This window comes from Theobroma cacao, chromosome 4, assembly GCF_000208745.1.
Source record: "Theobroma cacao cultivar B97-61/B2 chromosome 4, Criollo_cocoa_genome_V2, whole genome shotgun sequence".
Classification (NCBI taxonomy): domain Eukaryota; kingdom Viridiplantae; phylum Streptophyta; class Magnoliopsida; order Malvales; family Malvaceae; genus Theobroma; species Theobroma cacao.
In genome coordinates this window covers 1,042,678-1,185,830 of record NC_030853.1, presented here as the reverse complement: position 1 = coordinate 1,185,830, position 143,153 = coordinate 1,042,678, and the positions used below count along the sequence as shown (strand labels likewise).

At 33.8% G+C, this 143,153-nt stretch overlaps 14 protein-coding genes and 2 pseudogenes across 20 annotated transcripts; 6 read left to right on the top strand and 10 right to left on the bottom strand.

The window, feature by feature from the left end:
* Window positions 4,927–8,296, top strand: LOC18600845 (putative glucose-6-phosphate 1-epimerase). Of its 2 annotated transcripts, none has more exons than XM_007031535.2 (9): window positions 4,927–5,012; window positions 5,449–5,595; window positions 6,275–6,349; window positions 6,441–6,497; window positions 6,589–6,746; window positions 6,846–6,977; window positions 7,202–7,304; window positions 7,574–7,673; window positions 7,774–8,296. In XM_007031535.2, the coding sequence occupies exons 1-9, from the start codon at window positions 4,947–4,949 to the stop codon at window positions 7,989–7,991; spliced, it is 1,056 nt and encodes a 351-aa protein (XP_007031597.2). In that variant the 5' UTR covers window positions 4,927–4,946; the 3' UTR covers window positions 7,992–8,296. The 2 variants fall into 2 exon arrangements, with proteins under 2 accessions (XP_007031597.2, XP_007031598.2); XM_007031536.2 differs by lacking the exon at window positions 4,927–5,012 and adding an exon at window positions 5,019–5,240.
* LOC18600843 (alkane hydroxylase MAH1) lies at window positions 37,573–39,422 on the top strand. Its single transcript, XM_007031533.2, has one exon. The coding sequence runs from the start codon at window positions 37,640–37,642 to the stop codon at window positions 39,164–39,166; it is 1,527 nt and encodes a 508-aa protein (XP_007031595.2). The 5' UTR covers window positions 37,573–37,639; the 3' UTR covers window positions 39,167–39,422.
* On the top strand, window positions 55,440–57,239 carry LOC108661654 (alkane hydroxylase MAH1-like). Its single transcript, XM_018119279.1, has one exon. It carries the CDS (start codon window positions 55,453–55,455, stop codon window positions 56,977–56,979), a length of 1,527 nt encoding a protein of 508 aa, XP_017974768.1. The 5' UTR covers window positions 55,440–55,452; the 3' UTR covers window positions 56,980–57,239.
* On the bottom strand, window positions 62,120–63,645 carry LOC108661535 (annotated as a pseudogene).
* LOC18600842 lies at window positions 67,029–69,270 on the bottom strand. The gene is made up of 3 exons (XM_018118949.1): window positions 68,622–69,270; window positions 67,354–68,426; window positions 67,029–67,127 (listed from the first exon to the last, which is right to left on the bottom strand). The coding sequence occupies exons 1-3, from the start codon at window positions 69,268–69,270 to the stop codon at window positions 67,029–67,031; spliced, it is 1,821 nt and encodes a 606-aa protein (XP_017974438.1).
* LOC18600841 (U-box domain-containing protein 6) lies at window positions 71,800–73,392 on the top strand. Its single transcript, XM_007031531.2, has 2 exons — window positions 71,800–72,261; window positions 72,351–73,392. Exons 1-2 carry the CDS (start codon window positions 72,047–72,049, stop codon window positions 73,150–73,152), a joined length of 1,017 nt encoding a protein of 338 aa, XP_007031593.2. The 5' UTR covers window positions 71,800–72,046; the 3' UTR covers window positions 73,153–73,392.
* LOC18600840 lies at window positions 73,525–76,537 on the bottom strand. Its single transcript, XM_007031529.2, has 5 exons — window positions 76,096–76,537; window positions 75,928–76,001; window positions 75,012–75,317; window positions 74,832–74,915; window positions 73,525–74,175 (listed from the first exon to the last, which is right to left on the bottom strand). The coding sequence occupies exons 1-5, from the start codon at window positions 76,444–76,446 to the stop codon at window positions 73,815–73,817; spliced, it is 1,176 nt and encodes a 391-aa protein (XP_007031591.2). The 5' UTR covers window positions 76,447–76,537; the 3' UTR covers window positions 73,525–73,814.
* LOC18600839 (protein kinase PVPK-1) lies at window positions 78,833–83,299 on the bottom strand. Of its 2 annotated transcripts, none has more exons than XM_007031527.2 (3): window positions 83,062–83,299; window positions 81,284–82,455; window positions 78,833–80,003 (listed from the first exon to the last, which is right to left on the bottom strand). In XM_007031527.2, exons 2-3 carry the CDS (start codon window positions 82,444–82,446, stop codon window positions 79,130–79,132), a joined length of 2,037 nt encoding a protein of 678 aa, XP_007031589.2. In that variant the 5' UTR covers window positions 82,447–82,455; window positions 83,062–83,299; the 3' UTR covers window positions 78,833–79,129. The 2 variants fall into 2 exon arrangements, with proteins under 2 accessions (XP_007031589.2, XP_007031590.2); XM_007031528.2 differs by having other exon boundaries at window positions 81,284–82,573; window positions 83,062–83,295.
* LOC18600838 lies at window positions 86,058–88,434 on the bottom strand. Of its 3 annotated transcripts, XR_001927518.1 has the most exons (4): window positions 88,180–88,434; window positions 87,953–88,078; window positions 86,554–86,696; window positions 86,369–86,453 (listed from the first exon to the last, which is right to left on the bottom strand). XR_001927518.1 is itself a non-coding variant. In XM_007031526.2 (3 exons), exons 1-3 carry the CDS (start codon window positions 88,219–88,221, stop codon window positions 86,274–86,276), a joined length of 348 nt encoding a protein of 115 aa, XP_007031588.1. In that variant the 5' UTR covers window positions 88,222–88,423; the 3' UTR covers window positions 86,058–86,273. The 3 variants fall into 3 exon arrangements, 1 of the variants encoding a protein (XP_007031588.1); XR_001927517.1 differs by having other exon boundaries at window positions 86,058–86,696; window positions 88,180–88,427; XM_007031526.2 differs by lacking the exon at window positions 86,554–86,696 and having other exon boundaries at window positions 86,058–86,453; window positions 88,180–88,423.
* On the bottom strand, window positions 88,865–91,714 carry LOC18600836 (heterogeneous nuclear ribonucleoprotein 1). Its single transcript, XM_007031519.2, has 6 exons — window positions 91,599–91,714; window positions 90,974–91,014; window positions 90,701–90,864; window positions 90,477–90,576; window positions 90,214–90,383; window positions 88,865–89,687 (listed from the first exon to the last, which is right to left on the bottom strand). Exons 1-6 carry the CDS (start codon window positions 91,712–91,714, stop codon window positions 89,172–89,174), a joined length of 1,107 nt encoding a protein of 368 aa, XP_007031581.2. The 3' UTR covers window positions 88,865–89,171.
* On the bottom strand, window positions 93,629–97,161 carry LOC18600835 (annotated as a pseudogene).
* Window positions 96,896–98,189, bottom strand: LOC108661740 (heterogeneous nuclear ribonucleoprotein 1-like). The gene is made up of 6 exons (XM_018119368.1): window positions 98,074–98,189; window positions 97,948–97,988; window positions 97,697–97,860; window positions 97,480–97,579; window positions 97,247–97,405; window positions 96,896–97,165 (listed from the first exon to the last, which is right to left on the bottom strand). Exons 1-5 carry the CDS (start codon window positions 98,124–98,126, stop codon window positions 97,296–97,298), a joined length of 468 nt encoding a protein of 155 aa, XP_017974857.1. The 5' UTR covers window positions 98,127–98,189; the 3' UTR covers window positions 96,896–97,165; window positions 97,247–97,295.
* Window positions 98,888–117,319, bottom strand: LOC18600834 (nuclear pore complex protein GP210). Its single transcript, XM_007031514.2, has 36 exons — window positions 116,822–117,319; window positions 116,472–116,737; window positions 115,445–115,611; window positions 115,143–115,359; window positions 114,637–114,983; window positions 114,150–114,329; window positions 113,826–113,964; window positions 113,594–113,742; window positions 113,228–113,339; window positions 112,553–113,145; window positions 112,288–112,411; window positions 111,891–112,171; window positions 110,624–110,737; window positions 110,330–110,392; window positions 108,959–109,150; window positions 108,171–108,230; window positions 107,994–108,062; window positions 107,464–107,610; window positions 107,229–107,348; window positions 106,919–107,038; window positions 106,093–106,248; window positions 105,953–106,015; window positions 105,742–105,842; window positions 104,380–104,791; window positions 103,687–103,789; window positions 103,488–103,597; window positions 103,234–103,305; window positions 102,840–102,915; window positions 102,603–102,710; window positions 102,315–102,456; window positions 101,454–101,534; window positions 101,154–101,370; window positions 100,849–100,915; window positions 100,045–100,136; window positions 99,598–99,658; window positions 98,888–99,519 (listed from the first exon to the last, which is right to left on the bottom strand). Exons 1-36 carry the CDS (start codon window positions 116,992–116,994, stop codon window positions 99,164–99,166), a joined length of 5,850 nt encoding a protein of 1,949 aa, XP_007031576.2. The 5' UTR covers window positions 116,995–117,319; the 3' UTR covers window positions 98,888–99,163.
* Window positions 121,118–126,714, bottom strand: LOC18600833 (ABC transporter B family member 26, chloroplastic). Of its 3 annotated transcripts, XR_001927695.1 has the most exons (19): window positions 126,273–126,714; window positions 126,058–126,185; window positions 125,927–125,969; window positions 125,639–125,683; window positions 125,386–125,508; window positions 125,197–125,300; window positions 124,918–124,972; window positions 124,763–124,833; window positions 124,496–124,598; window positions 124,124–124,334; window positions 123,618–123,691; window positions 123,243–123,299; window positions 123,076–123,150; window positions 122,787–122,861; window positions 122,430–122,711; window positions 122,257–122,321; window positions 122,103–122,163; window positions 121,830–122,010; window positions 121,118–121,696 (listed from the first exon to the last, which is right to left on the bottom strand). XR_001927695.1 is itself a non-coding variant. In XM_018120270.1 (18 exons), exons 1-18 carry the CDS (start codon window positions 126,636–126,638, stop codon window positions 121,930–121,932), a joined length of 2,019 nt encoding a protein of 672 aa, XP_017975759.1. In that variant the 5' UTR covers window positions 126,639–126,714; the 3' UTR covers window positions 121,118–121,929. The 3 variants fall into 3 exon arrangements, 2 of the variants coding, with proteins under 2 accessions (XP_017975759.1, XP_017975760.1); XM_018120270.1 differs by having other exon boundaries at window positions 121,118–122,010; XM_018120271.1 differs by having other exon boundaries at window positions 121,118–122,010; window positions 126,293–126,329.
* Window positions 127,469–131,980, top strand: LOC18600832 (glycosylphosphatidylinositol anchor attachment 1 protein). The gene is made up of 6 exons (XM_018120246.1): window positions 127,469–127,718; window positions 127,825–127,916; window positions 128,227–128,326; window positions 128,988–129,846; window positions 130,054–130,184; window positions 130,431–131,980. The coding sequence occupies exons 1-6, from the start codon at window positions 127,612–127,614 to the stop codon at window positions 131,293–131,295; spliced, it is 2,154 nt and encodes a 717-aa protein (XP_017975735.1). The 5' UTR covers window positions 127,469–127,611; the 3' UTR covers window positions 131,296–131,980.
* LOC18600831 (F-box/LRR-repeat protein 4) lies at window positions 134,079–136,028 on the top strand. Its single transcript, XM_018120379.1, has one exon. The coding sequence runs from the start codon at window positions 134,349–134,351 to the stop codon at window positions 135,759–135,761; it is 1,413 nt and encodes a 470-aa protein (XP_017975868.1). The 5' UTR covers window positions 134,079–134,348; the 3' UTR covers window positions 135,762–136,028.

Genomic DNA, 143,153 nt, shown 5'->3' with positions numbered 1-143,153 from the left:
AATTATTCGAAGTTAGATCATTCAAGTTGCTTTGGGTTTAGATCATTTCAGACTTTAGATTCTTTTTGAGCTCAAATTGGACTGATTTTGTTGGTTTTTTCTAATCAAATCGGGTTAGAGGAAATTTAAATTGGAACAGCTTTTTCAGTTAATTTCTCGTTGGCCAAAGTGGCTATTCTAGGAATAAAGTTTAAAAGTGCTCTAATTTGTAATATAAAATTAGGCATAATATCTATAAAAATTCATAAACTATTTGAAAAAATTTGAATAAGCTATTTTTCTTTTATTTCATTCAATATTTTTATACTTAATTTTAAGTTAAATAAGTTTTTTATATTTTTATTTTGAACTAAATAAGCGCTCATGATTAATGATTAACTTAGTCACAATGTCGCTTATCATTTAATATCATATGGTGCTAATATAGCATGTTGACATGTTATAACAGATGATAATATGACATAATGACATAGTTATATAGTATTCTTCATCTTCACGTCAATACCATATGAGCATAAAATAACAAGTAGTATTTGACTAATTACAACTAATCAACTATTAGTTATAATGATTTATTTAATTTAAAATAAAAATATATAAATTTAATTAAATATAATAAAAAATAAAAAATTATTTAAAATTTTTAAATAATTTAGAGATATTTTCGAATATTATACCTTAAAATTACAAATAATTTTAGTTTGGGACAAAAAAACGGGGCAGGTTTGATGAAAGAAGCAAGACCTTGCAAGCCTACCTTAAAATGGGTCCATTCCTAAATTCTTTCTTTAAGAAGTTAAAGTTTTTTATAATAATTATTTTTTGAAGCAATTTTGTTTGATAAATTCTTTTTTTTTTTTCAATTTTAGGATAATAATATAATAAATTCTTTCTTTGGAAACACACTAACTTTAATAATTTTAAAACAGGTAGAAAAATAAATTAACATTAAAATTGTGAACCAACTAAGACTTGGGTTTGAGTCTAAGTCATGTCAAGACTTAAGTCAAGCCTAGATATGATTTTTAGGCTCAATACAAGAGTAATATAATATTAATAAGAGTAAAATATCCTCAACTCCTTAAGTTTTGATTGAAATTACACGGAAGTTCATTAGTTTTCAAAATAAACACTCAGTTCTAAAAAAATATTTTTCGTTGGATACGTAAATCCAACCGTTAGTCAACTGTTAATATTCTCATCAGTTTGATGACGTGGTAAAAGTAAAAAAATAATTTTACTTTTAATTAATTTTTAAAAATTATTATTATATAATCTTATTAATTAAAAAAAAAGCCCCCCATCTGGGGATTATCGGAGCTTCCTTCGGGCTCTCTAAGAGAGTACTAATCGGTGCTCCCTTTTCTTGGGGCAATGCTCTTTATTTTTTTATTTTTTTAAAAAATATATAATAATTTTTTAAATTAATAAAAAAATGCATTTTAGTTCTTTCACAATCTCTGTTAGGTCTGATCAAAACTTGAGCTTGAGTTTTCAAGGTGTCAATCGAAGTAATTCATAATTGACATAATCTAGACCAATAATTTTGAACACGACATGAGAAGATACAGAGTTAAACAAGTGTGAATTTAGTCTTATCGTGTTTCGAGTTTTAATTGTGTCGATATCGTTAACACGTTTAATTAATCGTATTATTGTATTTAAATGTATATAAGTGACACGTTTATCAACTCGTTAAAATTAATAATCAATTACTATTTTAGCTTTATTATTATTTTGTTATTATTATATTTGTTAGCTGTATTATAATTTTTTTGTAATTATTGATATTAAATTTAAATAATAAAATTATATTTTAATTGTAAATATTTTAAGTTAATCGTATTAAACATGTTAATAATGTTAGGAAAAAATTATGTTAATGTTTATTGTATTTATTATTCATGTCGTGTCTTATAAAAAATCTTAACACATTTAATAAACGTGTTAGTCGTGTCGTGTTATGTTATACGGTTATTAAACGTATTCATGTACGTATATTAAATGTTGACACAAATAATTATTTAAGTTGTGCTTGTGTTTACTCATATAACCATTAATACTTTATATTGACAATTGAAACATGAAAACACGAATCATTAAACCGAAACTAAACCATAAACACCTCTAATCTATTTCTATTTACATGGAATTTATAACAAGAGGAAATTTAGTTCATCTTTTGTTGTGACAACCCATTATTAATAAACTTTGCCATTACTTTCCAATATTAAACAACGACTGCAAATTTTGTTTTTTTTTGTTTTTAGATTTTACATCTCATCATTAAAATTCTAAATCTGAGGTATCTTTTATTTTCTAATAAATATCAACATATATAATTTTTTTTTCTTTTTGTGCGATGCACTCACAGTGACATGTCATAACTCTCGAATCCAAAATCCCGAATTACATTAATAAATAAAATGGTAAAATAATAGTTAATGGTCAAAAATATAATTATCTATAACATTATTAAAAGGAAGCGTAAAAGGGCTGGCTTCCTCATTTTGTCAGGTGTAAGGCTTTAAGGAGGGGATTTCAAAGCTTTAACAGGGTGCCTTCAAGAAGGGGTTTTAGAGCTCTAACAAGTTTTCAAAAAAAATCTTAAATTGGTCGGGTAAAATTTTTTTTTAAAAAAATGTTGCTTAACAATTCAGAGTACAATAGTAGACTCTGAAACAAAGAAAAAAGGAGTTGGTAACAAATCTGAAGAAAAAGAAGAAGAATATGAATTTACAACTATTACCCATAAAAGGGTTAGACTTTGTTCTTTCTTTCGAGTCTTTTCTAACACAGAAAATATGAGAACAAAAACAAATAAAGCTGGACTCAGTCTCTTTCTTTCCGAATAGAAGGTAAAACTTTTATCAAACACAACAATAACCAAAAACTCAATCTTAGAGAAAGAACGATAAAGAGATATCTACAACTTTTTTGGTAATTCTATTTTCCTTATTTTAGAAAAAAAAAATCAAAGTAAAGAGAAAAAACAAAAAATTATAAAGAGGTTCGTGTGCAACGCACATGTCATATTCTAATAAAGTTAATTTGAGGATGCAATTTTCTTGTGAAAGGCATTGTAAGGATAAGCCAAATTTTGATGGGCAAGTTGTACAGTGTGAGATATTGTTCGTAGTCAAATTCCCAATCGTGATGTAAGGTTGGATTGGAGAACCGAAAGTTGAAAGAACAGTTCAGCATCTTCCCTTAATTTCCTTTTGTTGTTTTTTCTCTTTGCAATTTGCTTACAACAAAAGCGACTTATACCTAGCCTAAGCTAAGGGCAGCCTACCTAGTATTTATCTATGTACTTGATTTAATTTTTAATTCTTTGCGTATTGTTTCATAATTCTCCCTCTCTTGCATGCATTTTTCATGCAGATAAGATCAGTCTCATCACCGATTTTTTTTTATTTTTTATTGAATTTAATTAAAATTAATTATTATTAATTAAAATAATATTTATTATTTTTATGTTCACGTCATATTTACAATGACATGCTGTCTAATTAGGATGAAAAGTGAAAAAATCACTTGATCATTTTATCATGTTATAAATTAATATGTCATTTTAGTATTATATGACATAAAATGACAAAATATCATTTTAACTAATAATAATTATTCTACCGTTAATCATAGAATTTATTTATTTGATTTGAAATAAAAATATAAAAATTTAATTAAAGAGAATACAAAAAATGAAAGTTTATTTAAAATAATTCATGAACTTTTTTTAAATATTATACTTAAAAAAAAACTTATACATAACAACTTTTTTTCATGATATGCTTTGATTAATCCTGAAAACTTTAATTGAAATAAATGTTGAAATTGAAATTTCCCAATAAAGAAATAAAAGAGAAGTGTAATTATATTCTACCCACAATTTCTTCCTTAAATAAAGAAAAAAGTTGTAGTGAAATCATATCATCAAAGAATCTTTTATGTGACTCGTAATGAAGAGTTGACTACGTTGTCCATTAGATATTTAGAACTTGATAAATGCTTTAAAAAAATTATTCAGATAAATCCATTAAAATTTGTAAAAGAATATGAACCTTGCAAAAGTGAAATTTCATATTATTTTTACTTTTAAAATTATATTTTTTGAGAGGCCATGAAAAATAAGTAAAGGAAATTGGACATTTTCAATTGGGGTGTGAGTGAAATGGACTCAATTATTTTCTCATCACAGAATATTTTGAAAAATTTCAAAAAAAAAAGACAAAAATTGATAGTTCAATAAATTAATAAGAACCGCTGATTTTAAAGTTTTCCTTTTTATAAAATAATATTCATTTAATTTTTGTGACATGCGTTATGTGTCAGCTTCAGTGGCTATGATCCTCTGCGGTAACCGTTCTTCAGCTTCCATTGTTGAGTACTTCTGATTGAAAGACACGTTTGCAACCAAAAGAAAATATCAGAACCTTCTATAGTATCTTCCAATTTGGATTAATATTTATTGAATTTCATTACATTAGAAGTATTTTAAGACCTTATGTTAAAATCAAGAAAGATCAACCATGTCTGGATGTAGTAAATTTCTTGATAATGAGTCAGATTAAGTTGCAGGCTTCATTTCTAATGCTGCCCTTCAGTCCATACTCTTCCTGCTACCCAAAAATTTTGATTTTTTTATAAAATTATTTATAGTTAATTTGATCTTAAATTGGATTAAATGTTAGTATTAAAAATAGTTTTCTTTTACTAATCTAAAGGATTTGATGAGTTTATAGATAGATAATTATGAAAATGTACTAAGGTGATTAGCTCATCTGAGAGTGGCTTGACATGGGAAAAGTGTAAGAGTGTAGGAAGAAAATCTAGGACAAAACACAGAAGATCAATGGTAAACTGAAAGAGACAGAGAGAGAGGGAGGGAGAGAGAGAGAGAGAGAGAGAGAGAGAGAGAGGAGAGAGAGAGAGCAGAGCATCCAATGACAAAAAGGCATGAGAACGGCTCTTTGGTGGTTTTTCTTTGGATATCCTTCAGTTCTCAAAAGGTCCCATCTTTTTCTCTCTTTCTGCCTCTCACTCCCTTACACATATAGACGTAATATTGTAATGTAATGCCGTCTATATGCAATATCTTGCTTGCCTATATCATAGACTTTTCACGAACTTGGAGTAGGTGAAAGTTGTTGTTCTTCATACTCGAAACCGATAATACTAACAAAATCTTCCCTCTTTTTTCTATTCATTATATTGCTATATCCTCTGAAATTGTAAACGTACGCTCACTGTCTTGCTCACCCTTCCTTTTTTTTTTTGTGTTTTTCAGTGTGGGTTTGTCATGTTAGCTTGATATGTTCATTCAAATATGAATCTTGATGTGAAAATTTCCATGCTTTTCTTGCATGTTTGTATGTTTGTTTTACTGGGTTTTTCGTTTTTTTGTTGAAAAAAGTATTTTGGGTTGGCTTTTTTTGTATGGTGTAGCTGGAGTGGAGGAAGGGGAAAGTGAATCCATTTGTGAGTAGCATAAGGGCCAGGTTAAGGCCAAAAGCGATGCCACTGAATATGGTTCGTGATGCTGATGGATTGCCCAGAATCATACTCACTGAGCCAACTGGTTCATCTGCTGAGGTTAGTTTATGCCTTCTTCTTCTTCTTTTTCCTGTATTTTTAGCTTTTTTTTTTTTATTTTAAGTGGGTTGGTCTGTATCTTGTATGTGAGTGCAGTTTGTATTGTTTGAAATTAAAGAAGAATAATCCTGGCTGGATTGATAGTCGGAGAAATGATTGTCTATGATAGTCTATTAGTGTAAAATCATCAGAACAATTATTTCAACAAGAAGGATGGATAAATTTGTTGTGAAAAAGAAGAAGTCCTTTGAATCCTGAAGTAGCAGAGGGAAAGGGGGAGATTGGTCTTTTTATGGTGAATATAGTGATGAAAAATAGGGGAGATGAGGGCAGTTAAAGTGGTTGGGATATTCGGAGGCATGGTTCAGTACATTTCGTACAGTTATCAATTATCATCATTTTAACTTTGAGAATTTTAATGATGATGTCTTGTTTTTGGGCTGAAGTATCAGGACCGGTCCTCCCTATTGCAAATTTTTATCTAATTAAAAAGGCCAAATTTCATCTGACTGGCAATATTCGGTTGCTGATATAATTCTTAATCTTGAATGATGGAATAAGTTAGCTTGCTTGTTGATAACATTTTGAAAGATGCATACACTTTATCATATGTCAACGATCTTTCTCCCTGTCCTTTTCTACATAAAGGGTGCCTCAAATTGACATAAAATGGTTTCAGGTGCTACTGTACGGTGGGCAAGTTGTTTCTTGGAAGAATGAACGAAGGGAAGAACTGCTTTTTATGAGCAGCAAGGTAAAGCAATTCTTCTTTATACTATGACTTTTTGATCTTCAATGCCAATGAAGTCTTTTCCTTTACATATCTTCCTTCCCGTGTTCTTTAGGCAAGTTGGAAGCCACCTAAGGCCATCAGGGGAGGTATACCAGTCTGCTTTCCACAGGTTAGTCCTATCTCCTATGGAGTCTGGAAGGACCTTAAGCTGGAGACTTTGTTGGGGTCATGTGTTCTAAACTGATCACTGCCTATTACAGTTCGGAAATCTTGGTTCACTGGAGCAACATGGATTTGCCAGGAACAGAATGTGGTCACTGGACAGTGACCCTTCACCTTTGCCTCCAGCTAACAACCAGTCATCAGTGGATCTAGTATTGAAGTCTACAGAAGAGGATCTAAAGATCTGGCCACGTAGGTATGCATGTGAATACTGTATTCTTTTACTTTTGAGACTAAACGTTGAAAATACAGCTTCATATATGCACCTATGAATATCTGCCCTGTAATTTTGCAGCTTCGAATTGCGTCTTCGTGTAACTCTCAGTGCTGGCAAACTGACTTTGATCCCTCGTGTGAGGAATACAGACCACAAGGCCTTCTCTTTCATGTTCGCACTCTGCAACTACTTATCTGTATCAGACATCAGGTGTGGCCATGAATTCAGAAGCTATTTCTTTTTCATGCAATAATGGCCGGAAGCTTTTTACTGTTGAAATGCCCTAATCAATTTAAATTTGAACATGAACTGTTCACTGACATATCAGGATAGTTTTCTCATTTTCTGCTTTATTTTACTTTGGGTATTACTCATTTATAATTGATGAAAGAAAGAGTTTCACATGAGGTTCAAAACCCGTCATAAATTTGCAGTGAAGTGCGTGTGGAGGGCTTGGAGACGCTTGATTACTTTGACAATTTGATTAACAGAGAAAGGTTCACAGAACAAGCAGATGCAATTACTTTTGATGGCGAGGTATTTGTTCTCTCTTTTTGTTTTTTGTTTTTAGTTTTTCATTTACTCTTGTGTGTGAACTTGCAATAGAGAGGTATCACCAGTTTTAGGTGCTAGTAAAGATGAATTTAGGGGGTGCTGATCAAATTTCTTCTTTGATTATATCATGTGTATTTGAGCATCTCCACTCCCTCATTTACTTTCTTTTTAAAATAAAACATAAAAAGTAAAAATTGCATGTGTAAGCCTTAAAAGCCATATCTGAAGAATATATATTTGGTCTGCTTCAGTTTGAAAGAGTATATTTGAGCACCCCAACAAAGATTGCCATCATAGACCATGAGAAGAAGAGAACATTCGAACTGTGGAAGGATGGGATGCCAGATGCAGGTTCTTTTCTATGCCTGCAAATTTCTTAAATTACTTTGCTGTCATGATCCTTCTTATTAATGGATTCTTTCTGATAAATCTGAAATCACTTTGTGTGTAGTTGCATGGAATCCATGGGACAAAAAGGCTAAAGCTCTCCCGGATTTAGGGGATGAGGATTACCAATCCATGTTGTGTGTAGATTCTGCCGCTATTGAAACTCCAATCATCTTGAAACCATTTGAAGAATGGAAGGGCCGGCAAGAGATCTCCACAGTGTCCTCGAGTTATTGCAGTGGACAGTTGGATCCTCGAAGGGTTCTTTATGGTTTTCACTGACCTCAGATTTGGAGTAAATGGAGGTTTTCTCATAATTCAAATAGTTAGTCTTATTTGCTGTATAATATATGTGCACTTGTTTGTGAATTATCCTTTTGTTGCTTAGAATCCTAAAGAATTACTAATCGAGCTGAACAAAATAGTTGACAATATAGCGGTGGTCACGTTGTCAGAGAGGAATATATATCTTTTTATGTTGCCTGTTTGTAAAAGGTAGAACAGATATCTCTAGGGGCTATTGTTGAAAGATATGAGTTCCATAATTCGATGATGCAATAGCAATTAAGTAGAATTGAAACATTGAATTATGTCTTTAATTGCATGATGAAGTTCTGCAGAAAGATTCTGTGGAATTGGAGCTTAAATGGCATAAAACTTGATTTTCTTTTCTCTTTTTTTATAAGATTAAGCCTTAAGCAGCTGCATTTGCATATATAAGATTAAGCCCTAAGCAGCTGCATTTGCATTATCATCATTCTTATTAGGCAACTGCTCAGCCACAATGAAAGACTTGAACCTTATTCCCTAAACCTAGAATCTGGAAGAGAGAAAGTAGGGACATCCCAAATTTCTCTTGGGCACCCTTGTCAAGGGCATCATCTCCCAGATACATGTTGATATAGGACCTGCAGAGAAGTTCGCTCTCAACCTTGCTCACCACCTCACCCATCACTGCACCCATTGGAAACAACTTATGTTACCTTTCTGTATCTAACTGTACGTTTAAGATATCAGAATATACTAATTCATCTCTATAGCACTCACCCTTTGTCTGGAGAACATATCCTGGAAGCCGAGAAATTTCAATAAGAGAACCAGGTGTTAGCTTTATGTCATCTGACGCTTGACCCATGAACCTATCATCAATAAAAACATAAGTAATCAAGCTTGAAGTCAGTTCTTCTCATAACTAAATACAAATATCTGTGAGGAATATCATGTTTACTACTTGTTTGCTAGCTCGTCATTCTTCTTCCCACCAGTCAGTTTCTTTATGGATGCTCCAAGACCTTCATCAAAGTTCTTTCTTACCATGCTCATGGTGAGGCATGAAAATACAATCACCAACCTTACCATCATCTCTACATCAATGTCAATTGCCACCTGATACAGCTCCTTGGTTGGTTTTTCTGGGGCTTTGCCGATCTTTGACTTCAAAAGATCTTTCAGTTTCTCATTAACTGCATACATCCCTGTAAATTGAAGAACTGGCATGGCTTACTATGCTGCATTCCAGCTCTATTGTAGTGACATGTAAGAGACAGAACCGGGTCATGACAAATTCTTGATTCACCATGGCGACTCTGATAAATATGCTGAATGGAGAAGTTTGGGCACATTTCCACCTGAATTCTAGGAGTTAAATGACTATTTAATTCATTCAGTTAGATCATTAATTACATTGTTGAGTACCTCTTGATTGTCCCAAGGATCATGCAACAGATGCACTGCCAGCAAGTATAAGAATGCCACTTTCTAGTACATTATTATGCTGCATTTATACTAGTATATGAAGTGAATGTGTTTATATGAGACCTGAAGTAAAAAACTCAGGTAAAATGAGTATCTCGAATTTGCGGAAGCTTACTGTAGATACTAGATTTTGGTTAATACTGTTACTCTAAAGAATTATGTTACAACATAATATTATATAGAGAACAACCAGAACAAGTGAAGTGTTACTTCACGCAGAATAACTAGAATAAGTGAAGCGTTACTTCACGCAGAACAAGTGAAGCGCTACTTCACGCAGAACAAGTGAAGCGCTACTTCAAGTATTACTTAAAGCAGAACAATTAGAAAAAGTAAAGTATTACTCCATATAGAATAACTAATACAAGTAGAACAACCACTTTGAATAGAATAACCGTTTCACTTGGATGACAGTGAAAGTAACTCAGAATAAGTGACAGGGTTCATGGGTTACTTTCATCTTGGGATGTTTCAGAGAGTTTGGCTTGGTGGCTGAGATATGGAGGTAGTTAAGAGGTCTTCCTCTTAACCCTTTCCTGAAGTACAAGTGTTTCACCCTCTTATCTTGTTCTCGTATACTTATTCATGTACAGCTTATTCTCTTGTACCTATTCTCATACAGCTTCTTCTCTCGTACCTATTCTTGTACACCTCTTTTCTATTACCTTTACTTGAGAACAAGTCTTACTACATTCAATTACAGTAACGGTTACTTACATTAATATTCTTCATAATAATGTCATTCATTAGGCGCATTAAAGCCTATTCTTATGTAACCGTCACTTTTAACACTATATATAGAGCCTCACAATTCATTTGAAAGGACTCTTTTTTCCCTCTCCAAGNTCTCTCTAATTATCTTGTACTCTCTAAGTCTCTTTAATTCTTTTCTTATTGTCTTCCACCTGTCACAGCACTTAGTACTTCAGGAACTGCTTCAATCTTCCTCTCTGCCTCCTCTGGCACATCCTTTTACTTGTTTGCAACACTTCCTCTCCCTATCACAAGAACCCCCTTTACACTTACCAAAGCCATAAATCTTTATGCCCACGCCAAGCATGGACTTCTTCCTCAGACCAACACAATTCAACTGCTGCCCATCATCCAGTTTAACTGGAAACGAAACCCCAGTCTTGGGTTCCACTTCAACTGCCACCTCCTCTTTCTTGGCCTCTTCCTTTGCACCTCACCGCCTGCTTCATTCTCATGAGCTTTCCTACTGCTTTTGACTTCAGGACCCTTCATTCCATTCTTAGAGTTAACAGTCTCTTGTGCCATCTCCTCCTCAGCAGCAGTGGTTGCCATTCTTCAGCTGTGATAACTTAACACAAGATCAAAAACAGGAAAGAAGTTTGTGTTGGTTGGCAAAGTTTGGAGAGAAAGACAAGGCTTATATAGATTGGAGAAGTAAGGAAAGATAAGAAAACATTTAATTGGCAGGCCTACCTTGGTACCAGCATCAGATAAGGGGAAGTTAATTGATCAAATCAGTTTTGTTGGCTCATTATGTTTTCGTTATTATTCCATTTCTTCATTTGTAAAAGGGAATCACACATATCAAGGGGCACACTCTTGGTGCGAATCCTGACTTGGTCTGAAAACTTGTAAAGAAGTTGTTCTGATGTTTCAATTCACATCACCATCCATTTATCTACTTTGAAGTGCTCAATCTTTTCACTGCGAACTTAAAACAGACGGCAAGTTTTACAACTTCATTTATAAAATCTGAAAATCTATCAAGAGCTCCTTGAATTTTACCAGGCAATTGAGGAGAGAAAACCCGTTGAATATTCTCACCTAAGTACTGCCGAGATCTCAACATATCCCATTATTACCATTTGAATTGATTGAGGAATACGAGCACAACACGAAATTAAGCAAGTTTGGATTTAGAATAATCATATTTTATGTATTGATCGTGTCGATACATTTAAAACACGATAATTTCATATTTTAAATATATCAAATTCGTTTAACTTGCTTAACTTATTTACTTAATTGTTTTACGGTGTTGACTCGTATAACCCCATTTAGTTAAATCATGTTATTGTATCTATTTTTTGTAAACAATTTACTCGTTTGTGACCCAAATAAATAATTCATATACATTTTATGTAATTTTATTAATATATTATTATTATGAATATATGTGTAAATGTCTATTATGTTATGACACAAGAAGTTCATATCAAGTCAAACAGCTAAACACAATAAGTGTAATTTGATTTAAACTCTTAGATTTGATTATGTATATCTTGATTTGGATATAGATTAAATTGGATTAAAATTAGGATTTAAGAGGTATAAATAGGCCCCCTTACTTCATTTGTAAATGCATAATTAAATAAATTCTTTCTTACTTTATTAATACTATTATCTTATAGTTGTTCTTTTAATTTATATTTCATAACATGTTATCAGCACGATTCTCTAATTTATCAAGTTTTGGTATTATTTAGTTTTTATCATCTTCTGGCTTCAAAAGTATTTCAATGGTTGATATTTGATTTTTTGTTTTATTGAATCTGGTAAGAAACTTAATATCTTTTTGCTGTTTTCATTCCTTGAAAATCAACTTTAATGTGAATTTTGCTATCATATAGTATTTATAATATTTTGTCCCTTAATATATTAAATCAGGCTGAACATGAAAAAATATATATATATATATATAATTATATTTGATATCTTTGTTCTAGTTTTGGAATATAATTTGCTAAATATATAATTTATTTGTTGAATTTTGACATTTTTGAATTGAACTTATGAAATTTGACTTTGTCTGCTATCTATTTTATAACAAGTGGAAAATATTTTACTTTGGGTAATTTGAAAATACATTTTATTTTGGATTTTATGTCTTTTTGTGGTTGAGAAAAATAATGAGCTATTAATAAAAAGACATGAACCTTGTCTATTCCTTCAAGTGAATGCGATATTATTTAATAATTATGGTTATGGACATAGAGAGGATAATAATTGCAATCGTGATGGTATACTAATTACATTTAACTACTAGAAGTGGATGAATACTGAAGAGATATAAGAAAAAGACAAAAGTAGACAAAATAAAAAAAATATAGAAAATATTTATTATCGATGTGGTATGAAAGGTTATTAGTTACATACGCCGAAACATTTTGTTGAATTTTATCAATTATCATTGAAAGCTAAAAAGAAAAAATATATATCAAAATAAATTTTGTTTAAGATAATTTTAACCATGACCAGATTGATATAACACACTTGGATGTTGCTAACTTTCTTGTCCACCCTCAAGGAGGAATTGATCATCTGATTGGTGATAAAAATATCCAAAAATGAAATTTTTTAATAGTTTGTTGGTATGTTTAGTATAACTTTATTATAAAAATGTTTTATATGTTCTCATTATATTTAAATGATATGTTCTTATTATGTGTTTTAATAATAAATTTTATGTTTAATGTTCTCTTATGTTAACTTGCAAGTTTCTTACTATATATCTTATTTTAAAATATGGATATTTATCTGGTTGGATCCAAGATCAATGATGCAAATATACCTTTAGTAGACATTGCTACAATGCACATTATAATTAAAGATAAGAAATATTTTTCCCATTTGACAATGAAAGAAGCCAATGTCAATACAATATTAGGTAGTATAAGATTAATTGAAGGTTCCAAAAGAGCCAATATTTTACTACCCAGAGGAATAAAGTTCATAATATAGGAAGCATTATTTTCTATCAAGTCTCAAAGAAAATTATTGAGTTTTAAAGATATTCGTCTAAGTGGATATTATATTGAGACAACGAATGAAAGAGGCACTGAATACCTTTATATTACATTTTTTATGTTGGGTAAAAAGTGTGTATTGAAAAAATTACCTGCTGTGTCCTCTGGAATATATTACACAAAAATTAAAATGGTTGAAACTTATGCTATAGTAAACCAGTAGTTTACTAATAATTTTAATGTTTGCCATGACTGGTTAAGCCATCTCGGATCAATAATGATGCAAAAAATTATTAAAAATTCATTTGGTCATCCATTGAAAAATCAGAAGATTTTTCAATCGAGTGAATTCTCATGTGTTGTTTGCTCTCAAAGCAAATTAATTGTAAGACTATCGCCAATTAAAGTCGGGACTGAATCTCCTACACTTTTGGAATGTATTCAGGGTGATATATGTGGACCCATACATTCACCATGTGGACCATTTAGATATTTTATGGTTTTAATCGATGCATCGACAAGATGGTCACATGTGTGCTTATTATCAACTTGTAATTTGGCATTTGCAAGATTACTTGCACATATCATTCGTTTGTGAGCACATTTTTCTAATTATGCAATCAAGATAATTGGTCTTTACAATACTAGTGAATTTACATCCCAAACTTTTAATGAATATTGTATGTCAGTTGGAATAACTGTTGACCAACCTGTTGCTCATGTTCATACATAAATGGTTTATCTGAATCGCTTATTAAACACCTCAAACTGATTGCAAGATCATTACTTATGAAATCTAAACTCCCAATTTCTGCTTAGAGACATGCTATTTTGCATGCAGCAGCACTTGTATGCATAAGGTCAACGAGTTATCACAAATTCCCCTTATATAATTGGTTCATGGTTAAGAACCAAATATTTTTCATCTAAGATTTTTTGGATGTGCGGTATATATTCTAATTGCTCCACCACAATGCACAAAAATGGGTCTTCAAAGGAGGTTAGGAATATATATTGGATATGAATCTCCATCAATAATTAAATATCTAGAACCATCAACAGAAGATTTATTCACGACAAGGTTTGCTGATTATCATTTTGATGAAATAATTTTTCTAAAGTTAGGGGAGAGGGAGAAAATAAGAAACTGGAAAAGGAAATATCTTGGAATGTATTATCATTATCTAATTTTGAACATTGCACAAATCAATGTGAAAAAGAATTCAAAAGATAATTAATTTGTAAAATATAGCAAATTAGTTGCCAGATGTATTTACTGACTTATACAGAGTAACTAAGTCTCATATGTCAGCTGCAAATGCTCTAATTAGAATTGATATTCTAGTAGGACAATCTGCTATTGCTAATGAATTTAAGACATGCCAAAAGTGTGGAAGACCAATTAGTTTTGGCATGCTAAAGCGTGAAAGACCAATGAGTTCCACAAATAAAAATCTTCAAAAAGGGAAAAGAGCAAATATTCAAGATGGTCAGAAAGAATAAATAAAAACTTTAGAAGAGCCCCTTGACATAATTAATAAAATTAAGGTACTTGAAATAATTGAAAATGAAGAGATCTCAATAAATTATGTCATGACAGGGAAAAGATGAAACCGGAATGAAATAGATATCGACAATATTTTTGTAAATAATGTAGCGTTCAATATTATGAAAGAAAAACAAGGATCTTGAACTTATATTTATTGAAGAATGTAGACATAGAAATTATTGACCAATGTGAAAAGATGCAATCAAAGTATAATTTAATTCACTTGCAAAACGTGAAGTTTTTGAACTTGTAGTCTATATACCAAATGGTGTAAAATCAATGGGATATAAATGGGTATTTGTGCAAAAACAAAATAAGAAAAATGAGATTGTAATATATAAAGTACGATTTCTTGCAGAAGGTTTTACCTAAAAACCTAGTATTGATTATGAAGAGATATATTCTCCTATGGTGGATGCAATTACTTTTCGATATTTAATTAGTCTAGCAATACAAGGAAAGATTGAAATGCGTCTAATGAATGTAGTTACAGTTTATTTATACGGCTTACTTGATAACAATATCTATATGAAAATTCTTGAAGGATTTAAGTTGCCTGAAGCACAAAATTTGAATTCATAGAAAATTTATTCGATCAAATTAAATAAATATTTATATGGATTAAAGCAATCTAAACGCATGTGGTATAATTACCTTGGTGAATATTTATTAAAATAAGGTTAGAAAAATGATCCTATATGCCCATGTTTTTTATGTTGATGACTTGAATATTATTGGAGCTACTGAAGAGTTATTAAAAACTATAGATTATTTAAAGAAAGAATTTGAGATAAAAGACTTTGGAAAAACAAAGTTTTGTGAAATTATTTGTTTTGCATATATGAAGAAGGCTTATGTTATTTGTGATATTATTTGTGTTGGGATGAGCTCTGCAGCCAATTGAGATTGGTTAAGACTTGATTCCAATCATGCAACAATATCATTCATGTTGAATGATTAAAGATTTTCCTTCATCAATAAGACGGCAATTATAATGGGTTATATGTCTACTTGGATGAAGTCCATGAGATTAATATGCCTTGCAAGGGAACTAAAATGGGTTGCAATTATGAGATTCCTATGCACCAAAGCATAACTTTTAAATGTTCCTGGTTGATGTATCATTGAGACTGGACATGAATGATATCTAGAGATTGATATATTCTATGTTTTTTACTTGAGAAGTAAGCAACCAATCTCGTAGGTTGAAATATAGAGATACTTGGAATTAGAATGTAAGTGCTTGCCTAGGAGAGCAAGTTCACTGAACATGACCCACCATGAGAAGTGCATTTGGTATTTTACTCAAGTGTCTATTTAATACTTTTCATGTGTTAGTTGTGTAAATACTCCATAAATTTGAGACACCAGGTTGTCTTATGTGTGGAGTGTTTATGTTTTGATTTCATCCCTACGGGTACGTAATCAAGGATGCCAAAACAGGATGCTTTTGGGTATAGCATAAAGCATGTGATGGCAAATGAGTGATTAAGAAAGCAATCATCACCCCAAGTGATTCAGGGGATATATTCTAACAGTTCTTAGTGGATATTCACTTATTGAAGTCCTTGGCCAAGGGGACTTAGAGATTATAAAAGGAGTTTCATAAGTCTCTATAAAGTTAATAATCAAACTTCAAAAATGAATATGGAGATCAATAAGAGCAAACATTGCATCATGCTCTTATCATCTCCGGGATATATGATAAGGGAATGACTTACAGTGGAAGGTTGATCACTAAAAAGTTGAGTTAAACTATCTTGACTCATCTAACATTTGGGTGGCCATGATGGATTGTTAGATCCTAATCTTGGTCTATGAACTCTAGGTAGTTGATTTGATTAATGATAAATTCAAAGTAGTTTAAATTTATTTAATTCTAAGTTTGACTTAAGAATTATGTATTAAGTTCATTACCAACATGTTAAAAGCCTAATGGGTCACATGCCTAAAATGGATGTTGAAAATAAAATGGGAGAGGTGATTAAGTTGGACTTAATCAAACTAGAAGTTATGGGCTTCTCAAGTATTTGATTAAAATTGTTCAATTAAGTTGTTAGGCTTAATTAATTATATTATTTAATTAAGTCATTGGGCTTAATTGATTAAAATTGTTTAATTAAGTCATTGAGCCTAATTGATTAAAATTATTTAATTAAGTTGTTGGGCTTAATTAATTAAATTGTTTAATTAAGTTATTGGGCCTAAGTGATTAAATTAAACAATTAAGTTAATTGGGTTTTTTAAAGACTTGCTTAAATTGTTTAATCAAATTATTGGATTAATTGGTAATTATATAATAGCTTTGTAATTGAGGTTTAAAATAAATCCATGGTATAAATACCTTGCTATAACCTCCAAACAAAAATAAGAGAATGGCTAAAAAATTAGAAGAATGGCACACTAGAAATTCCTTCAGCCTTGCTGCCCCTTGTGTGAAGAAAAATACTTTTTCATTCATTTGATTTCTTTTGTATGTTCAACCCCAAATTTTTGCGTGGATTATGAGTTTATGAAGCTCATTTTGCTAGCACTTTATCAAGACATATCACTCCCGATCCTTAATGAAGGACTTTCTAAGTCATTGGTGTGGATTACCATTAGAGATTGCACAAGGATTCCTAAGACAGCTATGATATGCAACAACCAGGCTGAGGTGGTTAAGCTTTTTGAAAGCCGATTTAGTGGTTTGACAAAGGATTTATCAACTTTTGTTATTTAGGTAAAGTGATATGATCATATATTTTATTTATTAACCTAATTATGTACTCAATTTGGCAAGGAAGAGATCCTAAAAGGGTAAGGTGCAATTAAATCTGTTAATTTTGTTTTCGCTGCGTTTTATTTGTTTATAATGTATGATCAGCTCTCACCCAATAGTTTGAGTTTATGTGAAATTCTTATGTCTAGTGTCATTGTTAGAACGAGATTTTCATAAATTGAGCACTTGATCTTTTACTTAAAATTATTGTGCATATATAGAGAAGGCTTATGTTAATGTGAATTTTGGATTATGTCATTGTTAGCACAACAAGCTAAAGGTGTATAGTTCCAAGAAGGGGATGGATTGGAATGTCTAAAATATTTTGAAGAATTTCTCTTCAAGTCGAATTCCTTTTTTGTGAATAAACAAGATAATTGATTTTTATCTAATAATAGGAGTTAGAAACACAAATAAGATTGAGTGAGTGAAAGAGAAAAATCAACACAATGATTGTTATAGAGATTTAGCCTCCTTGACTACATCGTCTCCCTTAGATTTACTAAGGAGTTTAAAATCCACTATTTAGAAGAAAATTCAATACAATGTTTTTTGTGGAACATGTTAGCTTTAAAATTATTATAATTTTGATTATGACAAAATAATCAAATTTGCTTGAACATTATTTGAGTGATTCTTGACAAGTTCTTGGAATGATTTTGTCATGACCCAAATCCCGGGCCATGACCGGCGCATGGACTCAATGGACATAGCCCACCAAGCTCAAGCAAGCCTATTTATGTGACCTGTTCATTATTCCATCAAAGTTACTAAAGTCACATTTCATAGTTTCGAATCAAAATAATGCTGATCATTTCCGACTCGTAGTGGCATTACCCATCAAAATATACATATATTGTCTATAACATGTATTTTAATACTTTACATCAGCTTTGTCTATACATCTCAAAAAGGAGACTCAATTTTCAGTGGAGAGACTTGGACACAAGTACAGCTACTGAATGCCGAGACACCAACCAAGAGTCGAACCTACGAGGACACCTTGACCTAGTTACCGGCTGCCTCTTGATCTGAAAACTTGAAGTTGAAAACAGTGAGTTTAAACCCAGTGAGTGAACAAGGAAGGGAACAAGCAAACAATAGGGAAGACTTAAAGAAATCATGATGCATTTATTTTCAAAACAATGCTATTTAGTTTCATTCTTATTAAAACCCTTATGTAAACCCCACATGAGTAAATCACTTGATGAAAAGGGTCCATGCTCAACAAAGGATTTGGAGAGGGAAAACTTTAATAGCATTTATGCAAATCAAGTCAAGTAAACGACGGGTCCTCGCTACAGCGAAAAGGCATTCTCGCTGCAACGAAGTTTGGCTCATATTATTAACGGGACGAGGGTTTTCTCAATTGGTTGAGGGTTTTTCTCTAAACCCCTCATTTTCGACTTTGTTAATTAATTTCTTGATGTTGGAAGTCAATGATTCACTATGGTGTTAAACTGGCAAAAAGTATGGCAAGATCAATAAGGTAGTCAAGTGGGACAGAAAGTTTCTCGTTGCAGCGAGATTTTTTCTCGCTGCAGCGAAATTTGGCTGGCCAAATAGAGAGTTTCTCGCTACAGCTAAAAGCTACAGTAACTTTCTCACTGCAGCGAGAACCAGGTCAGGTAAAAACCCTTACAACCTGAGAGTTTCTCGCTGCAGCGAGAAATAAAGCACCAAGAAAAAGTTTCCATTCCCCTCAAGAAAAGGCCATCCTGCTGAAATGACAAAAGCAACATGAGACACTTATAAATTCCCAAAATTCAACATGTCAAATTTTTTACATGCATTACAACCATACACCATATATATATATATATATATATATATATCAATCATCATGCACACCCTTCCATCATCATTAGCTCATATGCACTCCCACTAGCATATGGCTGGGTCAACATCGGCTTATGTGCACTCCTACTCGCACATAGCCGGGTCAGCATCGACTTATGCACACTCTCACTTGCACATAGTCGGGTCATCATCGGCTTATGCACACTTCTACTCGTACATAGCAGGGTCAATATCATTACACAACATTATTCGTATATATATATATATATCAACACAGTATAGGAGCACATAGGTTCGTCATTTTACACATTTCACATTTTAGCAACATCAAGACATTTTATCAAGGGCTTGTTCCCCGGTACACATTTTGAAAGAAAAGTTGGTTAAAATCATTCAAATGTTTTGTGCAAATACATTCACATTCCCAAAATAAATTTTGAAATGCAAGTTCACTCATCGGTATTTCGTTAAACCTTTAGTCGATTCTAACTTCCCTAATCGTCCAAATGGGACGGTGGGGCTTCGTTGGAACCTATCATCACATTAACATCACAATTAACTTAATTATAATAATTACAAGTTCTACAAGCTATCACCTACTAGTTTCCAAGTGCCATTAAATGGCTATCTATTTTCACTATCCTAATCACTCCAAAGTGAATTTACAACCTCAACTACCAAAACACCATTAAGTCTAAATACTAATAATTTTCAACACTAAAAATCAATTCTAATTCACTACTCACCTTGGTAGCTTTGTATTTGAAATTCTTTCCAAAAACTTTCAAGCTATTATTAAAGCTCCTTTTTTCTCTCTCTAAACACCTAGCTAGTGAGAGAAAGTATGGAAATAAGATTTTTTTCAAGGGTTTTAAAGTAAGAGAGTGAAAGAGTACAAGGGTTTTATGCAAAAGTGCACAAAAGCTTGAAAATTGGAGCTATTTTGAGAAAGGTTATGGAGCTTTCATATCAAGCTTTCATGGAGGATGAAAACAACGTGAGATGAAAGGAAGAAGAAAAAGAAAAGCTGCTGGAGAATGAAGAAGCTGCTGAAAGAAAGAGATATTTATAGCTCAAGCTTATCCACTCCACTTAAATTACCAAAATGCCCTCAATAAGTTAGCTTGTTCTCTTTCAATTCTTTATGCAATCTTTTACTCTTTTGACACTGAAATAAAGTCCATAATGGTCTAGAAATGCTCGAGTTCGCAAAAACTTAAAAATTTTGATCCGAGGTGAAAAATGACCATTTTGCCCCATACTGTGGAAAATCATCATCATTTTTATTTCCTACGTCATTTTATCCATATTTTCATCATTCATTTATGCCTTAGGCCTACTTAGGCCCTAATATTGTTTAAAACTTACTTTTAGGGGCTTACTAAGGAAATGATGAAATTACCCATAGCCCGTGTTATTGCGTCTATGCTTAGTTACGAGCCTATAGAGGTCGAGGTTTCATAGATTTAACTCTCATATACTTGTTCTTACATAGTTACAAGCTTGACTCTTAGGAGGCATTTTGTACATGGAGAGTGGATCAGTTTACAAGGATTTTAATTGGTGGGAAAGACTTTGCACCATTTAGTGTGTGAAGTTGTTGGGAATGTAACTTTACATGGGCATTAGATTGCAACCATGGGAGGGAAGGTGATTCCTTTTTGGATTGGAAGGAATGTTATTTTCCCTTGACTGAGGGAAAGTAAAGTGGACCAAAATGACAAAAAGCTTTACGAGCTGAACTCTTTGAGGAGGAGAGGGGGTGCCATTTGAATATGGTGATGGGAGCAAGAAGCAAAGAGAGAGAAAAAGGAAGAAAAGAAGAAGAGCCCATCACCGGAGTACAAGGAGGAAGGAGAGAAAAAAAGAAAGAAAAGAAAAAAAGAAGAAGAACCCATCACTAAAGAGCAATAAGGAAGGAGAGAAAAAAAAGAAAAAAAAGAGCCCATTGGAAAGCACGATGGGTGCAAGAAGAAATAAAAAAAATGAAAAAAAGACAAAGAAAGAAAATGGTGGGTTGTGTGGCAATTTAACTAATTAATTAATATTTTTATAAAATAATTTAATTAATTAGTTTAAATCTTTAAAATTTAATTAATTTATTAAAAATACATATTTAATAATTTTACATTTTTTAATATTTAAATAATTAGTATTAAAAATATTATGTTCTTTTTTTCATACTATTATTTATTATTTTAAGAAATAAAGTTAAAAAAATTAAAAATTTATAGTAAAAAAGAATGAAGGTTGTTCAACTTTATATTTTCATACATAACGATAATTTTGTAAATTTATCCTATATTCCTAGTAAAGTGCTTCTAAACCAAACACTGCATTGTAATCACATTCTTTACAATTATCACTTTCTCATGTTATACCAAACGCTACAAGGTTATCTTCTCAGCAATCACATTCCCAGTAAAATATCAAACGCAAGCTTAAAGTTATAGAACTATATTTATAAGCTTGTATGACTTAGTTGTATGAATGCTTATGATTCCTCATTCATTTAAGTCTAATTTAAAGATTAAAAGAAAATTTTGATGCACTCATTAAGGGGGAGTTTAGAATATCTTTTTTAATGATGACAAAATAGAGGAGAAATTAGATGAGGAGCAACATAGGATAGATGAAAAGTAGCATAGGATCTGATGTGTTTATCTTGTTTTTCTTTTGTTATGTGTTTTTTCTATTGTTGTATGATTGCTTTTGAACAATGTTTTTTTATGAACAATTGTTGGATTAGTTGTGGTATATCTATGATTGATGACTGCTCTTATATTTATATTTATTATTGAATGATTGTTCATTAATCTCTACATATACGTGGCTAATGGGATAGTAAATATTTATATTTTGAAAGAGAAATATCAAAATTTTTGTGAGCATTTATTAAAGGGGGCTATATATTAAGGGGGAGTAATCCTTCACTTGCACGCAGATATAAAATATAAACATAGACATTGCGCTCTTAATCTAGGAGTGTTTTGTCATCATCAAAAATAAGAAAAAAATGTTGACTCCATGTGCTCTTAATGATAACAAAATATTTCCATTCATTGGTGTCTAATCATATTATATAAGTGTGCGAGAAAAAGTTTAAATTCATTAATTTATTTTGTATTTGAAAGCAAGTCAAGATGCCTGTTTAGTTGCAAAATGAGTTAATTGGTTAAGCAAGCAAAGAAGAAAGAGCTTTAATGAAGATAAATTAGTTTTAACCAATTAACATAGATCCTTAATCAGTTAAAGTAATTCTGGGTGTTACACTAAGGACAAGCAGAAAGGTCTTAACTGGTCAACACAAGGCTTAATCAGTTAAGAAGGTATTGGATGCAAAACAGAAGGTTATTAATCGGTTAACCAAAGGGTTTAATCGATTAAAGGTCAAACTTGAAGTACCTAAAAGTGCCAAAATTTAAATTCAAAATAAAGTTGATCATTGAAGGATGTTATATGAAGAAATTCAAATTCTAAGAGTTTTTAATTGGTTGAAGTTTATTTTAATCAGTTAAAGTTGGAGGAAGAGAAGCTTCAATCAGTTAATGGGAGGATTAGCCAATTAAAGGAAGACTGCTAGTAGGAAAAGTCTCAAAACAAAAGGTTTTTAATCGGTAAAAGTTTCCTTTAACAGATTAACACAGTGAAAAGAGTTGCTAGACATTACAAGTCAAAAAAGGCTTAATCGGTTAAAGCTTGCCTTTCACCATTAATAGAATACTGTCTACACAATTGAATTTAAGCACAAAAGGACAAAATAATGCCAAAAATGGCTAGTTTCTGTCTCTAATGGCCAGAAATGATTTTTCAAGTATTTAAAGCCTTTTCAACAGTTCAAAATGATATAAAGAAGCTATTAAGAATGGTTTTGAGCTTAGAAAACCAAAAACCTTATTTTTACACTTTTATTTCACTTTTATCTTTGTGAAAGTGTTTGAGCTAAAACTTGTACAACTTAGATCAGTTAGGTGATCATTTGTATCTCTTGTTATCTTCTATTTCTTGTTTGCTTAAAGTGTGTGAGACACTCTAAGGGTTGGTTTAAGTTAGGGTAAGCTTAAGACTTATTGTAAAAGGGTTAGAGCTTGGGTTAGAAGCCCATATTGTAAAAGCTTGGTAAAAGCTGTTAATTCCACTGGTTCTAGTGCAGTTGAGTTGAAAATCAGTGATTGGGAAGATCAAGGTAGTGGATATAAGTCAAGCAGATTGAACCACTACAAATATTGTGTTTTGTCCACTTCTCTTAACCTCTTTTTATTTGGTGTTTGCTAACCTCAACAAGTTTTCAAACCATCATTCTCAAATCTTCTAAACTGATTTTAAATTTGAAGAGCTACCCTAAAAAATACTTAAATTCACCCCCTTAGCACTCTTTTTAGAACCAACAAATCAAGCACAACATTTCAATACAATGCCTTTTTATGGTTAAAGCACAATCACTTTACCTTTTATCTTAGTTAAGGTATAATCACTCAAAAACTACATTTTTAATTGGTTAAGGTATAACCACTCAAGTGCATACAATAAGAGCAATGTAAGTCTCTTGAATGCCTCTTAAAGGCTGAGTAACAAGTTAAGTACAATGTTTGGTGAGGAAAAGAATAATCAATGAAGGCTTAGATAGAATAGAAGATTTAAATGCTAGAAGAAGAATACAAAGAGTATTGAATGATTTGAGCTAAAATCTTCTCTTGGAGTTATGTTTCAAAGTCTTCCAACTTTCATAAATGTGGTGAGAGCCTATAGTAATAGTTGTTGAAGCTTTTGATGTAGTTGGAAGGACATTTAATGCGAAAATAACTATTTTTTTCTTCATTTTAGGCTCCAATGGTCACTATCTATTGATAAATTTTGTGATCTATTGATAGATGGCTCTTTATTTTTGAATTTTCGCGCTCATCTATCGATAGATGCAAGTTAGGGGATCCTCTAAGAGCTCTCAAGTTGCTATCTATTGATAGATGCAAGTCAGGGTCTTTTTGAATTGTCCTTGGGTGCCTATCTATCGATAGATACCGTGTATCTATCGATAGATTCAAGTCATGGTCCTTTTAAGTTGCTCTCGATTGACTATCTATCAATAGATGCTGCGCATCTATCTATAGATGTTCATAGTCTTTGATGCCCAGGTGCTAAAACAGCCAACTATCGATGGATTTTCTTCATCTATCGATGGAAGAGCTTATTTATCGATAAATGAAGAACATGTATCGATAAATTGAGAGCAGTTCTTAAATTTTAAGAGGCTTTTTGCTTGTTTTTTATTTAAAGTGCTTAGCTGTTTCATCAAACATTTTTCAAGGATTGTTTCGACTTGTTTGGAAATTTGAAAAACAATTTTGCTCACTTATTTGTCAAATTAAAAATAGAATCAAATAAAGCTTTAAATTTAATAGTTATGAATTCTAGAATTTGTTTGGCTCTTTGCCCAGGCAAAATCTTAAATAATACTTAGTTAAGGAGATGAATTAGGCCATCATTGGATTGTTTCAGCCTTTTGAGCCTACCTTGATATATTTTTATTCATAGTATACCCCTTTAAGCCTAATATTACTTTTTTTTTGTCAAACTTCTATTTTATTTAGCTTAGCCTATAATAAATTTCCAATTTTGCATCCCGTACTCTTAAGTATGTTAATCATTTTAGGAAGTGCTTCTCTCGTACATGTTTTAGTATTTTGAGCATAATTCTCATATTAGATGTTCAATTGACTTGATTCTTAAGTCATTGGAAAGCTAAGAGATAGAGCTACAACTTTAGTGTTTATCATTATGCCCAGTTCATCCTAGATTAAGGAAAACATCATGTCACAAGTTGATTGATTATAGTAGAGCGCATTGGGAGACAGTAAGTGTGGCAATATGGCGCTAAAGACTTGAGGCCTTGGCGTTGAAGAGCATTACAACTCTACATTTAGGTAGAAAATGTGTCATAGCAGCACCGAGAAAGTGGAGCTGCAATGCTGACATGATACCCCCGGTTGAGCAAAATTCGAAAGTTGATTTAAATAGAGTTTGAGAGGAATGAAACATCAAGTACGCTTAAAATAGTGCATCTATCGATAGATGGTAACATCTATCGATAGATCACACTCAAACGTTTAGTCATGGGTAGCAATCTATTGATAACTTACAGTATCTATCCATAGATTTTTCGTGCAGGCGTTATTTTTGGTCACGGTGCCTCATCTATCGATAGATGGTGGGATCTATCAATATATGTAGTCGTCCAGACTTAGTGTTGGTCATGGTACCCCATCTGTCAATAGATAGTAGAATCTATCGATGAATTATGCTCAATTTTTTTTGGGAGCCTACATTTATCAATATATAGTGTGAATTTATCAATAGATTAGGCATGGGATGGGTAATATTGGCCTTGGCAACCTATCTATCAATAGTTAATGGTAATCTATCGATAGATGTTCTTATGTGACCGTTCAAAAACAAAGTTTTGACTTTCAAAATCATGCATAAAGGTTCAAAATTGAATTTTTGATCAAGAATAAGTTCAGAAATGTGAGAGGAACACTTCAAACATCATTTTGGACTAGTGCAAGTAATATTTTTGGGATCAAAAACTTGGTTTGTGTAAACAAAATATGATGTTTTCAACAAAATTTGTGAAGTACTTCTTGAATTGGATGGCTAACACATATATGCAAGAATAAGTGATGAAAACATGATTATATTTTGCATGAAATTTGTAGAGACATATATCTTAAAATAAAAACAAGCATTTAGCATATTTATCATCTAAATCATCATAAATTCTAGAAGGTTCAAAGTAAAGCATGCACTTCATTGACTTAAATTGTCCACATCAAAAACCGTTAAGAGCATTTAAATTTTCATCATCTAAGGTGGATTCATAATACCTAATTCACTTTTTATTTTGCAAAATTATTCTCTATCAAGGGGTGTAGTGAAAATATCAACTAATTTACCTTTGGTACCAACATACTCAAGAACAATGTCTTCTTTTTGAATGTGGTCTCTAAAGAAATGATGCCTTATTTCTATGTGTTTAGTTCTAAAGTGATGGATGGGGTTTTTTTGTGAGATTTATGGCACTAGTATTATCATATTTAATTGGAATTATTTTCATACCTAGTCCATAATCTTTTAATTGTTACTTCATAGATAACACTTGAGCACAACAACTCTTGGTAGCCATATACTCAGCTTCAGTAGTGGATTGAGCTACATTATTTTATTTCTTTGAAAACCAAGATATCAACATATTACCTAAAAATTGGTGTGTACCGGACGTGCTCTTCTTATTTATTTTGCATCCACTAAAGTTGGTATCCGAGTGCGAATAGAGATCAAAAGTGGAACTCTTTGGATACCACATTCCTAAATTAGCTGTGTCTTTTAAGTATCTAAAAATGCTTTTAATAGCATTTAAACGAGGCTCTTTAGGAGATAATTGAAATCTAGCACATAAACTTACACTAAAGCTTACGTTTAGTCTACTAATGGTAAGATCAAGTAAGGAAGTGAGGAACTAATCATAGATCTATAGAGCTTTTGACTAACTAGCATACATTTTTCATCCTTGGCAAGCATTGTTGAAGTGCTCATTGGTGTGTGGTATGTTCTTATGCCTTCGATACTAGATTTCTTGAGCATGTCTTTTGCATACTAGGCTTGAATTATGAATGTACCATCCTCGTTTTGTTTGATTTGTAGTCCAAGAAAATAATTTAGCTCACCCATTATGCTCATCTCAAATTCTTTATGCATAGTCTTAGCAAACTCTTGACAAAAAAGCTCATTAGTAGCACCAAAAATAGCAGTATCAACATAAACTTGCACAATTAAAATGTCTTTGCCTTTGCTTTTCATGAAAAGAGTTTTATCAACCTTTCTTTTATTAAAATCATTTTTGATTAAGAATTTTGATAAAGTCTCATACCAAGTTCTAGGAGCTTGCTTTAAACCATGCAAGGCTCTTGGTAATCTAAAAACATGATTTGGAAAAATAGGATACTCAAAATGGGGAGGTTGTTCAACATATACTTCTTCATTTATGAGTCCATTTAGAAAAGCACTCTTCACAACCATTTGACATAGTTTGAAATCCATGTTAGATGCAAAGGCTAAAAGCATCCTAAAGGCTTTTAGTCTAGTTGCTGGAGCATAAGTTTCATCGTAATCTATTCCTTCATCTTGACTATATCCTTTGGCAACTAATTTAGCTTTGTTTCTAGTTATGGCTCCATTTTCATCCATTTTGTTCCTAAAGATCTATTTAGTATATACAATTAGATAATCATTTGGCCTAATAACTAATTCCCATACTTGACACCTTTCAAATTGGTTTAATTCTTCTTGCATAGCTAGTGTCTAATAATCATCATCCAAAGCTTCATTAATATTTTTTTGTTCAATTTGAGAGATAAAGGCTACATACTCACAAACATTTTGAACTTTAGCTCTAGTTCTTACCTCTTGATTAGGATCACCAATGATTTTACTTTCATCAACCTCTTTTCTTACCATTGGATAGTTAAGCTCACATTCTTCAATAATTTGTTTAATTTGTTGCTCTTTTTTTTATGTTGCTTCTTCATTCACTTTGGATCCTTTAATATTGATATCAAGCTTCCTCAATTTGTTCTTGAAGGATGCCTACATCATCATCATATTTTTCCTCTTTAGGAAGAGGGTTAACATCATAAAAAAAACATGAATAGATTCTTCACAATTAATGTCCTTTTATTGAACATTTGTTAATGATATGTGCACTTTCTTTGTCAATCTGACAATAGCTATTACTTGGTCATTGTGGAAATTTTGAAATGATATAATTTTCAATGGCAAAGTATGGGATGTGATTCAATTATACGAGATCATTAAATTGAGAGTTGTAGTGTGGGTCAAATCCAAATGGCCTAAGTTGCCATATTCAACGGAAGAGATTTTTCATAATCCTAATAATGTGAAAAGTGTTCAAAGGCACAAAGTTGCTAGATTGGAATGTAAATGGATAGCTCCACTAAGCGGATGGTTGAAATTTAATGTGGACGGGGCATCATCAAGTGGTTCGAGTGAAGTTGGAATAAGAGGAATTTTACAATCTTGTAATGGCACAGTCAAGGTAAAGTTCTCTAAGTCCTTGTGGGTTGTGGATTTGAACAAAGTTGAATTATTGGCCATTAGAGAAGTTTTGTATATTTTCACCAATAGTGTGCACAACAATGATTACAGTTTATGGATAGAAAACGGTTCTATGAATGCAATTTATTGGACTAATAATATGGAGGAAATGCCTTGGAGACATAGAGACTGTTTGGCTTAACTTTTTTTTTTTTGCTTAAAAGCTATTATTAAGTTCTTATAAAAAATAATAACTTTTAAAATTAAGCTAAAGTTGTTTCGTAAACTGTTTGGCAAAATAAATTATATAAGTTCTAATTTTGGTTAAAATTATCATAAAATGTATTCATGCCATCTCTAATTTACCTAATAAACTAAAGTGAAACAAGTTTGCTTCGAGTTTATATATAATTTCAGATGTTAAAATCAAAAAAATCTATAAAGAAACAAAACAACTCTCAAACTTGTATAGTTGTAATAGTATTATATTTTTGTTAATCTAGCAAGCAATCGAACCATGATGCTTCAATTCTCTATGAAAGAAGAGAAAAAAGGAAACGAAGTATTTGACATTAAAATCCTTTTTGGTGAAGAAGAGAGAAAACCTTTAAATAGTATCTGAATACAGCTTTGAATTTTTGGTCTTTTTTTCTCTTAATCTTTGTAGGAACAAAAAAAATCCTAGAGTTTGCTGTTATATTGCTGAGTTTTCTATTTTTTTCATTTTTTTCTAGTAGTCTTTGTAGAGACAGGTAGAGGAGAGGGAGATCGTGATTTGTGTCAGAGAAAGGTGATTTGCATAGGGAAGGAGCGGAGAGGGAGATTGATTAAGAAAGGGGTATTTCCTGAAAAGTTTGCGTGTTTTAAAAGAAGAGAAAAGAAAGCTCCTCTTTAGAGCTTTTCTTTAAGTTTTTATTTTTATTTTTATTTTTTAAAAAGCTATTTTTTTAAGAGCTTCTCAAAAATCCTGTTTGGCTTGGCTTTTGCTTTTAAGAGGTAGATAAACTGAAAAAAATTAGGTCAATCATGGACTTAGAGAATTGATTATTAGCTTGGAAAGCTTGCAAAAAAAAAGACTAAACATTAGAGAGTGACACATGTGTATAGAGAAACTAATAATGAGGCTAATCAACTTGCCAATGAGAGAATTTGCAAAAGTGATCAAGTGGTACAAGTATTGATGCCAACAGATTAAAAAGATTGGAGTTATCCTAGAGTTCTCATAAGTTAAAGATGCAGTCCTTAAAGAAGATAAGCATTTGTTAATGTTTTGTGAGAATTAGAATGTGATTTTAAAATTCAAAGTTCCTTGATTCGTAAGGAGTCTTTTTTGCTTACAAGTCTAAGGCGAAAATATGTTCATAAGTTGCTAGGACTCTCTAATTGAGACATTGTAGCATAAATAGATAGGCATGGACTAATTGGGGGCTGCACAATAGTTTTTGAACAAGTAGATATATATTTGGACAAGTTAAATGCTGGTTGCATATCTTTTGGACAACATTTAATGCATGATTTTTGTTAAGCTGAAGCGAATATGAGTTTGGATGTTTTGAATGTTGTTTGCATAATTCCTTTCGACAACTTTTAACACTGGATTTTGATGAATTGTGGGCTGCTTTAGGATAGTCAATTATGCCCAAATATCCCTAAATTTGGGCTTTTGGAAGTGGTATTGTTATTTACTTTATCTCAAATTGCACTTATAAAATCCAAAGTATATTAACTTTGGTACTTAGCAATAAAATTACGTACATTTTTAAAAAATTAGATATTTTAATTAACTAATTAATTAGTTAATTAGTTAATTAAGTTAATTTAAAGTAGTAATCAAATTATTTAACAATCTTGGTGGCCATTGACGACGATCGACAACATTCAGTGACCATCAAAATCTAGGTTTGAAAGAGAGGTTATTTAAATAAATTAATGAATATATGATTAAATTAGTTAATTTGTTATCTTAATTAACTAATTAATTGGTTAATTAGTTAATTAAGTAGTTAATAAAGTTAATTTAAGTTGGTAATTAAATTAGTTAATAATCTTGGCAGCGATCGACAACTATCGATGATGATCTATGTAGATCAATAGTGGTTAGGCACTTGTTTCTAGGTTTTAGAGAAAAAACGGTTGGGTAATAGTTGATTAGTGAGAGAAAAATATAGAGGAAATAAAAAGAAAAGAGTAAAATATATTGATCCCTTAACTTTTGACTATAATTACACATAAGTCCATTAGTATTCAAAATAAACAGTCCGCCCTAAATGTGTAAACAACGTTAATGCTTAAACGTGAAATGTCTAAAATACTCTTATTATTTCTCCACTCTTTCTTTTCTTTCAAGTAGGCTGGCGCCGTTCCCTTATACTGTCCTTATGATGAAATTTAGTCACGGAATGCCACATTCAGTCGAATCTCTCTAAGGGAGCACAAGATCTACTCGTGCACCCTAGATCTCGCGCTTTCCTGGGGAGCACCAAAAATGGCTCACCAAGCTAAGTTACTTTTTTAACCTTAAGTCAAGGTTAAGGTTTCACAAACTTGAACAATGACATGTCTGAATATTATATATATATATATATTATACTANAATGACATGTCTGAATATTATATATATATATATATATATATATATATATAAAATAAAAGATTATGTTACATTAGTGTAAAATTAATTACTTTTATGTCTTTCTATAATTTCATGTACAATTAATATTTTGAAAATTGATTGCTAGATTTAACAACCTACTCGTATCTCTCATTAACGTAAAATTTTAAGTCAATCCTATCCATTGTATTGACTTGAAATACTATATTTTTTAATATATATTTAATGATAAGGCCCGTTGAATCGATTCACAACTAGTTGCATTTCTCATCCTTCCCATGGTGTATTTCTACAACCATTCATTCTCTTGGTCAGTGATACTGATCCAGATATCCTCATTTTCTCTTATTACCTCCTATAAACCCAGGTCAGAGGGTTTAATCCCTTTTTCTCCTTCTCCTCGCTTATCTAGATGATTTATCAAATCAACATCTGTCGACAAAAAACTTTTTGAAAGTCTTTACAAGGAATGTCTCCTTATGTCCCAAGCTTAAAAAACCCTTCTTGTTTTGCAACCTTAGCCATCATCTGCCATCCCTCAATCCACATGTCATGCCTCAGATTAACCACCCTTCTTATATCTGAATCTAATAAAAGCATACTATGAATTATATGGCCTTTTTGCCCTGGCCAAGAAAATGTGAACCACAACTCCAAATTGATTGAAAATTTCCTTTAGGTCCGACCACGAGAGTTTCAGACTCAAATTTCCAACCTGAAATTTCCAATGAAAGTCATGAACATGGTTTTTTACTATTTTTCCAACTTGAACTAACCATTCCTATCCTTGTGAATACGCCTCTCTAGGTGACCCTTTCCCCCTGTATACTTCCACTGGACCATTGCGGACGCATGACTTAGTTTGTTGTTCCTTTCCTTTGTTTTTAGGGTGCGTTTGGTATAAGGGATGTAAAGTCACATTCCCTGCAATGTGCCCAATTAAATTACATTGCAGTGTTTGTTTTGTAACAGACCACTGCAATGTAAGATTGCAATGCAATCACATTGCAGCCAATGGATGTAATGTGATTGCAGTCCAAAACCAATGCAATCACATTACATTGCACTCTGCAATGTCTTTAAGGACATTTTTACCCATCATCTTTTTAAAAAATTACTCAAAAATCTGAAGTAAAATCGTCATTTTTAGGGTTTCTGCTACTTCTTCTCCATTTTGCTAAAGTCGTTCATCCTTTTTCTATCTCTGCTTCTTCATCATCTGAAATTGTGAGTTGAAATCTCCCATTTTTCTTTTTCTTTCTCATTTTTTTATCTTCTTCTTGTATTCTTTAATTTGACTTTTTTGTGTTAATTTGGGTTTTCTTCTTATTTGTATTTTATGGTTTATCATTGAAACAATTTGGCCCTTGATCGGCAAGAGAGGTTGGATTTCTAGGCTAACCTTCAACAAAAGGCACAAGTAATTGTCATGAAATAAAATGCTGCATGTTTGGTTGCAATTTTTGGTGTTTATTCCCTCAACAAAATATGGGTAATCAAATAGTTTTCAAGTTCTATCCAATTAGAACTTTTATCCAATTAGAAATGCTGAAAGCAACAGAACTCGTACCTAGCATTGCCAAATCCATGGATCCTGGCTTTGTAGTCTGGCTGAAGATCTTAATATCGGTGGTTGAGCATAACTCGTACCTAACATTAAAGTGTAACAAAATGTTTTTGAATATGTTGTGTAACAATAATTTTTTTTCAATATGGCGTGTAACATCAATTTTTTTTTCAACATGGCGTGTAACAACCTTTTTTAACCATGGCGTGTAACATGTTTTTGTACATGGCATGTCACATGTTTTTGTACATGGCGTGTCACATGTTTCTGTATATATGGCGTGTCACATGTTCCTTTACATGGCGTGTTACATGTTTCTATACATGGTGTGTCACATGTTCCTTTACATGGTATGTCACATATTTTTGTACATGGCGTGTCATATGTTTCTGTACATGTAAAGGTTATTTTTAAAAATGCCCCGTTGGTTTATATAAGAATCTCTTCTCTTACTCAACTTCAAAAGGTCGTAACTTTACACTCGGTTGTCCGATCAGGGTGATTTTTTTTTTGAATTCATGTAACTTTTCGATATCTACGCGTTGACCCCAAAAAACCTCATTTTAAACCTCATTTTAACCCTCATTTTGACCTCATTTTAATCCATGTATGGTTGCTCGAAGGTGATTTGTTGCCATTTTGACCCTAAAAAACCTCATTTTAACCCTGAATTTGAATTTTTACTCTTTTTTTTTTGCCTTGTCTTTTAAGATTTGACCTCCCATTTTTTTTATTTTGTTTAGTGTAAAATTGGTCTTGACAGTAGGAAACTATTGTAATTTTTTTTTTTTTTTTAGATTTTAAGGTGCAAGAAAAGAGTGCAAAAATGTTTAGTTGTTACTGCCAGTCGTTATATCAACTTTTGGTTGCACCCTATCACAATTTATTGTGATTTGCTATTGGTTACAAGAGAGGAAGCTATCACATTAATGTATACATATAAAACGTATTAAGAAATAAAAATAAAATATTATCTTTCAAAGAAAAAATTTAAAATAAAATATACAATATAAGAAATTATATTAAAAACAAAAATAAAATATATACTTGTAATAAGAAATGAAAAATAAAATATATTTAATTTAAAATATATCTAAAAATGACATTATATAAAAATTAACAATAAAAAATACATGTTAAACTTGTATTTTAATATATAAGAGTAGTTTTGAAAATTAACATCACATACCCTGTAAAGGACTTGTAAAATAAACACTGCAATGTTATCTTCTCTGCATTTTAATCATTATATTACTTATATACTAAACACTGCAATGTTATCTTCTCTGCAATCACATTACCTGTAATCACATTATATTATAAAGTACCAAACGCTATCTTAATATAATGTATATGTAATATTACATTGGTTTTTTTTGTTACCAAACATTGTAATGTAATTTTGCCATTTACATTGTAAAGAATGTTACTTACTTCCCTTAGGTTTCAAACTGAAAAAAAAAAAAGATACAAAAATTCAAAACTTGTAATTTTTATTATTATTTCAACAAGTTAGGATCCTTTTTAACGAAGGGAACTTTTGATAAGTTTTGTTCAATATCTCTATCCATTGCTTAATGCCTAAGTAGATATTTTTGATATTTAATATCCTTCTCTTTTTTTGGCTGATCAAACCAAGTTCACGGCGCATTGCATTATTTTAATTAGATGACCAAGAATTAAATCTATTTGAGCCTAGAAGTACGTAAGCATTGCATGTGGCAATTATGAGTAATACAAGAAAGAATTGATTATGAAGAAGGATGATTTGATAGCTTTGCATTGAGTATGAATTTATAGAACATGGCAATGTCTCTTGGGCAAGAGGATATGATTAGTATAGTATAAGTTGGGATAAGATTACATCAAGTTACATGATAAGTCTACAAGAGTTACAAACGTATTTTTTGGTAACCTTGGTGTCTACATCTTTTCTCTTAGTTTGCTAAGGACTTTAATTCACTATGGATCAAAATCAATACAAGTAAAAGGCTAAAATATAACTTCTTTATCTTTTCAATGTTAAGATATAACCTTCCTATTTTTTCAAAACTTAATGTTGAGTAGAGCTGTTGCTTTGCTGAAAAATGCCCTTTTAACTCTCCAACGACTATATGGATGGGATAGATCCTTATGCTGCAGATTCAAATTTATGTGAGCAGGGGATCGATCCTAGCAAGCAGCATAGGGACCATTCGGTTTTGTCCATCATGGGTCGATCCCTTAACCCTTGGGATCGATCCTTGTAGCTTTCCTCTTGATAAAACACTATGTTTTCAACCTTTTTGATGGAAGATACTTTGACATTTCAAAACCAAATACATAGGGGTTTTTGAACATGAAGAAGTTAAGCTCAAAATTTATTCAAGCAATTTTAATAATGGTTTTTGTCATTTCAAAATTAGGATTAATTTACAGCTAACACATTGTAATGTAATTTTGTCATTTACATTGCAGGGAATGTTACTTACTTCCCTTGTACCAAACACCGTAGTTTCAAATTGAAAAAAGAATCACATAAATTCAAAACTTGTAATTTTTATTCCTATTTTAGCAAGTTAGGACTATTTTTAAGGGGGGAACTTTTGATAAGTTTCGTTCTCCATCGATTGCCTATGTTTAAGAATTTTGGTTCAAAATTAAAGTTGATGTCCAATTCAAGTAAGTAGAACATATATCTTCTTATTTTGGACGGAAGCTCCTGAAGTTTGAAATTTAATTATAGTGTGGTTTTAACCTAACTTGCTATAAAAGGATCATTGTCACCAATTCAACTAACTTGTCGGTCATTATTGTACAACTAAGAATTATAAATATGTTTATATGTATTATTTAATCAAAATAAAAGGAAGAGTTAGAATCCTCCATTTTTCAAATAAAACTAAAAGCCAGACAAGTGTCAAGGGATCAAATATGCCATGTTAATCCCAAGTTGGACATGAGCAATGCCGTGTATGAGAATATATATATATATATAAAAGAGTAAGTTATATCATAGTAAAATTAATTAGATTTTATTTTTTAATAATTTCATTTATGATAAAATTTTTCAAAAAAAAAATTTCATGTTTGATAAATATTTTAAAAAACTGATTGTTATATTTAACAATATATTCGTATGTTCATTAAAGAAAAGTTTCGATGCCAATCCAATATTTTCATCTATCAATTGAGAATACTATTTTTAACGATTGAAATTATTAATAAGTTAATTGGTTTCCAATGAAAAATTTTATTAATTTATGATCATACAAAGAAAAAAAAATCACATAAATTCAAAGCTTGTAACTTTTATTATCATTTCAACAAGTTAGAACCATTTTTAAGGGAGGGAACTTTTGCCAAGTTTTGTTCAATGTCTCTATCCATTGCCTAACCTAATGCCTAAGTGCATATGTGTGTGGGTCTAATCCCGGTAAGTGAAACATAGATCTTTTCCAGACAGAAAGAGCTGTTGACGTTTGAAATTGCATCCGAAGCAAGTAATTAAATTAACTTGCTACAGTCATCAAATCAACTAACTTTTGGGTCATTATTTATCGAACAACTATATATTATAGATATGCGAAAGGAAGAGTTAGGCTCCCAATTATTGTTGATATTTAATATATCCTTCTCCCAATTGTTGTTGAGTTTATAAATTAATTCGGTTGTAATAGAATGATTTATAGGTTGTAAAAGTTGTATAACTTGTGTTAGATTCAGTTGGGGGGAGAGAGAAATAAACGACATTGCAGATCAAAAAATTGCAGAGTTTATATGCTGTAAACTCAGAAAAACTAGAATTTATAAGATAGCAAAAAAACCTAGAATTTAAAAATAACTCTCTTTATAATTTTAATTATTTTTAACCAAGTTGGACCTTTAATGAAATTACACGTTATGATATTACAATCCATGTACAAAAATATGTTACACGCCATGATTAAGTTATTACACGTCATATACAGCAACATGTGACACGTCATGTACAGAAACATGTGACACGTTATGTACAAAAACATGTGACACTCCATGGTTAGGTTGTTACACGTCATGTTGAAAAAAATACTGTTGTTACATGCCATGTACAAAAAAATATTACACAGCATGGTTTAAAAAGGTTGTTACACGCCATGTTGAAAAAAAAATACTGTTGTTACACGTCATGTTAAAAAAATATTATTGTTACACGCTATATTCAAAAACATTTTGTTACACTTTAATGTTTAAAATGTTATTGTTACTTACGAACCAAAATTTTAAATCCTCTCAACTCTCTTCATTTCTTTTTGTTTTTTTTTTTTTGATAATTTGGCACCAATTAAAGTGTTTTTAACATATTTTCATAAATCAAAACATAAATTTTCTTATCTAAAACACCTATTTCAACTAAAAATAAAAATAAAAATTTATTTTGAAAACCTAGGGTTATAAATTTCAATTTTTTGAGCTTATTGGTGTCTAGGTCTTCAATTGATTTAATTAAAAGTTATTTCAAACATCTATGATCATTTCTACCGTTTTAGTTTTACCCAAAATACCTAAAAATCAAAATTTTCAAATAACCACCCACCCAAGCACATCAAAACCATTGCTTGGTGTCTTACAAGTATAAGAAAGATAAATCTGAAAATGCAGAAGAGAGAAATCGAAAGTATAGCAGACGAATGTCGAAGAAAGAAATTGATAAAATTTGAGAGATTGGGATGGTGAGAGAAAAAAATCAGAAATATAAATGGAAAAAAATTGTGATGAATGATTTAATTTATTTGAAATAGTTTCAAGAGTATTTTGTCAAATTATAGTTAAATATGACTAAAAACAGTTAAATTTATTTTGATGATTATTTTTAAAATGTTTTTATTAAGAAAGACTATTCCTCGTAATTTTCTCTTTTTTTAATATGATTAAACAAAGTTAAACGCATATGAACGGGGCAGGGAAAAGGGCAGAGGATTTCCATCCATGGTAATTACAATTAGTTCCCCATATTTTTGTCTTTATGTATACTGCCAGCCATCTCTATAAAGAAGCCTAAGTTAAAAAGTAGAAGCACAAAAGAACAGCTCCCGTCTCCAATGGCACAATTTGAGTCCATCTTCATACTTGCGGCAATTTTTTTTCCTCTATTTCTTTCGTACCTCTATCAAAATAGGAAGTCCCCGCCGATCACCAACTGGCCTATTGTTGGGATGCTGCCAGGGCTTCTCTACAGCGCAAGGAGAATTTTTGCGTTTCTTAACGATTGTGTCAGACAAAGTGGGGGCACTTGCGAGATCAGGGGACCTTGGTTTCCGAGCTTGTATTTCATTATCACGGCTGATCATATGAATGCCAACCACATCTTGTGCAAAAACTTTGATAACTACGGAAAAGGGTCCGATTTCAATGAAATATTTTTCGATTGTTTGGGTGAAGGAATATTTAACTCAAACTCTCATTCATGGAAAAGCCAGCGGAAGGTGATGTTGCTGTTGATGAAAGACGACAAGTTTGTGCTACATTTCCACAGAATCTTGCGTGAAAAACTAGAAAAAAGTTTAATCATAGTCCTGGAGCACTTCATGAAACTTGGCATTGAGGTTGACCTTCAGGATGTACTGCAACGGTTCAGTTACGACGTTGTGTGCATGTTGGCAGTAGGCTTTGATCCAAGTTCTCTTTCAGTAGAATTATCTGAAGTTCCGATCAAAACGGCATTCACTCAAGCAGAAGAGCGTTTGTTGTACAGGCATCTGATGCCTGTGAGATTGTGGAAGTTGCAAAGATGGCTTCAAATTGGAGAGGAGAAAAAGTTGAGCAAAGCTCTAAAAACCGTTGGTACTTTTCTATATCAGTGCATTGCATCAAAACGAGAAAAATTACGATGCAAATTTCTGGCTGAGGAAGATAAATATGACTTCGTAACAGCCTTTATGGTCCAAGAAGAAGGGGAAATGACTAGTGTTGATGGAAAATCTGACAAGTTTCTACGAGACGTTGCAGTAAACATCATGTCAGCAGGGAAAGATACCATAAGTGCGAGCCTTTCTTGGTTTTTCTGGCTTGTTGCAATGAACCCATCCGTAGAAAGCAAGATTCTACAAGAGATGAGAGCTAATTCTCCATCAATCAATGATGAGAAGAATATGTTTTGTAGTGTGGAAGGGCTGAATAGATTCGTTTACCTTGATGCCGTTTTATGTGAAACATTAAGGCTTTATCCAGCAGTACCTATTAACCACAAAACTGCAATTCAACCGGACATCCTTCCAAGCGGTCATCATATTAACCGGAACACAAGGGTCTTGATTAACTTCTATGCAATGGGAAGAATGGAAGAAATATGGGGTGAAGACTGTTTAGAATTCAAACCAGAGAGGTGGATTTCGGAGCGTGGAGATCTTGTACACGTACCATCTCACAAATTCATAGCATTCAATGCAGGGCCCAGGACTTGTATAGGTAGGAAAATAAGCTTCGTTCAGATGAAGTTGGTCGCTATCTCTGTGCTATGGAATTATCAAATTCAAGTGGTTCAAGGCCATCATGTTGCCCCAAGCAATGCCATGGTGCTTCATATGAAGAATGGTTTAAAGGTTAGGATCAAGAAAAGGAGTGCTTGAGGGAGTTACACACAAGGATGAATTCTAGAATAAGCATATAGTTGCTGATCATCATGATGTCAATTAATAACACCACAAATCAGCTGTTACCGTGGTGGTATCTTGATTTAAGAATAATGAATGTACTCAGGCTTTGAGAGTAACGTTTATTAGTCATTAGGCTTAGGCCTATTTCAAATGAATTTTTAATTGTGGAAGCAATTTCTTCACTTTTGCTTCTAATGTTAGCAATTAATGAATCATGAACTTTTATTTCCCCCCATTGCATACGTGCACAGATTTTCCCCCGTCTTGTTGACTTTGCATTCTTCCTTAATTAAGAAGATGTACTCAGAGAAACAAACAAAAGTGATTTATCCACACTCAAAAATGCAATGGGATTTCAGGCTTGAACTCATGATGATTAGCATTTTTGGGGCCCAAGATTTAGCCTCAAAAACATACATTAAGCCCATGCTCAATTTCAATAAATTAGAACTTTTGGGTATATACAATTTTTTAAGAAAAATGGAAAAGGAAATAGTAAAAATATGAAAAAAAAGATATATATATATATATATATACTTGAATAAACTAGAGTTGGGCTCTCACTTTGTGTCGGAAATATAAAATTAATTAATGAAAGAAATATCCAAAAGATTTTATATATCGATGTATTGACATATTCGATTTACAAATTTATTTACTAACATATATTTTTAAAGAATTATTCTAATATTGGTTAGACTAATAACTTTATAAACAATTTCAAAGTGTTTTTGGAGACTGCAAGCAAATTCAGAGCTCCAAAATATATACATCACCTTTAAAAAAATTACTATATGAGCTATATTAACCTAACTTGCTGTCAAAGGATCATTGTCATCAATTCAACTGACTTTTCGGTCATTATTGTACAACTAAGAATTATAAATATGTTTATATGTATTATTTCATCAAAATAAAAGGAAGAGTTAGGATCCTCCAATTTTCAAATACAACTAAAAGCTAGACAAGTATCAAGGGATCAGATATGCCATGTTTAATCCCAAGTTGGACATGAGCAGTGCCATGTATGAATATATATATAATATATATATATATATATATATTAAAGAGTAAGTTACATCATAGTAAAATTAATTAGATTTTATGTTTTTTATAATTTCACCTATGATAAAATTTTTCAAGAAAAAAAATTTCATGTTCTATAAATATCTTAAAAAATTGATTGTTATATTTAAAAATATATTCGTATCTTCATTAACGAAAATTTTTGATGTCAATTCGATATTTTCATCTATCAATCGGGAATACTATTTTTCTCTCATATATAAAACGATTGAAATTATTAATAAGTTAATTGGTTTCCAATGAAAAATTTTATTAATTTATGATCATACGAAGAAAAAAATAAAAAAACTGAAAAAAAAATCACATAAATTCAAAGCTTGTAACTTTTATTACTATTTCAACAAGTTGGGACCATTTTTAAGGGAGGGAACTTTTGCCTAGTTTTGTTCAATATCTTTATCCATTGCGTAACCTAATGCTTAAGTACATATGGTAGTGAGTCTAATCCAAGTAGGTAAAACATATATCTTTCTTGACAGAAAAAGCTCTTGAAGTTTGAAATTGCATCCGAAGCATGTTAAATTATATAAATTCTAATTTTGATTAAAATTACCATAAAATGTATTAATGCCATCTCCAATCACTTAATAAATTAAAACAAAATAAGTCTGTTTTGAGTTTATATATGATTTCAGATACTAAAATCAAGGAAATCCATAAAGAAATGAAACAACTCTCAAACTTGAATAGTGGTAATAATATTAGGTTTTTGTTGATCTAACAAGCAATCGGATCATGATGCTTCAATTCTCCAAGAAAGAAGAGAAGAAAGGACACGATGTATTGATATTAAGATCCATTTTGATGAAGACGAGAGAAAAACTTTAAATAGTATCCGAATGCAGCTTGGAATTTTGGGTTTTTTTTTTCTCTTAATCTTTGTAAGAACAAAAAAATCTTAGATTTTGCTGTTCTATTGCTTGGTCTTCTATTTTTTTTTAATAGTCTTTGTAGAGAGAGGTAGAGGAAAGGGAGATCGCAATTTACGTTGGAGAAAAGTGATATGCAGAGGGAATGAGAGGAGAGGGAGATTATTTAAGGAAGTGGGGTATTTTATGAAGAGTTGGTGTGTTTTTAAAAACAGTCAGCAAGTCAAATTCATCTTCCTCCATTCGTGATTTGGTTTTTAGTTCCTCTCGTTTCAATGAAATGCATTGGTATCCAAAATTATCAAGGATTTCTAGAGCTTTACTCATTTTTTTCTCCTCTCCAATTTAAAGCCATTTTTGTAACTTCCAAAAACTTATAGGAACCATGTGTCTATATACCAAAACCTCCTCCACGAGTGAATGCCACTTTGCTTGGAACTTCTGGGAATCCAATGGAAAGAGAGCTTGGATCGAAGCCTAACACCAACAAGCATATGTTGTCATAGGTGAACCGTTGAAATACATCTTGAAGATTTACCTCTGCATCAAGTTTCATGAAACGCTCAAGCATTGAAAATAGGCTACTTTCCAACTTCTGCCAAAGGATTTTCTCTACACGCCTTGTAAACTTGCTATTATGCATCAACGACATCCACATCTTCATTTGAGTTTTCCATGAATGCAAGTCTGCATTGATTATTCCTTCCCCCATGTATCCATAAATATTTCCCTACATTCAGAACCTTTCTCAACATAGTTATCAGATTTTTTGCACAAGATGTGATTGATATTCATGGGATCACTAATGATAAAAATGTCTAATCTAGGAAACCTAGGCCCTTAAACTCGAAAGTGCCCCCATGCTGTATCATAATTTTGGTAAAGTGCTTCGTATCTACAGAGTTGTTGCCAACAAGTCCTGGCACCATCCCAATGACGGGCCAATTTGTTACAGTCGGTGAGCGTCTAAGCCCAACCCTAAATTTTTGTAGCTTGAAATACTTAAGCCCAGCAGTAGAACACATAAAGGCATGCAACCTTAAGATTTCATGCTTGTAATTTAATTATGCATGCAAGTAACAATATATATATATATATATATACACCTTGTTTCATATCAGCCAACTACTTTTTTTCATTATGATCAATGTATGTTAATTTTTTTCTAAGAAAAAACAGAGAAGAAAGTAAGGTAACATAAAGGAAAGAACATGATAAGTTAGAGCAATTTAATGCTCTACATAGAGGTTATTAATTTTATTTTACTTATATATTCTCCTACTAAAACATTCAAACTCAAATACTACAATGATTCCTTATAGTACAATAGTTAAATGAAGGGAAAAAATAAATCTTTAAAATAGAGATGTTCATAGGTCAAGTTGGGACGCGTTAAATTCAATTAATACCTTAAAATCCTAAACTTGATCTAACCCAATCCGTCATTGTATGTTAATTATATTATTAAAATATTTTAAATAAGAATGTGTGATTGAACATGTCCTTCTCGGAAGGATGTTTGATTGACTTGCAGTCATGTGGTTGTAAGAAACAAGAGATTACATTTATTAGTTTGGTGATTTTCATTAGAATCGAATAAGAATTTAATTAATGAACTTCAAAAAAAAAAAGCACCTGTATTATGCCGTAAATAAGTGTCATATACTTTTGGTATGTTATGTACCATTACTTCTTTGTACTAAAAACTGAAATCAATGAAAATGAATGTTGTTCTTTTTACTGATGGTTCATGTTCTGTTTTCATTCACCTTTGTATACAGCATCCATAGCCATTGAATGCTTAAAAACTTAAGTCACAATAGGAAGCATTCCAACCACACAGACAGGCCAATTTATTACCAGGTAATTTATGTTTCTATATCTCAAAAGGTTTCTTTGTGTTATCTTCTAAGAGTTACAAGCTGCAATTCTTAATAGATATACACATCCCTGCAGGACTATCTACCATATATCAGTCTCTAGCTTGACAAAGCTTATTCACATATTTCAGCATTACCTTACTTCAAAATTTTTACCATTTTCTATTCTATATAGAATATTCTTGTATAAAGATAGGACAATCAAATAGGTTCCTTATCACCATAATTTTCAATTGTTCGATTTCAACAAACATATGAACCAGCTCAAGCAGATTCATGCGGGAGCCCATGCCGACTTTATGAGAATAGGCCCTGAAAGATGGGCACGTGCCTGTTCACCAGCTAGGCGATACCAAATGATGACATCCAACATTGCGGAATGTGTTAACTCATGCTTGAAGCATGCAAGACAAATGTCAATCACTGTTTTGATCGAGTTCATCAGAGACATGTTCTAGCGTTAGTTCCATGACCGGTATGACGAGGCCGTCAAGGTGACCACGCCCCTCAACCTTTAGGTTGCCAAGCAGTTGAGCAAACAGTTCAATGATGCACATCACTTTGTGGTTAAACCTATCAATTGAGTGGAGTTCGAAGTTAAAGACGGGAAGATGGACAGACTTGTAAACCTATCCACGAAGACGTGTTCATGTTGTGAGTTCCAAACAAGTTTACTGCCATGCAACCATGCCATTGCAACAATAAGGTCAGGATATCTTTATTTCTTATTTGAACCCTAATTGACATAGTATTTACATTGTGCTTGAACATTGAGTTCATTGTATATTTCAGTAAATGCAAACATGAAGCCACTGAATTCTGCGCTGACTACTATAAGACAACCATTTTGGTGAAGGATTATGCGAGGTCCATTCGCCCAATAGGGAATCCTAACGAGTGGGACATCCCCCCTCATGTGAAATAAATTGTCTTCTTGCCACCACCTTGGCAAGGCCAAACGGGAAGACCTAGGAGGAGAAGGATTCCATCGGCTGGTGAAAGCAATCGAGCACAAAGATGTTCGCAATGCAAGAGGTACGACCATAACAGACAGAATTGCCAATCACCATTTGCAGTTCCATCCACAAATTGGCACCATCTCCAAGTCAATCGGCTCCTCTAAGAGTGCACTGACCGAAAGCATGTTCAAGTTGCAGACAAACTGGTCACACACGCAACAACTGTCCAATATGAAGGATAATGTCTTAAAATGTAGGGTGTCTTGTGGATGAAGACAGCTTGTCAGCCTAACTAAATGTGTATATGGATGTGTAGCATAGTTTCCTCTTGTAGATGAGTCTTTATTGTTTTTATTAATTTTGTAGATATATTATTTGATTATTCATTTCATTTTGTCCGTAGTTTGGAACATTGAATAGACTTGCGAAGTCCCTATACTGTTATCCCCTTTCTCACATTTTATTATGACTTGTATTAAATAATTAATTATTTAATTTAATTTCTTTTTATTTCATTTGATTTAACCTTTTATGTTTTTACAATCAAATCTCTTAAGAGATAAAAAATTAATTCATCTAACTTTAGTAGCTTTCTAAATCCTCATATTCAATTTGTTTTTGTAATTTTTTAATTATAACATTTATTTTATCTTATTAATACCTCCATATTAAACTTTAAGCCAATCACTTAACAAAATAATAATAATAATAATATTGTACCAAGGAGTTACTTTAAAGGATGCAAGTGTAGAAAGAGAAAAAATTTTGGACTAATTAAAAACATATGATATGAGATTTAAGATTAAAACACATGACTTGACCAAACAAATTTAAAAAAATTTATGGATTATCCAATCAAATTTCATCTATGAATCATCATAATTAATTTTTATTAAATTAAAATATTTTAAAAATAAAATTAAAATATAAGGACGAAAATTTTTGAAAAATATATTATGCTAAGCTGACACGTTGAGTGCATGCAGATTTCTGTGGTGGCATGATGACTTCTTGCATTATTGTGGGGTGACACAGCATGCCCCATCTTGTGGTGACACGCTGAGTGTAAGCAGATAGTTTACGTGACACGTTGAGTGCATACAAATTTATGTGATGACATGCTGACTTCTTACAGTATTGTGGGGTGACACAGCACACCCCAATTGTGGTGACACACTAAGTGGAACCAGATACTTGGTGTGACAAGCTGACATATTCCAGTTTTCAGGGGTGACATGCCATGCCCCAATTGTGTGACACGCCACGTGGTTGCAGTATTAATTTAAAGGCAGTGTGTTTGAATTGAGAAGTAAAAACTAATGTATAAAATGTACAAATATTAAAATTAATCAAATTAATTGTATATACAAAAAATGTACAGACAAAGGTCGATATGTTCATGGTTCGCTCTCACAACTACTGAAAAAAAATTTCTACAGCGTATTGGTGACTCATATTTGCAATCATATTCTGCTTAACTCTGATCGATTTCGATTGCAAATATCGTCAATATACCATATCATGAACATACCGCAGCTGACACTATCATCCTGTCGATGTACTTTAGCTTTTGGTAAATGAATTTCCAATGGCATTAGCTTCAAAACTAGTGTTTTTCGACGTGTTTTGTTGAAATAACCGGCTTGGTGGCAGATGATTAGCATAATTGTCGTAAGAGGTATCATTTGAGCCACTCGCACTCTGTTATCCTTAGCATCCGAAGTTCTTTTGGAGTCCACAACCTTGATTGTCCACCTCACCAAGTCGATCTTCGCTACCACTCAATGCCCACCCACATTGCAAGGTGTGAGGATGAAATCGACATCTTCCCTTTTTTTTTCGTATGTCGGCTTCTCACCTTCCACATACGCCCATAACTCATCTGAAATTTTCATAGTCGACCGGGCATCTTCAGTTGGAAATAAGGTGTGTAGCATATGGATGGTGTCCTGTGAAGCATGTATACATTAGCTTACACTTAATGTAATAAAAAACTTAATATTTTTAGAATTGAAAATTTTTTAAATAAACTTACGAAGAATATTGTGTCAACCACGCATGCACGGGGTAGTGTACAACTTCAACTTCGACCCTGTCATCTGCTTACAAAGTACGTTGAGGCATGCGCCTATATGTTCACTACTCATTTCTTCTTTGAGATATTCTAATATTGTGAAAAAGTCAGCCCCTTGATCCCTTAAAATCCCTACGTTACATTTGCATATGTAACAGAATGAGTTTGAAAAGCCTTGGTGGATTAATGTTTCATTAAATAACAATATTTGCAATGTTATTTATGAGCTTACCTCTCGCATTCGTCTTTCTTGAAAGCTTCGTACACTTCAACCGTTGTGCTCTTTACATCCCGATGGCTCACTAAGGGGTCAACGTATGGGCTTGCCTTATATTTGCTCACCATTTTCACCCATGCTTACTCAGTTGGGTCTGAAATTTCTGCTGCATGATGATGGACATCAGATGACTTTAGTGACAATAACCGTGAGTCGCTGGCTTCATGAGTGCTATAAGGAAGATGGTCCCCTCCTGCTGCTGCCTCCACTAATGCGTCGGCCTGAGGAAGATCCTCTCTTTCACCCACGATTGAATGAATGTCCCCCTCCCCTCCCACAGATGCATCGATAACCGGATCGGTCTCAGAAATAGGGTTTCCCTCAGCACCAGCAACGTCATCGTGAATGTGCACACTAGGTTCATCATGGTGCCCATCATCAGCATCATCGTGGTCCTCACCAGCACCATGGGATGAAGGACCGGCCTATAGAACGAGACAAATTGAAAAATTCGTTAGCTCATATAATACCAAAAACCATAAACTGAGAACAAATAATAGAACTACACCTACTAAACGTAAACGACCAATATATGAGCGAAGATAGAATAATGTACCTATGATTTCAAACCGTCTAAAATCTGAGCAACAACTTGGTCCTCAAACGTTTGCATCGCCAGAGTCAATCACTGAATTGAAGCCTTCAGCTCCGACATGTCTTTTTTATACCGGTGCATGATTCGTCGTAGCTGACGCTTCGTGACTAATCTGTCATTGACTCTTGTCGAATGGGTCAACTGCAATAACATATATTATTGTGTCATTCAATAATCATATATGGAAGTGTTGAACATTACCCGTTAGAACTTTAATATTCCTCATTGACAGCTGGTTACCATTTTGTGGTTAAGTAGGACCGATTGGTGGTTGAGGAGCTGTGGTCACCTCCCTCAATTGCAATAACAGAAATTAATGTGTTACTCGATAAACATATATGGAAATGTTGAACACAAACTGTTAGAACTGATCTTACCGACTGGTCGTTAACACAGTGCTTTTGAGGAGGACCACTCAGTGGTTAAGGAGCTGTCGTCACATGGTCCAACTGTAAATACAGATATGTTATTCGATAATCACATATGGAATTGTTGAATATAAACCGTTATAACAGTCCTTAATGGCTCCTCGTTAGCACTGTGAGTCTGAGGAGGACCTATTAGTGGTTGTAGAGTTGTCGTCGTATGGTCCAACTGCAAACACATATATGTTATTCAATAATCGCATATGGAATTGTTTAACACAAACCTTTAGAACCGTCCTTACTGGCTCTTCACTGCCATTGCCATGGTTGTCACCTTCCTCCATAAACTCGGAGACTGACAACTAATTGACGACAACAGCAGTGGTGTGCCTCCGCTTGCTTGTACTAGTGGCTCTTTTGTGCTTCAAGTTTCTCTTCTTTTCCCTCGAACCTAAGCCCCAGTCCACCCGATCCTCCATGTGCCCTATTGGCACATATTGGTAGCCCTCAGATAACGGGACATCAATGTCCACAAAATAATCCTGGTTGGCCGTATCTGGGGTGGGTTCCAAAGTCTTCACTGCCCACAACTACAAAATAGGGATTGTGATTAAATTTTTGAGAAAATTATTATACAAATTCACAACAGAAATTAGTAGTTGTTCACTCACCTACTGAGATGACTCTAATATCTCAACTGCCTTGTAGAAGTGTTTTGGCTTCTGGATGCATTACCGTCTGCACATACGTGGGTAGATGTCCTTTGGAGTAGAGGGGGCAACTATCTTTCGCAAGGCCGGAATTGCCTCTATTGCCCAAAACTGAAAGTCAAATATAACCATTATCAGACCGTAAATTATTATATCAAAAGGAAAATGAAAAATGTTACGTGACAGTACCTGTATCACCCACGCGAATTTGTAAATGTTGTATCGTAAACGATCTGTTTGCACATTCGAGGAAGGCACTTTGAACCCTTTAAAAAGGTAGTTCAAGGTCAGCCTCCAAACATAGTGACCCCATGGAAAGACATTCCAAGCATCGATATCCTCCACCAACGACAAGAGCCAAGGCGTCATCCGTCTACGGTAGTCTTGACCAAATAAAATGTTATTTGCGATCAAGATGAGTGCCATCTTGGTCGCGTCTCCCGGTCGTTCAAGGTTCCCTCCATGGAATGTATCAAGCAAGGCCTGCAGCTTAATGCTCTGCTACCCGTTTCAGTATCGCGCATGAAATCCATCCGCAACAACCTCATAAGGTCGTGTGAACACATCTGGCATTCGACCAAACTTCAGTTCGGTGATAAGGCAGAACTCCTACTTTGATATGCGCACCTTACTTTTCCCAATGGCAAACCATAGCTCATGCTCCATTGAATCTATCATAGTGATTCAACAGATCATGATGTTATGCAGGAGACTAGAGGAGAAGTAACCTTACAGATATACGTTCAGCAGCATTCCAAAGCATGTACGCTTCACTGCATTATACTCCACTTTCTCTTGGAGGGTCTTATTGATGTAATGCAGTTGCAACCACTTACAGTGGGTGTTAATAGTGACATTGAATGCCCGCTTCTCCCTCGACACAATAAGCAAATTGTCAAGATCCTCATACTTTCTGGACTGCATCTGCAAAACATGATACACATGCACGAGTGAGTTAACCTATAATGTGGTAACACGCCATGCATATAACGTAAAATGTGGTAACATGCCATGCATGTAACGTAAAATGTGGTAACACGCCGTGAATATAACGTAAAATGTTGTAACATGTTATGCATATAACGTAAAATGTGGTAACACACCATGCAGATAACATAAAATATTGTAACACGCCATGCATATATCGTAAAATATTGTAACACGCCATGCATATATCGTAAAATATTGTAACACGCCATGCATATATCGTAAAATGTTGTAGCACGCCATGCATATATCGTAAAATGTTGTAACAGGCCATGTATAGAACGTAAAATATTGTAACATGCCATGCATATAACGTAAAATGTGGTAACACGTTATGCATATAACGTAAAATGTTGTAACACTCCATGCATATAACGTAAAATGTGGTAACACGCCATGCATATAACGTAAAATGTTGTAACACGCCATGCATATATCGTAAAATGTGACAACACGCCATGCATATAACGTAAAATGTTGTAACACGCCATGCATATATCGTAAAATGTGGCAACACGCCATGCATATAACGTAAAATGTTGTAACATGCCATGCATATCAAGTCAAATGTTGTAACACGCCAACGCTGACACGCCAATCACTATAATTTCTGTGTCCTTACACGAACTAGCCTAAAATACTAGTGCGTGTGACACGCCAATCAGTGTAATTACTGACCCGTTACACAAACTACCCTAAAATAATCAATGTCGTGACACACTAAAAACCCCTAAAAGCTGTTTACCCACTACACGCCATATTTGTTGTATTTCAAAACTTTGATACGACCCTAAAATCGAGAAGAAAACGATTTAAACATAACAATTGAAAAAGATTGAAAAAACACGAACATATCACACAAAACCAGTAAAAAATCAATGAATTGAAAAAAGTTTTAAAAGTTTTATTTTTAGACTGACTGACCTCTTCACTGATAACCGACATTGCTAATGTGGTGTCGTCAAGCTTGCAAAGAAAAAAGTCGAACACTCTGGTATATTTGGGAATGAGGAATGAGGAAGAATGTAGACATTTACAATTTTTGGAAAATATTTAATTAAAATGAAATGGCCTCACAATTTCCTCTATAAATATTCATTTATTGAATTCGTTCAGTTGCAGTCCAATCGGTTTCCTCGTTAATTGCCCACTTTTTTTCCTTTCTCAAAGCATGTCGTGTCACCCATCGATTGTCATGCCGTGTCAGAGATCTCCATGAAGTCTGACAAACTCTGTATGTTGGCGTATCACAGATTCCCTCCATGGCATGTCACGAACTCTGAACGTTGGCATGTCATAGATTCCCTCCATGGCGTGTCATGAACTCTAAACGCTGGCGTGTCACAGATTCCTTTCATGACGTATCACGAACTTTGAATGCTGGCATGTCATAGATCCCTCCCATGGTGTGTCACGAACTCTAAACGCTGACGTGTCACAAATTCCCTCCATGGTGTGTCACGAACTCTAAACTCTGGTGTGTCACAGATTTTCTCCGTCGAGTGTCACCAACTCTGAATGTTGGCGTGTCACAACCGTGTCACACATTCCCACAATGGCATGTCACAGCCATGTCACACATTCTAACCATGTCGTGTCACAAACTCTAAACCCTGTCGTGTCACAAACTCTAAACTCTGCCGTGTCACATTCTCACCATGTCATGTCACACATTCCCAACATGCCGTTTCACAAACTCTAAACCCTACCTTGCCACAACCATCTCACATATGGCCTGCTGTAGCACGATCATTTTGTGCTTTGGATTCACATCTTTCTCCTTTCGATTCACCACCGTATCAGGGATTTCTAGTTTTACACCATTCTCCAAGCTTTTCAATTCATCACGACCGGTTCCTCATTCAATTCAATATCACTCTTCTCTTATTATCTGAATGCCACGTCCAAAATCTTTGAAAAACCATCTCATACAACATTATTTTGTTTTGCACAAGCTTCGAGGAAAAAAATGGATGTTTTGTACAAAATTATATGTCGTAAATTCTTTACATATTTATTTTCCCATTTTTTGGTTGTTTGAGAGTGCACCTCAACGAAGATGGCTCATTAAGGGCATTTTTGTACCAAAATCTATTCTCGTGGCTACAAATAGTTAAAATTATCTAGAGGCTTATTTACAAAACACGTTATTTTTAAACGCTAAAAAAAAAAATTTCCCCTTTGGAAAAATAAGATACTCAAAATGGGGAGGTTGTTCAACATATACTTCTTCATTTATGAGTCCATTTAGAAGGCACTCTTCACAACCATTTGACATTGTTTGAAATTCATGTTAGATGCAAAGGCTAAGAGCATCCTAAAGGCCTTTAGTCTAGTTGCTGGAGCATAAGTTTCATCGTAATCTATTCCTTCCTCTTGACTATATCCTTTGGCAACTAATTTAGCTTTGTTTCTAGTTATGGCCCCATTTTCATCCATTTTGTTCTTAAACATCCATTTAGTATCCACAATTAGATAATCATTTGTTTAATTTGTTGCTTTTTTTTTGTGTTGCTTCTTCATTCACTGTGGATCCTTTAATATTAAGATCAAGCTTCCTCAATTTGTTCTTGAAGGATGCCTACATCATCATCATATTTTTCCTCTTTAGGAAGAGGGTTAACATCATAAAAAAAACATGAATAGATTTTTCATAATTAATGTCCTTTTATTGAACATTTGTTAATGATATGTGCACTTGCTTTGTAAATCCAACAACAACTATTACTTGGTCATTATGAAAATTTTGAAATGATATAATTTTCAATGGCAAAGAATGGACTGTGATTCAATTATATGAGATCATTAAATTAAGAGTTGTAGTGTGGGTCAAATCCAAATGGGCTAAGTTGCCATATTCAACGGAAGAGATTTTTCATAATCCTAATAATGTGAAAAGTTTTCAGAGGCACAAAGTTGCAAAATCGGAATGTAAATGGATAGCTCCACCAAGCGGATGGCTGAAATTTAATGTGGACGGGGCATCATCAAGTGGTTCGAGTGAAGTTGGAATAAGAGGAATTTTACAATCTTGTAATGGCATGGTCAAGGTAAAGTTCTCTAAGTCCTTGGGGGTTGTGGATTTGAACAAAGTTGAATTATTGGCCATTAAAGAAGTTTTGTATTTTTTCACCAATAGTGTGCACAACAATGATTACAATTTATGGATAAAAAACGGTTCTATGAATGCAATTTATTGGACTAATAATATGGAGGAAGTGGCTTAGAGATTTAGAGACTGTTTAGCTTAACTTTTTTTTTTTTTGTCTTAAAAGTACTATTATTAAGTTCTTATNATTATTGGCCATTAAAGAAGTTTTGTATTTTTTCACCAATAGTGTGCACAACAATGATTACAATTTATGGATAAAAAACGGTTCTATGAATGCAATTTATTGGACTAATAATATGGAGGAAGTGGCTTAGAGATTTAGAGACTGTTTAGCTTAACTTTTTTTTTTTTTTGCTTAAAAGCTATTATTAAGTTCTTATAAAAAATCATAACTTTTAAAATTAAGCTAAAGTTGTTTCATAAACTATTTGGCAAAATAAATTATACAAGCTCAAATTTTGGTTAAAATTATCAGAAAAGGTATTCATGCCATCTCTAATTTACTTAATAAACTAAAGTGAAACAAGTTTGCTTCAAGTTTATATATGATTTCAAATGTTAAAATCAAAGAAATCCATAAAGAAACAAAACAACTCTTAAACTTGTATAGTAGTAATAGTATTATATTTTTGTTAATCTAGCAAGCAATCAGACCATGATGCTTCAATTCTCCATGAAAGAAGAGAAAAGAGGAAATGAAGTATTTGACATTAAAATCCTTTTTGGTGAAGAATAGAGAAAACTTTTAAATAGTATATGAATACAGCTTTGAATTTTGGGTCTTCTTTTCTCTAAATCTTTATAGGAACAAAAAAATTCTAGAGTTTACTATTCTGTTGCTGGGTCTTCTATTTTTTTCATTTTTTTCTAGTAGTCTTTGTAGAGAGAGGTAAAGGAAAGGGAGATCACAATTTGTGTTAGAGAAAGGTGATTTGCATAGGGAAGGAGAGGAGAAGGAGATTGATTAAGAGAGGTATTTCTTGAAAAGTTTACGTGTTTTAAAAGAAGAGAAAAGAAAGCTCCTTTTTGGAGTTTTTTGTCACAACCCAAATCTCAAGCCATGACCGGCGCATGGGCTCAATGGGCATAGCCCACTAAGCCCAAGCTAGCCTTTTTATGCAATCCCGATCATCATTCTCAACCATCATTTCTAAAACCACATATTGTAATTCTCTACTAAAATATTTCAGTAATATTTTATAGTGACCCAATATTTACAATTTTATTATGTCAAAATAATGTCACTCGTTTGCCAACTCATAGTGGCATCAGTAATCAAATAAACATATTTGACTTATAACATGGATCCTAGTGGGTTACATTACATATACGCGTTCACAAGTAATAGACTCTTGACCGTCAACGGAGTGACCGTGGGTGAAGGTACAGCTACTGAGATGCCATAGTACCTACCAAGAAGACGAGCATATGTGGACACTCAATCTAAGTCCCAACTATCTTTGAATCTGAAAACATGAAGTTTAAAAACGTGAGTATAAAACTCAGTGAGTGAACATAAGAAGGAAACAAGCAATCAATAAGGAGAACTTGAAAATCATGATGCACTTGTTTCAAAAACAATGCAATTGATTTAATTTCTTACTAAAAACCCCTCATTTCAAACTTTGATTAATAACCCCATAGTGTTTCAAAAACCCACGATCAATCCATGAAGTTAAATGGGTGAAAAATATATCAAAATCAAGCAAGGTAGCAAGCAGGATAGCAAGTTTCTCACTGTAGTGAGAAATAGTCTTAGTTTGCATATGTTTCGATTTTTCTAATATATCTCCCACTACAGAAGTCCTACTGACCTGATTTTTATACCATTAAAAAGCTAAGAGACTGGGCTACAATTTTTATGTTTACCACTTTACCCAGTTCTAAATGGAAGGTGGTCAAAATCGTTGTCAAATTAAAAGCACTACACTAGAATTTTGGGTCTACCCAAAAGGCCATCATATTGCCCAAGCAATGCCGTGGTGCTTCATATGAAGAATGGTTTAAAGGTTAGGATCAAGAAAAGGAGTGCTTGAGGGAGTTTCACACAAGGATGAATTCTAGATTAAGCATATATGATTATTGTTGATCATCATGATGTCAATTAATAACACCACAAATCAGCTGTTGCCGTGGTGGTATCTTGATTTAAGAATAATGCATGTGCTCGGGCTTTGAGAGTAATGTTTATTAGTCATTAGGCTTGGGCCCATTTCAAATGAATTTTTAATTGTGGAAGCAATTTCTTCACTTTTGCTTTTAATGTTAGCAATTAATGAAGCATGAATTTTTAAAGGATTATTCTAATATTGGTTAGACTAATAACTTTATAAAAAATTTCAAAGTGTTTTTGGAGACTGCAAACAAATTCAAAGCCCCAAAATATATACATGACCTTTAAAAAAATTACTATATGAGCTATATTAACCTAAAAGTAAGAGTTAGGATCCTCCATTTTTCAAATAAAACTAAAAGCTAGACAAGTGTTACGGGATCAGATATGCCATGTTTAATCCCAAGTTGGACTTAAGCAATGCTATGATAAAATTTTCCAATAAAAAAATTTCATATTTGATAAATATCTTAAAAAATTAATTGTTATATTTAACAATATATTCGTGTCTTCATTAATGAAAAGTTTCAATGTCAATCCAATATTTTCATCTATCAATCGAAAATACTATTTTTTTCATATGTATTTAACGATTAAAATTATTAATAAGTAATTTATTTTCAATGAAAAATTTTATTAATTTATGATCATAAGAAGAAAAAAAAATAAAAAAAAAACTGAAAAAAAAATCACAAAAATTTAAAGCTTGGAACTTTTATCACTATTTCAACAAGTTAGGACCATTTTTAAGGGAAGGAACTTCTGCCAAGTTTTATTCAATATCTCTATCCATTGCCTAACCTAATGCCTAGTACATATGGTTGTGGGTCTAATCCAAGCAGGGTCTGAGTTCAATGAAATACTTTTCTATATCAGTGCATTGCATCATATTCATGGACAAGTTTGAAATTGCTTCCGAAGCATGCAATTAAACTTGCTACAGTCAACAAATCAACTAACTTTTCGGTCATTAATTATTTATCGAACAACTATATATTGTAAATATGCAAAAGAAAGAGTTGGGCTCCCAGTCACTGTTGATATTTAATATACCCTTGTCCTTTTTCGTTGATCAAACCAAGTTCACCGCACTCTGCATAGAACGAAGGAATTTGCATGTGGTAATTGCAACGAGTTTCCCACATTTCTGTGGCTATATATACTGCCAACCATCTCTATAAAGCAGCCTAAGTTAGAAAAGCAGAAGCACAAGAGAAAAGCTGCCGTCTCCAATGGCACAATTTGAGTCCATCCTCATACTTGCGGCAATTTTCTTTCCTCTATTTCTTTCATACCTCTATCAAAATAGGAAGTCCCCGCCCATCACCAACTGGCCTATTGTTGGAATGCTGCCGGGGATTCTCTACAACGCAAGGAGAATTTTTGCGTTTTCGAACGATTGTGTCAGACAAAGTGGGGGCACTTTCGAGATCAGGGGACCTTGGTTTCCGAGCTTGGATTTCATTATCACGGCTGATCATATGAATGCCAACCACATCTTGTGCAAAAACTTCGACAGCTACGAGAAGGGGTCTGAGTTCAATGAAATATTTTTCGACTGTTTGGGTGAAGGAATATTTAACTCAAACTCTCATTCATGGAAAAGCCAGCGGAAGGTGATGTTGCTGTTGATGAAAGACGACAAGTTTGTGCTACATTTCCACAGAATCTTGCGTGAAAAACTAGAGAAAAGTTTAATCGTAGTCCTGGAGCACTTCATGAAACTTGGGATTGAGGTTGACCTTCAGGATGTATTGCAACGGTTCAGCTACGACGTTGTGTGCTTGTTGGCTGTAGGCTTTGATCCATGTTCTCTTTCAGTAGAATTATCTGAAGTTCCGATAAAAACGGCATTCATTCAAGCAGAAGAGCGTTTGTTGTACAGGCATCTGATGCCTATGAGATTGTGGAAGTTGCAAAGATGGCTTCAAATTGGAGAGGAGAAAAAGTTGAGCAAAGCTCTAAAAACCATTGATACTTTTCTATATCAGTGCATTGCATCAAAACGAGAAAAATTAAGATGCAAATTACTGGGTAAGGAAGATAAATATGACTTCATAACAGCTTTTATGGTCCAAGAAGAAGGGGAAATGACTAGTGCTGATGGAAAATCTGACAAGTTTCTACGAGACGTTGCCGTAAACATCATGTCAGCAGGGAAAGATACCATAAGTGCGAGCCTTTCTTGGTTTTTCTGGCTTGTTGCAATGAATCCATCCGTAGAAAGCAAGCTTCTACAAGAGATGAGAGCTAATTCTCCATCAATCAATGATGAGAAGAATATGTTTTTTAGCGTGGAAGGGCTGAATAGATTCGTTTACCTTGATGCTGTTTTACGTGAAACATTAAGGCTTTATCCAGCAGTACCTATTAACCACAAAACTGCAATTCAACCGGACATCCTTCCAAGCGGTCATCATATTGATCGGAACACAAGGGTCTTGATTAACTTCTATGCAATGGGAAGAATGGAAGAAATATGGGGTGAAGATTGTTTAGAATTCAAACCAGAGAGGTGGATTTCAGAGCGTGGAGATGTTGTACACGTACCATCTCACAAATTCATAGCATTCAATGCAGGGCCCAGGACTTGTATAGGTAGGAACATAAGCTTCATTCAGATGAAGTTGGTCGCTATCTCTGTGCTACGGAATTATCAAATTCAAGTGGTCCAAGGCCATCATGTTGCCCCGGGCAATACCTTAGTGCTTCATATGAAGAATGGTTTAAAGGTTAGGATCAAGAAAAGGAGTGCTTGAGGCAGTTACACACAGGGATGAATTATAGAATAAGCATATATGATTATTGCCGATCATCATGATATCAATTAATAACACCACAAATCAGCTGTTGCCGTGGTGGTATCTTGATTTATGAATAATGTATGTACTGGGCTTTGAGAGTAATGTTTATTAGTCATCAGGCTTAGGCCTATTTCAAATGAAGTTTTAATTGTGGAAGCAATTTCTTCGCTTTTGCTTCTAATGTTAGCAATTAATGAATCATGATCTTTTATTTCCCCCCATTGCATACGTGCACAGATTTTCTCCCGTCTCGTTGACTTTGTGTTCTTCCTTAATTAAGAAGATGTACTCAGAGAAACAAACAAAAGTGATTTATCCACACTCAAAAATGCAATGGGATTTCAGGCTTAAACCCATGATGATTAGCAGTTTTGGGGCCCAAGATTTAGCCTAAAAAACATACATTAAGCCCAAGCTCATTTTCAATAAATTAGAACTTTTGGGTATATACATTTTTTAAGTAAAATGCAAAAGGAAATAGTAAAAATAAGAAAACAAGATATATATACTTGAATAAACTAGAGTTGGGATCTCGCTTTGTGTTGGAAATATCCAATTAATTAATGAAAGAAATATCCAAAAGATTTTATATATCGATGTGTTGACATATTCGATGTACAAATTTAGTTACTAACATATATTTTTAAAGGATTATTATAATATTGGTTAGACTAATAACTTTACAAAAAATTTCAAAGTGTTTTTGGAGACTACAAACAAATTCAGAGCTCCAAAATATATACATCACCTTTAAAAAAATTACTATATGAGCTATATTAACCTAACTTGCTGTCAAAGGATCATTGTCATCAATTCAACTGACTTTTCGGTCATTATTGTGCAACTAAGAATTATAAATATGTTTTTTTGTATTATTTCATCAAAATAAAAGGAAGAGTTAGGATCCTCCATTTTTCAAATAAAACTAAAAGCTAGACAAGTGTCAAGGGATCAGATATGCCATGTTTAATCCCGAGTTGGACATGAGCAATGCCATGTATGAATATATATATATAAAAGAGAGTAAGTTACATCATAGTAAAATTAATTAGATTTTATGTTTTTTATAATTTCACCTATGATAAAATTTTTCAAGAAAAAAAATTTCATGTTCTATAAATATCTTAAAAAATTGATTGTTATATTTAACAATATATTCGTATCTTCATTAACGAAAAGTTTCAATGTCAATTCGATATTTTCATCTATCAATCGGGAATACTATTTTTTTCTCATATATATAACGATTGAAATTATTAATAAGTTAATTGATTTTCAATGAAAAATTTTATTAATTTATGATCATACGAAGAAAAAAATAAAAAAGCTGAAAAAAAAATCACATAAATTCAAAGCTTGTAACTTTTATTACTATTTCAACAAGTTGGGACCATTTTTAAGGGAGGGAACTTTTGCCTAGTTTTGTTCAATATCTCTATCCATTGCGTAACCTAATGCTTAAGTACATATGGTAGTGAGTCTAATCTAAGTAGGTAAAACATATATCTTTCTTGACAGAAAAAGCAGTTGAAGTTTGAAATTGCATCCGAAGCATGTTAAATTATATAAGCTCTAATTTTGATTAAAATCACCATAAAAGGTATTCATGCCATCTCCAATCACCTAATAAACTAAAACAAAATAAGTCTGTTTTGAGTTTATATATGATTTCAGATACTAAAATCAAGAAAATCCATAAAGAAATGAAACAACTCTCAAACTTGTATAGTGGTAATAGTATTAGGTTTTTGTTGATCTAGCAAGCAATCGGACCATGATGCTTCAATTCTCCAAGAAAGAAGAGAAGAAAGGACACAATGTACTGACATTAAAATCCATTTTGATGAAAAAGAGAGAAAATCTTTAAATAGTATCTGAATGCAACTTGGAATTTTAAGTTTTTTTTTCTCTTAATCTTTGTAAGAACAAAAAAACCTTAGATTTTGTTGTTCTATTGCTGAGACTTTTGTTTTTTTTAGTAGTCTTTGCAGAGAGAGGTAGAGAAAAGGGAGATCGCAATTTGCGTTGGAGAAAAGTAATATGCAAAGGGAAAGAGAGGAAAGGGAGATTGTTTAAGAAAGAAGGGTATTTCATGAAGAGTTGGCGTGTTTTTAAAAGCAATCAGCAAGTCAAATTCATCTTCCTCCATTCGTGATTTGGTTCTTAGTTCCTCTCGTTTCAATGAAATGCATTGGTATCCAAAATTATCAAGGATTTCTAGAGCTTCACTCATTTTTTTCTCCTCTCCAATTTGAAGCCATTTTTGCAACTTCCAAAACTTATAGGGACCATGTGCCTATATAGCAAAACCTCCTCCACAAGTGAATGCCACTTTGCTTGGAACTTCTGGGAATTCCATGGAAAGAGAGCTTGGATCGAAGCCTAACACCAACAAGCATATGTTGTCATAGGTGAACCGTTGAAATACATCTTAAAGATCTACCTCTGCATCAAGTTTCATGAAATGCTCACGCATTGGGAGTAGGCTGCTTACCAACTTCTACCAAAGGATTTTCTCTACACGCCTTATAAACTTGCTATTATGCATCAATGACATCCACATCTTCATTTGAGTTTTCCATGAATGCAAGTCTGTATTGATTATTCCTTCCCCCATAGTATCCACAAATATTTCCCTATATTCAGAACCTTTCTCAACATAGTTATCAGATTTTCTGCACAAGATGTGATTGACATTCATGCGATCAATTATGATAAAAATGTCCAATCTAGAAAACCTAGGCCCTTAAACTCGAAAGTGCCCCCATGCTGTATCATAACTTTGGTAAAGTGCTTCGTATCTACAGAGTTGTTGCCAACAAGTCCTGGCACCATCCCAATGACGAGCCAATTTGTTACAGCCGGTGAGCATCTAAGCCCAAACCCAAATTTTTGTAGCCTGAAATACTTAAGCCCAGCAGTAGAACACATAAAGGCATGCAACCTTAAGATTTCATGCTTGTAATTTAATTATGCATGCAAGTAACAATATATATATACACCTTGTTTCATATCAGCCAACTACTTTTTTTCATTATGATCAATGTATGTTAATTTTTTTCTAAGAAAAAACAGAGAAGAAAGTAAGGTAAAATAAAGGAAAGAACATGATAAGTTAGAGCAATTTAATGCTGTACATAGAGGTTATTAATTTTAGTTTACTTATATATTCTCTTACTAAATATTCAAACTCAAATACTATAATGATTCCTTATAGTACAACAGTTAAATGAAGGGAAAAAATAAATCTTTAAAATAGAAATGTTCATAGGTCAAATTGGGACACGTAAAATTCAATCAATACCTTAAAATCTTAAACTTGATTTGACTCAATCCGTCATTGTATGTTAATTATATTATTAAAATATTTTAAATAAAAATGTCTGATTGAACATGTCCTTCTTGGAAGAATGTTTGATTGACTTTCAGTCTTGTGGTTGTAAGGAACAAGTGATTACATTCATTGGTTTGGTGATTTTCATCGAGATCGAATAAGAATTTAATTAATGAACTTCAAAAAAAAAAACACCTGTATTATGCCTTAAACAAGTGTCATATACTTTTGGTATGTTATGTACCATTACTTCTTTGTACTAAAAACTGAAATCAATGAAAATGAATGCTGTTCTTTTTACTGATGGTTCATGCTCTGTTTTCATTCACCTTTGTATATCAGCATCCGTAGCCATTGAATGCTTAAAAACTTAAGTCACAACAGGAAGCATTCCAACCACACCGACAGGCCAATTTATTACCAGGTAATTCCTGTTTCTATATCTCAAAAGGTTTCTTTGTGTTATCTTCCAAGAGTTACAAGCTGCAATTCTTAATAGAGATACACATCCCTGCAGGACTGTCTACCATTTATCAGTCTCTAGCTTGACAAAGCTTATTCACATCTTTCAGCATTACCTTGCTTCAAAATTTTTAACATTTTCTATTCTGTATAGAATATTCTTGTATAGAGATAGGACAATCAAATAGGTTCCTTATCACCATAATTTTCAATTGTTATGATGAAACTACTTGTATTATTTGTTATAAATGGCTTGTCTCTTTTTTGTACAAGGGAGTAGGCAAGCCTACCAAGTAAACTTCTTTATTCTCTTAGCCTAAATTATTTTTGGGTTAAATAAAAGAATATTGAGCCAAAATTTAAATAATCATGACAGGACAAGGAACAAATTAAATAGAGAGATCAATTCATATAATTGCTTAAAAAAGTAAAGAATTAGTTAGTGCATACGTATCATATGATATATGAATTTTCGATTAAACAGTATCACTTGTCTCATGCAAAATCGAATTAAAAGATATCATATTTTATCTTATGATATAATTTTTTTTGGATATAATAAAAGAATATTGAGCTAAAACTTAAATAGTCATGGCAGGATAAGGAACAAATTAAATAGAGTGATTCATATAAAGAAAAAAATTAGTTAGTGAATACATATCATATGATATAGTTATGGTAATGTTTCTTATTCTTAAAATAATTAAATTTTGAAGTTAGGCTTTTTTGTATATACGCAAGCAGGAGACAGTAGACATTTATCTCCTATAATTTATATGGAAAACCAATAATGCATTAAGAAAAAATATTCCCTTGGTTATTTTAAACAAAAAAAAAGTTGGGAAATAGCAAAAATTCCAGTGAAGTCTTCTGCAGTGTGAGTGTATATTGTAAAGATGAACATCAATACAAATATAATTAATCAATTTCTTGTTTTAATTTTTGTTCGTATCTTAGAGCTAATATTGAACCCAATAATATAAATAAAACCAAGAATTGAAATTTATAATGCAAATTTTGTTAACTAAATCAAAATCAAAATGATTTAATCCCAATTATATATAAAGAACATAAATAGATCATTATTTTTAAGTACGATAATATATTTTTTAAAAATTAATATTTTAATTTTAAAAGTCGATAATAATTACAAATTTTTTGAACAAGACGCGGAATATTTAGAAAGAAAGCAATTATTCTTAGCCAAAAATAGCCTAATACATTAATCTATAGATGCAGCTATATTGCTACAAGTTATTTTTCTGAAACCACACTCAAACCAGGCTTTCCAATGTAACATTATGCATATCTTTTCTTGATTCTAACCTTCAACCCATTTTCAGTGTGAAGTGCAATGGATTTACTGCTGACAGAAACAGTTTGGTTTTCCACCAATTCAACTTGACAATTCCGAAGTACATTGATTGCCACCGTCTTCATCTGTTTGAAACTCAAGTCCTTGCCTAAACAAACTCTAGCCCCCGCACCAAATGGCATGAACATGTAAGATGGCTTATGTACAATCTTTCCAAGCTCCGAAATCCACCTTTCTGGTTTGAATTCTAAGTAGTCTTTACCCCAGATTTAATCCTTCCTCCCCATTGAATAGACAGAGATAAAGATCCTTGTGCCTCGACCAACACGATCGCCACTTGGGAGTATTTCTGATTGGATTGGACATTTGTTATTGACAGGTACTGGTGGATAGAGTCTCAGTGTCTCGCACAGCGTTGCATGTAGGTAAACAAATTTGTTCAGCTCTTCCGCAGTAAAAGAGACCAAGTTCCCATCATTGCTTGTTGGGGAATTGGCTTTGATCTCTTCCAAAATTTTGGTCTCTACAGATGGATGTGTTGCAATGAGCCAGAAAAACCAAGTGAGGCCGATGCTTATGGTGTCCTTCCCTGCTGTTATGAAGCTGTAAGCTGTGTCTCTTAGAAACTTATCAGATTTTCCGTATGCACTCATTTCTGATCCTTCTTCTTCAACCATGAAAGCTGTCAACAAGTCGAATTGATCATCTTCCTCCAATCTTGTTTGGCTTCTTAACTTTTCTCGTCTGGATGATATGCAGCTGTACACAAAATCATCCACGATTTTCATGCCTTCACTCAACTTTTTCTCCTCTCCAATCTGGAGCCATCGCTGCATTTTCCAGACGACTCTAGGCACTATATTCCTGTAGAGCAAAGCCTCCTCTACTTCATCAAACGCCACTTTGCTAGGAACATTTGGGAATTCAACAGTGAGGGTTTTGGGGTCGAAGCCTAATGCCAACAAGCATATGTGGTCGTAGTCGAACCGCTGCAGCAGATTTTCAAGGTCTACTTCAGTTCCGAGCTTCATCACATGTTCCAGGACCGGGATCAGACCTTTCTCCAGCTTTTGCCAGAAAATTCGATCCAAATACAGTGCATACTTCTTGTTATTCCTGGTGAATGATTGCAAAACCCTCTTTGGCTTCTCCATACATCTGAATCCGAAGTGACTATTCCTTCTCCGAAGGGCTCGAAAATCTCCCTGAACTCTGGACCTTTCTCATAGTTATCATAGTTTCTGCACAAGATGTGGTTCACATTCATGGGGTCGCTAGTGAGAACGAAGTCCAAGCTCGGAAACCAAGGTCCCCTGAACTTGAAAGTTCCCCCATTAAAACTAAGAAGATCGGTGAAAAAATCAAAAACTCGATCTGACTTGGAAACAAGTGCTGGCAGCATACCAACAATAGGCCAATTTGTGACCAAAGAGTTTCTGTTTCTATACCAATGGCTAAGAAACAGAAAAAGGAAAATGAAGAGAATTGCTATAAGCATGTCAACCGCCATTGGAGCTTTTCTCAAACAGGGTTTTTGTTACCTTCCATGCTTTTCCAACCTACTCTCTTATAGACCCCAATTGGATCTTAATCAGACGGTGCTAGACATTTTTTTAAATGGTGTTATAATTAAAATAATTATAATAATAATTTAAAAATATAGATATGTAAAATTTATAAATTAGAAGTTTTAATATTAAATTAAAAAAATATAAATTCAGTACATTCATTTAATATTTAAAAATAAAAATATTTAAGATGAGTATAATTGTTCACAATCATTTTTTATATTTTGAAAACAGTGATGATATCATCAGTAGAAACATTATCAAATACATCTTTTTCAATATTTGTCATTAAACAATCATTCATCCAAAATTACTACTCATTAGCATAAATTAAGATATTAGAATTAAATAAAATATGATCTTGCATAGCAAATTATTATATTCAACAACTAATAATATGACAATTTTCTATTTATTAATTAAAACTAAATATAAGCATCCACAAACTACATAAAGTTAAATACAAAAATTAAATAATCAAACAATATATCTACAAAATAAATCCAAAAAAAAAGAATCATAATTTCAATATATTATTTTATATGCAATACTATTTTTTATTAGCTAAATTATAATTATGAACTTAAACTATAAAACTAATCAAAAAAATTTAAACATGCAGTATTTAAAAATTTAATTTTAGTTGAAAATTGCTTACAATTGAAACTTAGTTGAGTTGTTTTATGAGAGTGAAAAACACAATTAAGGACTGAGAGGAAGAAAAACTTGAATTTTTGAACAAAGAGAATAGTTTAAGTTTTGACTTTACTAATAAAATCTTAAATTATAGTAGTAAATTTTTTCATCTTTCCACGTAGTATTTAATTATTAATATATAAATTACTTTTCATAAATCATTTTTACTTGAAAGTAATAAATTCCTTAGTATATTAGTTACCCTAAACCATAAAAACTAAATAAGTGAGTGGTGTCATGTGACACCACTCTCTTCAACATGGGTCCGCCATTGGTCTTCTCAATCAGAATTCATTTTCATTCCTTCATCACCTTAGTCATGCTTATCAGAATCTTTATTTGGCTTAGAATTTTAGATTTGTTGAGCTTTAAATTATTATTATGAACTCAATGAAACAATTTTTAAAATAAATTAACAAATAAATTATCAGTTCATCTAATTCTGGATCCTTTTTACATTAATCATACATGTTAGAATATTTGGACGAAGATAAGTTCCTTATGTATGCAATATTGTCCTATTATTATGTTACGACCACTTGTACACTTTTATAATTTGTCATTTTCGTCTTTTCAATAAGAATTTTCAATTCTTCATGCAGTGACACAATTAAATTAACTTATTGAAATACGGATGATAAATTATTTTTTTACATTAAAAATTTAATAAATGAATTTAAACAAATTAGATATATTGAGTAATATTGTGAATTGATCTATCAAAGTTTCTACTTGTTTTACCAAGCAACCTTCCTTTTGTATTCAAGCTTCGTTGGCTATAATTGATTAAACATGTTATATATGGTTTAAACAGATCAACTCGAATAAAATATAAATATTTTGTTGTCATAAATGGATTAACTCGTTTATAATAAAAACACGATTTTATAAGATTAAAATCTACTTAATTTTATATTGTGTTAATCAGTCATATCCAAAATCATCGGTTTATACATTTTCTTGATATATAAAAAGATACTATCAATAGATAGAATTTTTTTTTATATAATTTTTTGCATAAAATTTGAGCTTGAGCCAAAACTTGGAGATATTCATTGATTGGCAGGCTAGCGTCATTCAAATAAATTATTGAAAAGAAAAAATTGACAAGTGAACCTTCTTGACTTGACGGTATGTTTTAGTGGGCAGAAGATGACAACTCTTTTTTTAACCTAATCGAGAGTGGTTAGATTAAAAATTTTTGATATAATATTTAAAAAATATATATTAATTTTTTAAAAAATAATTTTAAATTAAATAAGCTCTTATAATTATTGATTGATTAATTGTTATTAGTCAAAATATTACTTATCATTCTATATTATGTGACATGCTAACAAGTTATAATATTGATGACGTGACATGACAATAGGGTCATGTGATATTTTTAATCTTTCATGCAACACCATGCATATCAACTCAACATGAATTTAAAATGACAAGTGGTATTTTAATTGATGGTAATTAATCAATTATTGATGATAGAAAGTCTATTCGGCTCAAAATGAAAATATATATATGTGTTTGATTTAATGTAATAGAAAATAAAAACTTATTTGAATTTTATTGAATAATTTAAGGTGTTTTTCAAGTATTATGTTAAAATTTTGATTTGGACAAAATTTTCCAAAATTTTTTAGGTGAAGTATGTGAAATTTTAAGTTAAAATTATAAAATAAATGCTGAAATTAAAAATGGATTCAAATATAAAAATTCTATTTTAATTTTTATTTAATCTTTTTCAATCTAAACCTTTATAAAGCTTATCGCCTTTATTTGGCTAAGAATTTAAATCTAAGTGAAATAAAATACACAAAAATCCAATAAGATGCCTGAAATATATGGTGGCTGCAGTATGTGTCAAGAGACATGAAGAAAATTATGGAGCATCAATTTAATCTTGCTTACATCAATTTATCATTTAAATCATTAGAGAAAAAATATAATTTTATCCTCGAGAAGTAAGGGTGCAATAATAATAATAATGTGATCAAAAGAAAGTTCTCGACCAACGAAATGGATGGTTGGAACGATATCTAACTTAATTTTAATTCTCATCATTGATTTCATTTTAAACATATATTATTCTCAAGATTATATACTAATTAAATTTTAAATGTTTTTTTTATAGTATGATTCAATTCTCTTCCTTTATTCTTTTTTGTTTATCATTTATGGACGAAACTATTAATTACTGCTACTTTGATTCCCATTCTTCATTCCTAAGAAATGGAATCTAATTTTACAGTTCTTAGAGGAGTCTCCTTGTAAATAGCATCATGAGCTCCAGGTTTTGGACATGGTTTTGACCAGGGTTATAGGTTCCCATGCCATGCGCCTGCCATGATAGACTCGGGCGGAGCTTGTTGCCAGCCAGTGACAGAGATCTTCCCATGAGAAACCATGTAGGAATCTTGAAATTTAAAGCAAAAACTTTCAAAAAAATTGTATGTACACTAGAAAGAAATATCCAATGTGATGTAAGCCAACAGGGGATGGATATGCAAGAATTTAAAATGGAAGGTTAAAAGTAGAGGTGGCAATTGGGCAGGAACCAATTTTAATAATTCATGGGCAAAGATTAAACACCAAATACAAAATCAATCAAATCCCTCACCACAAGTTTTGGTTAGCAACTGTTTTCACCAGCAAAAGCAAGAACAAATTCGACATAAAGATTCTTCAAAGCAATGATCACAGTCATCACTAGAGGACCCATAATTGCTCCCTGTAATTGAGACACAACCACCAAGTTATGGTTTGTAAAGACAGAGAAAACATGACAAAATATTTGATTCCAAAGAACAAAAGGAGAAAATGAACTAGGTAAAAGTGAGGGGGGTTAAAAGCAAGCACTCCTATAATATAAAAGACCCTACAAGCTAACAGAAGATTTAGAAATCATGATGATATATAGATCAAATAGTGCATATCTATTAAGAAAGAGGTATTACTTCCAATATAGAGGGGAAAAAGGCAATGCCACCAAATATGCTAAGACATGTCAAGTAAGTATTATGTCCTGGAATCTCATCTTGGATAGCCATAGTCCCATAATCCAATAGTATCACATGAACTGCTGTCAGTAGAATAGCTTCAATGTATCTTGATTCCATGGCTAACTGGAGTGCTGCCGGGATCGATGAAATCCAAGCTGGAGCTATAGGTAAAAGAGCGCTTAAAAAAGCTAGAAATGTAGACATGTAAAGGAAATGAATGTGGTAGAATCTGAACAGAAGATATGTAAAACAGCCCTGGAACAATGTGACCTTGGCGGTAGCTAGCAGTCCACTGCTAACAGCATGATCAAGAACTTGGGCGCATCGATTCCTGGTGGATCTTGAAACTGGTAACATCCCTAAAACATGGTCCATAACTCCTCCAGAATCTGAAGTGATCGGATAATACAAAAGCCACAAAAACACCATCAATTCAAATATAAAATTCACCAATTCAGCTGCTCCTGAAACAATCAGTATGGCCACAAAGAACAACAGATTTGCACCTCTAGCTAACACCATCGAACAGCTAAAAAGTACCTTTTTCGAGACATCCAAACTCTGAAGAAGAAATGCTTTGATCTTCTCCAACAAATCCTCATTAGCGATCAGAGACATGAATTTCCTAAACTCACCATTAATATCCCTATAAATCACTTTCCACTCTCCATTCCTCACCTTTGATTGAAGGCTATAGAGGGTCTCATACACCGGCCTCCGGACGCTAACTTTTTCATCAGGAATGCAAGAAACTACCGAGCTTTGCACAAAATACTGCTTAAAACCATCAACAACCTCTGTCACATTGTGATAAACAGCCCAAGAATCAATATTTTGTGACAAAGTTTCATAAAACTTGGACATATAGCTATCAATTAATTCAGGGATTTGATTCTCATCCATCCATTTATTAATCCCAATTACCTCACCATAATTATTCTCTTCCAAATGAACCTTCAAAGAAATGACTGCTTCTTTCCCTTCAATTGCAATTTTATAGGAGAAGAAAAGAAATCCTAATATAGACCCTACAATCATAAACAAAATAAGACCAATCCCAACCATTGTATTCAATCTCTTAAACAACATTGAAGTTATAAATTGACCTCCCTTGCTAAAGAATGAGAAACTTCTACTCTTATGAAATTTTTTTCAGTTTTGTCGAGCAGATGAAATCCTTGAGAGAGTTGTTGCAAGGCCAGGCCTAATTATAACTCCAAAACCATTTATATAGGCTACGAAGCAAGGGACTGTAACAGCTGGGATAGAGAAAAACCCTATTCTCTCATAAACAAGAACAAAAGGGCCAAAAGAGACAAGCCATTGCATGAGCTTATAGAAACCAACACGTGTCTGGCGACGACCAGCAGGCCGAGGAGAGGAGCTGCGGCTGAGTAGGCGGAGGAGGGCGGCATGCGAGTCGAGGAGGGATGCGGTGGTGGCACGTAGAATGGCGATGGGGATGGCGATCAGGGTTTCGAAAAGGCCGAGACCAAGAGGGTGCGACCAGAAGGAAACTATCAGCGTTTGGAGCCCACGTAAAGGCATGGAACAAAGAATGGCCCATTGGATGGGGCGCCAGTAGTTCTGCAGGAGCTTGCTGAGGCCGAAGAGGAGAGCTAGTGTTAAAGCAAGGCCTGCATGGGCCATGGCTACGTACATTGCCGTCCGTACGGAAGGATCGTTCGATGAAAATGGCGGTTGATACCTTTTCCGTCTCGGGTTTCTCCGTCTTTTCCTTGGAGCTGAATCAGGGTGTTCATCATTGGTTTTCGGTTCTTCATGATCTGGTTCTGATCGGTGTTTCCCATGCCTTTTCCTGTTAGATGTTGAGGGATAAACTTTGGGAGTTGGTTCGATTGCTTTTAACATAATCTTGTAATATCATCCATGTGTAATGTTAAGCTTAGGTTATGTTGAAGAGAGAGAGAAAGGAGAGAGCGAAGATCCGAGACTCACTGAAGAAGATTGCTGCTTCGTAGAATGAATGAGAGATAAAATGAAAAGTTCCCCACAGTCAAATTAACAAGGAAATTTGAGGAAAAATAAAAAAGAAATTCGCCAGACGAAAATTGAAGATTAATAAATCAAATTAGAGAAGATATTAGGCCAAAATATTACTAAAATATTTCATAATCCCCTATAATTGTAAATTTCTTATTACTAAATTAGCACATAATTAATAACATAATTCTTGACTCAAAATTTTTATAATGGGCCTGGATATTAAATTTAGCCCATTAAGCTTATACATGGATCATGTTGGTTGGGAAGCCCAATCCGGACCCTTTGTAATTTCTATGCTTATCTCAAAATAGATTTTTTAAAATAATTTAACGCCATTGAGAGTTTATATTTAATACATTATCGAGTTATAGTATCTATACACTAATCACGTAATAATATAATTTCAACTTATAAATATGTAAAGGTAAAAGTTCAAAAGTCTTTTAAATAAATATGTTTAAAATTATGAGTATTTTATTTTTTAAAATTTTTACTTTTAAAATTATTTTATTAACAAAATGATAAACATTTTATTTACTGATAATATATAAAAATTTATACAGTATCAAATTTAAACTCCATCACTAATCACCATTTATCACCTAAAATGTCAGCAAATCGTAATAATATTAATTTAATAAAGTTTTTGTTAAAAAATTTCTAAAGAACAGAGGAATTTAAATTTTTAAATTCCAACTTCCCAGTAAAGAGGAATCATCATGAAAATTTGAGAAGTATTTTCCGTAAAGGCAATGCCGCCGAATAGCGGCGAAAGTAAAGCTAAGGGATTCCTATCAAATATAAATAAAATAAATGGATGGGTCCCATCCCTTCCATTTTTTTTCCTTTACTCTTTTTTCTTTTATTGTATTAATCATTATTGCTTATTTTAGCTCCCTCCCAAAATATTTTTCATTTTAAAAATTTTAATTTTTTTAAAAAATACAAATAAACTATTAATTTTTTTTATATTTCAATTAAGTCTTTATACATTTATTTTGAATTATTATTTAGAATGTCACCAGTCATTTTTTTTCTACGTAATGCTGATGTAAGGAGTAAAACTGTCATGTATTTATGTTATCATATTACATAAGCATATTACATCACTATTTATGATGACATGTCAATATCATATCATATGAGATAAAAAGATAAAGAACATTTTAAGTAATGATAATTAGTCAATCATTTGTTATAAAAACTTATTTTGTTCAAAATAAAAATATAACGGTTTGATTGAAGGCAATGCAAGAAAAAAATATATTTAAATTTTTTAAAATAATTTAAAATTTTTTTTATCTATTATATCTTAAAATTAAATATTTATAAATTTAAAAAAAAAAAAAGGACAGATGTTACCCAGACTTTTATGGTACAATATATCTTGATTTTGGATCTAGTGAATAAGTTGAAAAACCCCAAAAATTACAACCCATTTTTTTATAATTATTATTTTTTTAGCAATTATCTTGGAAGTAATGGAGATAAGCCTTTTGGGATACTAAAAATGAAGTTTCCAATAAGTGCTATATACTAGTTTTCTTTCTTGTTAATGTGACAAAGACTTAAGTGGAGTTATTAGAATGCAAGTTGAACAAAATTTGATGGAATTTATAATACTATCAAATTTATCAAAGAACTTAAAAGCAGAGCAACCCACCTACTCTTGTAGGGGATTTCCTCAAGTCAAGTTTTAATGCATTAAATTGATACTGACTAAAGGGTATTTTCATTTACGTTTTAATTTTATTTATATTATTTTAGACGAAATTTCAAACTAAATAAATAAAAAAAAGATTCTAAACCTATAAACGTACATCTCAATATAAATTAATATTTCGGAGAATTGGTAATGATCTCATGACACATGCTGCACGTGGCTAATATTAAGCTAAGCATTATTAAGGTGAAAAACGTTATAGTTAGGCACCAAATCAATATATTTTGAAACCCTTTTTAAGTTTTTATGTGTGGTGTGGAGTTAGGTACCAAAAGGACCTCATTAAATCATAACTTCTATTGGTTGTTTGTTCTAGGAACTACTCATTTGGAATGGTGGAAAAATCGAATTCAAGTAAAGAAAAGTAAGTCTCAATCTAATCTTAAGCCAATAAGGATGCAACACCACATGCTATCTTCATAATAGCATATTAATTGAACGTAAATCATTAAATCTTTAGAAGATTCCCAAAATAATAAACCTAACCAACCCATTAATTTTGGTCATAAATCCCCCAAGAAATCTCAAACATAATTACCTTTTATTTGCTTAAGCAATCCCCTGGTTACCCTATTCAATACTTTAGCCTACCATAAAGCATTAAAAAGGAAAGCTGACGGCGTTTGCTTATATAAAAGGAAAGTTAAAGAATCATGTTTTGTGTGTTGCATTTGTTTTTTTTTCGTAAATCAGAGGTTCAAGGTTAAAAAAAAAGCTGACCCAAAGAGAATAGCAAGCTTTGCTTCAAGTTGAAACAATGGATACCCGCAAAAGCCTAACATCACTTGTTCAAGCAACCAATATCAATTCAATTATTTCTTCAGTTGCCTACATGAAAGACTTGGCGTAGGGAACTTGCAGACTAAGCATTGAGGAGAGAGAGAGAGAGAGTTTTAACTTTCTTCTTTCTTCTTCTCCATGGAGGATTTGGTGGTGGAAAATCTCTTCAGTGGCGATAGAGAAGTGCAGATTCAAGCTGCGACTGAACTCAGTAAACTAAGCAGCAAGCAAAGGCATAGGATGGCTGAAAGAGGGATTATTTCACCATTAGTTTCGATGCTTCAGTCACAAGATTATGAAGCCATTGAAGCTTCTCTGCTGGCCCTGCTTGGTCTTGCCTTTGGCAGTGAAAGGTTTGTCTCTTTCTTGCTTCTTTCAATGTTCATTACTACTTTGCAGAATCCAATGAATTCTGTACCTAATATTATATTTGGTTGTGCAGAAACAAAATCCGGATTGTAAAGGCTGGGGTCATTCCAGTATTGTTAGACCTTCTTCAATGCCAAAGTGAGGAGCTGATTGAACTCACAATCGCAGCGATGTTGATCCTGTCCTCTTGCACAGCAAACAAGTTGGCAATTGCTTCTTCGGGGGCTATACAACTCCTTGTAGAAATCCTGAACCTGAACCTGGTGAATGCTGATGCCAACGATATTAGTAGCTTTAGCATGCAAGCAAGCATAGATGCAATAGCTACACTCCAGAATCTCTCAACTTGCCATCAGATAATTCCATCGATTGCCTCTTCTGGTGTAATATATAGCTTGCTTCAACTTATCCACCGTTCAGAAAAGTCATCGGAGCTGACAGAGAAGGCAATGGCTCTACTTGAAAATATTGTTTCCTCCTCTGAGAATTCAATTCAAGAAACAGCCGGTACTGGTGGTGCAATCAGGATTATAGTGGAGGCAGTGGAAGAGGGTTCTCCTCAATGCAAAGAGCATGCAGTGGGAATCCTCCTTCACATGTGCCAGAGCTGTAGAGATAAATACAGAGGATTGATATTGAGGGAAGGTGTAATGCCTGGGCTGCTTCAAGTTAGTGTTGATGGAACCTGGAGAGCTAAGAGTATGGCTCGAGAGCTGCTACTTCTTCTGAGGGATTGCTCGAACTATGGTTCGACAAGTAAATCAAAACATGGGCTCATGGAGCAGATTATGCAGGCAATTGATGCAGATGGAGAGAAAGTTACAGGAACGACGCTGAGGTTGGTGGAGGAGATGATAACCAAGCTCAGTACATAAACTTTTTTTCCTTTTAGGATGATACACTCTAGCCTTTAGATTATAGGCTTACTCAGGGCAATGAAATCTCTGTAAATAATATTGGTATTGGGTGCTGCTTGCTAATTCTCAGGGGTTTTTTCCTTCTAATTGCCTGATTATTTAACATCAGTGATTACAAAGACAATTAATTAAAACCACAGGTTATGACTTTAAATCTCCATTAATTTAATGAATGAGTTGAAGAAATTAGCACCAAAACCAGAATATTTGTAAGCAATCTTACTCTGAATACAAGCTGCCATGCACAACCGTCTACTAATAGAAAAACAGGGCTTTCTGTAACCTAGCGCAGCACTTCCTGCAGAGAAAACATATCTTGAAGAAGACCTCTGTAAATCATAAATTATTGCTCTTCATGTATAAGGATGAAGCATTCAAAAAGTCTTTACATCTAGTGAAACAACATCTTAATAACCAAAGAAATCAATGCAGTAATATTTCATCCTTAAATATGGCTAAAAAATTTGGTATTTCATCCCCATATTGTAAAAGTGACTATTTGTATCAATCACCTAGCGAAGTGGAGGATTATTTTATCATCACTATTGCCTCTACGACCAAAAAAACCGGGGTATACAACCCACAAGCACACAGTACAACATTGGATTACAGGGCTTAGTTTAGCCCGACCTTCTATAATAGCTATAAGCCACAGCAACGGTTGCCACAGCTCCAACCACAGCTGCTGCTGTAAGAACATCACGTTGCTCCCATGATTCTACCCAGCTTGTCAATCTGCACACCCCAGTCTTTCCATGCTCCTCTCTTGTTTCTTCACTTTTCTTTCTTTCACTTACTTCAGAGCTAGCATTCATGCAACAGGTGAACCCATTAGCACCCTGACAACAACCACCAACGTTTTCCTTGGTCTGCTGAGCAACAGATTCTTCATGCTTCTCATTTTTCTCCACATTTGTCCTATTTGGAAGCTTCTGTTCATCCGCTTTATCACCCCCTTCAGTAGAAGCTCCCAATTGACCCCTGCAGATGCATGTTTTACATACTTTGTCATCTTACAAACAGTTGGAAAAAATACAAGTGATCCCAACTATAAAAAAATGAAAAAATTGGCATAAAGAAGAAATAATTGAAAGCTTCATATGGCATATGCAATGAGTCACACAATAGAGATGGGGCTTCCCACAAGCAAAGCACATTGTAAATAATAGTACTATGAGTGATTTCACTAAAACCCTAGCAAAAAAAACAGCCTAAAATAAGTAGCATAAAGTCATAAAGAAACATTTCAAAAGAGTTTTATAGGGAAATGAAATAAAGCACAGCCTTCAGGATCAAAGTTCAGAAGCTGAATTAGTGCAAAATAAAGCTAAGAGAAGAGCCAATTAGTTACATGTATAAAACACCATTGGCTGCCTTGTGAGAAAAACATAAGAAAATCAATGCTAGGAAAGACATGCAGCAGCACTGATAGTAAACTATAAACTTTTTCACTGGATAACTTAAAAAATTATGGATTTTAAGTATGCACTGACAATGTTGATGGTCAAACTTCATCTACCACAAAAGATTTGAGGTAGTAAGTCCATCTCCAATACATGAATGTACTCAGAAATGGCACAAAATAAAATACTATATATTTAACCAACTTAAGCTCGGGATAAACAAAAAACACAAACCTCCAAAGGCGTTCTATTATTTCTCCCTTTGCAATGTGCTGATCCAGCAATTCAGGCACATCATCAGGAGTAACATAGCCATACCTGCAATCATTTGATGCCAAAAAAAAAAAAAAAACCAATACCATCAACAACCATCCAATGCATAGAAGCACAATGTCATAGTGACATAGATATTACCAGTGGCCCGTAATCTTTCCCTCGGAATCTGGGCTGAAGATAATCAAGTTCCCAGCGTACTTATGTCCTCCAATGTGAGAGCAAGCACTTACAAACACCTGATCATTCAGTCCTCGCAACTCAATCTCCTTGTTGAGCTTTTTGATTAGAACTGGTCCACAAACACCACATCTCTTGTCACGATTACCATGAGCACACACGAAGACATATGAACCGTTTAAGGTCTCCTGCACTCCAGAAGCCCATGGTTTGCCACTCACAAGCACATCCTCGACAAAGCCATCCACATCAGAGTCCGTCAAACCCCTTCCATCAGAACAATAAAAGAGCCTCAGGCATAAAAATCCCTTACTATAGCATTCTCTCATTATTTTCCAAACAAAGAAGACATTCAATCTCAACTCAACAAAAAATAGCACATAAACAAAACACTTCTTAATCCTCACAATATGCTGGCCTAAAATTACACAAGGATGGTTATGTTTAATGCCGCGAGTGGTTTTGAAATTTTGACAAATTTGTATTTAATTAAACATGTCTATATGTCTACTATTATCAAAAAATATGATATAATAAGACAAGAAATTATTGCAAGCCTCACCTCAACAAATATCATTTCCATTTAAATTTTGACATGTAATCATCTTTTTCAACAAGTAATTGAAGGTTAATATTTTATTTACAGTTAATTGAACACATGGCAAAAGTTTTAAGAGTATAATTGTATCAAAAAGAATTTAGCAGAACTTACTCAACATAGAAAAGATCAGATTCCTAATCCCATCAATTACCAAAAGTATCTTTTTTAATCCCAAATTTTGTTTCATTTGCACAGGATCCGGTCTTGTAAATGGAAAGTCAACACTTACAAAAAGAAATCAATTCCAGAAAAAAAAAGGAAAAAAGAAAAACTTACTTGTATTTGATCATGTCAGGGAAAATCAACACATCTCCATCAGATCCCTCTCCCTCAATAACCGTAAACAATGTCTATCAAAAAAAAAGAACAAAGAAAAACCATGATTAGTTGAAAATTTAAACCTTAAAAGCAATCGACAAAAGGTCGCAAACGACAAGAACGAACCTTGTCAGGGATGTCGCTTTTGCGAGACTTAAGAGCGGAGGAGAGAAGCTTAGGGAGGAGATCTTCTTCGACGCGGGAGACCCAATCGGTATACGACTTATGGCGAAGGAACACGTGACGGTCGTAGGGATTGACGGTGCCAGCAAGATTACTGGAGTACATCTCCTCGCGCGTGAAGCCGAACTGCGCCTCATCTTCAGCAGAGACACTTGAGAGGTTGTTAGAATCCGCCATCGAAGAAGAAGAAAAACAAGCCAAAGCCAAAGGTTTAGGAGAAGGGTGAAGGCGAGGTCGAGTAAAAGATATGATGGAGGAGAAGAGAGAAGAACGGAAGCAGTGCGCAATGCGCATACGGGGGGGTCTGGAGGTGGGCTTTTGGGTTTGAATGAGAAAGGAAATGGAGCGTGGTGCAAACGCGCGGGTGGATATTGGATGGGGACAATTTGGTGGTGTAATGGCCATGGAAGGTTCGGTAGAACTGCTTTTTTGAGGTTAATTTATAGAAATTCATATTCATCCAATAGTCAAAAAAATGCATTTTAGGTCCAACGGAAGACTTTCTCGAACTCTTCAATATTTGTCGTAAATAATTTATTATTTATAATTGTATTAATTTTTTAAAAAAATTTACCCAACTTTTTAATTTGTTTGTTTAATTTAATGTTAAAGATAACAACAATTAAAAAATTTATCTACAACAAGTTCATTCAATTAGTAAAATCCTTTGTCTCGCCTTTGAAATTGGAAAAAAAAATATTTATCTTGAGTTATTTATTTATTCATAACAATTAAATGATAATTTCATCATTAAATATTGTGATTCTTAACATAGTTAACCTATTAATTTAAGTTGACATAATATTTTAATTTTTTTTAATTATTTAAAAAATTTTCAAATAAATTTTTATTTTATTTTTAATTAATTATTTATTAATTACATTAATTAAAATTATCAGTTATCATTTTTATAATAACATAACGTTATCGTGAAAAGTAAAAATTTCAGACGATCATATCATCATATTATGTTAATATGAATCAGTATGATATACTAATATATTATATCGATATTATATATTAAAAAATAATAAGTAAATTTTGATTAATAATCGTTAATTATAAAGATAAAGTTTAATTAAATATTAAAATAATTTTAATTTTTTTAAATAGTAGATATTTTAAAACTATAAACATAAATAATGTGTCACAAGTATAAATAATTTTAAAAAATCAATTATAGAAGTAGCATTTATCACGTCTCCTTTTTCTTTACAGATTTTGGTAGCTTTCAAATATTATTCAATTGCAATCATTCAAATAAATTATTTATTTCATCAATTATTATTAGTATAGTTGACTGATTATGTATGAAAGTTTCGCAACAAAAAAGTTTTTGGCTAAAAATAATTAGAGTCGATTTGGAAGAGATCACGAGGTTTGAATGAAGAAAAATCCAAGCCAATAAATCATTGTTCTAATTACTTTTGGGGTAGGTAGCCATTGTTTTTCCAAGGAGGCTAGAGAAAACCCCCTTAGGGCCCATCCAGGCTCGAGAGTTGAAAGTCAAAACCGAGGACCCAACCTAGGTCCGTGCGTGTAGGATTTGATCCTCCGCTCCGATCACATCGGGGCAATGAAGATTGTTTCGTGTACGCCAGGTAGGTGGCCCCCAGCCATCTAGCTCTGAGCTGCCTCGGAGCGTGTTGTTGAAGCGCGTGGATTCATGTGGAAGTTTTGTTTTTGGATTGTTAAAAGTCCCATTCCATTGCATTTTTCCCGGAAGAGGCTGTCAGAGAAAAAACAAAACTGATGATTTTCGTCACGTGCTGCAATTTCACTACAAGAGAGAGTTTGCTAACGTGGATGGTTATGGTTGGGCCTTCAAATTGTTTTTTCTGACGACACTTATCGTTAATAAATTCAAATAATTTTTTATTTTATATTAAATTTAATCAAATATTTTTGTTTTTATTGAGTCGGAGGACTAATTGCTATTAATTACGGTAATTTGAAAAACAAAAAAAATTATATGACTGTATCAATGTTTCATGCAATCATCAATCATTATATATTAACACATCACACGTGATAAATAATATTTTAATTAATAAATTATTAATTATTAATTATAAAAATTTATTTTAATAAAAAAATAAATATAATAAAAAAGAAAATTTAATTTAATTTTTTTAAATAATTTAAAATTTTTTTAAATATTATCCATATATAATTCTTTACAACCGTTACACATTTTACGATTATTGGTTTATCCATAAGTTTTGATCTCTTTTATTTTATCTATAAATAAAACTATTTAAGCTTTTTTTTTCCTTGCAAAATTATTGTCTCTCTTTATTACTATTTTTTTTTCCTTTTATGTCTCAAAATTAAGCTTTTTCTTTTGGTCCCAAATAGCTAATACTCTTAACCTTCACATACTCTAATAAAACTATTAAATAGTTCACTCAAATAGTCCATTGCTGAGGAATGCTCTTATGAAGAAACAACGTGCCTGGTTAAGCATGACACTTGGGGCTGCAAATTTTGCAGAACCATTTTGTTTCAAACTCTTTAAACCCTATTCAACTTGAACAAGTTCAGATGAGAAGCCTCACAACAAAGAAACTTACAATTGTGTTGTTTTGTGCAGAAATGAAAGCATTCCATGGCACTGGCATTCCCTACCTTCCCATATTCCAATTTTGTATAGATATATGGTCTTTAAACATGTTGAAACTATGATGAAACATCTTAGGATTGCCTGTTTTCGTGCCGGTTTTGGTACAACACAAGTTTACATAGAAGTAAACTTCCAGAATGCAAGAAATAAGAGAAGACAGAACAGCAGCTTCATTCCTCATTTCTGTTCATTTGCATTTCGCAGTGCTGTTTATCGTGCTTCAAGTTCAAAGAGAAGTTACAACATGTGCTTCCAAATAGCTCTTTTGCAAGAGCAAAAGACTAAACCTTTGGAGCACAATTCGACAGAGGTGGTGGACATATTGTTTCTAAGAAACAAAAATAATCACAAGAATCAAAAGAAATCAATCTCTAAATAATTACCTGAAGGCTTCACATCTACACCCGGAACCTTGTCGTTGTTAGGTACTTTTGCCATGTCCGTTCTGACAGAAAAGTCCATCATGGCTTGTTTTGGCACTTCTGGTGGATTTGCACAACGAATGAGTGCCCAATTTACACTCTGAAAGAATGGGTGTTGTTTAACTTCAGTAGCCCCACGCCTATAAGCAAGCCGATGCTGTGGCTCCTTTACAAGTAAACCTCTGATTAAGTCCCTAGCAGCAAAGCTCACAGAAGGATACTCCGGAAATCTCAATGGCTGGCCAACCACATTAAAGAGAGTTGCCCGGTTCCCTGCCCCTTTGAATGGGGTTTTACCATACAAAAGTTCGTACAGAAAGATCCCAAATGTCCACCAATCTACAGCACTTCCATGTCCTTCACCTTTAATGATCTCAGGTGCTAAGTACTCATGAGTTCCCACAAAGGACATTGAGCGAGCATTTGTAGGTTCTGCAATGAGCTCAGGAAGAGGACTCACTTGATGACTAGTTTCATTCTTTACTTTGCTCTTCTTTTCTTTCTTGGGCTTGCTTGAGAAAAAACGTGGTCCAAAACATGCAGGTTGGATACAATCTGGCTGCATTACACAAGTTGGCTCAATGCATGCAGGCTGAGCACAGTATGCTGAATTTTTTGATTCTAGGCTTGAGATTGAAGATTTGACCAGAGTTGGAGAGACGGCACATCTAAGAGAGAGGTCAAAATCTGAAAGCATTATGTGTCCATCTTCTCTTACCAAAACGTTTTCCGGCTTAAGGTCTCTGTAAATGATCCCAAGCATGTGCAGATACTCCAAAGCAAGGAGAACTTCTGCCACGTAAAACCTGCAGAGCAACAGAAAAGTCAATGCAGAAAACAATAGTTCGTAGGAATTTCTTGGCTTTAACCTTCTACTGCAATCTGCCCATATCAAACTACATTATCATCATAAATATTTACATTTATCAAGTTAACATAGAAGGAACATATGCACCTGAAATTTCAATTCAGTTCTTATTCTTAGGATGATGCATGCCCGTGCACAAATAACTCATGGTATACCACAATATTTATGGGCTTTAAAGTCTTATTAATTGTTGTCAGATACTAACAAATATGTTAAGATATTAGAAGTTAGAATTCATGCAGGATCTGAATCCAAGTCTTCAGGAACCTCTACAGTCTTATCATTGTTGTCATCATAGCCATCTAGTACAACCTAAGAGTTAAGGATCCTCTCAACTGCAAACAATGGTAGAGCTGCCCACAATTTTCACCATAGAGTGACACATGTTCTTCATATAATCTAGGGTCAAAATTTGTCCACATCATTTTTCCTTTTGAATTAATTTTAATCTAGGATAAAATGTTTAGTAACTTTGCAGGATAAGACATAAATTTATCAGCCTAAGAGCAATAACAGATAGATTATAATTGCAACTTGACCCAGAAAATTTTTTAAAAAAATAGGAAGAGAAAAATAATGACATGTATTCTCAAGCCTGCCTGTAGGACATATCATAATAAAACTGTAGAAATTTAATGGAGGAAAAGCTTGAGTGAAAGGGGATAAGAATATGAAACATCTGATATTCTAAAGAACCTGAATGAGGAAGACTATGATCAAGCACTCACGAACATACCTGAAGATGACTTTGTTGACAAAGATTCACTATATTTGAATTTTTTTTTTTAAAAAAAAAGGAGGGATATAAAGGTTATCAACATACCAAAAGGTTTGTTAAGATAGAGGATGACATCTCAGGATTTCATAGTGCCCGACTTGAGGATAAAGTCAGGATGGAGATGAGCAACTTGATAAAAGTTATTCCAATTTACAGATACAGAGGAGTTTCAACCTTTTTGCAACACACATCTTATTTCTAAATGCACGGTCACCCCCCCAGAACCATAATACTAACATAAAATTGTAACATGAGTTTACTAGCACTGTTGTATTGTTCATCTGATAGGGTAATTGAGCCCTAGAGAGACGATATTAACTGGAAATCGACCCATGGGTTTTCATAAAAAATCTGAAAAACATCCAGCAGTTAAATTCAAAATGCAATAACACAGACTTGAGAATAAAGCGTAGCAGAGAAGAAGAAGACCAATAGCTAACCTGGCAGCTTGCTCTGAAAAGTACTTTCCTGGTTGTCTTTGCCTGAGAGCATGCAAGTCTCCTCCAGGGCAGAACTCCATCACCAAGCAAGAAAGCTTCTCTGTCTCAAAGTGCGTATACAAGGTGGGTAGGAAGGGATGATCCAGAGATTGCAGAATCTCTCTCTCTGTCTGGGCTCTCAGAAGCTTCTTACGACTTGCCAAAAGAGCTTTATCCATAACCTTCATAGCAAAATAAGTTTTAGTGCCAGTCAATTCCGATAGATAAACACTACCAATATCTCCACATCCCAGTCTCCTCAGCACCCTAAAGTGCTTAAAGTCCAAATCTCCCTTTCGAGATCTGACAGCTTGAATTGCTTCCCATCTTATATCATTGGCCTTGTGGGGCTTGTAGATGGCACTGCTTAGACAACTAGAGCTGCTTTCATCACTAACATCACTGCCAGTGCTCCCTCTGTAGATGCTTGTCTTCCTACTCTCAACTAAATCACAGGAATTACTAACTTCACCACTTTCAGCAGACTTGTCAACACTGCTTGCGCATTCACTAACTTCTGTATTGGTGAAACTTTGTTTGGCTTCAGCATAAAGCGTGCCAGCACACATACTATTTGAAGGACTTTGACAAAAGCTTCGTTCTGATTGAGATGCAACATGGTTGTTCAACTGCACAACACCTCCTTTACAAGGACCCGATACAGTTTTTTCAAATTCCAAAGGACCACGTGAATTAGAACTCTTATGATCATTGACTGGGTGTTTGAAGGAAGATTTGCTTTCCACTGTCAAAATCTTCTTCTGACTAGGGTTAGTAGCGTCGTTTTTTCCCACCAATTCAGATTTCCCCTTACTTGAATCGTAATAGTGTTTTCCCATGTTAGGCAATTCTTCATGCTGCATGTTGTCATAGGCTGGTTTGTACGAATGCTTTTGATAGCCTATAGTACCATTTGGATGTCGAACAATACTTACGCCATGATTAAGAGTAGTTGCTTGCGATGTAGAAGAAGGTCCTTCATTTCTTGATTGTTTCGGAGAGGGAGGCCGAGATGGCCTAGGCGTACCAGATGCTGAATGAGGGTTATTGTTGCCTATGGCAGAACCGGGACTTTGACTCTTTGATGAAGAAATAGCAAGTGATTCCATTGAAGAATTTAACATCACCAACCACTGCCAAACCAAAGTCCAATTCAGCGAAGTAAACTTTATTCCTCTAGGTGAAAATTCTACGATACAGCCGTTAATTATAGAATCATCCAACTTAAATGTCCCAACAACACAAAATCAACTGTTACAGAAATACAAATAGTCAAAATACTAAGCTGTTGAAACCAAGAAATGAAAATTTCACGCAGCAGTCTTAAATTTAAACAAAATAAAATCACCAATAGAATTTACAATCAAAGAAAACACCAAAGATTACGGTGATACCAAGATATAAACAGCTGGCCCTTAAAACAAGATAATAAACCGTAATTAACAATCAAATGAATGCAAAATTCCAAGCATCCAACCCCCATTGAAGCATAGCCAATTTCTATTTTTTTTAAGAAAAAAAAAACAAAATAACTTTCAAGTTTCTCAAGAACCCAAAATGCAAACTTCTTTTTTCTTTTTGATAGCTAAAATGCAATGTTTGGTTACTAAGAAAATGCATGAACAAGAAAAACAAGCTTAGAAAGAAAAAAAACTCCAAACTTGACCAATAAAGCAAAAGAAAAGAACCCATCATAAAAAAAAAAAAAAAAAACTTTAAAGAGGCCAAAAACGAGTTACCTGATCATAGAACAGAGAAAAACAATGCTGGGCAAACTGAAATCTTTCATGAAATGAAAAACCCAGAAAGGAAAAAAAAGAAAAAGCTGTTTTTAAGAAGAGAAAAGTGAAACAGCTTTCTTCGGGTTTTGCCTTGTCTTCGTGTGTGTTTCTCTTCTCCTAAGAAGCTCTCCAGATCCGATCCAAACAAGAAAAGAGAGAGAGAAAGAGACAGAGAAAGAAAGAAAACAATGATAATAATAATGATAATTTGCTTAGTTTTTTCTTTTTATTTAAAAAAATTATGAATGAAAAAAAAAGTTTATGTTCTGTTTTGTTTCGTCGTTTTATGAAAGAAGATTAGGAGGAAAAACAAAGGTAACTTGGCAAGCAAAGCAAAGCAAAGCTTAAAGCCGTCTTTATCTCTGGATTGTTTCCTCTCAGGCAATAAAGGAAAAAAACAAAGCTTCTGCCTTTATCTCTCTCTATCTCTCTCTTACTTTGCCTTGCCTTGCTTTGCTTTGGTTCCTCACCTTCTTGTTCTTGTTCTTGTAATCTTCAAAGTTTTAAGTGGAAACAGGTGGATTCAATTTGGGCCACCCCTCTTTTGATAACCTCCCTCCCACTACCAACTTTTCCCTATTAAACCATTCAAGTACTATTTTCAATGCATATAAAGCCTTTAATTTAGCAAAAAAAATAAAAAAAAAAAAGGGGCCACTTTTTAGTAGAAAAAAAATTATTGTAGTTATTTCTCTGAAATAAATAAAAAAATCATAACTTTTAATTTTTTCCTATATAAAAAAAACCCATTAATGTTTAACCTTCCTACTTGTTTTTTCTAGCCAAAGTACACGTGACTTTATAACCAATAAGTGATATAAAATTTATAATTTTAAAAATATTTAAAATTTTATTATTATACATTTATGATGTGATATTTTATGATTGAGTGATAGCATATAAATAACTCATAATATATCACATATAAATTAAAAAAATTAAATTAATTAAAATTTAAACAAAAGCGTGAGCAGAATCACAGGGTTCAAAAATTAAATTAATTAAAATTTCAATCATTGTTAATTATTCAAAAAGCATTAGTCAACATTGAGATTCTCTTGAAATTATTTATTTTATGGAATTTATAAAATGTTTCCAATTCACAATTTTTACTGACAATGATTTTATTAGACAGCTCGAATCATGCATTCTCATTGGCCACAACAACTAGATTCACGCTGTAAGAATTAGATGATTATTTATTTATTTATTTTTTTCGAATTTATAGTCATTAAATTTGGGAACGTAAACAAAATAAATATTAATTATAATCACATGGTGTGTTAAGTAACCGCAACATATTTTCATTTATTTTTATTTTTATTTTTTTTTTACTTTTGTTTTGGCGGGAACGAGGAAAGCCCTTCACATGCAGGCACGTGAAACATGAACAGGAGCACATGGACGGCTGTCATGATATTACCGTGCACCCACGGGTGATATAACCTATGATTTTTCCCCTTAGGGGCACCCTCTCCTTAAATTAGTAATTAACGCCCTTAATCGCGGGGGTAAAATAGTCTTTTCACCTTTGACCCTATCGCCTTTTCCTTTTTTTTTTTTTTTCTTTTGAAGGAAAAAAAAAATTGGGGAAATCAATGTCCAATCCTTGGCAGGAGCAGCTTAAGACACATGGGGTCAGCCTGCCACGCTGCAGGGGCCCACAATTGTGCTTTGGACTGGGGGGGCATGTATGGGACCTACGTTAAGGTCTTTTTGGGAATTTTGTAGGTGAGATGTTAGGCATAGGGTAGTTGGGCAGTCCCTGATCCCCAATGCCTTTTTCTTTTTTAATTTTAAAACACACAAAGGGTTTTAACCCTTAACTCGGGTCTCATCAACCAACCTTCTTCTTGACCACAGAATTTTATGATGATCCAACGGTGGCGGGTGGGACTTTCTCCGAATTGGACGGTCCCTAGGAGGATTGAAGGGATGTTTGATGTTGCCAAGCGTCCCTGTCACGGGTCCTGATGTTGACACGTGTAAGATTGGTGGTTATCCAGACAGGGTCCAAATCTGTGGGACCCTTGTCACCAATCACGTAAACATGTTACAACAATCATTTTCAGTGTGCAACGTATGAAATCATTCTCTCCCTCCTTCGATGATTACCACTTCCGCAAGAGGAGGCTTCAATGATCGTCTGTGGCCAGGTTTAGAATAAGCATGGAAGTGAAATTATTATTCTCAAATACTTAGGTCTCAACAAAATTATGTTACATTTTCTTGCAACATGTTAGAAAAATGTTCATAATTGCAATAATATCAACATCTTGTTTTGTTTTATACATTTCAATCTTATGCATAAAAACTCGAGACAAATATCATTCTAAAAAATAATAATAAAATAAATTACACGAAAAAATCGTCAATTTGTAATACGAATTTACTATATAATTTTAAAAAGATTTTATAGTTGGCTTAATCTTATTATGGAAGAGAGTTTAGTTTAGTTTAGTTTAAACTTGAGATCTAATGTATAGAATTTTCAAGTCCAATAATTGAGTGTGTTGGATGAAGCTATTGGGGGGGTTTAACTAATGGAACATAAAACTATATATGTCTAGGACTTGACAATAATGGTAGCACTCATGATTAGAACACTCTTCAAACATGACAGAAGCAGCTGTTTCTTTTTTTTTTAATAAAAAGCAGGATATAAAGTGTTGGATCATGGATGCCAAATCCTTACAGTTGGAGCTGTTGGTAAGCCAATGTCCTTTTTAGCTGAGGATGCAAGGAAAGATATGCAGATTTGGAAGGGTATGATCCGAGCTGTCATGGTCCTAGAAGGGAGTCGTGAATCTCACATCGAAAGTGTACTAGAGTGAGATTGAGTATTGAACTATTCACACATCATCTTGAACTTGTGAAGCGTATTTTATGCAACAAAACTGTGAGACCAAGACATAGGGATTATGACATCACAAAAGCAAAAACGAAATAAAAAATAAAGCAATATCATCTGTTGAATCATATGCCAATGGTTACCATAAAGGTTTCATACATAAATCAAGCATTATACAACTTCAGGATTCATTTACATTAGTTAAAGCATATTCAAACATCTACAATCTGATAATCTTGACTCTTTTTTCTTTTCTGTAAGTAGACATAAAGGCATTATGTCTAGTTAAAAAGAAGAAAAAATGGTTTGAAACTAGGCATCAAGACTGGTCTAGCAAGCTTTCGAGATATAAGTTAAGGATGTATCTCCCTGTGGACAGAACATCAAGCCTCTTTTCACTAGGTTCGTACTTTCCTTTGCGAAGCTGGTAGCGGTGAGTTACAGCTGAGATTGTATATGTTTGGCCTTCAATTGTCACACTCTCCCCACACTGCAAATTCTGATACAGAAGGAACAATCAGAACTGACAGAATGGAGCATAAATGCCCCAGCAGTGATATCATGTCATAATAGTTTCTAGTTTCACAACTGTATCGGACCTACTGATCCCCATGAACAAGTGTAGCAATATCGACAAGATGACAGATCATTAAAGTTCTGTATGCCTGGTGCTTAGAATTTGAGAGAAGGGCCTATTCTCAGCTTTCTGCTTCTAAAACACATGATGAAGGGCCCTTGACATCTACAACTCATTAAACAAGTAGTACATCAGAACAAGATAGCTCAATAGTTCAGAAATTTACAACCAATATATGACCACCCAACTTCATCTGCTAATAAGTCATGCACAAACTATACGATTGACATTAAAATTAAGAATAATATAAAGGAATAAACCAACATATCTTAGTGAAGGCATTTCCACACCCTTCAAATCATTACATAATCCGCACAAGCATGATTTCCAAAAATCCTCTTCATGCTAATAGCCTAATCCACTATGTTTTGCATTGTTCAATTGTTTTCTGCATTGTTTTAGCAGCTCATTTATGCTGAAGCAGGAGAGAATTGTCCCCATCGAATGCAACCAGCTGAGCTAGTGGCATCCCACTTTGAAGAGTTTTCCTAAATCGGACATGAGCCATTTTGAAACTCATTCTGTTGTTTGACTACTCTTCTTCTGTTGAAAACTCGTCATTATATTTACTCCATTTGTCTAAACCTGATTACAAGTTTCTAATGTCTCGTTGTCATCATGCGAATAATGTCATCGTCATGCCAAATTAGTGGAAGGGAGGAAAAAGAACAAATGAGAGATCACCAAAAGCTGAAAACTGGATAACCTCTCCTTCAATCTGATTTTGCAAACTACCCAACATTTACATCAGGAAAACAGCTTTCAAACTCTTGCTTCCACATAAACTCACCAAACTATTAATCAAAATTTCACTTATGTAAACCAGAATCTCAACAATGCTTACAAAATAATGGTACTCTATCCTTCAATTTACTCCATTAAATCTTCAACAACAAAATGAAGACTCCAAAGTGCCATGCCTTACGGGCAAAGGCTTTGTATCAGACCTTGCTTCAGAATTGAGTAAAACAAGTAAGCCTTTGCTTTCAAATGGAAACAATATAGCCATCACCAATCGTCTATACCTTAGTTCAAGTGATCTAAACGAAAATAAAGAAGATCAAGAATGCCACCAAAATAAGCTACAAAGCACATGATTCAATACCCAACATTATAGTTTTACTAAGGAGCATACTTGGGGCATTTTTGTAATCTGGCCTTTAGATATTGGAATCAATATTTTATCCTAAATGCAAAGGCTTCACATTCTTGTCATTTTTCCCATAATTTAATTCTCACCATTTTCAATCTATTACAAAGACATAAAGCCACATTTGCAAAGACTTGTATTCAGACAAAAACCTCTGCCAAAACAAGAAAATATTCAGACAAGATAAAGACAGGAAGAAAATGAGACTTACAGGAGGGAAGCAACGAACACCAAGGGACTTGGGTGGGGGTGTAATTTCGATGACTTTATAGGGGTAATTGTTGTGATGTTCTCTTCCTCTTTCTTTCCTTCTGCATATCACCTGAAGCATCTGAGTCTGTCAACAGAGTAAATGTCACCCAGAATTAGGTTGTTTATTAAAAACAAAAAAGGAAAAAGATTTTAAAAAAAACCCAAATTTAATAGAAAAAATATCACCTTTTGGTATGTACTTAAATTGGATGCTGCCACCATTGCCATTTTCTTTACATAGAAATTTCTTTCTGGGTGTTGCCTTTTCTGTCTCTGGGTTGAAACTTGAAAGAAAGAAAAGAGGAAAGAATTTCTGAATGTAGGATTTTTGTGTTAATATAGTTTGGAGAGAGGAGCAGCCAAGCAGAAAAATTTTTGTCCCTCTCCGTCCTTTTTCTTTGTTTACCCAAATGGCAAAGTTTTAAGACACAAAGCTAAAGCTATCGTGTTAGCAAGGACTGCTGAGATATTTTGGGAAACTGTGTGGTCGGAAAATTAAAAGCCTGCTTGTCCTATTGCCACTTCTGTCTTATTTGCCTTTTTTCCATAATTTTATAAAAATTAGAAATTAAATCTAGATTAATATCTTTTAAAATTAACAAAAAAATTCAAATATAAAGGGTATTATTATCAACTCAAATAGTTGATAAGTAATTTCAGCTCAGAGGTTAAAATGTATCTTGCTTATCATGATTTTTTTTTAATTCTTTAATATTTGAAGCAAACCTAAGCCATGGCTAATGATTTTCTTTTGTTTCTTTTTAAATTTGACGATTTCCAAATTTAGTAATAAAATTACATGCATGGTTTATTTGTCTGAAAATCTAGGTATGTAAAAACTTAGAAGAGGAAAGGAACTGAGGATCAGAACTTAACAAGCAGAAAATAGGAGCTCAATTAAAAAAGAATTCCTTTCTTTTTTGCCTGCTGTATTCATTCAAGAATCAATCATACAGCTTGCAAAATTTGCATGTTAATGTCAATCAAAAGAGAAGTACAAAAATCAGACCCACTTAGCTCTTACAGTCCGGTAAAGGCAAAGTGTAAACAGGATGATCAAATCCTTGAACCTCAAAGAAGAAAGAAACTAAACTAAGAATAATGACATCAAGGAGCTACAAGGTACAAATTGAGACAACATTTATAACTTCGAAGAGATTTTCCCAGCAACAACCTCTCTATCTTCCATAAGGATGGTATCGACCACTACCTGCTCCGCTATATCCCCCTCGACTTCCATAGAAGGAATTCCCAGCACCACCACCAGCAGCGCCATAGCCACCCCCAAGGCCAGGGTCGTAGCTACTAGCATAGCCACCACCAGTAGCACCAGCACCATATCCTCCATAAATCTCACCAGGGCCTCCATAGCCACTTCCCATATCATAGCCTCTATTAAAATTTCCTCCATAACGACCTGAGTATCCAAGAGACGGCTCTCCCCTGAAAGGCCCCATACCACCAGCATAACCCCCATAGCCACCAAATTCACCTACTCCATAACCCCCATAACCACCAGCCCGACCCCCATAAGCCCCACTGGCTCTGTAACCACCACTACCAAATCCACCACCTCCGTATCTACCATAAGCATCTCCAAATCCACTACCATATGCAGTCCTAGAATCATTATATCGTTTGGATGGGGCTGGAGGCGGATTTGGTTTCTTTGGCTCTGCCCTTTTAATCTCGACCTACAAGTAAAGAGAACCATCATGAGACTCATTTAGGCTTTTTAAAATTAAAAGAAAAATATTAATATTCTAAATTCCCTTACTCATAAGCTTCAAGCACAAAAGAACCATTGCTAAACAATGGAAAATACAAGATTCCATAAAGTGTTAATCCTTCCTATTTTCCATTTCAAATTACCATAATAGCAGTAGCAAACAAACAAAGCAATAGAAAAATCTCAAGTAGCATTTTTGCAGGCCAAAAATTAAAGCTCATCGAGCAAAATGGTGCACATTAATGGTAAGCTGTCACTAGATAACAGCTCAAGAAAAAAAAACAGATAAGATTATAGAAAAGGCACCACTGGTATTTGGAAAAGGTACCTTCATGACAAGGACATTATATGTTAGTAATATTAAAAAGAAAAAGACCATTTGATTAACATGGGTCTCATCCATTCAAATTCAATGAAGGTTCAAGCATGACAACAGCATTGAAAGAAAAAAATATAGATAATCTAATCAAGTTAACGGGCATTGCACATACCTGAGCTCCAGCAAAGTCAACCTTGTTTCCCTTAGCCAAGAGATCATCAACTGCATGCTCTGTCTCAAATGTTATAAATCCAAAACCACGAGAACGATTGGTGGCATGGTCCCGCATAATTTGGTGTTCTTTAACTTCTCCATATTGCATAAAGAAGTCCTTAAACTCATCTGCCCATTTGCACCAAATAGATTAACACTTAAACAAAATATCAATAATGAATCAAGAGTTGAACAATCAAGGAAGAAAAAGATTGGTATCACCTTCTGATACAGATGATGGAATTCCACCGACAAAAATCTTCCTAGTCTTGAAATCTTTACTTCCTGCTGCTCCTTTTGGTATTGTTCTCTTAATCTCTACCTAGTAGGCCCAAAAATCAAGCCAAATACCAGTAGCTCAAGTCAATAACTAAAATAGTGCCCACTGGGCTACAGTAAGGAAACAGAACAATCAACTTAACATTGAGACTAAAGCTGATTCTTACTTGTTTCCCATTAATAATATGAGTGTCCTCAATGACTTTATCAACTACAGAAGGCTCTGCATAAGTCACAAACCCGAACCCACGAGGCTGCCCCGTTTTCCGGTCCTTCATTATCACAGAATCCGTAATTTCACCATATTGACCAAAATGCTCAAGAAATTGTGCTGCATAAAATTAATAACATGAACCAGATGGGTACAGACTACAGGCCATGCACTTTGTGCTAATATTCAACAACATTAAGAAAAATCTCTAACAAGCTAAAGAACTAACCAGAATTTGTCTCTCTCGCTAAACCTCCTACAAAAATTTTGCTGCAAATTTCCAAATATTGAATATAGTCATAAATCACTTCAACAGTATTTACACTTAAAGTTGACCTTTCAAAGGAACAAATACCTAAATAGATCATAAAATTCCTACAAAAATGCAACTCCAAAGCCTAAAGAAAAGCTTAAAACCCTAACTTCTCTTCTTTTCTTTTTCTCTTTATTTTCCCAACGACCAAAGAATCTCAAACTTCGCACAACAAAATTCAAGTCATTAATGAAGGGGAAATGCAAAATGGCAAAATTTACTTTCACTTCTCCCGTACTTTTTTCTGGAAATAGACAGAGGAAACTAAGAAAAGAACGAAAATGGATATGTCCATTTGATCTATTTTACGGTTTTTTTTTTCAAGTCATTAACTAATAGGGTAATACAAAACCTCAAGCTTTTCCTTTACTTTTCTACCATTTTCTCAGGAAACAAACAGACTAAATCTTAAAACAACGAGCCTTTCTAGTTTTGAGCTAATTTACGTTTTTACATGTCAATAAGTACCGGAAAATCTTAAGATTTTCCTTCACCGTCCCCGCACTTTCTAAGGAACTTAATAAAAAAAATACAAAATTACCCAGGGCTGGCTCCATCTCCCGTGAGAGGCTGAGACTTGTCATCCTCCGGATGGTCAGAGGATCTAAAATCGCTGGTTTCTCCGTCAAGAATTGCTTCACCGTCTCGAGGGTCCATGGCAAAAATGGAAAATTTCTTAAAGCCTTGGGCTTGGGGAGAAGGAAGACAAAGAAACGAAACTTTAGCCCTAAAAACGCTTGGTTTTGTAGTTTCTGCTTCGAAATTTGAAATGAAATGAAAGCCCTAAAAACTAAATAAAACCCTAGAAATGGAAAGGACCGACGGTTGTAATTGCCTAAATAAAGAAACCTTAAGTCTTTTTAAAATTAGTTTCTTTTTTCCTTAGAGTTATTCTAAACAAACATATTTATTATAATATGTAATATTTATAATATTCTATAATTAAATTTAGATAATAATATTATTATTTGTCACAAATTCAACTCACTATTAGAACTCTATTACAAATAATAATTTTAATATTAAATTTGATAATTAATGTAATATTTATTAAAATTTATTAATTATTTTAAAATATGATTTTCAACTTTAATTTATTTTTATGAATTAATTTTAATTTATTGATTAATTTTTAAAAATTATTTTATTTTATTAATTTACTTTTTATTAAAAACATACATAAAAATTAATTTAAAATTTTTTTAATCAAATATTTGACGAATAATGTTTAAAATATTTAAATATGAGTTCGAATAACAATTCAAAATTTTAATCAAATATTTATAAAATTTAAGTATTCCATCAAATAATAAATTTTGAGTTAAGATACTGCACTCTTTGCATTGATTTCCCTACATTATAAATAATATTAATTTTTTTAATGAAGCAATGTTAACTTAAGAAAAAACTATAACTTTGATAGTAGCATTACAAATTTACTTTATATCTGAATTAAATTTAAAATAGAGAATTTATTACAAATATTTTATCTTTTTTTCAAGCCTCTTTTTTTTTTTAAGAAAATATAAGTGATTCAGAAGAAAACTATAAATTTTGGGCATTGTCTTTACTTTATACTCTTTTTTTTTTCTTGATTTTCAAGTGTACCCTGTAATTTTCTTACTAGGAATTATAAGATAACCATTAAATCTATTTCTTAATTTATTTTGACTTAATTGAATAATGTATTTATTGATATAAAAAGAATTTAATGGAACTAATAAAGATCTAGATTATAACATAGATTTTCCACATAGATTACAAAAAATTCTTTATCAATCATAAGATCTTTCAAACATTAAATAAAATATTTAAGATAGTTTGATTGATATTTTTATTATTATTTTTTAAAATAAATAAAAATATAAAATAAATTAAATATAAAAAATTATTAGTATATTAAAATCTTTATAAGTTAATATCTTTGAGACCATGAAAATTTATTAATTAATTGATAAATTAATAATTTACTAATTTATACATTAATTAATTTTTAATAAATTATTCATTTATCAAAATATTCTATATTTTTTTCAAAACTTTAAGCTAAATAGATATATTGCATATTGTGATTATATGAAAAGTACTTAAATACTAAATTACAAATTATCATTATTTGTAACAAATAAATTAGCGAAAACGTCATTAAAAATGATAAAGAATATAAAATTAAAGATAATTGTTCTATATTGATACTGTTTCATGTAAAGATGACTCAAAACAATAATTATATTGTACAATTTTCTTTTGCAATACGAAAATCCAACACCAAAGCTTTTAATGCATTAAAGAAAGTTAAAAATCAAATTCAAAGAGACATCAATTTTTTTTAAAAAAATAATATTATAATTATATTTTACATAAATATGTAATTGAATCATGTATATATATAATTTTAATATATAAAAAATTATTAATTTATATATCAAATAAAATTATGTATATTTTTTAAATTTAACAAATTATTAATTTATAACGTTAATCTTAAATCATGATCAATTAAAAATATTATTTAATCGAGATTATTAATTTATAAAAATTTTACTATAACAAACACAATTTACCCAAATCAAAGCAAAAGATCAGATATAATAATAATAATAATAATAATAATAACAATGAAGAGAGAAGGGCCCAGGTGCTTCAACCTGGGACAACGTACATTTCCAGCGCATATATTACACCAAGTATTCCATTCCGTCAACAACCTTCCTACCTAGCATAAGGATGATACCAAGCACCTCTCTCTACACTACCGTGGCCTCCTCTATGGCCGAAGAAGGCACCTTCACCACCACCTCTATAGCCACGACCGATGCCACCCGCACCATATTCTCCATAAATATCACTAGGCCCTCCAAAGCCATGTCCCACATCATAGCCTTTATTGAAACCTCCTCGAGAAAGAATTGAGTGCTCATCAAAAGGTTCTTTCCGGCACAACTCCTTAGCACCACCATACCCACCAAATTGACCACCTTCAACATGCCTCCAGTATTTAAAGGGCTCTCCCCTATATGGCTCCATTCCACTACCAAATTCATCTCTTCCACAATGATTGGAGTATTCAAGGGATGGCTCTTCTGTATATGGCTCCATAACACCACCATGGTACTTGAACTGACCAAATTCACCTCCTCCATGATGACCTGAGTATTGAAGGGAGGGCTCTCCCCTACACAACTCCATACCACTACCATATTCTCCATAACGACCAAACTCACCTTCTCCACTATGACCTGAGTATTCAAGGAAGGGCTCATCTCTATGTGGCTCCATAAGACCACCATAGCACTTTAACCCACCAAATTCACCTCCTTCAAGGTCAGCTGAGTATATAAGGGAGGGCTCTCCCCTATATGGCTCTGTGCCACTACCATATTCTCCATAGTGACCAAATTCACCTCCTCCGTAATGACCTGAGTATTCAAGGGAGGGCTCTTCCCTATACAACTCCATACCACTGCCATATCCTCCATACTCACCAAATTCAGCTCCATCATATCCTGTATGACCGGCAGCTCCACAGTGAGGGCCACTGCCACCTGATCTGTAACCAATATTGTCAAACCTGTAACCAACACATCCACCATAAAAATCTTCAAACTCATCATAGGCATTCCTAGAATCACCATGCAGCTCAGATACCCACTTAATCTCAACCTACAAGAACAGAAAGAAGAAATGCAGACCTTTTATGCCAGCTATTTTAGATTTTGTTAATTTAACTGAAATGTGCATCCACATTCTAAGATGTGATAATTACTTCTACACTTGGACCAGCATGGGTAGTTGATTCTGTAAATTTTACAATTAGAGGTTGGCTCTACAAGACTTCAATTACAACCTTATGGACTGGTGGGTCATCATCATGTACAAGACAAAGTGACCATTCAAAGAAACTATTAATGCTCCAGCAACAAGAATTTATTCAATTAATACATGTCTCTTCACTCTTAGAAGTCAAAGAAGTCTGGATTATAAAAAGAGAGATGTCAACTGTTGATAACGAGGACAAAGAAATATAAGAAATGCAAGCATTCTATGTACCTGAGCTCCAGCCAGCTCAACCTTGTTCCCCTTGGCCAGGAGATCATCAACCACTTGTTCAGTGTCAAAAGTAATAAATCCAAAACCACAAGAACCACCAGTGGCATGATCCTGGATGATCTGGTGTTCATTGACCTCTCCAAACTGTGAAAAGAAGTCCTTGAACTCATCTGGGCATTTGCAAAATAAATATATCAGCGCATTTCAGCAAAAGATTAATTAAAACCACCTTTCACAAAATTTTATCAAACATCAAGAATGTGCACAGACACAGATCACCTTTAGACACTCCTGATGGAATTCCACCCACAAAAATCTTCCTAGTCTAGAAATCCTTAGTTCCTATAGCTCCCTTAGGTATTGTTCTCTTAATCCCTACCTAGAAGACACAAAAACCATGCCAAATGTCAATAAATCAAGTCAATAACTAAAGTAGTAATCCATGATTCATAGCAGGGAAAGCGGAATAACCAACTCAATATTGAGTCCTATGTTACATGGACTTGGGATGAGCGTTGGATACAGGCATGTGTCCAATATGGATAAGTTCAATTTTTCCTAAACTTTTCCTTATATTTAGAAGGCTGGACCTGCATACCCATGTCCATCATAGTAATATAGATTGAGACTAAACTTGAATCTTACTTGTTTCCCATTAATAATATGAGTGTCCTTAATAACTTTATCAACAATAGAAGGATCTGCATATGTAACAAAACCAAATCCATGTCGCTGCCCTGTTTCTTTCTTCTTCATTATTACAGAATCCACGATTTCACCATATTTACCAAAATGCTCAAGAAACTGTGCTGCATAAAAGATTATCAAGATCCAAGTGGGTTAAAAAAAAAAGCATTGCCCGTCAATATCAACAATATTAAAAAATTTTATGGTTAAAGAACTAACCAGATGTTGTATCTCTTGCTAAACCTCCGACAAAAATTTTGCTGCAAAGTTGACATGCTGAACAAAATTACAAAATATTTTAAAATATCCAAACTAGAAGTTTCCTTTTACAAGAAGCTATAATAAGAAATCTATAATCCAAAGTATAAGCCATGATGCAATTAGATCTAAGCAATTGTGAATGCAAACTTGAATGTGATATACAGGTTTCTACTAAGATAGGTCAAAATGCTTAAAACTATTTAGTTCCCTGGAAAGCTATAGGATGAAAGAAAATAAATTAAAAGGGTAAAATTAAGAAAGAACCTCTTTTCCTCTCATTTTCTTTTCAATTTATGGTTACTTTTCTAACTAAACAAAGTCTCAGGAATTTCGTTAAAAGCTGAACCTTAAGTTGGGTGATTCTATTTTTTATTTACTGTCCATTTTTTTTTCGAGTCATTGAGTAACAGGAAAAGTAAATTTAAAAATTATCCTGCACTTTCTCCTCACTTTATCTGAAAGAGAGACACCAACCAAGCTGAAAGAGATTTACCCAGGACTTGCTCCACATTTGGTCTGAGGCATAGAGCCTTCATCCTTCGCATGGTTCAAAGATTTAAATTCGTTAGTTTCTCCACCAAGTATAACATCATTGTCTTCTGGTTCCAAGGATTCGGCAAATAACAACAGTTTAATGCAATCTGGGGGAAACTCAAATATAACAAAGTCTTTGGTCATCGTTGCTCCCATTCTTGCCAGATGATCTGCACAACAATTGCTATCTCTATTGATTTGGCAGAACCTGTGATTAGGAATTTGCTCAAGTAACGACCTGCACTCCTTAATAATAGGGCCTAGTGTATGGGAATCAACCGCTTCTTTACAGATTAGATCCAAAACAACCTGCGAGTCCACTTCTATAATAACATCAAAAAGTCCTCGCTTCACAGCTAATTGCAATCCATCCCTAACCCCCCAAAGTTCTGCACAAGTACTGGTTGCTTGGCCCAATTTCCTAGAGTACCCCACATTCCATTCCCCCTGATCATTTCTTATAATACCACCAGCTCCTGCCTTTCCAGGATTAGCAGCAGAAGACCCATCAGAGTTGAGCTTGAAGAATCCCCTAGGAGGAAGTTCCCATCCAGCATACACCTTATGCAATAGAATCTACCCATTGAAAGAAATCAGCATTACACCATCAACAAGAAGTTATTTCAACTAAAACTAGAAAAGGTGCATTCCATTCACCTGCGATCCTCCATCCAGTTCAACCTTGTTCCCCTTGGCTAAGAGGTCATCAACAGATTGCTCCATGCCAAAAGTAATAAATCCAAAACGCATTATTATCTCGCACGATTCTGTGCTCCTTGACCTCTCCAAACTGTTTAAACAAGTCCTTAAACTCATCTACGCAATGCAACAAATAAATTAGCGCCATTTAACACGAACCAAAACAATTAGTGTTCCAATTTCAACATTACCTTCAGTCAGTCTTGAAGGAATTCCAGAAATGAAAGTCCTTCCAGTCTTAAAATCCTTAGTCCCAACAACTCCCTTTGGTTTTGTTCTCTTAATAACTACCTAGATAGAACCTCAAAAATGGCGAAAAAAAATGTCAATTAACCAAGACAATAACTCAATTATTAACTACTGAAGGATAATTAACCTGTTATTGTTGAAATTAAAGCTGAAGCTTACTTGTTTTCCATTAATTACATGAGTGTCCTCAATAACTTTATCAATTACAGAGGGATTTTCATAAGTAACAAACCCGAATCCACGTGGTATCCCGGTTCTCGGGTCTAGCATTATAACGGAATCCTTGATTTCACCATATTTATGACAATGCTTGAAAAATTGTACTGCAAAGTAATCATCAAAATAAAAATAACTATGAAATTTCTCCATATAAACATGTTCTTTAAAAAAAAAGAAATTAAAATACTGACCTCTTGTTGTTTCTCTTGGTAATCCTCCGATGAAAATTTTGCTGCAATGAAAAAAAAAAGTTTTATTTTTTCACTTTCCCGCGCTTTCACTGGAAACAAACAAAGAGAAAAAGAGAGGAAAATTACCCGGGGCTTCCTCTCCTTCCGGTGGGAAATGAATCATCGTCTCGGGTTCCCATGAATTTGAACAGAAAATGAATTAGCAGAGCCTCGAAGAAGAGGGGAAAAGAAACACTGCACACTTTTTCCTTTTTGGGTTGAAGTGCCGCTATTGAAGAAATTGCCGTTTTAAATTTAAAAATTATTCTGGTAAATGGCGATGGCCCGAGCATTCTGTTGGGCCGAACCAGAAGCCCAATACAACAAAAGATCTACAGGCCCAAGATAGCCCCAAAAATCCGGAGGTTACCCATGAACAGAAGGACACAACAAATTCCAAACCAAGCAAACCTCGAAAGCCCAAAGTTTCTTTTAAAATGTAGTTTATAATGATTAAAAATTAAAAGAAAAAATAATAGAAAACACACTTAAATCATTCAAAAAAAACTTAAATAAATCTTTACTTTTCTATAAACTCTTATAATTAACAATAAACTAATTACCATTAATTAAAATATTATTTATCATTTTATATCTTGTACTATTAACACGAAGCCATCATAAAAAAATAAAAAAATATTACATAACTATATTACCGTGTCACATTATAATCAATAACATGTCAATACACCATGTCAACAACATCATGTGACATACAAAAGCAGGTAATATTTTGATTGATAATAATTAATCAACCATTAATCATAAAAATTTATTTGATTTAAAATAAATATACAATAACTTAATTAAACCCAACAAAAGAATGAAAAGTTTATTTGAATTTTCTTAAATAGTTCAAAAAAAAATTTTTAGGCATTATACCAAAAGAGAAATAAAAGAATAAAGAAAGGGAGAATAAAAAGAATTAGGATTAAGCAAATGGAGCCACATCCAGCATTAGGAGAATTCAAAGCTAAAAGTGCAAATCCTACAATACTTGCAACCAAATCAGACATGAACTTGAGTTCAAGTACATACATGATACAACAAAATTTGGCAGCTTTTTGCCACATTCTAACTTCTAAGCACTCAAAGATATATATATATATATATATATATATATATAGAGAGAGAGAGAGAGAGAGTGCTAATGATCTATCGATGCCAAATGATGGATTCAGTATGTCTTCTGAGGATTAAACCTCCTTCTACCTTCTCGCTTGTAGTATGGAGTTTCATCTATGGTTCTTCTCACATAATCTACAAATGGCTGAGGTGTTCGGGGAGATTGTTCATCAGGAACAGCAGGACTGCTCCGCTCAGGTGTAACAGGTGCTGATATGCTTGGAGTGGGAGGGGGTGTGGATGGTCGCCGAAAAGCAAATCGAAAAGGTCGCGAAGGTAAGTACAAGATACGTATGAAGATTGCAATGATCAAAGCTAGTAGGGCAGAACCTCGAATCCAAGAGTTAAAAACAGTAATGTCAATGATCGATGCTCTTTCATAGTTAACATCCACTTCTGCTCTTTGACCTGAAAAAAAGAAACCATAGATGAGAAGCCAATCCTCCCCATGATAACCTATAAATCTGGATTCAAGACTAAGCTCACCAGTTGATGGGAGTGTGACAATTATTTTATCCTTGAATTGCTTGGCACCTAGTGCTTTCACCTGAATTGCAAGTACAGCAATATCAAGAAAGGAAGAGATTGGAGCTTAAAAATAACATAGCCACGAAATAATTCATTCCACATATCCCAATTTTGATATTAGCTTTACGAAATGGCAAGACTTATCTACAACTTGCAGGAAAGCTTCTTAGGATTTTGAACCATTATACTATTTTCCATACAGGAGTTATTCGGTCTACAATTGCTGTTTTCAGAAGATGTTGTGCTTAGTATTTCTGATAGCAAAACAAATTTATTCATTTTCTTTCTTTTTGTAACTCAAACCTAGGATCTCTATCCAAACCCCATCTCAACCTTACCAATTGAGCTAAACCCATGTGGCTGAACAAATTTATTCTTACATAAGCAAATTATGCACAATCTCACCTCATAATGAACACAGCCACCAACACCAAATTCTTCTTTCTGGATGGGAGTGATCATTAACAAATCTTGGTTATGCCAGCGGATGTCAACATCTACAAATATCAGATCAATTAGTATAAGTATGTTTGGCTGACAAGTGAAGCTATGGAATCCATCAGAGGCATGTGCACGCAGTAGGGCATGGGCACTGGAGATGGCATTGCACAAGTAATCATCACATCAGCGAGATCATAGTACAGTTCCTGAGTTTGTAAGATTAAATAAACAACCTCAAGAAAACAGAAACTATTGTAACTCTTTTCAAGCTCAATGTAACAGGAGCCTAGAAGGTTAATCATCATGATCGAAAAATGTCAGACCCAAATGCCACATACTTGCAATCATCCATCAATGAACCATGCAATTCACTATAGCAAATATAAGTCCTAGAATATATTGGCTTACTAGAAAACCTTTGGTGAATTCTTTTAAACTTCGGTAGAATAAAAAAGGCCAACCCTAAATGTACCTAATCAGTTTCTAAAGCTTAAAATTCTGGTAATTTTCAGAGAATTGCTACTACCACCTCACTACACCTCCCCGACCCCTTCCCCTCTTCTTTCATTCACATACATTAATAGCCGTAGTACACTCATTTTCACTCTACAGCCACCAGGTGCTAACTCTCTGGGGTTGTATCAGGAAACTTGTATCATGTCCGCTAGTTCATATAAAGAAAAAAAAAATTGAACAAAGGGGGGAGGATGTGGTATAGGAGGTCAGGCAAGGAGATGAAAAGAGAGAGAATGTGCCCAAGTCATTTACCTGTGTTTCCCAAAATAGTTATGATAGTCTTGTTGGAGTTTGGTGTCAGATTTAACTGCACTATATTCTGAAAGACACAAAATATTTACAAAGTCATTCGTGATCCATATCTATGTTTAATGCAAGCAACTTGTTCCAGAGAGACACAAGATAAGTACTGAAACAGTACATTCAAAATTTAAACCCAAAACTAATAGTTCAATGATCTTATGTCACATACAGAAGAATCAAGGGAATTCAACATACTTATTACTGCCAATATCAAAACCTGAATGGACAAAAAATCTAAATCATCAACCAATTACCTTTCCCATTTGCATTATGGAAAATCCCCCGACAAAAAGTGCAGATGCAGATCCAGAAACATGGCTGTGTTCTTTCACTGTAGCATTGATGGAAACATACATATATGGTTTCATGTTCTTGAACTTGGGTGTGGTGTGCACCAAATGCTCTGGAGAGTAAGGGAAGAAAAGGCAAAATGAGTTGCCAGTCTCAAGATCCATCCACGGTTTTGCATAGCTGCAGTAAACAAAACCATTACAAATAATACAAGTATTATAGGCTAGATCAACATTCAAAGTTGACACAAGAGAGAGACATACCCAACAAAAGGAGGGTCTACCCTACAGTCATATGGGGCTCCTTTACTGCTTCCAAGAGCATTGATCTTGTCTTTTGTATCACTGGGTACGGAAAGAGACACATTTAAAAATTTTGTTTATTCAATCATTATTGGTTTTGCTCTGAAGACAACAGCATGAATAATCATCAATCCTTCACAAAAAAAAACGAGTCCCACCATACATGCACAACATACTTATACCAAAGATGATGGTCTGCCAACTCCATAAAAATGTCATATATGGTTTTTTTCACACATGAAATCATGAAAATTGCAATTCAGAAAAGGAAAAATAAATACTAGCTTAAAGCTTTAGTCAAGGTAAGCAATGCTGGTTGATAAGATGTACATTCTCACAGATTTTGATGTCCAGAAACTTAATACCATCTATACACTCAAGTGAGCCACTAGATGGTTACATCGCCAATAAACCTCCACAACTCTAGGCAAAGCATTACCTAAAGTTCCATTTTGAGATTAGTTTGTATCACACTTAGTTAAGAATAAAACAAAACAGTGACATACGAAGATTATATTTAAAGGTACATACATATTGTGACTAAGGAAGAGTAGAATTTTAACCACTTTTCATAGCAAGCTTATTCCAGATCAAAATTAATTTATATTCATTTGAACAATGTTACGAATGCTACATTCTTGGAAGACACAGATGAGCAGCATGCTCCTGCTAATCCTTAAAAGTTGGATCTGCTATTAGTTGTCTTCTTACATCTTAACCACTTAATATGTTAGAATAACTCTCAGCCTCCAATACATCAACCATAGAGTCAGATTGCAAGCTGGCATAACATACTTAAAAGCTTTAACTATATCTACAAACCTGAACTTCACAGAGAAGCTATATCCTTGTGAGGGAAAAGGAACATTTGTCAGCATCTCCCTTGGAGCATCCATAACAAGAGTACTTTCAGGTAGCACAGTGACTGTTGTTTGCAGCTTGACACCAGAACTTTCAAAAGAAACTTTTCAGAAATAACAAACATATAAATCAGTTGAATGGCATTTCAATGATCAAAATGTTAAGCGATGAAAGATATTTGCCACATCAATTTTCTAAAAACTAGCATACTTAACACAGTGAAAGATATTATTCACGGTTATTTAGTACCCTGGGTCAAACCCTCCCCAACTGCTTCCGCCTGTCCAGATTGCATGTGTAAAACTATAACACTTTCATTGGCACTAAGCCAGTGACCTGAAGCTTGATCACCAGAACCTAGCACATATAATGGACCAAAAGTAAAGTATTATCATCCGAACCTACCACATATAATTAAAAACAAGTAAAGCATTAGAGGAAATAAAATAATTTCTTCATAAAATTAATTTTCCACCATAAACCCACCTACTACATTGAAGTTAATAGAACTCCCCTGGTGGAGGACAGGATTTTGGGGATGCACGTGGGCACCAACTGAAATCTGAAGAAAAGGATTAAGCTTATTGTGAAATGGAGAGAAACTATTGAAAATACAAATGAACCGATTTATTCAAAGTAAGCGAAGAAATAGACATAGAAAGCATTTTGTATTGCAATAAAAGTGATGAAATTTGAATAAAAGCAAGCCAAAATAAGGCCTTAAGTCTTTAGAAAAGCCTCAAATAATTTGAGCTGAAGAAAGTTTTATAGCATTCCTGAACAACTGAACATAGTTCATGCATGCATCGAAAGTTGCATGTTGTGCAATGTTCATCTGACAAAAATATAGTTTGTGGTTCAGAAAAGAGGAAGCAGGTACCAGCATATAGTCTGACTTCTGTGGACGATTGTCAATTGAAACTCGTAGAAGAGCTCTACCATGTCGCATTGCCTTCATGCAGAACCATATGATTAAATGATATTACTTGAGGTAAAATTGTTGTGAGTATGTGTGGGATCCTTCACACAAATACACTCTAAATGATAAAAATACATAGCAATAGAAATAAAAACAATTAAAATTCCTTAATTAATCTCCTGAAATGTTGAATTAATGTTAAGATACTAACAGACCTTGAGATGAATTGAATTGGTATCATGGGTCGTGTTAACAGAGACTACATCAGGATAATTAGTTTCAGCATAAGGGAGAATAACATTAGATGCTTCATAAAAGGCATTTCCTAGCAAAATACAAAATCAAAAGAGAATACTGATTAGGATCTAAAATAGCAGAGTGCAAATAATTTAACTAACATGATAACAATGATACCTAGAGCATCAAAATAGCTTATTGAAAGTTCAGTTTCAGCGCCAACAGCGAGATCAATTGCATGGACCAGAAACTCCTTGTTTGTTATTCTTATTTGCTCCACCTAAAAAGAATATAGATGCTCTACTGAGTTTAAGAATGAACAGGAAAGTTTCAAATTATATAGAATAAATCTCAATAGAAGTGATGCAAAAATCAATATCCATCAATTAAAGGAAAAGTTATAAAGCAATAGTAAGAGGATCAACCCACAATATCAAATACATTTGCCAAAACTATGTAGTGATCAAGCTGTAGACTAAACAGTCAAATGAGCTACGATTAGCCAGCTTATGTCAATTGCTTCTTCTATGATGATCATAAGGAAAGGCAGACTTAATTTATGCAAAGATCAGAAATAAAATCAATTGGCCAAAAGATATTAGGAAATTGTTGAGAAACTTTTGTTCAACATTTACTTCCATTGCATGATGAGAACATTGATAAAATTATTCTATGTAACTTAGGGTAACAAGTTCAACTTTAAAACGCATGCTGACAGTAATAATGCTAGACAGTCAAAAAGAGAATGGAAAAGGAAAATTAGCCGCTTGCTAGATGTATATCTTAGAAATTTAGCAGGACATATAAAAGGTTGTACATATTGCTGTGTTTTTTCCCTTCAAAAAAAAATATAAAAGATTGTACAAATACCTCAGCTACCCGGACACACGAAGCAATCTCAGTTCTTCCAGTGATGCGATCTTTTGCCTGAATGCAAGCAAGATTATTGCTCTCTTTTGTTTTAATTTTATCTCCATCAATGGAAACAGCACGCTGTGAAACTTCAGTTGCTTCCTCCCAATTTCTTAATAAAGAATAGATTATGCTTCCTTTGCGACTCTGACTATCTCTTTGCCCATGTGATTCTGTAGACAAAGGCAAAATGCTAGACGTGGTATAATGGGGAGGAAGAACCCATGTGATTGGAGCTCCAAGTGCCAGGGGAAGATCAGACACCACCAATAGTGAGATAGATGCACTGTAAGTCCTTGCCTCCAAGTGTGAACCAAAAGAAATGAAGTCACATGAGAATGAAACTGCAACATTCGTCCTACCAGGGGCCCTAGACAAGAGAGACAAATGGTCATTTGAAAAGCTAGTGTAATTGTATAATTTGGTCAGATGAGAAAGAAGATTCAGATAGCCAGCGTTAATTTCGAGTCACTCAAAGATTAGAAATCTGAATGAGCCATTGAGGCTCAGTGGTTATGTCATAGCATTAGAAGCATGTGCCTATCAGTTTTAAATCATGTTTTTGACCAATGTTGTTCGATTGAGCAAACTTAGGCAGGAAACAAGCTAGATATCATCATTCCCTACAACAACCTCCAATACCTAAGACCAAACTTCACTACTATAAAGAGGCAGAAAGGAAATTTTTATTGATTGTGTTTTCTATTCCAAAGTCAATTTGCAAGAGTTTGGACTAAAAAAATGGCTATCTTAATTTCAGCTATAGTTATATTCCAAGGGATGTTCAGAAGAATATATACTGCTATGTTGACCTTACAGACGAAATGCTTTATCTTAAATCAGATACCTTCATTTAAAGACAAAATAAATTTAAAATTTTCTTAAAAAGTTCTAAAAAACCAAACAAATTTGCTGCAAAAAAAAAAAAAACATTTTTAACCCATCCATCAAATGAATTAGATGCAGCAAAAACTACTCAAACACAAGCACTCAAACTCCAGCAAGCTTTAATAGAGGATGCTTCACATTTGTCAGAAGTAGGAACAACTACAATCATACTCATCCTGGTGCTTCCTACCCCCACCCCTTCCAAAAAGAAACACGAAATTTCAAGTGCAGAGCACTTCCGACGGCTGATGTATCACCTGTATCTATTTGATAAGACCAAACTTATGTCCATACTGCCAGAATATTTTATATGCATTTTACTTCGCCAAGACTCATTGGTTACATGAAGCAGTGGATAAATAACACAATAATAGTTATCAGTTTCTGTAATTCAAAAGAAACATTGCCTAATTTTCATTAACATAATTATACCTTCCATAAAAGACATTAATAAATTTAAGTTCTTCCTTGTCCACAGTACTCAAGTGCTGAACTGCCTCTGAACTAACCAGTGGGACCCCAAACTTCAACACCTAGAAAACAAAATGAAATTGATGTTCATACAAAAATTTACTAAAATTCAATCAGATGGAAAAACAATATATTGCAGACAAATACAATTGGACAGAACACTTAATTCAACCTCTTCATCTTCGATAGTCCACTTATAATCTTTGCAAAGCTCATAGAAAGAAAATAAGTCTCCCTGAAAATACAAGAACTCAGTCAAAATTCAAAAAGAAATAGTTGATAGAGATATTTCTTCAGGGTCTCAATACTTGCCTCCGGAAATAAAGGATAAATTGTTGCCTCACGGCCAACAGCAAGCTGTTCACTTTGTACATTCAATATTGCTGAAGATGGTACTCCCACTTTAACACTGCCATATGCTTGACAAATCACACTATCTCCGTTGCCATAGACTGTGGCAACCAAAGTCTGATGATAAAAGCATAAGATACATCTAAATTAAAAACTTATCATACAGTTAAAACTGCCTTGTTAAGGGGAAAATCAAGTGGTAGCATTTTGCTGTCTTGGTGATGAAGCAAGCTGGTGATAAGTATTTGATCTTAATTGAATAGTAAATGATGAAATTTACCAAAAGAACTAATGTAAGCCACTGTAGCACAGGCAGTGGGTCCATTTACTCTAACCCTATCAAATATGACAATGAACAGTTGACAAAGACTTATTAGCTATCCACATATATGCTCTTGTGACAGCAGCTGTCAGTTCATTTCGTAAGGTTACTGAGTCCAAATGAGATTTTCACACTTCTGTTTGTGACAGTAGAAAATTGAGAAAGAGAGGGAAGAAATGACTGCAAACAATGAGAAGAAAATGCATCTACAGCAAACTAATGCTCTAGCCACTGTTAATATGAACATTCAACAATGTGCACACACAAGAGGTCTCCCATCATCATAACCCAAATCCATTCAATTGCACTGCCTAGTTTAGTTAAACTTGAAAATTCTAAGTGCTCAACAAACTATAGCATCTTCATGAGGGTAAAGTTGCAAAGCAATGCACCATTGCATATGCATAGAAAAGCAAAACAGTTGTTATTTTAAGTATCAGATGAGTATCATATCTCATATCTTACAGTGTTCCCAGGTGAAGTTGCAGTCAGTCGTCCTGAAGTTTTGTGGACTTTTGCGATGCCATCATCAATACTTGTATACTCCACAAAGGCACCAATTGTCGGACCTCCTTTCATTGTGAGCTAATAGTATGACAAATAAATGTAATAGCGGATGCAATTAATAGCATGAAAAAAAGAATTAAATTTTCAAATAAAAGTAGGAAAGAGGGTGCAAGAAGGAGTTAAGGGGGAGAAGATATGGAGCTCAACATGATAAAGAACTGCTTACAGAATAACATAATATAAATAAAAAATAAAGAAAGAAGCATACCATGTAAGAGGCACCTGGTACTAGGAAAATGTCATGCGGGTGAATTGTTGGTGGGGCATAAACTTCAACCTTTATAACTTGACTCAATATTTCATGGCCAGAATGTCTTCTACCACTGACCTGTATCAAGATCTATCGTGAAATTTATGCAACCATACCCTTGATATAGAAATCTCAATGAGTCCTTAAGAAATGCTAACATAAAAGATATTGGCAAGAGGCTAAAATGACTTACATAAAGAGTTGTGATGCCAAGATGTTTTGCCCTAACTTTAAAATTCTGCGCACCAATATATCCACCACCAGGAGTTGAGATATCATCCTTGTCCACAAGTTCAACTGTATCATCCTCAATATGCACATGAATATTCATGAATGCATACTGCAGGGAAGGATCCCATCAGGGCATATGGAAAGAACGTGAAAAAATGACATACACATGGATGCATGGACATAGACACATCAGAAACCTTCAGACAAACTATTTTATGAGATACGTTTTCAAAATATTTTGAGTTGTGTATATCTTTTACTTCTAACATAGCCAGTTGGACATCACAAAAAGATCCAATGCATGAGAGGACAAAGGGATACATTCCTTCACAACAGATGTTACCTCTCTACATGTGAACCAAGATTCAGTTACACTCAGTTTGTCTAAATACCTAGCACACTTCCTACAGCATTTAGTCTAAAACATGTTTCCACAAAAGATAATCTGGAACATATAGCTTTAGGAAAATGATAAAGGCAATCATTTCAAACCTGAGAAATGTCAAAAGTGCTTCCGTCATCAACCCCAGCCATCAGATCAATTGACTGTGAACTTCCTTCCTTCAAATATAAAATTAGCAGACAATTACATGCTGCTCTGGGTTAAAAGCCAAAAAAAAAGAGAAATAAAAAAGATTAACTAATTAAAGGCTATAGTGAAGAATACACCATAAGGCTTATCTCCTCTCCAGACATAATCTTAATCCAGTCTACATCTGCAACTTGGACCTGTAAAAAGGTCATCACCATGATAAATTACAAGCAAATTGAGATATCAAACATGAAGGTATCATCAGTAGGAGAATGCATACTCTTGGCATGAAAGGAAGCACATAAGAGGTTCCAAATCATAGCATGATGTAATTTCATATTAACCAAGCATTTCAAATCAAAGCAAATGAAAGAAAACTTTAAATTGACCTAAGTAATTACTCAAGATACTAAAGATTCAAAAATTATAGTTCCACATATTTCTTAATTAAAACAGGGGTTGATTTGTAACTGAATCTACCCATCTGAACTTACATAAATCACATCAATGAGCTAGGCAACAAAGTGCTGTGTTTGGGCAAGTTGGTTTTACATAATTTTTCAAATGTAAATAGCATCAACAGCCACGGTGGGATTTGCTTCATACTTTCCTTTCCTTCAACTTTGCCACAAGCCAAATAGAGCCTAAAAGTTACTTTAACTAAATAAAAAGGCATTTTCATTTACTGTAGCACAATTGAATCTGTAACATTAAAGGTCAAAATAGATGATGTATTTCAAAATAGTTTGAGACTTAAGGTAAAGCACCTACTTTAAGGAGCAATTCTTATTTAAACTACTCCAAATGAAGTTCTCTTGAAGGTATCTACACATTAAAAGCATGATATTTTTGGAGAAATAAAAGAGTTTTCATACACAATTTCCCATAAATCATAAAGTAGGAATAAAATGGAGTAAGAGATTACCACGACAGAAGCTGCAATGTTAGGAGCAAGCCCAATATCATAAACTGTGACAAGTGCAGTCCCCAGGCCTTTAGGTGATAACATCATTTGTAAGCATTGTAAACCAGGGGGGGGCTGAGTAACTTCAACTACTCTAGAATCATTCACAACTGCTTCCAAGAAACAGCTCCCTCCAGTAATTGACAAATTTGCCTGAATGGAGAAAGTGATTAAGTACATTGTATGATGATTATAAACTGTCAAAGTTCCCAAATAAAAGCATATATGGAGTGCTGGAAAACAAAATTAAACCAACAGGAATAGTTTGAAAATAAATTGGGCTGAGAAGGATTGAAGATGAGCTGCTCAAAATGCTACACTAAAAATAGTTAGTTACCATTAAACATCTCACTCACTAAAAATAGCTATAGCCCTTAAATGTAAAACCTTATTTGCCCTTCTATTTCAGCTAAGGAGCAACACCATAATTAACAAATAAATAGGAGCTGGAAGAAGGCACTAAATCCTGTTAAGAGCCTCTCATTCTAAGAGCCTTAGAATGAGCAGTGATTACGTAAATGTTGTTAGTGGTGCAATCTCCTTTTTGACTGATCATTTAAGAGGCTGATATACTATGATACAGGCTAGATAAAACTGTTAAAATCGGTGGTATGAATCGATAGTAATAAAATATTACAATAATTCTGATAGATTTTACCATTAATCTTTTCCAAGTTATCGCACGGGCATGCAATGATGAAAGTTATTTTGCAATAAAATTATGATTGGGTTGAAGGCTCAAATATCTATTCATTTACTCACTTATTGAAGGCTTAAGAGAGCACTGCCATCATCTATTAAATTGCAAATGTAGCAACTAGAAAGGGAACCACACTAACATTGTAATCCAAGCTAATCATTAGTCATTAGATATGCAAAATCGTAATCCTCATAGAATTCCAAAAGTAACAACTAGCAAGCAGACCACAGTAACAGATTTTTCTAAGCTAATAATTAGATCTGCAAGAATGTAATAGCCCAAAAAACAGAAAATCAAAACAGCAACTGTCACCATTTTGTTAAACAATTAAATGAATATATGGCAAACAAGTTTACTAAAGGGAAAAATTTAGATTCATTTTGCAAGAGTTCCATTCTTCACTCATCAAACTCCATAACATATAACCATAAGCAAAAATATATGAATAGGTGCCACATGAAAATCACCAAATGTTTCTAAGGCAATGCATATCACAAAGAGATAATGATCAAATAAGATTCCAAAGTAATGCTTACCACAGCAACATCATCAAACATGTTTCAAGGGCATTCGTAATGCATATTTATTTAAAATCAGCAAATCAAGTAAGCAGGGATGGTGCTAGAATCTACCTTAGCATCAGGATTGAAATATAACAAATTGAACTCTGGACTGACTCTTAGAGTAGAAACGAGCTGCACATGTTAACAAATTAAAATATTAGAATGAAATTTTCATCCTATGTTAACACAAAAAATAGATAAATAAATAATGCTAATAGAAGAAAATTAAAAAGAAAGAGAAAGGGAGAGGGAGAACCAATCTTGATAGAATAGATCACTCATAACATGACAAATGGCAAAGGGAGGTATTTAATGAATTTTACGCAACAAAGATGGGAATAAAAACCTGCCAAAATAACCTACCTGTAACCGTGCAGCATCTGTTAGAAAATTATTGGAACTTTCTAGCAATTTAGCAGAATAACGATCAGCCGTGGAAGTACCCAAAAATCCAGTAACAGTGGCACGAACAATACACTGAGAAACAAGAAATTATAATCTTATTTTATCACAACTTAACACATCGTGAGAAGAAAAAAGTAGCATCAAGTATCAAATACTTATGGAGGGACTAAAAACAAATTTAAGGCCAACCATCAAAACAGTATAGAAGTTCTAAAAATCTTAGCAAGAAAATTACACATCAGTGGTAAACAATGTCTATTGATAAAATTACAAATACCAACAATAAGAAGAATTAAATGCTAGGAAGAATCCAAATTGTCAAACTTGTACAACCTCTAAATACAACAGGTAAAATAATTGCTCAGAAATATCAAAGAAAAACTCATTATGCCCAAATAGTTCATAATTATTAACAAGTGAGGATAAAAACACAAAAGATGGTGAAGCAGATGAGAGCTCCCCAGTCAAGTAATCTTTTACTTCTCTAGTTACTCTAATGACCCAATAGGCAAGCATTATGTGTCTATAACCTGATTGCTAATCAGTTGGAGACCAATAGTAGATACTAAAATGCTGCAAAAACGTACTTATGTATATCACCAACTTCTATTTGAAGCCAATTTAAAGCCAATTTGAACCCAAAAGCACTTTTATCATGCTTAACAACTTAAAGATATTATTGCAGCAAGATAATATTAATATTTTATGCTATGATAGATATCTTTTGATTAATTTAAAAAAATATTATCACAGTTACCCTCTTTGTTTTTGAGTGAACCCACACTTTCCTCAACCTTCCCCTCCTCAGTTTGGCAAAGACCTCTCACCACCTCTCCCTTAAGTAAAACCATATGACACACCTACGAGAAAACATCCAGTCCTTGGTGAACACAAGATTATCACTAAACCTTGGAAAGAATATCGTTATGAGACCTAGAGAGCAAAACAGATTGAAGGAAAGCATGAAAGCACTAATAAATAGTGGAAGGGCAAGGACCATATATAACCCCATAACTCAGAATTCTTATTCCTGCACAGCTCAAAGAATTGCATACAACAATGAAGCATCAGACCCAACATGCACTTCATGAAGGAAATAAAAGCTATACATAGAATCATCTTAATAAGAAATGATGGCTTCGCGACTGTTAGGTCATGGCCAAGATATTGCTAAAAATAACTGAAAATAAGAGATAGAAAGTAATATAAATATCAACATCAGTACCGATCCTGATTCATTTTGCAAGACCAGAAACCTCTCCCAACTAGACTTTTTAGAGCTCTCCGAATCATAAGCATAATCCCAATAAGCCAGACTGTCACAATTGCCTAGTTCCCACTTCAAGCACAGTGAAGAAGAGTTTGCAAAAGGCTCCCCAGAGGTACTAATGCTGACTGCAGCCACTCTTATAGTTTGTCCATTTGCTACAGTAACTGGGGTAACATGAATTTGCCCTGGGATACGGTCAGCTTGAATTGCTGTCCGTATAACATCTCGATCATTAACTGTAGCATCAGGCCAATAGCACACAACATCATTAAAAAGGGGGCAAAAAAAAGAAGTGCAGGAAGGAACCAATGGCCATATTTCACATCTGTCCAATATAAATCATTATATTTACCAGGTTCATCCACTATTACCACAATCGAGGAAGGAAGGCTGCAAGCAAGAGACAATGAAACTTCAGCTACTGCAGGAAGAGGATGATCATCTCCAATCAAATTTCCACGTTTAAAAACAAGATTCTGAACAATTTGGAACCACAGAAAGCAAATATATCATGATTCTGAATTAGATAGACCACAATGTAAGAAAAGAAATTGCTGGTGCATGGACTTCAATTGAAACTCATAAAGGGCCTTCCAGGAAATAGTGCAGTAGCTTACATATGTTCCCATTGTTTGGCATAAAATTCTGTACAAAATGCCATGGCTGCTAGAAATCTGATGCATATGAACCCCATTATCATGTGCACGTTCTTCATCAAAAATCTCCACTGTTTCCCTGAAGTCAACACCTTTGTCCCACCTTTCTGGTCCTCCATGAAGCACAACATCCAAATGTGTTCCAGGGACAAGATATAACTTATCCAGGTTTTCTAATTGATTAGCAGCTTCTGATCCAGCTGTATTAACCCAGTAACCACCAAAATGGTTCCCATCACCTGCCTGATGCAGAGTAAGTGGCTGATATGCTGCAATTCGTGAAGTTGCTTTTAAAACAATGGGCCCACTAAAAGAAGGATCAAAATGATGAAATTCTTTTGAAAATGCTGCATGCAGCATAGCTTGACCAGATGCAGAAGCATATACATAAGTCCATGAACATGGAGGACCATACACTGGGGCATGAAGTTCCAAAATTTCTTGCTTTTCAAAGACTGGAACCTCCCTTGTTGCATTGGTAACTATGAAAGACTCACTTCCAGCTTTCCACTTTATAAAGGAATGAAACGCGTCACACCTAGAAAAGTAGACACCTGCAAATGGCAAGTCAACTTCAACAGAAGAGTTGGCATGGAAGAAAATAAGTTTCCAAATGATTGTGGAATGTAGCATTACCATTTGATGCTTTCATTGTAACAGCAGCTGGGAGATGTGATCCCACAGCAGACTCAACAGGGAAGTTTTGCAACATAACCATAGAGGATGGAATTGAAACTTCAACCACCACCTGTTAAAAATGATACAAAAAATAACTTCAAAAGAAAACTTTAACTAATGAAGGGCATGTGAAACTGGAAGCTTTTACAGGGTATAAAACAGACAAGATAATCCATATTTCAGAATTTTATGCATCAACGACAAAAGCGGCAACACCACTGCATAAACACATGATTTTTACCAATTTTATGCCACACAAGGATCTTTGCCAACTATAAGAACACAGAAAGCAGTGGAAGAAACAAGATTCTGAAATTTCAGTACCTCATCATAATTGAATGAATCAAAACTTGACACCACCTTCACTGTAGCTTTACCAGGCTTCTTAGCCTGGACAACTCCATAAGCAGTGAACGAAACAACAGTCATATCTGAAGAAAACCATTTGTAGTCACTGGAGGCTTTTGCACAACCTATAAAAGTGTTGAATCCCATTAAAACATGTTAGAAATTGAAAAAATAATTTCAAAAATTCAACAGGTAAAAGGCTACCAACCTCCAGTAGCCTTTAGCTCCATCTCCTGATAAACAGCAGGTGCCCAGGGAAGAAGAATAATTTGAGATTCACCAGTTATTTTTTCCGAGCTAAACTTTACTGGATCACAAACAATAACTTCTTGCACAACCTTGAGAACCTGAATGACAAGGCCAAGAAAGAAAACTGAGTCTCCTAGCAAAAGCTATAAGAGGGTCATCGATGGCAAACAAGCAAATCAGAAAACATACTGATGCTTCTATAATCTTGTTTCTTAAAAGAATAACAAGAAAAAAAAAGAGGCTGTCAATTTCCCCAGTCCCTCTGAGGTAAATGACATCTCACCTCCTTAATATCATGATGCCCATTATAGTATACTAAAGAGGCTGTCAATTTCCCCATTCCCTCTGAAGTTGCTTTCAAAATTCTAGAATTCCTCCAGCCATATCTAGAAGCAATAGGCTCTAACACTGGGACAATTTTCCAGTACCCAGATTGGTTGTCATAAAACTCAACATCATCATTCTGCAATGCAGGAAAGGAAGTCTGAGTGGAAAATAACCAAGAAAATAATGAGAAACTAATTAGCATATCAAATTACACTACTGAACTAACAAGTGACAATAACAACAACTTTTAACCTCAAAAATGATCGACCCGTGAAGCATAACCAAAGGGAAATAAAGAGGAAAAAAGAGGAAGACCAAAAACTGAAGAAAGTACGAGAACCTAATCAAGCACATCAGTCCAAAAAGTTCTTAATGTTACAAAGACAACATAGCTCACCTATATCACTGCTAAATGGTGAAAATATAAGTAATTCATAATTTACCTCTGTAATGTAGATTTCATGTGAGTAAGGTCCCTGAGAAAAAACCTTCAGTTGAATGAGGTATTGTTTGCCAGAAACAACATACCAATGTGCCACAGATGGCATGGGTTCCATTCCTTCTAATGGATCGCCAGAGGTAGATAACAGTGATATGTACAAAGAAAGGGTATCTGGCAAGACCACGTTAAGAGATGACAGTTGACTATGGCCATCAACTCTAGTATCTTCAACAATGACAGTTGTTTCCCCCAATGTTAGTGCATTAATGACACCCAGCATAGAGTCCACTTGAGCAACTGAACAGTTTGAGACAGACCATTGATGATGTGGTGATGGAAAAGTTACCTCTGCAAAAACCAGTGGAAAGTTACTTAGACTTCTTCTAAGAACATTGATGAATGAAACAATCAACAGCCAGTTTACTCCATATGAATTTGACAGCATAAAGAGACACCCATTAATTCAATCCCTAGAAAGTCTTTATGAAGGGATTCAAAAAGGAAAACCTTGAGGAACAGTCCCACGGATAACCTTAAGACTATAACGAAGAGTAGCATTAATAAGGACAAAAACAGGTGATGGTGGATCTAGTGACATAGCTTCTGCGACAGTTAGAACAATCTTATCACCCATGCCCTCTAACAGTGGCTCAAGCAACTGCACCGAAACATTCTCATGGCCAATATGAATGCCTCTTGCGACAAATAAATCAGAAAATACACCCTGCAGCACATACCAAAGAATAAGCTTCAACATAAATGCAAAAGTACATGGCAACTCATTACTATTGAAATTGTAGCATGAGTACCTTTTCTTCAAGTTGTATCTGGATATCTAAGTCACCACACAATCCACCACAGTCACTTAGGGGTGAATCCTTCAAAGGAACATGGGCAAGGTGATGTTGCGGTCCATTGGTTTTAGGCATCAGCTGCCACATGAATTGTAAACCCACCAAGGACGAAAACACATTGTCTGAAACACAAGTAAAAGGTGAATACAACAATACCTAAAAAAGTAGAAAAACAAGAAGAAACCCAATTAAATAAGGATGAATGTTCTTCAACATGAGAGAACACGTAATACAAGATGCAGTATCAGAAATAAGCAATGTACAAATTGGACTAGCAATTAATTACAAGAATGCAAGAAGCAAAGCCCTCAGCCATAGGATCATAAGTGCATTACGAGTTATTACATTAAGCTTAAGCTACAAATAAATAGTAAAACAACTAGAGGTGGCAAACACATAGGTTCTTGCAGGTTCAGATCGGGTCACTTTGGGTTCAGGTCATCTCAAGTTCAGTTCAAGTTCGGATTGGAATGAAACTAGCTATTACATTTTGCATTTTTAGTGTTAAGTTTGGGTTATTGCAGCTTTGGGTTGGTTCAGTCTCAGGCTCGAGTTGTTTCAAGTGCAGATTCTTTCGGGTTCAGGTTGTTACAAGTTCAGGTCATTTCATTTTGCCAGCTATTACAATAACCCACAATAGCTTTTGTAACTGTATCATGCTACACATCGACATTGCACAATTTTTAAGCTTGTTAAAGAGTTTAGAAAGTAATGCTACCTTTGAAAGTTGCCTTTACTACTTGTTTTCTGCTAATTAAGCAAAATCTTACTAAACTAAGGGTGTGCAAAAAAAGAAAAAAAAAAGACTAAAATGTAAAATGTAACAAAAATATAACCCGTCGTATAAAACTAATATCTTTCATCTTTTTATTCGAGTATTTACTTTTTTTTTTAATTCCTAATTCTTCAGCATTATCGTTTTCTTTAATTATCAAAAGCAACAACAAAACAGAGTGGATATTAGCCTTTTTTGTTAAATTACCTTCACTATCAAAGGCACGAACGCGGAGCGTAGCGAGGCCATCAAGATCAAGCTTAATAGAATTATGAAATATCTGAATTCTATCAAAATTATCAATGAAAACTTTGCAGCGAATCACGATTCCAGTGTACACGTCCCTAGCATATACCGCCGTTTCTTTTCTACCGGAATATGGCGCAATCGATCTGAGCCGTGCACTTGTCGAGCAATGATTGGTCACATTATACTCTGGCAAAACTGATAAAATCTCATGATGATCCCACGACCTGTAAAACGAAATCAAAAAAGTTATACGTATTCGTCTACGCAGAAATGTACGTATTCTTGGAAATGTTTAATAGGGAAAGTACCATTTGAAGCAGCCGTCGCTACCTTGAAGCCGATATTCGACGGGGTTTGTCATTCTTGGAGGTAAAAGTATGTTGACGTCAGCTATGTGAGGACCGGAGCTCGAATGCGACGTCGTTCCGGTCACCGCCGTTAACGAAGCAGTTAAAATAAGCAACAAACTGAGCCGAATCATCTTCACCCTCGAAATTTACTAAAGCCAGAGCTATGAAGGTTTGCGCATAGCAAAAAGTTGGCTACAGTGAGCTCAGCTCTAAGGAGAAGAAACAGGAAGAAGCCCTAAGAAGAGGTAAGTAGAGGAGAGGTTTTAGAGGGGGTTTACCGTTTACGGGGGACGCGAGACGGCGAACGGTGAGGGGTACGTGTCGTGAGAGGAGTGGTGGTGATTTAAAAAGGAAGGCAATTTTAGATCAAAATGTATGGATTGTGCTTGTCACGTGGTTTCCGACCAGGGTATCATGTTGTTTATCGTTTTAAATTTCAGGTGCTTTTATCTGGTCGTCGTTTTGCTTTGGAGTCACCGTCCTCGCTCATTTCGGAGTTGACTAGTTTGACTAAAGAAATACATAAGGTAATTTTTGTGATATTTACCATTATAAAAAATAATTTTAAAATACTTATTAGTACTAATTTGAAATTTATTAATGGATTTTTTATGTGAGTATCCAACTTTATCTTAGCATTCAAAAACTTTTCAAATCCCTTTAAATTAGGAATATTATTTTTTTTAAATCATGATGATTTTTATATGCAATTTGAGTTGTATAAAAGTAAAAAAGGTAAAAAAAAAGTTTAGCCTTATCAAAGGTGAAAAAGGTAATTTGAATCTTATAAAAAGATAGCATAAAAGTTTGGGTCTAAATGACATTTTCTGACGGTAAAAAGGTTAAAAGATGAGTTAGACAAAGAAAAGTACGAATAAAATCAATTAAGATTAAAAAGTTTAAAAGTAGATAGAGTGACGTTAAAGGTAAAAAGTAAAAAGATAAAGAAGAGAAAGAAATATGAATAAAATGAATATAAAGATTTGAAGGTTTAGAAGTTAAAACAATTAGGTGTTAACAAAATCATTTTGAATGGCAAATTTTGATTAATTGAATAGAAATGAATTCAATTCCTTGATTTGGTTAGTATGGTTTTCGAAATCTTCGATTTTGTAAGTTCGGTTATTTTGTTTAATTTAATTCAATTTTTGATAGTTAAATTTCTCAATTGAATAGATTGAACAACTAAACTCAAATTAATAAAAATTTACATTATTATATATATATATATATATATTCATATATTAATATATGTTTTTAATTTGTACATTAACACTTGTGTGTATATTAAATTTAAACTGTTGTTAAAATTATTTGATCAGGTTGAAATTTATATTTAAACATATTATCTTGAAAATTGATAAAATATTATAAAGGATTGACCTCAATTTAATTTTTTAAAATTGGTCAAAATAATTCAATTTTCAATTGAATCAATTAAGTATAATAATTCAATTTGATTCAGTTTTTATATAAAATAAATTTAATTTTTTAATTTTTAAAATTTTAACATCAAACCGACTATTTGCACATGCTACGTGCTTAGGACACAATCTTCATGTATTCTGTTTTATGTTACAAATTTGAATTTTATCATTTAAATTCCATTTGGTTCAATTTTTTTATCAAAAAAGTTATTCTTTTGTTGCCATGTGTTCACTCAGTGGAAGGATTTTAGGTTCTCTTTCGGGCTTTGATCCGCTTCTTGGGTTAGGTTCAGTTGGGTGGTTTTTTTACTTTTGTCTGGTTTCCTTGCTTTTTGGGGTGCTTGTTTTTTGGGCTCAGTTGGGTTTCCTCGGTTTGTTGGGTTGCAAGTTTTGTTTGTATATGCTTAGGTTTTAGGTTCTCTTACATCAAACAAATTCAATTTGAAATAAAATTAATTTTTAATTATAATTATATATAAATTTATTAATTTTTTAAATAAATATTTCGTTTCAAACGTGTAAACGCATTTTAAATATGTAAACGACATTAATGTCTAAACATGAAGTGTCTAAAATGTTCTTTTTCTTTTTTCACTATTTTTCTTTTTTCTAAGCTAGTTGACAACGCTCTCTTATATAGGTTGATCATTCTACGGCCAGATATGATAACAAAAAGTTAGATTCGGTTCATTTTTTCAATATGACATGTAACAATTTGTTTTTTTTATATGGCATGTAACAAATTTTTTTCAATATGACGTATAACAATATAACAACATTTTTTTTCATCTGTGCTTGCATTTCATTAAAGTCTAATTACTTATGAATTCCATTAATTTTTTAAATAAATATTCCATTTCAAACGTGTAAACGCATTTCAAATGTGTAAACGGCATTAACGTCTAATTCCATTTTTTCACGTTTTGGGGTTCTCTTACATAAAACAAATTCAATTTGAAATAAAATTAAATTTTAATTATAATTACATATGAATTCATTAATTTTTTAAATAAATATTCCGTTTCAAATGTGTAAACTCATTTCAAATGTGTAAACGGTATTAACGTCTAAACATAAAGTGTCTAAAATGCCTTTTTTCTTTTTTCATTATTTTTTTTCTAAGCTAGTTGAGGACGCTCCCTTATTTAGGTTGATCATTCTACGGCCAGATATGACAATAAAATGTTAGATTTTCATTTTTTTAACATGACATGTAACAAATTTTTTTTTATATGGCATGTAACAATTTTTTTAAAATATGACATACAACAATATAACAACATTTTTTTTCATGTGTGCTTGCATTTCATTAAAAGCAATTTTGTTCAAAATTTTTTTTCTTAACTAAAAACAGTTAGAATTATGAAAAAATTTATTTTTAAAATCACTTTATCTTGAGGGCTAAAAAAAAATTACCTTTTAACTAATTGATATTAATCAAAATGTCAATTATCAATTTTGTGCTCATGTGACGCTAACGAATAAGTTGCAAATACTATATGATCATGTCATTAGCTCATTACACCATATCGACCTCTTACATCATCATCTATTATTATATATCAATATGTTACGTTCATGTAATTGACAAATAACATTTTCACTAACAATAATTAGTTACCCATTAATTATAAAAATGCATTTGACCCTAAATAATTGAAAGGTTTTCATTTAACACAATAAAAAAGGTCAAAGTACCCAATGGGTTTCTATACCCAGGTGTTTTCGTCAAGTTAATCCCTCTGGCTTAAAACTAGTTAATTTAATCCATCTACTTTGACATTTTATGCAATCAAGTCCCTCACCTTAAAGCAGTCTAATTTTGTTGTTACTATTGCTGATATGTCAAACTTTGTTCATTTGGCAAGGATATAGACATGAAATGCTAACGTGGTAATGATGACAAGGTTTTAACATGTTGACATGGCAATGCTGATATGGTTGATCTTAAAAAAATTAATAAAAAATATGTATCATGTCATAAAGATTAAATTGAACAAAACTACAATAGAAAGCTTTCTCAGAGGAGTTGTAGGTGTTGAGGCAGATTCGGTTTAGGGTGTGTAGGTTATTGTCCCATCCCCTTTAGGGCTTGCATGCTTCAATCTCAATCTTTTGAACTCAAGCTCTCCGTACTTGCAACAGCAGATTGTTGGGAATGGCATGAAAAAAAAAAATTGATCATATCATACCTAGCGAAAATCAAAACTTTAAATCGACATAGATCATGTCATCTACCATGTATCTCCTTAATGGTTTTAATACAAATAAAAACACCAAGGAAGAGGTCTGAAAATATTACCTAGCTACAATTTTATTCTATTTAGCTTTTATAATTTACATCTTTATTCAATTTAATCCTTATACTGTGACGTAAAATATTTTTTTTTAAATTTCCACATGATGTAGCATGTCAAACCCGCATCACCACCACGTTAGCAAAGTTTGACATGTCAATGCCACATAAGTAACAATAATGGTAAAATTGAATGGCATGAAGGAGAATGACTTACTTCCACAAAATGTCAAAATTGAGGGAACAAATTAACCTGTTTTTGGTAAAAAGATTAAATTGACGAAAAATCTAGCTACAACGGCTTATTGGATACTTAAACCTAATAAAAAATATAAAAATTTATTTAAATTTTTTAAATAGTGTAAGTTTTTTAACTATTATAATTTTAATTTATTGAACTTTCAAAATAAAATTTAATTTATTGAGTAAGCTTAACGCTTTAATTGAGTGAGAGACCGAAATTATACATAATATAACAATTGAAAAAAAAGATATCCACAAAATATTAATTTGAAAAAAAAAACAGAAAAATGTCATATGAAAATTTTGAAATAACAAAGAATAGTCAAGGGAAAGTTTACACCTGGTTTAATCGAGGCATACGCATATCAAAATGTTTTCAATCTTTGACACACCTTTCAATCCAAGGTCGCTAGGCAAAATTGCCATTTGGCATGGGCCATAGGATGAGCCTACAGCGCATGAAGCCGAAGAACAGGCTCAAAGACACATGTTAAAGCTGCCTCCAAAACACTATACGTGTTGCACTTCAAGCATGGCTAATGCCACCCATTTGACAAAAACCAGATAGATTAAATTGTACATATAAAAAGCCCAACAAATCTTAAAAGTTAGCTGCGGTAATTGTTGGTCATGGACAGCAACAGGAACAAAGAAACCAGAAACGAAACGAAAGGCAAGACGATTATGGACGTTAAAGGTGTGGTGGATGAGCCACCGGGTGTTGATGATGAAGCTCGAAAGAAGGAAAATTTGGATGCTAGGGAAAGAAGTGGGAAGAAGGCAGTGAAGGAATGTGAGGGAATGAAAGGCCTACCTCACCAGCTAGTTCCTCAGCAAGGAGATTTCTCCACTCAAGCCCTTGAGAATCTATGATGAAACAAGTGATCACATCTTAATCCCATCGCTCATCTTTCATTTGTTCTTCTTCTACAACTGTATTTTTTGTTATTTTGTTGTTTTGTTGTAACTAAAAGGGAAGATATTGGAAGTTTGCATATACCTTTTCACCTTTCTTTTTTCTATCTTATGATAAGGGACACAGTGGCTGCAAAAGAGGGATGAACACAACAGCCGGTACTTGATGTCCGAGGATTTTAGAATCAAGCCAGGGATTCTGCTTGGGCTCTGACTAATCGAGAATAAAACCCACCCCTGAGTAGAAGCTCAGTGTGGTCACCCATCTGACCACAAATAAAGCCAGAGATGCATAAGTGGGCTATGGTGGATTGAAGATACATGATCATTTGGAATAGAATAGGCGAAAAGATCCTACCTCGACAATTCGACCACCGTCCATTACAGCAATTCTGTCAGCGGTTTCAATGGTAGACAACCTGCAAAGTTTATTAGTTTCAATGTTCCAAATAAGATCAAACTTGAATATAGAAATGGAAATGACAGGAGGTGAAAAAAGGAAAAGAGCTTACCTATGTGCTACGATAATGATAGTTCTTTCTGCTCTACTTTCATTTCTTAGTGCATGAAGAACCCCCTATAGATCATAGAAGGTGATGCATCAGTAACAACAAACACAGACCCGCAACAAATTTCGTTTTGTTTTACTTTTTACCTATTCGGAAAAATTTATTTATGTCTTTACCTTGACATTGTACTCGCTTTCTGCATCCAGAGCACTGGTCGCTTCATCCAGGACAAGAATTGCAGGGTCTCTTAGGATGGCCCTAGCAATGGCAATTCGTTGCTTTTGTCCCCCACTAAGCAAATTACCATCAACGATGGTTTGGTAACCAAAAGGAAGAGATGAAATAAATCCATGAGCATCGGCCTGCTTTGCAGCCCATTCTATATCTTCCTCTTTAACATCCCGCGGGCAACCATATTTAATGTTTGACTCGATATCCATATTGAACAGATGGGGGTCCTGACTGAAATGCAGATTAGAGTATATTGCATAGCAATATTCAAGCATGCCTCACAATGAAATATGTAGCCTAACCTGTCCAACAAATCCAATTTTTTCTCTCAGCCACCTGATGTCCAACTCTTTGAGTGGGAGACCACCTACGTATATCTGCAATTAGCGGCACTTAGCATGTAAGCCCTGCTGCCTAACTTCCAGAGTACCAGTAATTCATTAGGTGCATTACAAAAAACTAAAACCAAAAGGGAACAGCACAAGAAGTACAAGAGACTATTGAAACGAGAATAATGACCGTCATAGCCGTGAGCCTGTGACAGCTCATTAAAAATTGATGATATGGAGATGAGAGAATGAGAAAGCTAACCTGTCCACTTACTGGCTCATAGAGACGAAGCATAAGATTCACTAGTGTGCTTTTTCCACTACCACTTAAACCAACCTTAACAAGATAAGAATGAGTTGTCAAACTGCAAAAACTTGTTTCAACACCAATTGAAGACAGAGTTATAACCATGCAATGACATTTCTTACAATTGCAACCACTTCGTTTGCTTGTACAGAAAGGTTTAGATGATCTAGTATGGGTACCTGGTCAAATATCAGAAAATTAGAGACAACAGAGAGTGTTTTTTCTTTTAATCCACTCTTATCACATGGGAAAATCAGGAAGAGGAGGAGGACCTTATCTTGATCCAATTTAGTTATGTGGATTATCTTTTAAAAAGGACGGAGTTGTGGAATGGCGGTTGGCCCTCCAACATATCTCTAGAATCCGTTCCCCGGTTGAAGGTTTTAATAAAATCTTAATGATGAATGCTAAGATAATGGCAATTATAGCATGCAGAGGAAGCCATATAAAAATCTAGAATCTCATGTAATGATACTTTACAAGGACATGATACATACTGTTATCCGTGAAGGATAGTGAAAAGATACATTCACAAACTGGATATTTCCCATTACTCTCTGCAGCTTCACTCCTGTAAACAATTTGGCAGACAATTAAAAAAAATAGTTACCTGAAAGAAAACTTAGTTTGAATGAAAACCCCAGATTCAAAATAAAGCTCTGAATCAAAAAGGAATTAGAAGATCAAATTGCTAAAATAGAAACAGTCATGAGTCTAAATTCATCAAAATTCGTTTCATTTCCAGTATCTTTCATCAGCATTTCTATCTGTTTACATATTAGAAGTTATACAGATAAAAAGACAATGCAAAGTTCTGCAAATTGTTTAAGCGATTTCTAGCAGAGTCAATAATTTGAATCATAATAAGAGGCAAGAAATTGTGCTTCTCACAGCATGTCATATGATGAAAGCTGAACCAAATGAAGCGAAACACAACCCCATTAATCTGAAGAATATCTATGCATATGGGATATCCCCTTAAAAAGAGACAAGAAATACTTGCCTTTTGAGAAGAATTGATCAGCAGGCAAGAGATCCATTAATTGGAAGACCTTTTCACTTGCTCCAATGGATTGCAATAGTGATGATGAATTGTCTACCACCCTCCAAGTAGCATAAATCAACCACTCACAGTATAATATGTATTTAGTGAGCTGTTCAGCTGATACATGGGAATTCATGATGCACATTCCTCCTAACAGCACTGCAAGAACCTGCAAAATAGGATATTGAAATAAAAGTATGAATCATATAATAGATATTCATTCGCATTAGAACTATTTCTTGGTCACTGTAATCCATCTTCATACAAGTTATCATTTGCAGTGTCATTCATCCAACCAGAGGCGGAGGTAAAGGGTGAAAGGTAAGTAACCTGTGTTGAACGGTAAAGGGTGAGAAAACTCATATTCCAGAACCCATAAGCTGCACTCTCTCGAATGCTTACAAAACCTAATGCATCCAGCCACTGCTTGTACCTAACACCAATGGGATTAACAATATAAAAATTTCTAACAATTTCCTGACACGAAAGCCTTGGGTGTCAACTTCTGTGCTTTCCAAAGAAGTGCCAATCATAGAAGAAAAAATAAACCCATAAAATTAAGAATACTTAATGGAGAAATTCTAGAGAGAATGTTGCCTTCCAAGTTCTTCTCCTTCTGTTCCATAAGCTCGGACAGTTCTCATCAAAGAAAGTGTTTCTTGTGCAACCTACACATAAGAAACAGGTTAAATTAGAATGTTATTCAAGTGGCAGAACTCTTGCAGCGATCCAAACAAGTTTTGTGCTTTTACATTGTTGGCACAGGCATTGAGCTCTTGCGTAAACTTTGCAGCTCTCTTTTGGTACCTATCAAAAACATCAAGCATGCTAATTCAGCAAAAGCATAATAAGTACAACATACATAGAGTTGGATAGGCTTTATAGAACAGAGCAATCTATCATAAACTCGGATCCTGATGCAATTGAGAAAAGATTGAGGCAGGATTTGGTTCAAACTGAACTAACATTCTAAATAAGCTCAAAAGGAAAACCTGATAACTGATTAAGGTGAAAAGAGAAAGGATACTCACCGGCCATAAAAAGAAAATATTATAGCCAGAACAGAACATATCACCAAAGTTGGTAATGTGAGAGGCCAAGATAAAGTCAGTAAATTTATCAATGCACCTGTTCCCTGAACATGCAAAAGGAAAATGTAATCACAGTCTACCATGAAACAAATATTCTGAAATAATAAAATATCTGATAAAAACCAAAACCTGAATGACATTGCGGATTATCAGATGAATATCATTCCCAATAACATGAGAGAGTCGCTGGCAATCTGCTCCAAGCCTACTTGTCAAGCTACCAACCATTTCTGTGTCAAAAAAGGATATATCCTACACCAAAAGCATCGGCAGCAAACAGTATTTTACTAAATTGATAATTAAGACACATATATATTCATTTTTCATGAATTTTATATGCATCACAACCTTGGGTACTAAAAATCTCAACTAGATCACAAACCTGAAAAATAAGAGATGCAAATAAACTTCCCCTAAGACGCTTAACCTGCAAATAAAGTATTGTAGTCACTACAAAAGTGACAGGAAAAGTGAGGCCATGTTGCCTACTTATTTGTAATTTTTCTCAGATTTTACTAGGAAGTTAAAGCACAATCATTTTCATTAAAGAGAGCAAACAACTAACAATAGTTCCATATACTATAAAAGTCATTGCTGTTTCCCATTTTCTTGCTGGAGCAAAAGAGTAAATAGCAGTAAAATTGACAAAGCCAAGTGACAATTTTCTCACCAAGATCGTATTCGCTATAGAAAAGCATCCACTTCGCAAGCCACTGAAATTTGCATAAAATATAAGCTAAAAAAGAAAAATTTTAAATTTTCAAACACATGCTAATAACAGTTTTTAAAATATAAAAATACCTGCAAATTCCTGAAATAATTAACAATAATATCAAGACCCTCGAGCTTCTAAAAAACGCCGCGGACTCGCCCCTGTTAGCAGAAAAAACCGACGCCGCCAATATCCTAGGCATCGAAATCTCCGAAACCTAGAATTGAATATTTTATTTTCAAAATGAGAAAGAAATCAATTTAAAAGATCTAAAATTTTCAATTGGATTATGAATTGCACGAACAGCAGCGATAATCAAAGCACCGATAGCGAGAAAGATGATCCACTTATCGTCTCCGATCAAGCTCCACATTCGAGTAAGAGCTATCCAAACACTAAAAGGCTTCTCCGGTGAGGATTTTGGAGCTTCGATATCACGGAGGCTCCACCAGCTGTCACGAGGCTGGACAGCTCCCAAACCCCTGGAGCATTTCTTTGACAGAACTTTTGGGAAATCTGCATTTTTGCTTCTGTTTGGAGGCGAAAACTGGGAAGCCGGAGACTTGAAGCGCTGTCGTTTTGGTTTTGTGCTTGAGAATGGAGGAGGACAGAGCGATGGCCATGGAGGTATAAAATTAGAGAGATAGGAAGGGTGATTTTGGTATTTCATGGATCAAAAATCATTTCTTTTCGAAGAGGAGGGAGAAGAAACTCTCTTGGGAGCTTGAGCTTGCAGCTAGTTTGCTTCTCAGGCCAATGGCCAACGGTAATGACTTTGTCATCGACTTAACGTTATTCGTTTGTTAACAAAACTGTGCGTTTCAGCAGCCAGCTGCAATGATGTCGTTTTGACTAAATTTGGACATTAATGTATTAACAGTATTTAAATATTCAAATATAAAAGTTTATTTTTCATATTTCTTATTTACCCTTTTTAAGATTTTATTTAATAATTTATTTTTTTGTCCTTTTTTTATTTTCTTTTTTATTATCTCTTTCCTTCTTATGTTAAACACTTGTCAATTTTATTTAATAGTAAATGAAAATTTTAATGTTGAATTTTTTTTTAAATCTCCCAACAAATAGTGAAATTCTAAATATATTTCATTATCTAAGAATTTTCAAGATATTGATCATTTAAAATTTGATTTAAATTTTTATTATTGGTAGAATTTTCATTTACATATATAATTAAAATGCATATGATGCAAACAAATATATAGTAATACAATTTGCTAAATTATTCAAAATTTAATTTCCTTTTATTTTTATTTATTTTTTTATTTCACCTTATTTAATAATTTTTATTATTATTTTCAAATATATTGAAAATTCCATATTAAATTTTTAAGATTTTATTTGATTGATACTTTTATAAAAAAAAAATAAAGTACGGAAAAAAACTAAATGGGCCAGATATTCGGCAAAAAGAACTAAACGGGCCGAAAAGAATCCAGCCCGAGAACGCCCCAACAACCTCCATAGTCACCCCCTCCGATCCGATCCATTTCTCTCCAAAGCTCGAAGAATTCCATCTTCTCCCATTCGTCGGCTCATCCAAGCTCCGCTTTCCTCATTTTAGCTCTTCGCACTGAGAAGATTGCTACTGTAATCACTCAAATTTCAATCTCCTCGAAAAAGTCATGGCGGAAACCAAAGAGACAAGCGAGAAAGACGAAAAACCGAAGCCCAGAGTTAGGCCAATCGTTCGCCTCGGGATCTTCCTCATCTCTCACAGCGTCCTCGTGAGGTAGCCTTATTTACCTTTCACTTTATATAATTTGATTTTTCCATTTTTGTGCAATTTTGTTTTTAAAGTCTGTTATTAATGGGTTGTCGTTTTGATGATTTTTCAGTGTCGTTTGCTGCACTGCTGGGGTTTTGGCTCTGTTTCTGTTACCTGTTCTTGCCAAAAATACTTACATTTCCGAAAATGCTCTCATGCCAGGTTCCCTCCATTATCGTTGCTTGCTCTTTTCAGTTTAAATAATTTAAATCCGATGAAGTAGCTATTTTAGCTGTGTTCAAGTTAAGTTGAGTGAAATTTACTGTTTAGTTGGATGCAAAATGATAAAATAGAACGTTAGATTCATCCACAGAAAGAAAATGTTGGTTTAAGTTTATCTTTTATATTAATTTTGTTATGCGTGTGATTTACTTTACAAGCATTGGATTCCGTAATTGGTTTATAATAGTGTTTGTTTTATCGTATACATGTTCTTTATATTTAATGTGTGGCTTTTGTATTATTTACGCAGGTTCTGCGAGTCCAATGCTTTCCTATCAGCATGTTTCTGATGGAAATAGATTGGTGAAGGATCTAACTAATTTAGACTTGAAATCTTCTGAAACAGGAATGTATGTGCTGATCCCATGTATATGCTTTTGTAGTCTTGGTTGCATAGTTTTTGTTTTTGTGCAAAGAGTTTGAGTATTTTAGCATGTAGCATTTATAGAGAATCCTTGAGAATTTTATGCTTATGAGCAAGTTATAGTTGTCATGTCCATTTTTTGCATATATGATGTAGTACCCCTTTATTTAGAGTTTTCGTTAATTGATGTTGAACATGTATTATGGGGCTAAAGCTGGGCTAAGCTAAATTGACAGTGACAAACCTGCTTATACACGAACATATGAAATCTTCTGAAAATTGTTTTAGGGCAGTAAATGAGCTGACCAAGTGTATTATAGGCTGCTTGATTCCGAATCTGCTTATGTATACGATGTTAAATTGATTAGGACTTGCCTTTTTTCTGTTTGTTTTGAGAAGCTTTTTCATGTGACATACTAAATATGCAACTGTTTCTTATAGTGTTAGACACTTGATACGCTGTTGTCAGTCTATGAAGATTAGTTGCTGTTTCTTTATGTTTTCTCTTCATCTTCTTGACATTTACTTTTTTTGGTTTTGGGTTTTAAGCTCGTAGTTATCCCCTACTTGACTTAACAATGCTTGGAAAAAATAGTTAAAAGAAATGTGATGCAATTCTGTTTACCTTGTTTATATTGCCATTTCAGAGAAAGTCAAAGAGTCATAGCACAGTACATGTTAGAATTGGGCGCTGAAGTTAGTTTTCATAAATTCCATGCTCAGTTGAATCAGTTTCATCCACTGCACTTTTTCTCTAGTCCTGATTCTGGAGTAATACAAGAGAACTTCAGTTGTTCGTCCTATGGTATCAACACTGTTGGGATCATAAGAGCTCCTCGTGGTGATGGGAAGGAGGCTATTGTCTTGGTAACACCATACAATGCCCTAAAGAGTGGTCTTGGTGAGGCTGTATCTGTAGGAATTGCATATTCAGTATTTTCCTTGCTCACCCAAGTTACCTGGCTAGCCAAGGATGTCATATGGCTTGTTGCTGATTCACGATATGGAGAATATGCAGCAGTTGCTGCTTGGTTAAGAGATTATCAGATTCCTAAATTTAGCAGTCTGAGTACACTAAATTCTGAGATGTGTCCAGATATTAATAATCTTTATGACTTGAAAGTCAACTCGATTGCTGGAAGTAAGTACTCCAATAGTTTTAGACGTGCTGGGACTATGGCTGCTGCACTAGTCCTGAAGGTCGGTGATCAAAGTGAACAATATGAAGACACTATCAGCATTTATGCTGAGGCATCTAATGGACAGATGCCAAACTTGGATCTCATTAATGTTGTAAATTATTTGGCAGTGCATAGACAAGGTTTGCGTGTACAGGTGGAGAAATTATGGTCCCTTCTTAACTCCAGTTGGCTCAAAAGTTTGGGTGAAATCTTTGAATCTCTTGGAAAAGTGGCTAAAAGCTTAAACCCGGAATGGAAATTTGGCATCCCGGCAACAGAGTATGTTGAAGGCACTGCTACACTTGCAAGTTCATTGTATTATCAGGTAGAGTAATATTCTTGTTTTGTCATTTACGATCTATCTGTTGTCTTCCTCCTTTTTTGGTTCATTTTTCCGCAAATCTTCTATTTAAAATAGTATCAAATTGGATTAAGAAAAAATTTAAGGGGTTGCACATTTTTGCTTCTCTCTCTTCATTGAGCCGATGTTTTCTCTCTCTCTCTCTCTCTCCATATTGCCTATTTTCTGTAGGCACTAGGTGTACCAACAGGCCCTCATGGTGCTTTTCGTGACTACCAAGTTGATGCAATCACATTGGAGATTTCACCCAAATATTCACTGGATAAATTCAGACGCAATGACATTCTTCTTAGAGGTGGCAGGTGAGTGTTCATTCTCATTGCTTGCTGTTTCCATTTGCTATTGGGGTTCTCATCAATAAGTAGTTTTCAAAGTGAGGAATTAACCTTGAAATTTGAACTTCAGGTGATTGTTGAATGATTGAAGTTAAGATGTTCTATAGGCAGGTCTTTACCTCTAGATGGGTTTCATAACTTGTAGATTAGCTGTATATAACTTGGTTTATGTCACTTTCGTTTTTCTGAAGCATTTCATGTTGCTCGGTGCAGGTTGATTGAAGGAGTTATACGATCAGTAAATAACCTCCTTGAGAAGTTTCACCAATCATTTTTCTTATACCTCTTAACATCTCCTAGTAAGTTTGTGTCAGTAGGGGTCTACATGATTGCACTTGCACTTCTCATTGCGCCACTTCCAATGGTTGCAGCTTCCCTTTACGTTGATGCAAATAGTTTGGATTCCAAAACTAATAAGTCCACTCCATCTACAATTGCTGACACTGCTGAGCGTGGTATCACCATCAGATCATGGAGGTGGCTTTATTCGGCAAAATTAGTTTTTGCTGTTCACGTATGGGGTGCTATTGTTTCATTACTTCCGTATTTCATCTGCCAAATACCTGATTGCAGCTCAACAATCAGCTTCATGATCTGGGTTGTGCTTTCAATGATCAGTCTTCTAACCCTGTACTCAGTCCTAGCTTCTCCTTTTTCTTGCAATAATGCATCTCAAGAAAAAGAATGGGCTCTTGTGAAATCAGTGACTATCTCATATGTGTTCATTGGTTTGGGGCTCATGTCAGTCATTAATTTTGCTACTGCAGAAATTGGTGCTTTATTGATGGTCCCAATGTGTTTGCTGGCTCGACCTTTGAAGTTTGATCTTAGAGCTGGTAGTTTGAGAAGTTTTTCTAGAATGGTTTGTAATCTGGTTTTAGGGCTTATTGCTTTTCCTCCAGCTGCTTTTTTTCTGTTGAAAGGGATGCTTGAAGATTTTGGCAGTGTCAATATTGGTGACTTCTGGATGTGGGTTGAGTCTCTTTGGGCATGGAACAGTGCTACATATATCTTCATTGGTATGGTATACTTGCCCTGTTGGGTATTATGCGTTCACATTTTGCTTCATACTTGTTGACACGGCTTAATTCTGTTTGGACCTGCAAATTGAAGATCAAGGGCATTTTAGTTCAATGTTTGTCTTCTTACCTAATTGCAAACTTTTAATGAAAATTGGACTTGATCTGGAGAGCACATGCAATTGTTGTTTGTCAATGCTCCGGAACTTGGATGTTATGGGGCTGATTTTGGAATCAGATGGGTGGCTGGCACGCTTACAATGAGGTTTGACATACTTGTTATTGGTCTTTATGATTATCTTCATCCGGAATCAACTCAAAATTTCTCCTCACAGCTAGAGCCTGGGCATGCAAACGCAAATAAGTTTAACTGGCTCACTAACGCCGAGGTACATGTTGGTCTGAAAGGAGGAAGCATCCATACATGTAGATTGCCTTCTTTAGGTGCATACTCTTCCACACACAAGTAAATGCTTGCATGCAAGTGTATGGTTGCACACTTCTTGAAATTTCTATGAAAAAGATAGGTCATGAAAGAGAAAATCTGCCAGGATTTTATTGTATAATATTGGTCAAGTTGACATAGTTTCTTTGGATCCAAGGGAATCCTCTGTTGTTTTGCCTAATTCCCCAATGGTGTATTATTTAAAATAGGGGATTGCTTTGCACTGCTCTTGAAAGTAAATTTAAGTAGATGAAAGAAAATGATAAGGACTAGATGCCTTGCTGACCATTAGTTCCCAACAGAATATGTTTGTTTTTTTTGCCAACTTTATTCTAGTTGAAGTGTTCTATTTGTCATGGATGAGCAAGAGATGCTGAGATATCTATGAACCACACTTGATGCCCACTCAAAAGGTAAGGAACCTTGGACAGTAGCAACAGTGATTCTCTCATAAAGATTGCAAATTGATGTCTATTGATTCCATGCTTCTGGTGGGAGTTTAATTGCAGGTTTATAAATGTTCTCATTGGGAATCCATTTTCGATTGCCTTTAACCGAGCCTTCTAGACACGCGCGTACGCACACACACAGGTTCAAATGAGTTGGAATCTGTGATTTGAACTGCAAATTTGTATGTTGTTTTAGATAGGTTTTATTGTTAAGCAGTAATTATCATGAGAAGGCGACAAAAAGTTTGCAAGAAAAAGGATTAGAGGCAAGGGAAACCGGGTTGAGGGTCTGACCTCAGCCTTTGCCTACCAAAAGCTACTAAACAACAAAACACATCCTTTTCTGAGGAAACGCCCAAGAATAAAACATCACAGCACCTAGCTTTCTCCGAGAGAGCAGAAAAGGTCCAATTAGAATTAAAAATGGTAAGAGGAAAAAGACAGATGACCCTGCTAAAGTCCTCATGGTGGTTACCTAATTTAGATTCCAAGCAATAAATTCCAGCACAGAAATGGTAAAAAAAAAAGAATTAGATAATAAGAGGGGAGGGAAAGAATTATTCTGCCTTGAAAAGCAGACCAAACTGCACTGGAATCTCTCAAGAAAACAGGGTATGGAATTCTTGTCAGAATTGATCAGCATTGATGCAAAAAACAACACGTAAAATTAAGTGTAAAGAAATCAGGGAAAAAAATAAGAAAAATATGCTTAATTTTCATTTTTGCTTACGTTCGTGGGTACGTAATAATACATGTTCATCATGATGACATGGAGAACAAAAGAAAAAGGTGGCTGGGACGCATTAGGCCAACCCTAGGCCCAAACGCGCTTTCTAACGTGAAAGTTACCTGCCTCCAACATCAATTAGAAAGGTAAAGATATCTCCTAGCTTAATTTTATATATATATATGTACATTTAAGAAAACAGTTTATTATTTTCCTTTGCCTCTAAGTAAAAAAAATTATTTGGAAGATTTCATGAGTCATAAAGTATACCCTAAGGTTAGGTGATTAGATTTATTTTTTTAATTTGGTCAACTCTTCAAATACTTTTCTAACTTATACAGAAAAACGTGACAATTTTTTTTTCAAAAAGAAAATAATATATTGATGGAATGATTGGATCATGATAACTTCAATATTAAAATGTTGTCATAATGTTTTTAAAAGTTTTAAAATTATTTTAAAAAATTTAAATAATTTTTTATTTTTTTATTATATATAATTTAATTAATTTTTTTTATTTTTATTTTTATCAAATCAGTATTTTATGAGTAACCATTGACTTGAATCCACGTGATATTAATATAAAAAATAAAAAATACCACATAATAATATTATCATAACACATCATCATCTAATATAACACATTAACAAATCAAATTTGTGTCACGTGATATAAAAAAATTAAGTAAAATTTTAATTAAAAATAATTAATTGATAATTAATTATAAAATTTATTTAATTTAAAATAAAAATATAAGTACTCGATTGAAAATAATAAAAAAATAAAATTTTATTTAAAATTTTTAAATTGTTCAATTTTTTAAAAAATATTATGCTTAAAATGTTCAAATAATCATTTTTTTCCAACTTCAAGATACACAATAAAACAAAAAATCAATAATAAGTAAAAAAAAAGAAAAGAAAAAGAAAATAAGTTGATAATTCAGACACATTTAAACCTTTTTTTTTTTTTTGCACATGTCATAATGGTTGATTACCTCAATTACCTATAAATTTTAATATAGGATGAAAAACCCTGGAATCAGGAATAAATCTAGGTGAAGCAATATGTACAAAACTTTCGAAAAATCATTATCTTAAAGAGAAAAACATTTCCCTGAATGTAGCAGTAACTTCCAAGTTCCAATCTTTCAAAATTGGAGAGAAAGTCAGAGACAGTTCCCTGTTTCCATGGAGAGAAGCTACACCTTCTAACTCCTCCAACAACAACAAGAGCATGTCTTGCACGCGCTTCAATCTGCGGTTAGCAATCTCCCTCTGTAATCGAAACCCAACTTTCTCTCTCACCAAATCATCAAAACTCAAACTTTAAATCACAGCCAGAAAAACAGTTGTCGACACCAATAACAAAACATAGAACTCAAAGCCTCAGAAAAAACATGGGAACTTCTTGGTAGTTGTCAGAAGAAGAAAAACAGAGAAAACCCAGAAAAGAAAACTCTTGAAGTTTGAAGAGTTTGCAAGGCGATTATGGATACCATGTTATGTGATGAACTACTGCAAGAGATATTTAGAAGACTGCCATTAACTCCATCATCTTCTTTATCAGTTTCTTTAGTTTCCAAGCGGTGGCTTAACCTTTACAGAAGCTCAAAAACTTCTCTTTCTCTCAGGTTCCTTCCACATGCTTCTGTGATTGATTCTCTGTCTTCTCTTCTTTCTTATTACCCTTCTCTTTCTTCTCTTTCTCTTGTTTTATCTGATGCCACCACCGACTCTACCTCCAAGAATTCAAGCACTGCCTTTTATGATCACCTGCTTCTCGTAGTTTCTTCTTGTTGTTCTAACCTGCATCATCTCAGGTTCTTAGCTGGTCCAGTTTCTGTTTCTTCTTTACTGTCTCTATCGAAAGCTTGTTCCCACCTTACTTCTATTACCGTTTCTTTATCTAGGCCTCTTTATTTCAACTGGGTTGTTTCATTTTCTTGTTTAAAGGAGTTATGTTTTTATGTATGCTCTACTGATGGTGTTGATGATGAAGTTGGGGGAATTCGGTTGTGTCTAAATGAGGAATTGGATGCAGAATTCGGTTTAGAAAGTCTTTGCTTGTCAGGAATTCAGGCAGATGATAAGGGTGTTGGTTGGCTATGGAGGAACTGCAAAAGGCTTAAGAAATTGCAGCTAAAGAGCTGTGAGAGTATTGGTGATGGAGAGTCTTTTTCCTCATTTATCCTGTGCGTGGAAGGTCTTCAAGAACTGGAGTTAAGGAAATGTAGGAGTATAGTTGATTGGGTGTTACTGAGATTGGCTGAGAATTGTGCTTCTTTGAACTCTCTGTTGGTATATGATGGAGGCAGCAGAGAGGGTTTGCTGGACTTCATAAGCACTTGCAGGTGTAATCTGCAGAAGCTCGACCTTAGGTTACCGCTAGACCTCAATAATGATCACCTTGTAGCTGTTGCTATGAATTTAAGAGGTCTCTCAACACTCAGGCTTCAAAGTTGCTGTCTTGTTACTGGTGAAGGTCTAAAGACTCTCGGGACTGCCTTGCATTCTAGTCTTGAAGAATTGGCCTTAATAAATTGTGATGTTGTTGAAAGAGAGCCAGGGTTGCTAGCCACACTGGGGCAGAATTTGAGGATGTTGAGGAAATTGGACTTGTCTTATAATGAGACGTTGCTTGATAAGGAGTTCATTTCTATGTTAGTTTCTTGCAATCACCTGACTGAATTGAAGTTGAGAGGGTGCAGAAGGCTAACTGCTACAGCCTTGGTTTCTATATCTAAGACCTGCAAGCGTTTGGAAAGTGTTGATATTATGAATTGTCCTGGGATTGAAGCTCGGGCTGTCGAGTTCTTTGTCTTGAATTGTCCACAGCTGAGACAGATGCAGGTTGAGGAGAGCAAGCTCTCAGCCATTTCAAGGAATTGCATAAAGTTGTAGAGGTAACTAGTGGTTGATGAGTTAATGATTGAAGTACATAATTAAATTATTGAAGTTCCAACAGAATTGCTTTATACCACAAAACTCAGCTTGTTTGCTGTATATATTTCATTTCTTCAGGTCATGGAATGGAAAGAGCTGCTTTGCTCTCTAAATAATCAATGTCTCTACAAAATCTTTGATATTGTAATAAGCCAACTGCAATAAACCTTGAATGTTCTTCTATTTGGAAATTGAAATGGGGAAAAATCATTGTTTCTTATGATATGTTGGTTTCTCTTTGGAATACTGACACTGCACCAATTGTACTTATGCCTTAAATCATTTCATATTCATGGTGCTTGTATGTTTATGAGTTCATTGAGTATAAATGTTTATCAAATAAAGTAGTGCTCGAGAGGCAAGGTATTCCTTTTAGTCAAATTTTCTCTCAATAGTAGATTGAAAGCAAAGCCAGTTAGCCTCCCCTGTTCTCTGGTTGCTCACTGATAGAAAGTTACTGTGGTTATCGTTAAAGTAATGAACCTTTGAAATAATAAATTTGTCTCCCTCGATGGGGAATTGAAATTTGTTTCCTGGAGCGCTCTGACATCTTATTCATGGAGGGATATAAGGGCAAATTCGGCTGTTGACATGTTTACATCAGGAAATGATCATGGCATACTATGTAAAGAAGGAAGATATTTTCATTGATATGATAGCTTGCAATTGTCAGCAGTGCAAAAAGGTGAGCACTTGTTACCAACAAGTCCAATGAAACCATCAGGTAAGTCAGATGTAATGGTAATTTGGCTTTAAATTTTGTAATAATTGGAGAGATTTGGTAATGGCAAATTCGTTTGTCTGCAATGCATCAACAGGAAGAGTTATAATGTTTTGCTATCAAGTGCATAGTCCACGGGTTAAAACACGTTTCAGAGTGTTAGAAGAAGAGAAAATCTTGATCTATCGAATCCGAAACTCCAATACCATGTTATGAGAAGAGAAATCTTGTGTTATATAAAATTTTATATCTTTTAACACAGAGCTTCAAGAATTTATGCTAAGCCTATTTTAGTTACATGTGGAAAAGAGGGTGCTGCAATCGTTCAAAATTCAATAATATTCTAAATTACTCTGCAAGGATATGCATGTTTCTTTCAGCAGCAATGAGTAGCATGTTTTCTGGTAGCCAGGGCAGATCATTCTCGGATTTGGTAATTGCAGAGTGCTTCAGGGGCAGAATATTTCTTGGTGGCTTTGTGTTCTGTTTCAATGGTTATCAGATCTTCATTCAGTCGACTCCCCACAAGGAGAATGATGATGCATGATGCAGGTCATCCATGGCTTCCACTGTCCATGATTACCAATACTCAAAACCTGCTCTACTTATCCAAAACTATCTACTTACCAGCAGCAAATTGTGTGTTGGGGGTTAGAAATCTGGCCACCTGCTTAAGTCTGTTTGTCTTAGCTTGCTGCTAGTAACAAGGACTCTGATGAAACTTGAGCTGTCTTAATAAATCCTGGAAATTGACCAGTAGCATTCCCATATGTTTCTTCTTTCCCATATGTTGCTTTCAATGGAACCTTACTTTCGGCGAAAGGTGGGTAGGTTGGCCATTATGTCATTCCTTTCAGCCACAACTCGGATCTTTTCTGTTTTCTTCCTTATAACTGGATTGTATTTCCTTCCATTACATGCCCAGTTAATGTTATAGATAAATGTCTTCGTCACACATGAAGCTGATACTTTTGTTGCTTGCTTGCCATCTTTTCTGCTCATTCCTCCTGGATTCCCTTGTGTTTTCTAGGAAGCCTGATTAACCAAGGCTTAACTCCAACCCCAACTCGATTATATGCTTTTCCAACGTTTTTAGCCCATGGGAGTTGAGCCATCCTGAACCTAAACATGAACTGGAGCATCTGGTCAGCCCAGGAGCTATAGGGGTTGCCACCTAGCTCTAAGCTTTCGAAGCAACCCGTATGCATTAATATTGGCAATCTTTCTATGTCACGGTTCACATTTTTAATCTAAAATATATATTTATTAAGCAAAAAAAATCCTTAATTATAAATTCAAAACTTATCCTATTTTGACTTTTTGATTGATAGAGAAGATAGATTTACCTTGATCCGAATATATTTCGACTCTGATATTTTTTATGAGAGGATCTTACATCATTGAAGAGTCGGTAAACTCTTTTATTCGAAAAAAAAAATCTATTAAACGGAAAAAAACTCTTACTTCATAACATCCAGCCTATCTTCACTCAAAAATCACAAACAAAACGCAAAAAGATTTTGACTTTCTATAAATGGCTTGGAATACAAAATATGGGTATCTCTTATTATTTTCTTTAACGCCCTTGATCTATAAATAAAAAGAAAATTGGAGGCAGATAGTGTAAAAATATTAAGTTTTTTTTTCTATTTTATTTTAAGATTTTCATCCTAATGTTTTTCTTGCGTTGATATGATAAGCTATTGCTGATTTAAGACATCAAAATTTTGATCTTATGCGTGTCTAAATGCAAGATTTTATGTTTTATGTTTTGATTGATTGTATATTAGATAAATTACAAAAGTATGTTAAAAGGCATAGTATTTTAAAAAGATAAAATTTAAATAATTTTTTATTTTTATTATATTTTAATTAAATTTTTATATTTTTATTTTAAATCAAATAAATTTTTAAAAATTAACGATTAATTAACTATCATGAATCAAAATATCACTTGTTATTTTTATATCCATGTGACATTAATATAAAAAGTGAAAAATATTATATAATTATATCGGCATGCAACATTATAAGATAGGTTAATTTTAACTTATGGACAATTGCGTTGTAATAGTAATTCAACCTAATACAAAAGAAATACTTGATTTGCACAATTAATTATCGTGTTTGATTGAAAAGTTAATGACGAGAAACTAGAGTGTTTTGAATTATAATTAAACACTTCTAAATCAAAATCCGAGTCAAAAAAAGACGCATGTGCCTGTAACCCAATTACCAACTTACAATAGGAATTTTTTGACCCACACGTGACATAAGTCCAACCCTCAACAACAAATGAGCCATGTGGGCCTCTTTGAAACATATAATTCCCATCGAGCAATAGGTAGAATCCTTTACAAATTACTTAAATACATGATCAGATATTATAAATAATAAAATGATTTTGTTCTCACAGTTCACTAAAATTCAGATTTTTGTCACTTCAATTTTTTTTTTAGAATATAATATCACTATCAATATTTTTATGTCAACACGATGCAAAATAAAAATGACAAATAAAGCTTTGACTAATGATTATTAATTTAAAAAATTTAAATAAATAGTTAATTAAACCGAATAAAATATAAAAAATTTATTTCAATTTTTTAAAATAATTCAAGAATTTTTCTAAAGATTTTGTCAACTTAAAACCATTGAACCGAAAAAAGCATTATTTTTAGAAAGTAATTAACTTCATACACGGCACCTTGTATCTTTATTTTCGGACCTCCACAGACCACAACCTTATACTTTCTGACTCTTTTCGGGATTGTGGTAAATTTTTCAACATTACACGTGTACTTGAAAATATGTGTACAATAAAATATTTATGTATATATATTTATATATTTATAAAAAAACATAAACAAAGTAAACGCGCACACGTTTTTTGACAAACAAACCTCACCAAACAATGTTCTTTGATTTCAACTTCTTAATCAAATCAAAGAGATCAAAATTTAGATCAATCAAGCCAATCAGGTCCCTACCAAGGGGAAAGAAAAACACGCAAAGGATAAGAAAATTAAAAGTCAACCAAGTGGACGTCTGCAATCATATGGGACCCATTAAGTAGGGCCCACTATGGTTTATTGGAAACCCAGTGGGCCCACTGGTTCAGCCCACAAAAATGGGCAGCCGCCATATGTAGCCCTGCATTCTTATCAGCAAACAAGGGTAAAAAAAAAAAAAAAGCCCAGCCGTCATAGACCCGCTTTTCCCGGGCTAAATCCTTTTTGATTTTTTTTTGGCGGGAAACAATCCCTAAATTTTATACCCTAAGGGCAATTTTCCCGCCAAAATTAAAAAAAATGGAAAAACTACCCGGGCAGCCTCTTCTGGGCAGACTATCCAAGGCGGGGCAGCCCCAAGGGGGAGGGCGGGGACAAAACGCCAATAAAACAGAGTATCAAAACCGCGTCAAACCCAAAAAGAAAGCCGATGATTGGTCTGTCAAATGGGTAGGGTACTACTCCTGCCATAACTCATAATTTAATTAATTTTATGGGTTTAGAATCTTCTTTCTCTTAGGATTCCTGGCTCTGCCCATGTGTACATGTCTACATTGGATTCCCCCCTTTTCTCTCAACTTTGTTCTTAGACCAATCCCTCTCTTTCCTTTCTTTCTACATTAATTAGCTCAAACCCAACCCATTATTTTCCCTTAGACGGCTTCTTTTGTAGCAGCAAAATCTTCAATTCCTTGTGAAGTGTGTACATTTTGCTGCAAAATGTAATAATGCAATGCAATTCAAGTCAACAATGTTGAAGATATTTCATGGGGTTTAAGTTTCCTTAACGGAATGGGTAAGGAAAGAACATAGATTTTGTCCTTGACTGGTGAGCCTTTCAACTATACAAACTAGTAGGTCAAATTGATTGAAGAATTAAAAGGAGAAAGCAACATTTATATTTCACTACAACTATTATAGGATAATGATATTTTTTTTGTCCTTTTTGTATTCCCACCCTTTATTCTTTTTGTTTTATATTTTTAATCCAAGTGTATATTTATACATATATATATTTATCATTGAGTCAAATGCTCAGAAGAATATGTAGATGTATTTACATAGACACGACTTGTTTTTTATGCCTACTAATCTAAACAATTTTACCATGATTGGCAGCATATAATGATCCCAATAAAATTTTGAATTGAATTATCAAAATGTTTTGAAGTTTAGATTTTTGTCAAGATTCCTTCTGCACAAGGGGGGACAGGATACTATATAGGGTAGTTAGCAAAATGCACTATCTACCAAGTATTCCCCAGGGTGTGTATTGGTTGAAGCTTGTTTTTAAAGCTCTCCCCCCTCTCATGTAGCCAATAAGGACTTCCTGCCATCTGATCTCTCAAAATAAGATACTATGTTCAGCCAAGATTGGCTCCTTGTTGTACCTGGGGGAGAAAGTGATGCCCCATATGGTTCAGTATTTCCAACATCACTTAGTTTTAGAGATTGTGATCAATGGAACAATAATTCTCCAACTAGTGCTAAACAATTGGTTTGTCCTAGGTTTGGAGTCACTTAGGGTCCCCCTTCAACCTTCAGTTAGAAGAAAAACAATCCTTGCTTATCCCCATCTCAAGATTATTTTATTATCTTTAGCATTAAAATAGCTTGAAAACACCAGCATTATGGTGTCCAATACTTTACTTTATGCTCTATCTCCATTATTGGTCATAAAAATGTGGCAATTGGGTGATGGATGATGGGAGGGAAACTGTTAAACTGAGTAATAGATTGAACTGCAAGTAGCTCTTCTAATGTCCTTATCAAGTTTGATGGTTTTGTATTTGGTCCCCACAGACAAGGAAAATAAATCAAGAAGGTTGCCCACTAAGATTTGGTGAGAAGGCATTAGGCCAAGACATGCAGAAGTCATTCACCTGGATGTAGCTTGCTTAAGAGATGAGTCCATTTCAGGATGGAAACACTATGAGACAAGAGCAGTTACTTTCATTGCTCAAGGGGATCCCTTGTTTATGTGCATGAACCCCTTTCTTTAAAGTATAAGGCCAAAAAGCTTTTTATTTTTCTTTTGATTTTGATTGTCAAAAAGAACAAAAAGACACCCTTAAAAAGCCATTGATTCGATAGCTGATCATGCAAAGAATTTGAAAGATTAATTGTATTTTTTGATGAAATAGCAGTTCACATTCACTGGTATAGACTTTCTGAAATCGTATTACACTACATATAACACCAACTGAGGGAAAGAAAAAAGTTAGTAGATAAAATCTGTTGCTTCCCACCTTGGGACAACAGGAAAAGCCATAAGTAATTAAGTGAAAGAAATATACTTATTACCTAATACAAACAAGCTAAGTTCATGTGACATCTGTTTACACAGTGACACTTAGGGTGAACACTGTAATCCAGAATGAGTACAATTATCTGTCAAAGTTACTTAAGAGACCATAAATTTTTAGTACAGCTTTACTACTATATGCTTTCTTAAAGGAAGCTAATCCCTAGAAGCCCTTTGTTTAATATGCAAAGAGAACCTTAAGATAAGGTTAAACTTTCTCCCACCCTCCCATTATCATCTTTTAGACAAATGGCTTGATCATGCACAGGATATCCTGTCTACTCCATTGTAAACAAATCTAGGTTTTTGTTGTGCAATAAACATGCCTGAAAATCTTATCCACTAACCACATCAGCTCTGGAATAATAAAGCTTTTAAGTTCACAAGCTATGCTCGCCATCGAGTGGTTTGAAAAATACTCACAAAAGTGAACAACCACCCCCCCCCTTCCTAGCTAGCCCTGCATTGGATTCCATGGTTTTAACTTGATGGAAGCTGGAAAAACATGTACAAATTTGGGTTAGTCAAGGGAGAATATTATATATAGATACATATATATATATATATAGATACACACACAAGTAAAGTGAACAGTACAGATACAATCAACCCAGTTGCAACCTGTTTGGTTTAAGGATCTCTGACCCTTTACCACACCATGGGCATGGAGACAAGACTGCATTACCTCCAAATAAATAATATTTTGATGGTACTTGATACTATTTCCAAAATTAACGCCTAAAAGACTAAATAGTTTCTCGTTGTCAAAAAAAAACAAAAAGCCCACATAGGATTCTAATGTAGCACTCAATATTACTTTGTCTTTTTATAATCAGAGAAAGCATAAGCAGCAACTTGGGGTTTGCCATGGAGTTCCGGGGGAGCTATAGGGTGGTGGGTCAGGTTAAGTGGGGCAGATAGGAAGATTAAAGATGGGTTTTGCAGAGCATAAAAGAAGTACTTGGGCTCTAAGAATATTTGGAGGAGGGATTGGCCACAGTCAATCACAAAATTATGTTGAAGCATTCCCTGCTATAGCATCTCAGCCATGTAAAAGATTTACTTTACAGTATTCGTTGGGACACTTAAAAGTTTTGGCCTTGCGTATGCCAAAAACCTATGTACTCTACACGTGTGTATTTTTGTGTGGAGTGGAGTACTCGGAAAGAGAGTTGAAAGAAAATTGGAATAAGTGCAAGATTGATATAAGATTCCTTGCCATTTTTTACTGAAAATATCTATGCCAATCATTTACTGAGACCCTGCCTGACCTGTAAATGGAGCAAAGATTTTGATGATCAAAGACCACAGAA

Excerpts from the sequence above, each read along its gene's own strand:
- LOC18600834 (XM_007031514.2), bottom strand. The coding sequence starts at position 116,994 with ATGATTCGGCTCAGTTTGTTGCTTATTTTAACTGCTTCGTTAACGGCG. Across the intron at positions 102,457-102,602 it reads TGGGGAGGGTTTGACCCAGG|TTTCTTTTGAAAGTTCTGGT; the intron begins GTACTAAATAAC and ends ATTTCTGAAAAG. Across the intron at positions 100,137-100,848 it reads AACTATTTTGGGAAACACAG|ATGTTGACATCCGCTGGCAT; the intron begins GTAAATGACTTG and ends TGATATTTGTAG.
- LOC18600833 (XM_018120270.1), bottom strand. The coding sequence starts at position 126,638 with ATGAAATACCAAAATCACCCTTCCTATCTCTCTAATTTTATACCTCCA. Across the intron at positions 123,300-123,617 it reads ACTATCCTTCACGGATAACA|GTACCCATACTAGATCATCT; the intron begins GTATGTATCATG and ends ATATTTGACCAG. Across the intron at positions 122,164-122,256 it reads ATCATTATCGTAGCACATAG|GTTGTCTACCATTGAAACCG; the intron begins GTAAGCTCTTTT and ends TAAACTTTGCAG.
- LOC18600842 (XM_018118949.1), bottom strand. The coding sequence starts at position 69,270 with ATGTTAAAAGCAATCGAACCAACTCCCAAAGTTTATCCCTCAACATCT. Across the intron at positions 68,427-68,621 it reads CTTCGTAGCCTATATAAATG|GGTCTATATTAGGATTTCTT; the intron begins GTTTTGGAGTTA and ends TTATGATTGTAG. Across the intron at positions 67,128-67,353 it reads TTTTCCCCTCTATATTGGAA|GGAGCAATTATGGGTCCTCT; the intron begins GTAATACCTCTT and ends TCTCAATTACAG.
- LOC108661654 (XM_018119279.1), top strand. The coding sequence starts at position 55,453 with ATGGCACAATTTGAGTCCATCCTCATACTTGCGGCAATTTTCTTTCCT.
- LOC18600840 (XM_007031529.2), bottom strand. The coding sequence starts at position 76,446 with ATGCGCATTGCGCACTGCTTCCGTTCTTCTCTCTTCTCCTCCATCATA. Across the intron at positions 76,002-76,095 it reads AAAGCGACATCCCTGACAAG|ACATTGTTTACGGTTATTGA; the intron begins GTTCGTTCTTGT and ends TTTTTTTGATAG. Across the intron at positions 74,916-75,011 it reads GGAAAGATTACGGGCCACTG|GTATGGCTATGTTACTCCTG; the intron begins GTAATATCTATG and ends AAATGATTGCAG.
- LOC18600845 (XM_007031535.2), top strand. The coding sequence starts at position 4,947 with ATGACAAAAAGGCATGAGAACGGCTCTTTGGTGGTTTTTCTTTGGATA. Across the intron at positions 6,350-6,440 it reads TGCTTTTTATGAGCAGCAAG|GCAAGTTGGAAGCCACCTAA; the intron begins GTAAAGCAATTC and ends CGTGTTCTTTAG. Across the intron at positions 6,498-6,588 it reads TACCAGTCTGCTTTCCACAG|TTCGGAAATCTTGGTTCACT; the intron begins GTTAGTCCTATC and ends TGCCTATTACAG.
- LOC108661740 (XM_018119368.1), bottom strand. The coding sequence starts at position 98,126 with ATGGGAACCCGAGACGATGATTCATTTCCCACCGGAAGGAGAGGAAGC. Across the intron at positions 97,989-98,073 it reads GGAAGGAGAGGAAGCCCCGG|CAAAATTTTCATCGGAGGAT; the intron begins GTAATTTTCCTC and ends TTTTCATTGCAG. Across the intron at positions 97,406-97,479 it reads TCCTTCAAGACTGACTGAAG|ATGAGTTTAAGGACTTGTTT; the intron begins GTAATGTTGAAA and ends TGCATTGCGTAG.
- LOC18600836 (XM_007031519.2), bottom strand. The coding sequence starts at position 91,714 with ATGGACCCTCGAGACGGTGAAGCAATTCTTGACGGAGAAACCAGCGAT. Across the intron at positions 91,015-91,598 it reads GGAGATGGAGCCAGCCCTGG|CAAAATTTTTGTAGGAGGTT; the intron begins GTAATTTTGTAT and ends GGAAATTTGCAG. Across the intron at positions 90,384-90,476 it reads TCCATCATCTGTATCAGAAG|ATGAGTTTAAGGACTTCTTT; the intron begins GTGATACCAATC and ends GCAAATGGGCAG.
- LOC18600832 (XM_018120246.1), top strand. The coding sequence starts at position 127,612 with ATGGCGGAAACCAAAGAGACAAGCGAGAAAGACGAAAAACCGAAGCCC. Across the intron at positions 128,327-128,987 it reads AAATCTTCTGAAACAGGAAT|AGAAAGTCAAAGAGTCATAG; the intron begins GTATGTGCTGAT and ends TTGCCATTTCAG. Across the intron at positions 129,847-130,053 it reads CAAGTTCATTGTATTATCAG|GCACTAGGTGTACCAACAGG; the intron begins GTAGAGTAATAT and ends TATTTTCTGTAG.
- LOC18600841 (XM_007031531.2), top strand. The coding sequence starts at position 72,047 with ATGGAGGATTTGGTGGTGGAAAATCTCTTCAGTGGCGATAGAGAAGTG. Across the intron at positions 72,262-72,350 it reads CTTGCCTTTGGCAGTGAAAG|AAACAAAATCCGGATTGTAA; the intron begins GTTTGTCTCTTT and ends TTGGTTGTGCAG.
- LOC18600843 (XM_007031533.2), top strand. The coding sequence starts at position 37,640 with ATGGCACAATTTGAGTCCATCTTCATACTTGCGGCAATTTTTTTTCCT.
- LOC18600839 (XM_007031527.2), bottom strand. The coding sequence starts at position 82,446 with ATGTTAAATTCTTCAATGGAATCACTTGCTATTTCTTCATCAAAGAGT. Across the intron at positions 80,004-81,283 it reads TTTTCAGAGCAAGCTGCCAG|GTTTTACGTGGCAGAAGTTC; the intron begins GTTAGCTATTGG and ends GTTGCTCTGCAG.
- LOC18600831 (XM_018120379.1), top strand. The coding sequence starts at position 134,349 with ATGGATACCATGTTATGTGATGAACTACTGCAAGAGATATTTAGAAGA.
- LOC18600838 (XM_007031526.2), bottom strand. The coding sequence starts at position 88,221 with ATGGCAATGGTGGCAGCATCCAATTTAAGTACATACCAAAAG. Across the intron at positions 88,079-88,179 it reads ATTTAAGTACATACCAAAAG|ACTCAGATGCTTCAGGTGAT; the intron begins GTGATATTTTTT and ends CTCTGTTGACAG. Across the intron at positions 86,454-87,952 it reads GTGTTCGTTGCTTCCCTCCT|AATTTGCAGTGTGGGGAGAG; the intron begins GTAAGTCTCATT and ends CTTCTGTATCAG.